At 37.6% G+C, this 101,776-nt stretch overlaps 1 protein-coding gene across 4 annotated transcripts; it reads left to right on the top strand.

Annotated features, from left to right (window-relative positions):
• The first annotated feature begins 17,369 nt into the window (after positions 1-17,369).
• Positions 17,370-89,590, top strand: LOC138439239 (platelet glycoprotein 4-like). Of its 4 annotated transcripts, XM_069587779.1 has the most exons (14): positions 17,416-17,505; positions 31,157-31,364; positions 52,198-52,358; positions 60,774-60,921; positions 61,762-61,941; positions 63,595-63,686; positions 66,369-66,415; positions 75,332-75,401; positions 77,934-78,121; positions 79,280-79,398; positions 80,365-80,438; positions 87,793-87,847; positions 88,686-88,848; positions 88,997-89,590. In XM_069587779.1, the coding sequence occupies exons 2-13, from the start codon at positions 31,245-31,247 to the stop codon at positions 88,842-88,844; spliced, it is 1,413 nt and encodes a 470-aa protein (XP_069443880.1). In that variant the 5' UTR covers positions 17,416-17,505; positions 31,157-31,244; the 3' UTR covers positions 88,845-88,848; positions 88,997-89,590. The 4 variants fall into 4 exon arrangements, 3 of the variants coding, with proteins under 3 accessions (XP_069443879.1, XP_069443880.1, XP_069443882.1); XM_069587778.1 differs by having other exon boundaries at positions 17,370-17,505; positions 88,686-89,590; XR_011256645.1 differs by lacking the exon at positions 87,793-87,847.
• The last annotated feature ends 12,186 nt before the right edge of the window (positions 89,591-101,776 follow it).

Genomic DNA, 101,776 nt, shown 5'->3' with positions numbered 1-101,776 from the left:
TGTACACATGGATGAATCTTCATTCTTTACTCCATAGAAAATCTGTACTATTTGGTAAAGTGGCACATTTGCATTCTAAAGTATGCTTAATCTCTATTAAACTATAGTTGTTCAAAACTGAAGTTTGAAAATGAATAGCATGTGCAAAGGAGTTAACCTAAGTTAGGAATCTATAGCATCTTAAAATGGGTGTGCGCTGAAAAGAATGTGAAGAAAGAGAACAATCTACACAACTTTCAGTTTTCAGGAAAAGTAGTATAATTTAAAGGAAAAAAAGGTGTAGTAATAAGGAAAGATGGTTATCCATGAAAATTTGTTCTTGTGAAAATGCTGGATATTTGCATTTGGAATTTTACACATGTATTAATCTGTCTATCATAACCCATTTTCAACGTCTGAACTATACACTGACCATATTTAGAGCTGGAGTTTGTTGCAGGTGTGTTTCAACTGTCAGTTCAGAGTTTCAGGTTGAAGTTCAATATATCAGATACACTGTGGCTGCTTTCTCTTTGTCTGCCTCTTCAGGCCCATCTACAACTTTAAATAACCACTCCACTTAAATAATCACTGTCTATTACATATTTCTGCATATACAAATGGGATTACCTGTTTGCTTTTCTGAATTATTTGCAGTAAGCTTAGCTAATAAACTAATAAGGAGTTAGTGTTGAATACTGGTATCAAATACATATAGGCATACTCTGCTTTTTTCTTTCCTATATCAAAGGCAGCTGCAGTTTTAAATATTTGTGAAAATAAAAACTCCCTCTATTAGAAAATTATTTGCTTTCCATTTATAATTTTAAATGTGCTTTACTTCAATACTGTTTGATATGCTACTATAATTGTATATTTGCTGTTCTGTCTATATACCAGTTTTGACATATTAACTCCTGTTTTCTTTTCCCAACTGTTCTCAGATGCTAGTAAGCTTATATGCAAATATTTCAGAAATGCTCCATTCTACACTCTCAAGAAGAGAACTGTGACATAGTTAGGGCAGACATAAATGTTTTAAAGTCTTGTTTTTTAACTGTGTGAAATCCGAGTCAGATGCATTAGCATTACCTATAAACTTGCTAAAAATGCAGAATCTCAGTTGCCAACTCAGACCTACTGAATCAGAACTTGTAGTTTCAAAGGATCCCAAAGAGAAAGAGAGAAAGAAAGAGAGAGAGAGAGAGATAAGAAATTGGAAGAGTCCTGATTTAAGAAAGATTGAAACTGAATTACCTGTGTAACAGATTTGACCTGTTCATGGTAATAGTTTGATTTATCACCAGACTGACTAAAAAGATAAAGAGAGCAAAACTACAGAAGTATAATGAGATGAGGGGAAATACAGCAGACTTTAAAATTTTCTATAAATATTTCACTAAGTTTTGTCCATTGCCTGTTGAGCTTGTAAATGCTATTTCCAAATGGTGCAATTCAGTCCAGTTTGGTCATTCAGTCATGTCCGACTCTTTGCGATCCCATGGACTGCAACAGGACACGCCTCCCTGTCCATCAATGAGTCGGTGATGCTGTCCAACCATCACATCCTCTGTCATCCCCTTCTCCTCCTGCCTTCAGTCTTCATAGCATCAGGGTCTTTTCAAATGAGTCAGCTTTTTGCATCAGGTGGCCAAAGTATTGGAGTTTCAGCTTTAGCATCAGTCCTTCCAATGAACACCCAGGACTGATCTCCTTTAGGATGGACTGGTTGGATCTCCTTGCAGTCCAAGGGACTCTCAAGAGTCTTCTCCAACACCAGAGTTCAAAAGCATCAGTTCTACAGTGCTCAGCTTTCTTTATAGTCCAAAACTCACATCCATACATGATTACTGGAAGAACCGTAGCCTTGACGAGACAGACCTTTGCTGGCAAAGTAATGTCTGCTTTTTAATATGCTGGCTAGGTTGGTCATAACTTTCTTTCCAAGGCGTAAACATCTTTTAATTTCATGGCTGCAGTCACCATCTGCAGTGATTTTAGAGCCCCCCAAAATAAAGTCTGTCAGTGTCTCCACTGTTTCCCCATCTACTTGCCATGAAGTGATGGGACCAGATGCCATGATCTTAGTTTTCTGAATGTTGAGCTTTAAGCCAACTTTGTCACTCTCCTCTTTCACTTTCAAGAGGCTTTTTAGCTCCTCTTAACTTTCTGCCATAAGGGTGGTGTCATCTGCATATCTGAGGTTATTGATATTTCTCCTGGCAATCTTGATTCCAGCTTGTGCTTCATCCAGCCCAGTGTTTCTCATGATGTACTCTGCATATAAGTTAAATAAGCAGGGTGACAATATACAGCCTTGACGTACTCCTTTTCCTATTTGGAAACTAGTCTGTTGTCAGCTGTTATGTTCAGCTCTGTTGCTTCCTGACCTGCATACAGATTTCTCAAGAGGCAGGTTAGGTGGTCTGGTATTCCCATCTCTTGAAGAATTTTCCACAGTTTATTGTGATCTACATAGTCAAAGGCTTTGGCATGGTTAATAAAGCAGAAATAGATGTTTTTCTGGAACTCTCTTGCTTTTTTGATGATCCTGCAAATATTGGCAAATTGATCTCTGGTTCCTCTTCCTTTTCTAAAACCAGCTTGAACATCTAGAAGTTCATGGTTCACGTATTGCTGAAGCCTGGCTTGGAGAATTTTGAGCATTACTTTACTAGCATGTGAGATCAGTACAATTGTGCAGTAGAGCATTCTTTGAGCATATTCAGATGGTAACAGGAATTTATAGGTTCTATATGGCAGAGTAGAGGGTGAGGCGGCAGTAACTTTGTACTCTCAGGATTTCTGAAATGTGTTATTTGCTTTGCTTTACAATATACATGACAAACATCCATGTTTACTGTATGTAAAGTAGGAGATAGGTCACAGGTAGGGCAGAGATACTAAACTCTGGAGATACTCACCAGAGTTTATCTGAGATGGAAATTATGCATTGGAATAAATGCACTCTTGAGGACCCTCGAGTTTTATATATCACATAAACTATAAGGAATATATTAATAGCCACAGAGCTTTAGCCCAACCCTAAAGCTGCCAGAACTTACACAGACCTGGGAAATAGACTCTTGGAGGGCTCAAACAGAACCTTGTGTACACCAGAACCCAGGAGAAAGGAGCAGTGACCCCACAAGAGCCTGACCTAGACTTGCCCGTGAGTGTCCAGGAATCTCCAGTGGAGGTGTGGGTTGGCAGTGGCCTGCTGCACTTGGGAGCACTGAGCGTAGCAGTGCCTGCATGGGACCTTTTGAAGGAGGTCCCCATTATCTTCAATACCTCCACCATAGTTTGGCTCCAGGTAAATAACAGGGAGGGAACACAGCCCCACCCATCAAAGGAAAATTGGATTAAAGATTTACTGAGCATGGTCCTGCCGATAGGAACAAGACCCAGTTTCCCCCTCAGTCAGTCTCTCCCATTAGGAAGCTTCTATAAGCCTTTTATCCTTCTCCACTGGGGGCGCAGACAGAATGAAAACAAAAATCACAGAAAACTAACCAATCTGATCACGTGGACCACAACTTTGTCTAACTCACTGAAACTATGAGCCATGCTGTGTAGGGCCACCCAAGATGGGCGGGTCATAGTGGAGAGTTATGACAGAATGTGGTCCACTGGAGAAGGGAATGGCAAACCACTTCAGTATTCTTACCTTGAGAACCCATGAATAGTAGGAAAAGGCAAAAAGATAGGACACTGAAAGATGGACTCCCAGGTCAGTAGGTGCCCAACATGCTACTAGAGAAGAGTAGACAAATAACTCCAGAAAGAATGAAGTGACGGAACCAAAGCAAAAACAACAGCCAGTAGTGGATGTGACTGGTGATGGAAGTAAAGTCCAATGCTGTAAAGAGAAATACTGCATAGAAACCTGGAATGTTGGGTCCATGATCAAGGCAAATTGGAAGTGGTCAAACAGGAGATGGCAAGAGTGAACGTCAACATTTTAGGATCAGTGAAATAAAGTGGACTGGAATGGGTGAATTTAACTCATATGACCATTATATCTATTACTGTAGGCAAGAATCCTTTAGAAGAAATGGAGTAGCCATCATAGTCAACAAAAGTCATCAACATAGTCCAAAATGCAGTACTTGGATGCAATTTCAAAAACGACAGAATGATCTCTGTTCATTTCCAAGGCAAACCATTCAGTATCACAGTAATCCAAGTCTATGCCCCAGCCAGTAATGCTGAAGAAGCTGAAGTCAAATGGCTCCATGAAGACCTACAAGACCTTCTAGAACTAACACCCAAAAAAGATGTCCTTTTCATTATAGAGGACTGGAATGCAAAAGTATGAAGTCAAGAAATACCTTGAGTAATAGGCAAATTTTGCTTTGGAGTACAGAATGAAGCAGGGCAAAGGCTAATAGAGTTTTGCCAAGAGAATGCACTGGTCATAACAAACATCCTCTTCCAACAACACAAGAGATGATTCTACAACATGAACATCACCAGATAGTTAATACTGAAATCAGAGTGATTATATTCTTTGCAGCCAAAGATAGAGAAGTTCTATACAGTCAGCAAAAACAAGACTGGGAGCTGACTATGGCTCAGATCATGAACTCCTTATTGCCAAATTCAGACTTAAATTGAAGAAAGTAGGGAAAACCACTAGAACATTCAGGTATGACCTAAATCGAATCCCTTACAATTATACAGTGGAAGTGAGAAATAGATTCAATGGATTAGCCTGATAGACAGAGTGCCTGAAGAACTATGGATGGAGGTTTGTGACACTGCACAGGAGGCAGGGATAAAGACCATCCCCAAGGAAAAGAAATGCAAAAAGGCAAAATGGATGTCTGAGGAGGCTTTACAAATAGCTTTGAAAAGAAGAGAAGCTAAAGGCAAAGGAGAAAAGGAAAGATATACCCATTTGAATGCAGAGATCCAAAGAATAGCAAGGAGAGATAAGAAAGCCTTCTTCAGGGATCAATGCAAAGAAATAGCGGAAAACAATAGGATGGGAAAGACTAGAGATGTCTTCAAGAAAATTAGAAATACCAAGGGAATATTTCATGCAAAGATGGGCACAATAAAGGACAGAAATGGTAGGGACCTAACAGAACCAAAAGATATTAAGAAGAGGTGGAGAGAATACACAGTAGAACTATACAAAAATGATCTTCATGACCGTATGATCACTCACCTAGAGGAAGACATCCTGGAATGTGAAGTCAAGAGGGCCTTAGGAAGCATCACTGCAAACAAAGCTATTGCAGGTGATGGAATTCCAGCTGAGTTATTTCAAATCCTAAAAGATGATGCTGTCAAAGTGCTGCACTCAATATGCAGCAAATTTGGAAAATTCAGCAGTGGCCACAGAACTGGAAAAGGTCAGTTTTCATTCCAATCCCAAAAAAGGCAATGCCAAAGAGTGCTCAAACTACCGCACAACTGCACTCATCTCACATGCTAGTAAAGTAATGCTCAAAATTCTCCAAGCCAGGCTTCAACAGTACATGAACCGTGAACTTCCAGATGTTCAAGCTTGATTTAGAAAAGGCAGAGGAATTAGAGATCAAATTGCCAACATCCGTTGGATAATTGAAAAAGTAAGACAATTCCAGAAAAACATCTACTTTATTGACTACACCAAAGCCTTTGACTGTGTGGATCACAACAAATTGTGGAAAATTCTTTAAGAGATGGGAATACCAGACCAACTGACCTGCCCCTTGAGAAATCTGTATGCAGGTCAGGAAGCAACAGTTAGAACTGGACATGGAACAGCAGACTGGTTCCAAATAGGAAAAGGAGTGCATTATGTCAAGGCTGTATATTGTCACCCTGCTTTTTAACTTATACACAGAGTACATCATGAGAACTGCTGGGATGGATCAGGCACAAGCTGGAATCAAGATTGCTGGGAGAAATAGCAATGACCTCAGATATAGTGAAGAACTAAAGAGCCTCTTGATGAAAGTGAAAGAGAAGAATGAAAAAAACTGGCTTAAAACTCAACATTCAGAAAACTAAATCATGGCATCTAGTCCCATCACTTCATGGCAAATACATGAGGAAACAGTGGAGACAGTGTCAGACTTTATTTTTGGTGGCTCCATAATCACTGCAGATGGTGATTGCAGCCATGAAATTAAAAGATGCTTGCTCCTTGGAAGGAAAGTTAAGACCAACCTAGGCAGCATATTAAAAAGCAGAGACATTACTTTGCCAACAAAAGTCCATCTAATCAAAGCTATGGTTTTTCCAGTAGTCATGTATGGATGTGAGTTTTGGACTATAAAGAAAGCTGAGCACCGAAGAATTGACACTTTTGAACTGTGGTGTTGGAGAAGACTCTTGAGGGTCCCTTGGACAGCAAGGAGATCCAACCAGTCCATTAAAGGAAATCAGTCCTGAATATTCATTGGAAGGACTGATGCTGAAGCTGAAACTCCAGTACTTAGGCCACCTGATGCGAAGAACTGACTCACTGGAAAAGACCCTGATGCTCGGGAAGATTGAAGGCGGAGGAGAAAGGGACAACAGAGGATGAGATGGTTGGATGGCATCACCGACTCAATGGAAATGAGTCTGAGTAAACTCCGGGAGTTGGCAATGAACAGGGTGGTGTGTCGTGCTGCAGTCCATGGGGTCGCAAAGAGTCAGACACTACTGAGTGAATGAACTGAACTGAACAGTAAAACAGTAGGCTGAATTGCATGCATAGAAAATGTATAGAGAGGAAGAAGCATCAGAGGCAAGAGAGGAGAATACAAAGACAAGGGCTTATTTCTAGGGAAGAGTGAGCCTCTATACAGTAATAGAAGCATAAACAAGGCCAGTGCAGAGGAGAGAACCGAGCTTGGACCTACCTAGGCTCATAGAGCCACAGTTATAGCTACTGTTCTACTACTGCTAATACCACATTCATTCTACACAGTTGAGGACTATGTTTTATTATGGAAAGACAGGCCTACATGAACGATTGGAAATACGTAGTTGGTATAACTCCACATCCTAAGTATTAAAAAGCAGAATTTAATTGCTGGAGACTTCATAGGAACCTTCATAGGAATCTTCTTCTTTTAAGAAGACAACTTCTTCTTAAAATGGAAATTTGGATTGTGATAAATTATTAAATATTTTCACTTTCTGATAGAGATCAGGGAGCAGGATTCTAAAACTTTTCTTTATTTCTGAAACTTTTATGAAATAGTAACATCTGTTATGTTGTATATTTTCCACAGATATCTTAACAACCCTTTTAAATTAAAGGCCCCATAAGATTGTGAAACCTATCTGTATTAGCAGTTAACTTCCTTCTGCTTGTCCCCATTCCCTTCCCACCCTAGCCCTGCCATCAGCACGTGAGCAGCATGTTTAGAGAAGTACAAGGAGGGGAATCAGTAGAGTAATCAACTGAACGGACAGCTGAGTGACAAGGATTCAGAAATTTTTCTACAAATAATTTCTTGCTGAAATCTGTTACTTTGCTTCATTATTTATGTTATCAGAATATTTAACTCTGGTTCCAGCTGAAGCTGGCAACACAGGAAATTCCTGAACTCACCTTCTCCTACAGACACTTCGAACCTACAGCAATGTAAAGAACAATTTTCTCCGAAAAAACTAAAAACTAGCTGAGCAAGTTTTCTGACACATAGAACAAATGAGAAAAACTCCACATCAGGGCAGGTAGAAGAGGCTGCAAAACAATCCTGCCATTGTCAAGAAATGGTCATGGTTAAATCTAACCTGGAACATCACCTAAGGAGGAAAAAGTCTAAGCCCCACATCAGGCATACTAACATTTAGTAACTGCCCTTGAGAGATGAGCACACAATACAACTAGACCTGAAAGCCAATGTTTCTCTCATCCATGAGGAACTAGAAAATGAAAAAAATGAGGTTCAAAGTTAGCAGAAAGAAAGAAATAAAAAAAGAGCAGAAATAAATAGGGACTAAAGACATAGATAAGATCAGCAAAACTGAAAGCTGATTCTACAAAAATATAAACAAAACAAAAAAACCTTGGGTACATGCACCAAAACAAATTCAAATAAATGAAAGAATTCAGATAAAATCACAAGTGAAAGAGGAAATATTACAACTGATACCATAGAAAAACAAAGGTTAATTAGATACTATTATTGACAATTATATGTCAATATATTTGATCACCTAAAAGAAATAAGGTAAATTCCTAGAAACATACAACCTACCAAAACTGAATCATAAAGAAACAGAAAAGCTGAATACACCAATTACTATTAAACAGCTTGAATTAAAAAATCTAAAACTTTACACCAAACAAAAATTCAGGATCTGACAACTTCATTGGTGATTTCTATGAAACGTTCAAACAAGAATTGATAAAAATTCTTCTCAACTCTTCCCAAAAACAGAAGAGGAAACATGCCAAAGTCATATTACAAGTCCAGCAAAATTATCGTACCGACATCACATAAGAAAGGCACAAGAAAAGTATAGATCAATATCCCTGGTAGACACAGATGCAAAATTCTCAACAGAATATAAACAAGGCAAATTCAACAACACGTTAAAATGCTTATACACTGTGAATATGTGGAACTTATTTCAAGGACACAAGGATTGTTCAACATGTACAAATCATTCCATGTTATACACCACACTAACAAAATGAAAAATAAAAGTCACGATTATCTCAATAGATACACAAAAAGGCATTTGACAAAATTCAACACTTATTTATGATTAAAAACTTCCAACAGAATTACAGGAAACGTACTTCAACATAATAAAGGCCATTTATGACAAACCCACAGCTAACATCATATCCATGGTGAAAAGCTGAAAAACTTTCTTCTAAGATCAGTAACAAGACAAGGGTGACCACCCACAATTGTTACTCCACATAGTACTGGAAGTCTGAGCTGCATCCATCAGATAAGAAAAAGAAATGAAAGATGTCTACATTGGAAAGGAAGAGGTAAGACTGTCTCTGCAGATGACTCGATATTATAGGCAAAAGTCCTAACGATTCTGCCAAAAAATAAAGAAAAAAGAAAGACACAGTTAGAACTAGTAAAAAAAATTCCATCAAGTAGCATGATACAAAGCCAAAGTACAAAAATGTTGCCTTTCTATACACTCTATAATCTCTCAGACACAAAAACTAAGAAAACAATCCCATTTCCAATTGGTTCAAGATGAACCATGCACATAGGAATAACGTAACTGAGGTGGTGAAAGATAAATTCTTTCTCCTAAATTCTGCACACTAAAAAATGAAATGATGAAATAAATAAGTCACAAAGATCTTCCATGATCATGAATTGAAAGAATATTTGCTAGCTTAAAACTCAACAGTCAGAAAATTAAGATCATGACATATGGTCCCATCACTTCATGGCAAACAGAGGGGGAGAAAATGCAAGCAGTGACAGATTTTATTTTCTTGGGCTCCAAAATAACTGTGGACACTGACTGCAGCCATGAATTAAAAGGTGCTTGCTTCTTGGATGAAAAGTTATGACAAACCTAGACAGCAGAGAACTCACTTTGTCAATAAAGGTCTGTATAATCAAAGCTAGGGCTTTTCCAGTAGTTGTGTATGAATGTGAAGAGTTGGACCATAAGGATGGCTGAGCACCCAAGAATTGATGCTTTTGAACTGTCGTGCTAGAGAAGACTCGAGAGTCCCTTGGACAGCAAGGAGATCAAACCAGTTGATCCTAAAGGAAATTAACTGTGAATATTCATTGGAAGGACTGATGTTGAAGCTGAAGTTCCAATTCTTTGGCCACCTGATGTGAAGAGCTGACTCACTGGAAAAGAACCTGATGCTGGGAAAGACTGATGGCAGCAGAAGGGGGAAACAGAGGATGAAATGACTGAATGGTATCATAACTCAATGGACATGAGTTTGACCAAACTCCAGGAGACAGTGAAAGACAGGGAAGCCTGATATGCTGCAGTCCATACGGTCACAAAGAGTTGGACATGACTGAGAGCCTGAAAAACAGCCGTGATGGAAAACAGGTGGAGGTTTCTCAAAAAATTAAAAATGCAGTGAGGTCAAGCAATTCCACTCCTGGGTATTAGAAGAAAACAAGAACCTTGATTTTGAAAGATTTCTACATTCCCAATATTGCTGCAGCATTACTAACAATAACCAAGATCAATCAATCAATCAACTGATCAATTGATTTATCTATCTAGAACAGACTATCATACAGCCATAAAAAGTAAAATCTTGACCTTCGTGACACCATGGATGGTCCTTGACGACCATAAGTAAAATAAGTCAAACAGAAAAAGACAAACACAGTATGATTTCATTTATATGTGGAATACAAAAGAAAAAAAAGTCAAGCTCAGATATACAGAAAACAAATTGCTCGTTGCCAGAGGCAAGGAGTGGGGGTAGATGAGTCAGCAAAATGTGTCAAAATGATACAAACTTCTAGTAATTAAGTCCTTGGTATATACTGTACAATATGACAACTCAGTAAATAATCTTGCATTGCACATTAGAAAGCTGCTAAGACAGTAAACCTTTAGTGTTTATCACAAGAATAAAGAACTGTAAGTATTTACAGTGAGAGTTGCTACCTAGACTTATTTTAGTGATTATTTCACAGTGCATATAAACCAAATCTTTACTGTACACCAGAAACTAAGGTAATGTTATACCCTAAGTATCTGCACAGGATTGGTCCAGGACCTCCATGAATACCAAAATCCAAGGAGGCTCAAGTTCCTTACATAAAATGGCATAGTGCAATTGGTCCTCCATAGCTGCCATTCACATCCTCAGATTCAACCAAGCATCTGCCCTTCACATCTCCAGATTCAACCAAGCACAAACTGAATTCCAAGTCTGGTAAAACCTGCATTTAGGGAACCCAAGGATATGAAGACATGGCTGTGTGTCAACCGTACAATATTCTTCAGTGTATTTACCTCAGCTAATACAGAATAAATAACAAGGACATGAAACTAAGTGGGGAAGTTAAAGTGACTCATTAGATATCAAGTAGAGGCTTGTTAGGACTTCCCAGATGGTGCTAGTGGTAATGAACCCGCCTGTCAATGCGGGAGGTGTAAGAGGCGTGGGTTTGATCCCTAGGTTGGGAAGATCCTCTGGAGGAGGAAATGGCAACTCACTCCAGTATTCTTGCCTAGAGAATCCCGTATAGTCCATAGGGTTGTAAGCAGTCAGACATGACTAAAGTGACTTCAAAACTCCTTTGCTCTCTTCTCATATATTATTTATGTTTATTGGACAATAACATTTTATTTTGCTTTTCTTTTTATGGTAAACATTTGCAAACTTGGGCTTTTAATATTTTTTAAAAATCTTCAATTTAGTTTTTATTATTTTTGTGAAAACGTTTTTTCTATTGTGAATAAATTTAAAATTCCTATAACCTCCTTTCTCTAAATGTGATGGATAGAAATTTGGTTTTGGCGCCTGGGATTTGAATTCAAGGCCTACCACTTTCATGGCCTTGCAAAAATTAATTAAGCCCAGTGTGTTAGTTCCCTTACATGTAAAATAAAAATTCTGATACCTAAACCATGGAGTATCTTTGATTAATTTAATAATGTATGTCAAGTGTTTTCCACAGTGAATGAAACAGAGTCAGTAAATGCTAATTAAGACCCTGTAACTTTGGTGCCCACTTGCTCAGTCGTGTCTGACTCTCTGTGACCCCATGGACTGCAACTGCCAGGCTCCTCTGTCCATGGAATTTACCAGGCAAGAAGACTGGAGTGGGTTGCCATTTCCTACTCCAGGGGATCTTCCTGACCCAAGGATCAAACCTGTGTCTCTTGCATCTCATGCATTGGCAGGCAGATTCTTTACCACTGCACACCCTGGAAAGCTGTAACCTTGGTAGGTAGTAAATGTGAGTTGATTGTCAGGTAACTCATATTTCTCTTCTATCAAAATTGGTAGCCCTGGAAAAACTACTCAAATTAACTGCCTTATGCAAAGAGTTGAAAGTTTATTATTACTGCCTTATTCTTATATGTAGTACATCTTGGATTTGAAGTTACCCTAGTTACAAGCTAATAAGTTGGTCTAAACTATAGATGGATGTTGGCAGAAGACGCATGATACTCCTGGGACAAAGACAAAAAGTTTTGTTACAGCTATAAAAACCATAAGTATCAGCCTACTTGCTGTCACATCCTTGGACCTTATGTCTCACAGGGGAGACATAACAAGGTCAAATGGATGCCGTGCACATAGTGAGACTCATGAAGCCTAAATTTGAGGGATCCACCACTTTCACAGCAAGCAGTAAGCAATGCCTCTGATGGTTTGGGGGCAGGAGTAAGACATTATCTCATTCTTGCAGGTTCACCACTGAAAACATAAGCCCAAGAAAAGGCCCATGCATGAGCAGTTATGGCCTTTCCTTCTGGCACACCAGCAGAATATGCAGCAACCCTAAGCCCAACAGCTACTATTTCCTTTAGTTGCATACCCTACCCAGCCATGTGTGACAGGTTATTATTATGTTTACTCTTTTTAGCTCTATGATAAAAAATCTGATAAACTTCTGGTTAGTGATATTAAACTGACTTCTTTGTGAAATGATTTTCAAGTTCTCAATGTGCTATAAATTTCCGAGAAGAAAAATTTACTGTTCAGCATTTCCCTAAGTTTTATGACCATGAGTTTCTTCTATTTAAGAATACCAATTGCAGTTTTTCAAAAGTACTATTGGCTGCTGCTATTTTGCTTGCCTCTATTTACTGACCTTTTAACAAAAATCACTGCAATACTCTTATCTATCCATGAATATAATATTCCTCGGTCTAGTATTTTTCTGGTGGCAACTTTAGGATTTTCTATCTACAGTATCATGTCCATCTGCATCAATGAATTTGGTAAAATCACCGTTTAGAAAACTAATATACAGAAATTTGTTGCATTTCTCTACAGTAACAACAAAATAACATAAAGGTAAATTAAGGAAATAATCCTATTTACCATAACATCACAAAGAACAAATGTCTACAAATAAATGTAGCTAAAGAGGCAAAAGGCCTGCACTTGGAAAACAATACAACTCTGATGAAACAAACTGAAGATGACACAACCAGAAAGATATCCCTTGTTCTTAAATTGAAAGAATTAATATTGTTAAAATGACTGTACTCTCCAAGACAGTCTAGAGATTCAGTGCAATCCCTATCAAATTATCAATGGTATTTTCCACAGAAACAGCAATTTAAAAAAAAAATTGTATGGAAATACAAAAAGACCCCAAAATAGCAAAAGCACTCTTGAGAAAGAAGAATAGAGATGGAAGAGTCAGACTCTCTGACTTTCAATTCAGTTCAGTTCAGTCACATCCGACTCTTTGCAACCCCATGAATCGCAGCACGCCAGGCCTCCCTGTCCATTACCAACTTCCAGAGTTCACTCAGATTCACGTCCATCGAGTCAGTGATGCCATCCAACCATCTCCTCCTCGGTCATCCCCTTCTCCTCCTGCCCCCAATCCCTCCCAGCATCAGAGTCTTTTCCAATGAGTCAACTCTTTGGACAATACTAAAAAACCTATAGTCATCAAAACAGTATGGTACTGGCACAAAAACAGATACTTAGATCAATGAAATAGAATACAAAGCCCAGTAAGAAATCCATCCAATTAATGGTAAATTAATCTACAAAAAATGTGGTAAGAATATACAATGAAGAAAAGATCATCTATATAACAAACGGTACTGGGAAAACTGGACAGCTATGTATAAAATAATGAAGTTAGAACACTTTTTAACATCATATACAAAAATAAAGTCAAAATGCCTTAAGACCTAAATATAATACTGGATTCTATGAAACTCCTACAGGAAAACATAGGCAGAATATTGTGACATAAATCATAGCAACACCTTTTAGATACACTTTCTAGAGTAATGGAAATAAAAACAAAAATAACAATTGTGATCTTATTAAATGTAAAAGCTGTTGCACAGCAAAATAAACCATAAACAAAACAAAGAGACAATCTATGAATGGGAGAATATATCTGCAAATGATGTAACTGACAGGGGATTAATTTCCAAAATACACAAACAGCTCATGCAATTCAATATCAAAAATCAAAACCAAACACCCAATCAAAAAATGACCATATCTAAATAGACAGTTTTCCAAAGAGGACAAATAGATGGCCAACAGGCAGATGAAAAGATGCTCAATATCACTAATTTTCAGAGAAATGCAAACCAAAACTTCAGTGAGGTATCAGCTCATACCAGTTAGAATGTCCATCATCAAAAATAATAAATGCTGAATAAGGTGTGGATAAAAATTCCTACACTGTTGATGGAAATGTAAATTAATGCAGCCACTGTGGAGAACAACATGGAGTTTCCTTAAAAGAAAAAATATATTGTCATATATCCAGTGACCCCATTGCTGGGGTTATACCCAGAGAAAACTATAATTAAAAAGACCCAAGCATCCTAATATTCTTAGCAGAATTATTTACAATAGCCAAGACATGTAAGCCCCCTAAATGTCCATCAACATATGAATGCATAAAGAACATGTGATATAAAATCATAATGGAGTAATACTCAGACATAAAAAGAATGAAATAATGCCATTTTCAGCAACATAGATGGACCAAGAGATTATAATACTAAGTAAAGTAAGTCAGACAAGAGAAAGACAAGCTTCACCTGACATTGCTTATGTGTGAAATATGAAAAATTGACACAAAGTAACTTATTTTCAAAACTGAAATAGATTTACAGACTCAGAAAACAAACTTATGGTTACCAAATTGAAAGGGACAAATTAGGAATTTGGGATTAAAACATATACACTACTATAAATAAAATAGATACCCATAGGGACCTACAATATAGCACAGGGAACTATACTCAATATCTTGTAAAAATATACAATGGACAAGAATCTAAAAAAGAATACACAAATATATTCTTTTTCATTGTGTGCATAACCCAACAATGGTTTGACTACACAATGAAACAGCACTCAGCAAAGAAAGAAAATGGTGATACACCCAACAACACGGGTACACTTTAAATGTGTTATGCTAAGTGAAAAATCTCATTCTCAAAAGGCCACATATTGTATGACAATATCCACTTGTATGACATTCTCAGTTCACTTCAGTTCAGTTGCTCAGTCATGTCCAACTCTTCGCAACCCCATGGACTGTAGGACGCCAGGCTTCCTTGTCCATCACCAACTCCTGGAGCTTACTCAAATTCATGGCCATAGAGTTGGTGATGCTATCCAACCATCCATCCTCTGTCGTTCCCTTCTCCTCCCACCTTGAATCTTTCCCAGGATCAGGGTCTTTTCCAATGAGTCAGCTCTTCGCATCAGGTGGTCAAAATATTGGAGTTTCAGCATCAGTCCTTCCAATGAATATTCAGGACCTAAAGTTATGTCCAACCTAGACAGCATATTAAAAAGCAGAGACATTACTTTGCCAACAAAGATCAATCTAGTCAAAGCTATGGTTTTTCCAATGGTCATGTATGGATGTGAGTTTTGGACTATAAAGAAAGCTGAGCACCGAAAAATTGTTGCTTTTGTGGTGTTGGAGAAGACTCTTGAGAGTCCCTTGGACTGCAAGGAGATCCAACCAGTCCATTCTAAAGGAGATCAGACCTGGATGTTCTTTGGAAGGACTGATGCTGAAGCTGAAACTCCAGTACTTTGGCCACCTGATATGAAGAACTGACTCATCGGAAAAGACCCTGATGCTTGGAAAGATTGAAAGTGAGAGGAAAAGGGGACAACAGAAGATGAGATGGTTGGATGACATCACTGACTCAATGAACATGAGTTTGGGTAAACTCCAGGAGTTGGTGATGGACAGGGAGGCCTGGCATGCTGCAGCCCATGGGGTCGCAAAGAGGTGGACATGACTGAGTGACTGAACTGAACTGAACTGAACTAAACTGATTTCCTTTTGGATGGACTGGTTGGATCTCCTCTCAGTCCAAGGGACTCTCAAGAGTTTCCTCCAATTCTTCAGCACTCAGCTTTCTTTGTAGTCCAACTTTCACATCCAACATGAGCATTGGAAAAATCATAGCTTTGACTAGATGGGGCCTTTGTTGGCAAAGTAAAGTCTGCTTTTCAATATGCTGTCTAGGTTGGCCATAACTTTTCTTCCAAGCAGCAAGTGTCTTTTAGTGTCATGTCTGCAGTTATCATCTGTAGTGACTTTGGAGCCCCCCCAAATAAAGTCTGTCACTGTTTCCATTGTTTCTCATCTACTTGCTATGAAGTGATGGGACCGGATGCCATGATCTTAGTTTTCTGAATATTGAGTTTTAAGCCAGCTTTTTCACTCTCCTCTTACACTTTCATCAAGAGGCTCTTTAGTTACCATATGACATTCTACAAAAAGCAAAAGAGCAAGGCACAGAGAACTGATCAGACATTTTTGGGGCAAGTGGGTGGCTGATGGTACAAGGAAATTACACTGGTGCTGCCGATTTTCTGCACGCCGTTTGCAGAGAAGTTTACAAGAACCTTTTTTATGAATGCTTAAGAAATGCATCAAACTGTATAACAAAATAAGATATTTTAATTGTATGTAAATGTAGAATGTTTAAGTCTCATCAGAAAAACATAAAATATTTAAAAATATTTTGGGTAGTAACTTACAGAATTCCAATATGAGAAAGTCAATACAGAAAAACATTAAGTACTTCTTTTCTATATTTTATTTTTGCATATTTCATATATTTCAGAAGCTCCAGACCAATGGGTACAATATAAGGAAGATAAAGAAGTTACATGTTGACTCAAAAAAGAAGCCTCTTTACTCCAAAGTAACTGGATGCAAATTATTGAGGATAACCTGCAACTTCAGCTGGCAACAGTGAAGCTCCAAATGGGAACAGTCAGAGAGGGTGCCTAAAGCACCAGAAACTTGTCAGTCAAGACAAAAATTTCCTTTACATATAAAAATTTTGAAGCAAGTGATCAAAGTGATCACAAGGTGTAACACACAAAAACATAAACTGCATTCACACAAGTTTGCATGTATATACAAGGATGTTTACTCGAGTGTTAGTTTACATATGGATGTGTATAAAGATTGAAGTGAAGTGAAGGTATCAGTCACTCAGTCGTGTCCAACTCTTTGCGACCCAATGGACTGCAGCCCTCCAGGTCCTCTGTCCATGGGATTTTCCAGGCAAGAATACTGGAGTGGGTTGCCATTCCCTTTTCAGGGGATCTTCCTGACCCAGGGATCGAACCCGTCTCCTGCACTGCGGGCAGATTCTTTACCATCTGAGCCACCAGGGAAGCCTTGTATAAATACTAGATCATAAAAACGACTTCTCCCCCTCTTCTCTTAGAGAGTTAGGTCAGCTTTGCAAAAGTTCAAGAGAAGTTTAGGTCTGCCAACACTTGCAGCAAGCCCAGTAAATTTACATACTGATCTGGCCCTGCCCACATGAGAACTATCTACAGATAAAGAAGTGCTCCCTCTTTAATCTGTCTTTTACACACAGCTCTTACCACGGCTTCTATGAAACATTTGGGTAAGTTTATTTTATATCTTTAATGCAGTACATTTACTTTCATCCTATGGTTTGATTCATTAAACTATATGGTTTAACTCTGAATTTTAATGACACTGATATTCTACATTTTATCTTTGAGGGTGTCCTTTAAATTTTCTTTTACAGATGATATCAGAAACCTCTATTTTAATCACTCAGGCTTTCACTGGCATTATCATATCCTGCTTTGTCTTTTGTATTCAAATTTTTCTTTCTAAATTTTGCACATTTGTGTTTATTTTTAATCCCTGCAGATAAAGCCCCTCTTTGCCATATAAAGCAGATATAACCTGCCACTGGTTTAATATTTCTATAAATGAAAAAGGCAATGGTTAAAAAATAGAAGTTCTTTTATGCATATACACAGACACACAGTCATCTATGTTATGTATGTGCATAAATATGTGTGAGTAAATCTCCATGATTAGTTACCCTAAGGATTAAAGTGATAAAGTATATTTTTACCTTATGGTCTTACATTGGTAACTAATATTTTTGTGAGATACCTTACACTGTATGTATACAATGTATGTGTTACAGGTCTTTAGAATGAATTTTGTTTAAATCTTAATATTTGCCGCTTAAAGAATATTGTCATTGTTCACTCTATGTTTGCTGTATTTATTTTCTTTTCTAATAACAGCATATTTAAAATTGTTATTCAATCTATACAAATGTCTTGAAAAGAATATGTAAGCCTAGATCCTGATCAAGAACTCATTTATATGTATGTGTGTATATGAATATATTTTTTTCTTTCCAAAAAGGGTATAGGCTTCTCAGTCAGTATATCTGGGTTTTAATCCTTGTTTTGGCACATATTGGCTGTGTGACCTCAACTAGTCTAAGGAACATATAAGGTGATATGACAGGTCAACGAGATAACATATGGAAATATTTATGGATAAATATATGGATAGATGTAAGACACTTATTTGGACAACTGGCAGATAGTAAGCCTCCAATATAAATCAATGCTATTACTGTATCATCATTATAATTTATAGATATTTGCTTACACATACAACCTAGAATTGCAATGCGTATGATATTAAAATTCTTTTCATTTGCTGAGCTGTAAAGAAGTGAATCTCTACAAATTTTTACAGCCACATAGACACCACATATAGCTTCACATTTTAAAATTTAAATCTACCGTATGATTTGATCTTCAGTTTAAGGATGTAGGCAGCCAGTACAGTTATTCTCTTCGACAAGAAAGGAAATCAGGAGTGTATCTGTGTACTGCCAGTTTGCAAAACCTGTTACTATTAACAGAGCTGTGGTCAGAATGTGGCCACAAGAGTCCTCTTACAAAACTCTTAATATGCGTCTGTCATCTGTGTTCTGGGCTTCCCTGGTGGCCCAGACAGTAAGGAATCTGTCTGCAACGTGGGAAAGCCAGGTTTGATCCTGGGTTGGCAAGATACCCTTGAAAAGGGAATAGCAACCCACTCCAATATTCTTGCCTGGAGAATTTCACAGCCAGAGGAGCCTGACTAGCTGCAGTCCATGGGGTTGCAAAAGAGTCAGACACAATTGAACAACTAACACTTACTTTTCACTTACAGTTACTACACTTTCTTTTTCCTCTTTCACTTCACAAATGATAAACTCCATGAATGAGGTTCTCTAGAAGTACTGTTTTAAAGGATTTTTTGAAAATATACAACTGGTAGAAGAAAGCTTGTTTATTATTTTTCATATTCTTTGAGAAGGCCTTTCAAAGCATGACACAATACTTAAAAGGAATCACTGTGAAAGTTAATGGCATAAAAGTTAAAATTTCTCAATAATTTAAAAATACAAAAAAAAAATTTTAAATAGTCCAAACATTTTTTTAACTGTCAAATTAAGAAGACTGGCTATTTCCTTACTAATTAATAAGGAAGGGTAAAACCTACAGAGGGGAAAAAAGATGAACAAAATTATTATCACTAATATTTAAAACTGTAAATGCCAATACAGTTAAGAAAATAGGTTAAACTTCACTCAATTAAATACTTAACAATTAAATACATACTTGTTAAAAACAAAGTTCAGTATAAACCAGTGTGAGTTATGTATGGAGATAGGCATTTTCAAACATTGCTTTTATCTGTTTTAACTGAAATTTGGTAAAAACTCTCTATACCAAAAAATGTATATATTTTCAATCCAAAGACTTTACTTTCTGGTGTTTACTAGTGCTCAAGTACATAAACAAAACTGCATAGACACAAATTTTTAGCATTATTTTTGTAAGATCAGAGAACTAGAAAAAACAAAAGTTACATTAAACATGATAATGGTCATTTAAAAGACATTCTATATTTATTATGGACTACTTTTCAATAATGGATTAAAAAAAAAAAAGAGTTAACACTATCCATGAGATGAGAATTTCTCCAAGGCACTTCATATTAAAGAAACAAGTTGCAAAAAGTGTGACTCAGTATATACCTCAATCCATTGTTGTTTAGTCACTAATTTGTGTCTGACACCTTTGTGACCCCATGGGCTGGCTGTCCATGAGACTTTCCAGGCAAGAATACTGGAGTGGGTTGCTGTTTCCTTCTTCAATGGATCCTCCCAACCCAGGAATCAAGCCTGGTCCTCCTTCCACAATTCCTGCATTGTGGGCGAGGTCTTTTACCGCTGGGCCACATACATATATTTGTGTGTGTGTTATAAACTGACAAGTATATGTTTATAACTTTATAATACACACACACACATATATATATAGATACACACACATATATATATATTTAAAATTTATATAATTCCTAGGAGGATATTAACATCAGTCACTTCTGAAGAACTGATTTGGTGATTAATATTTTTTTTCAACTATTTTCATTTGTTTTTTACTATTCCATGTCACATTAATATATTCTAAAAGATAAACATTTTCCAATATCATGGTTTGTGCTAAGTCCTTCATATTACCACTCTTTATCTTTACAACTATCCTGAGAAAAACCTATTTCCACTACGACTGAGAGAGAAGCAGAGTAGTAATAATAAGTCACACACTGTAGCAAGGGATGAATTCCAAATTTCAACTTACGTCCATTTACTTTCCTAGCACAGGCCTTTCATTTCAAGCATATTTGTGATATGACCTAACATTATAATAACCTCTCATTTCTGGTCATTCTCATTACTTTCAACATATCACTGTAGTTATGATAATCATGTGGGTTTCCATGTATTCAACTGATTACCAGCTACCAGCCTGCTCTGTGCTCTGGGGCTTCAGCAGTGCACTAAGCAGAGAAGTTTCCCCTTCCCTTCACAATAGAGCTAACATTCTAACAGACACAGAAATAGGACCAAAAAAAAAAAAAAATCAATCAAATGTATGTCTGATGGAGATATGTAATCTCCACGAAACAGAGAAGAGGCGAAAATGGCCAGGGGCAAAAATGGAAAGGGAAGCATTTTGCTGGCTTGTAATCAGGTGCCTGTCAAGTGCTACACACAACTTAATTAGTTCTTATTATGATTCTTTAATTGAGTTTCCTCCATTTTTTGATTAAGAAAATAAGTTATTTAACTCCAAATCCCCAGTCAATAAAGCTAGTGGTGGTAACATCAGGAGTCAGTTATGTCTGATTCCAAATTCTGAGTGGTCCTTCAAAAAATATATAAAAAAGCGTTCCCAAAGCACTGTTCATAAGCTGTCATTGGCATATAGGTAATTTTAGTTTTCATTCCACTAAATTTGTCTAGTGCTCTGCACCGGTCCCCAACCTTTTCGTCCCCTGCCACTCACCTCCTGCTGCGCACCCCATTCCTAACAGGTCCCGCACCTATAGGCGGCCCAAGGGTTGGGGACCCCTGCAGCGGATTCCATAGGGTCACTGAGGGTCGGACATGATTGAGTGACTTCACTTTCACTTTTCACTTTCATGCATGGGAGAAGGAAATGGCAACCCACTCCAGTGTTCTTGCCTGGAGAATCCCAGGGATGGGGGAGCCTGGTGGGCTGCTGTCTATGGGGTCGCACAGAGTCGGACACGACTGAAGCGACTTAGCAGCAGCAGCAGCAGTGGATTAACACAAGGTTTATCCTCATATAAAACATACTGTTAGGTAGAAAGTTAGGCATGAGCAACAGGGGGGTGGCCTAGCTGATAAAGTTTCAAGCTAAACGCTAAAGCTTCCACAGGCCGGGTGAGGCTGAGGAAGAGTTCACAGATATGCTACAAAATAACCATAAAAACGTTTCCAACTCCACCCAGCCTATGTGCCCCTGTGGCACAGTGGACACAAACCAACCACAGGGACTTCTCCTACCCCACCACGTGCTTCCTTAGTGCACAGCTGTGTCCTCAAGTATGGGGAAGACATGCACAATAGAGTCTGTTACGTAACTTGCAACTATCAATCAAAAACGTCAATCCACGCCTACCTAGATGAATACACAAAAGCCCTGACTTGAAAAACCCCATCCCTCATCATTTCAGGGCAGTGCCTTTATTGGTTTGCCCACTTCTCCTTTGAGGTGTTCTTTCTGTTTTCTTCAGTAAACTTATTTCTGCTATGGGTAAGACCTCAGATTCTTCTTTGTGTCTTTATCAAGAACCAAGGCCTGTGAGGATGGGTCCTCTTAGACTCTCCTTATTATCTGCGGACACATACCCTTCAAAATATTGTACGTACATAATCTTTTTAAAATGTAAACCTCAACATAAACTACTCAGAAATGATATGGTAATTTTCTGCCTTACTGTTTCAGATGAGTATTTTGCTTAAAATATAAATATATGGTTGCAGATTTTACATAGCTCTGTATTTTCCAGGTCTTGTATGCTAAGCTATTCAAGAACGTTGTTTATGGGACTGAACACTTAAGAGCTGTCTCTGGGAATGGAAATATAACTCTTTGGGCTACTCACAGAAGTATGTGACATTTTTCTTTCCAGAGACAGAGAATTTGGATGGTGTTAGGCTACTGATTGGGCTTCCCAGGTGGCGCTTGCAGTAAAGAACCAGCCTGCCAATGGAAGAGACCTAAGAGATATCAGTTCAGTCCCTGGGTCTGGAAGATCCCCTGGAGAAGGGCATGGCAGCCCCAGTATTCTTGCCTGGAGAAACCCTTGGACAGAGGAGCCTGATGGGCCAGAGTCCATGGGGTCATAGAGTGGGACACAACACGACTGAAGAGACTTAGCATGCACAGGCTACTGATTAGTGATCCAAGGAACTTGAGCGTCAATTTAGGCATTTACATGTATTTTTCTGAATTATCTTCCTCTATTAGTGGTCATACTTTCATTATAATTTAACTAAACTTTCAATATATCTAAGATATGCTGTTTTAAAATAGCAACTGCAATTCTGTGTTAGTGGGCTAATATTGTCACACTGGAGGCTGTGTATGGTGTATGTATCCGTGAGAATTAAGGCCGAGAAGGAAATGTATCAAAGCAGCTTAAATACAATAAAATAGACATTCTTAATCAAAATAATTGGTAGCTTTTATACTACCATCTTACTAATACAACAAAGACACAAGGTCTCAATTTTAAGGAAATTATCTTTTTAAAATATGTAAACTTTCTGTAAGTTATTCTTAAATGAAAAGTATAATGAGCTTACACAGCCCACTTCTAGTTTGTCTTAATTAAGTGGTCTGACATTGGAAAAAACAATCCCAATATAATTTTTTTATAACTTACTTTTACATAAAGGTATAAGTCAAAATACCCTGGAGAAAGAAAGAAATTCTCCAGAAAAGAAAAAATACTTTGAGTTCCTTCCCAGCTGTGTTGCAAAGCTAGCAATTGCAAGGAGCCTACACACGGTTTAAATATTATCTAAAGAACTAAATGCATTTCTGCCTATTATTGTTAGGTTGTCTTTCAAAGCTGATTGAGAACCATTTATTCAGCTGGTTTGTCCATCAGATGAAAGCTTAACCTCTGAAGATTTTTATTTTGCTTGTAGGATTGAGAATTTCTTTGTAAAAAAATGTATTTTTAATAGGGAGGGTCTTTTATTTCTCCCCAGTGCAATGCCTTTTCAAGTTAACTTAAGAAAATACTTTTTATATTAAAATATCATCCTAAATAGTTATTCTATTTAAATGTTATTTAATAGTTGGTTTTTTATCTAAAAAATCTAGAGAAATAATATTTTTGGTTTTCATAGAAGAATTTTGCTGTGATCACGAAACTTTTGTAAAACTAACAGAAAGTGACAAATGGTGGAAAAAATCCAGTTAGAAAAATAGGTTTTTTCCTTTATGACTGACAGTCTCCAATTATTTTCACAAGTGTCAAGCACAACATTTTAGATTAATGCTGTATAGAAAAGTGCATTTTATTTAAACTTCATGAAATGAGTTCTGGAAGCTAAATCATACAGGGAAGTGCGACTCTGCTAATTCTCCCTAATCTGTACTTCTGATCCCCTGGGCCTAATTTTGTTGTGTTCAGTTGCTTAGTTGTGTCCAACTCTTTGCAACCCCATGGACTGCAGTATGCCAAGCTTCCCTATCCTTCACCATCTCCTGAAGCTTGCTCAAACTCATGTCCATTAAGTCAGTGATGCCATCCAACCATCTCGTCCTCTCCCTTCAATCTTTCCCAGCATCATGAACCCAGTTATCATCTGGAATAATGACTGTGCAGTAAAACAGAGCATACTAGAGCCCACTCAACAAGTTATTTCCTTACGTCTCTCTGGCCTCTGACTTATTTGGAAAAATGGTTTAAAAAAAAAAAAAAGTGCTGCCGAAGGATCTCAGATGGAGGTCATCACCAGAATAGAAAAACAGACCTTGAAAAACAATGTCAGTAAGAGGACGCAAGTTTCTTTCTTCTCCTTTTTAAATTTCTCTTGCAACAGATCACTCACCGGGACCTGATATATTTTTTTAAGCATATTTAAACTCACACTTTTCTTTTCTTTTTTTTTTGTGATAAGGACTTCAGTGTAGAGTTTTTCTACAGAATAACATTTGGTCCTAAGAATAACTGTCTATTTAAATTTTGGAGCATTTGTTTGAAAAATCCCTCTTAGCCTTTTTAAAAGTAAGTCATAATGATTGTTTTTAAATAAAAAGATTTATGCTTCCCAAATAATAGGAGATTACACTACTATATACTCTTAATGAGTTATAGAACACAAGCAGCAAGCAGGACATGTTGTCTTGAAGTTATTAGGCTTTTTTTAAAAATTAGGTTTTGTGTTTTCCAAGTTCTCAACCCTACCTTTTATGTTTAAAAATATTGAAACTTTGTCCAATAGTTAATGTCATTTTGCTTGATGTTTAAAATTTTACGTTTATCTGTAAACATTTATTTGTTAACATTTACAATGATGTAGTATCCATTTTTATTGCTGGGGAATTTTCATTGTCTATTAAGCTATCTGTACATGATATTTAATTTAAATTATGAATGAAAATAACCATAATGAAAATAAACATCATTACAGCAGAATTAGTTCCTATTAAACAACTTGCCATACTTATACCAATATGGTTCACAATATGTAATGTTAACTAATTATTACTTTAGAGAGTCTATTAGTTTGTTTAATCTTCTATCATAACTGCACAGATTTTGGTGAACTTGACTTTGTTCACACAGTAATGCAATGTCTATTTTGGATATGCTCTTATTATGCATTTCTTAAGGAACAAGGGCACTTTAATTTTTACCGGAGATAGTGAATTATATTAACTCAAATAATGATTCTGATTTAAATAAATTGTATAAATTATACACAATTTGGTAGAATAAAAATAAACCAAAATTTATACTTTTGGATATTTAGGAAGCTAATTACAGACAAAAGCAAATTACTTTCTTGAATGATGATACCAAGTTTAAATAAAGACAAACCATTCTATAGAAAAGTTTTAATTTACTTATAGTAAGTAAATTCATATATATTGTAAATAATAAATTCTCTAGAGAAAACTTCAGACAATTTCTAGAATTGTCAAGTAACATACTGAAAGATGTTATTAAAATCTTTGCATATACTTTTTTCAATTGTTTACTATATAAACTAGTAAAAGAAACATTTGTTTTAAATACTCATCCATAAGTTAACCAACAAATACATTTTTAAAAATATTTTATGTAGAAATCCATTGGCACATGGGATAAATTATAAGATAAATTCATTATGGGACAAGCATGCACTCTTGCAATCTGAAACTGTTTTAAAGTTTCATAGCTCACATCCCAGGAAATTTTAACTCTGGGCAATGCCTTTTCTAGGTGGAGTCTCCCAGGGACTATAGCTCTATTCACACATGGGAATAATTACAGATTCTTTGGGAACTTTCTCTGATTTTCTGAACTACTTATTGGAGACACTTCATGTAGCTCAGCCTTAGTTCCTACCACCATGTTGCCAACATTGTGCAAAGGCATAGCGCTTATATGTTCATTTTAGAAACACTCTGTAGATATGATAGCGAAGAAGAAACAGAAAAATTATGTTCTTCTTTTTTTCAAAGAAAGCCCACATATAGATACATTTTTAATTCTACAAAAGGAATAGAATTTATGATCTATGAACTGACAGGACACAGCTGATCTCCCTATAGATTCAAGAGAAGTATGTGATTAGTGATATCTTAAAACACATTTTTTATTTTCTGTTCTTGATGTTAAGTCTCAATAATTAGTTTTCTTTCCTGCCCCTTTCTTTTCTAAACTTCAGTACTTTAAGCAATCAATAAATTACTACAGACATCGATGTTTTGTCTATTTCTTAAGATGAAAAAATAAAGAAAAAAGTTTAATCTAAAATTAGCAAATAAAACTTTAACATGTAAGAAGCTGCAATATTCTGTTATTAACACTCTTGATATGTTTGTATGTATAAATAATAATTTCTATCTTATGAACAAGATAAGAAAAAAAAATTTTGTTGTTGTTCCAGAACAGTTGTGTAATACACTGCAAACTATTATCCCTCTCAGGACCTCATTTTCCTATTTGCTTATCTCCAAAACATCTTCAAGTATCTATGTATTTATCTCTTCTTTTTCATTTTAATAATATGTAAAATAAAACCATAGGGCTTCCCTGGAAATTCAGACGGTAAAGAATCTGCCTGCAATTTGCGAGACCTGGGTTTGATCCCTGGGTTGGGAAGATTCTCTGGAGAAGAGAATGGCTACCCACTCCAGTAATTTTCCCTGGAGAATTCCATGGGCAGAAAAGCCTGGTGGGCTATAGTCCACAGGGTCACAAAGAGTTGGACAGGACTGAGCAACTAACACACAAAATAAAACATTAACAGAATAGAATATACATTTTGGCTCCTATGTTGAATATCATTCTATTTAGCAACTATTCTTTCTTCTTTTAATAAGCCATCTTCACAAAACACCAGATATTTTCATCTACTGTAACCTCATTACTGGTAACTATGTTGTAGATACTCTAAGACATGTCTCTATAAAATGATTATTAACTTTCCACAAAGGAATTATAGTAAAATTTGTATGTGAAATGATAAATATGGTTTCTAAAAAGAAACTGCATTATTAAGAAAATCAGGTAAGCAAGAAAAATTTTTTACCTGCTACAAATAGCTACATTTGAGAGAACAGTGGGAACAAACCACATTTTTTTGAAGATGAACATAAATGAAAGAGCTGTTTAATAGAATGTGCTGAGTAACCTGAACTTTTCTCTTATGTATCCAGTGCATGTCTGATATAATGCCTTGTTCCCGCACTGCTTAAATGAATAAAACTACAATTGACCTTTTGTGGGGGCGGGGGGGGGAGATTTAAACTTATGGTTCCAATTTTATGCAGATTTTTTTCAATAAAAGCTAAATTACTACCCAAACCACAATGGCTGATTGGTTGAATCCATGCATACAGGACCACAGATAAGAAGGACTGATTGTATAGTTATAACCTCGATTTTCTACTGTGCACAGGATCTGTGCCTGTAACCCCTCTGTGATATTCAAGGGTCAATCAATTCTATTTCAAATTTATAGTATGAACACAAGTTTAAAGTATGACAATGAGAGCAATATTTACTCATGGGGATAAGGCACTGAAGCATAATAAATGAACCCAAGTACAGTAATCCTTCCTTTACCCATGGGTGTGGGGGAAACATTCCATCACCTTCAGCTTGTGCACGAAACCACGGATGGCACCAAACCATAAGTGGTTCCCTATTATTCAAGATTTTGCTTTGCACAGTTTCAGTTACCCTCAGTTGACCTTATTTAAGTGTGAGTAGCTGAAACCACAGAAAGCAAAGCTGCCGATGTGATAAAGGAGAAATACACTCATGTGAAATACCCTGCGTATTCTTAGAAAAAAAAAATGGAAAACTTACATCAAGGTGACAAGAGTCAGGTAATTCAAAATATAAAAAAGTACATAAACTCAACTTCTTTCTGTCAAAAATACCAGTACATGTATTCAGGAATATTGGGCTTCCCTGGTAGCTCACACAGTAAAGAATCTGCCTGCAATGCAGGAGACCTGGGTTCAACTTCTGGGTCGGGAAGATCCCCTGGAGAAGGGAGTGGCAACCCACTCCAGCATTCTTGCCTGGAAAATCCCATGGACAGAGGAGCCTGGTGGACTACAGTCCACGGGGTCTCGAGTTGGACACGACTGAGTGACTAACACTATGCAGGAATATCAGAGTAACACTTAAATCTTGGCTTATATATCATCCAGACCGGTATTAGACTAGTAACTAACCATGCAATTCAAAAGAATAAATTATTGACACTTCTCTTTTCTGATGAACTTGACTGTATGGGCTATGTGCACTATCTCACTTCAATATTACGTTCAGAGCAGACAGAGTCTAGCCAGTACCCAGGTCTGCTCATGACTCGACATCTCTGGACTCAGGGTCCTTGGATATCCTAGTAATGAGTTTTTAGGTTTAGAGTGGGAGGCAATGCACAACATGTGCCCCCCGTGTCATCCAGCGGACTTTCTTGGGATGTTTTTTTCCCTTGAGACTCTTCCCTATAGTCCATGTGCTGCGTGAAGAAAGGAGAATGATTTTAGGAGAAATAGATTCTCAGCTAGGTAATGGCATAAAATCTGAAAAGGGACAAATATACACAAATATATCCATTTTTAGCATTGACATAATTAAAATTTTTAAATCACTTATATGCCATCTGTCAGACCTGCAAAGAACATGGAGGTTGTTTTGGGTTCCCACCACCACTGTAATCAAAGTCACTTTGCCTGGTCTTCCGTGTAAGAATTTGAATGAAGAACCAGTTCAGCTGCTTATATTAAAAACTGCAGATATTGTGTTAGCATCTTATGTTACACATAAGGAATTAAGAGTCATAGAGAGATTCAATGGTGGCAATTCAGGCTCTGGTTTCATTGTCAGACCACCAGTCTCAATCACACAAAATATAAAATCCTTGTATTTTGATGACTATTTTAGATATAACATGTATTTGAGAAACGGGGAATAGTCTATGAAATCGGTATTCAATAAAATATTATTTAATAACCCCCCCTGCCGAATATGATCCCACTTGTATCTGTACAGAATATCTGGATGACTTTCTCTACTTAGCAATGACAATGACTGTTTAAGAGATTATGTTCCATGAACATTTTAAGTGGCTCTAAAATTAGACTTCACAAAGGAGATTCTGCCTGAGAACATATAGTCATTATTATCAGGTTTACATAACTCGTTCCATTGCATTATGATAACCCTGGCCAAAGTCACAGGAAGCAGCATGTTGCTCTTCACCTTTCACCTTAAAGTTAGTAAAAAGCCCACCCTACTTGCTCAGTGACACATAATTTCCACAGGAAAAAATAAGTCACTTGTTTAGGCTTGTGTGTTTTTCATCTACACTTGAAAAAAAAAAATGCCACTAATGACCATTTAAGCTTCTTAGCCACCAGGACATCAGTGTGAATCAGTTTGTTCATCCTGATTTACAGTGGAAGTATCCTAAGACAAGAAGCACAAGCTGGAATCAAGATTGCCGGGAGAAATATCAATAACCTCAGATATGCAGATGATACCACCCTATGGCAGAAAGTGAAGAGGAACTAAAAAGCCTCTTGATGAAAGTGAAAGAGGAGAGTGAAAAAGTTGGCTTAAAGCTCAACATTCAGAAAACAAAGATCATGGCATCCAGTCCCATCACTTCTTGGCAGATAGATGGGGAAACAGTGGAAACAGTGTCAGACTTTATTTTGGGGGGCTCCAAAATCATTGCAGATGGCGATTGCAGCCATGAAGTTAAAAGACACTCCTTGGAAGGAAAGTTATGACCAACCTAGATAGCATATTGAAAAGCAGAGATATTACTTTGCCAACAAAGGTCCGTCTAGTCAAGGCTGTGGTTTTTCCAGTGGTCATGTATGAATGCAAGAGTTGGACTGTGAAGAAAGCTGAGCGCCGAAGAATTGATGCTTTTGAACTGTGGTGTTGGGGAAGACTCTTGAGAGTCTCTTGGACTGCAAAGAGATCCAACCAGTCCATTCTGAAGGAGGTCAGCCCTGGGATTTCTTTGGAGGGAATGATGCTGAAGCTGAAACTCCAGTCCTTTGGCCACCTCATGTGAAGAGTTGACTCACTGGAAAAGACCCTGATGCTGGGAGAGATGGGGGGCAGGAGGAGAAGGGGACGACAGAGGATGAAGATGGCTGGATGGCATCACTAACTTGATGGACATGAGTTTGAGTGAACTCCGGGAGTTGGTGATGGGCAGGGAGGCCTGGGTGCTGTGATTCATGGGGTAGCAAAGAGTAGGACACGACTGAGCGACTGAACTGAACTGATCCTAAGACAGGTAAAGGAAGATCTTAATAGATAAGAACAAAAAATTAACACATTTCCATGAAGATTTTTCTGACAGTTTTTCTGTCCACATATTGTGAAAAGTCTAATTTCCCTTATTTTCTTACCATTATTTTCTTAGCCACATATGTGGAAAAAATGAAGAAGTGAAGTCGCTCAGTCGTGTCCAACTCTTTGCGACCCCATGGACTGTAGCCAAAGGCTCCTCTGTCCATGGGATTTTCCAAGCAATAGTACTGGAATGGATTACCATTTCCTTCTCCAGGCGATCTTCCCAACCCAGGAATCAAACCCAGGTCTCCCACATTGTAGACGGACGCTTTACCGTCTAAGCCACCAGGGAAGTCCAGATACTGAAATACTGAAGAAGTGAAGTTGCTCAGTCGTGTCCAACTCTTCGTGACCCCATGGACGGCGGCCTACCAGGCTCCTCCAACCATGGGATTTTCCAGGCAAGAGTACTGGAGTGGGTTGCCATTGCCTTCTCCGGATAAAGGGTGAGGTTACCTCTAAGTGTCTCAGGCTGACAAAAGAAGGCAAAAGGTGAGAATACAGTAAACATGATTTCCTTAGGTAAGATTTCAGTATCTGAGTCATTTAAAAGAAGAAAATTTTAAAACGTAGAACTTTAAAGAAATGCTCTATGTGACAATATTTATTATTTCTATCACTGGTAGGTAGCTCAAATCAAGAAAAGAGTAAGACCTAGAAAGTTTTCTTTAAAAAAATTATTTATTTATAACTGGCAAAATGACCTGTTTCAGTTGTATGTTTCCCTTGTACTTTGATAATTGTACTGATATTTATGCTTCTGTTTTATGGTCTCCTTCCAATGATAGAACCGGACCACTTGGAAAACACCTGCATCAGACCCTAGAGTTTGAAAGAAACAGGTGCTGAATCTTAGCTTTTCCCCTAAAAAGAAGAATGGGCTGCAATCGAAACTGTGGGCTCATCACTGGTGCTGTCATTGGTGCAGTCCTGGCTGTGTTTGGTGGCATTCTAGTGCCAGTTGGAGACATGCTTATTGAGAAGACAGTTAAAAAGGTACAAGTGGCATCAAGAACATGTCATTCCTTTTAAGTATGTCCAAAGAATATATTACATGCTTTTTTTGTATACATATATACCATTTTTATTGAAAGATTCTTAAACTATATTGTTTTGAAATTTTCAAGTTTCACATACATGATTTCATATGATGTCATAATAACCATTTTCCCCCTATTTCTGTATTGTCCCTCTCCTTCCTTCTCCTCACTGGTAACCACTAGTTTGTTTTCTGTATCTGTGAGTCTTTTTTTTGTTTGTTTGTTCCCTGGCCCCCTCGTAGTTTGCTGTGTTTTTTCACACTTCACATAAAAGTGACATCATACAGTGTCTTTTTCTGTCTTATTTCACTTAGGTTAAGGCCCTCCAAGTCCATCTACATTGAAAATGGCTAAATTGCTCTTTTTATAATTGAGAACTATTCCTTTGTGCATACATACCATGTCTTCTTCATCCATTTATCTGTTGATGGACACCGAAGATGCTTCCATATCTTGGCAGCTGAAAATAATGCAATTATGAATATTAGGGTGCATGTACATTCTCAAATTAGTGGGGTTTTCATCTATGTATCCAGGAGTGTAATTTCTGAGTCATATGACAGTTCTATTCTCAGTTTTGTAAGACAACTCCACACTGTTTTTCTACAGTGGCTGAACCAATTTACATTATCAGCAATAATGAATTAGGGTTCCCTTTTCTCACCAACATTATGTTACTTGTGCTTTTTTGCTGATAGCCATTTTGCCAGGGGTAAGGTGATATATCATTGTGGTTTTGACTATATTTTCTTGATGATTAATAAGGTTGAGCATGTTATATGATGTTGACCATCTGTATTTCCTCTCCAAACAATAAATGCTGGAGAGAATGTGGAGAAAAGGGAACCCTCTAGCACTGTTGGTGAGAATGTAAATTGATTCAGCTTCTATGGCAAAGAGTATGGACATTTCTTTAAAAAACTAGGAATAAAACTACCACACGATCCAGCAATCCCACTACTGGGCATATGTCCTGAGAAAACCATAAATGAAATAGACACATGTACCCCCGTGTTCACTGAAGCACTATTTACAATAGCCAGGGCATGGAAACAACCTAGACGCTCACTGACAGATGAATAGATAAAGAAGTTGTGATACATATATACAATGAAATATTACTAAGCCATAAAAAGCAACAGATGTGAGTCAGCACTAGTGAGGTGGATGAATCTAGAGCCTGCTACATGGAGTGAAGTAAGTCAGAAAGAGAAAAACAAATATTGTATATTAACACATATATTTAGAATCTAGAAAAATGGTACTGATGAACCTATTTGCAGGGCAGGAACAGAAACTCAGACTTAGAGACCAGACTTATGATCACAGCGGTGGGAGGAGAATATGGGACAAACAGAGAAGAGCACTGAAATATATATATTACCATAAGCAAAACAGATAGTTAATGTGAAGTCAAGGTATAATGCAGGGAACTCCACCTGGTGCTCTGTGATAAATAGATGGGTAAAAGATGGGAGGGAGGTTGAAGAGGGAGGAAACATATGTATATCTGTAGCTGATTCATGTTGATATATGGCAGAAACCAACCCAACACTGTAAAGCAGTTATTCTCCAATTCAAAATAAATTTAAAAAAAAAAAGACACAAGTACACCAACGTTCAGTTCAGTCACTCAGTCGTGTCCGACTCTTTGCAACCCCATGAACCACAGCACGCCAGGCCTCACTATCCATCACCAACTCCCAGAGTTAACCCAAACTCATGTCCATTGAGTTGGTGAGGCCATCCAACCATCTCATCCTTTGTCATCCCCTTCTCCTCCTGCCCTCAATCTTTCCCAGCATCAGGCTCTTTTCAAATGAGTCAGCTCTTGGCATCAGGTGGCTAAAATATTGAAGCTTCAGCTTCAGTATCAGTCCTTCCAATGAATATTCAGGACTGATTTCCTTTAGCACTGACTGGTTGGATCTCCTTGCAGTCCAAGGGACTCTCAATAGTCTTCTCCAACACCACAGTTCAAAAGCGTCAATTCTTCGGCATTCAGCTTTCTCTACAGTCCAACTCTCATATCCAGAAATGACCACTGGAAAAACAATAGCCTTGACTAGACAGACCTTTGTTGGCAGAGTAACGTCTCTGCTTTTGAATATGCTGTTTACGTTGGTCATAACCTTCCTTTCAAGGAGTAAGCATCTTTTAATTTCACGGCTACAATCACCATCTGCAGTGATTTTGGAGCCCCAAAAAATAAAGTCAGCCACTGTTTCCCCATCTATTTCCCATGAAGTGATGGGACCGGATGCCATGATCTTCGTTTTCTGAATGTTGAGCTTTAAGCCAACTTTTTCACTCTCCTCTTTCACTGTCATCAAGAGGCTCTTTAGTTCTTCTTCACTTTCTGCCATAAGGATGATGTCATCTGCATATCTGAGGTTATTGATATTTCTCCTGGGAATCTTGATTCCAGCCTGTGCTTCTTCCAGCCCAGCGTTTCTCATGATGTACTCTGCACATAAGTTAAATAAGCAAGGTGACAATATACAACCTTGATATACTCCTTTTCCTATTTGGAACCAGTCTGTTGGTCCATGTCCAGTTCTAACTGTTGCTTCCCAACCTGCATACAGGTTTCTCAAGAGGCAGGTCAGGTGTTCTGGTATTCCCATCCCTTTCAGAATTTTCCACTGTTTATTGTGATCTATACAGTCAAAGGCTTTGGCATAGTCAATAAGGCAGAAATGGATGTTTTTCTGGAACTCTCTTGCTTTTTCCATGGTCAAGCAGATATTGGCAATTTGATCTCTGGTTCCTCTGCCTTTTCTAAAACCAGCTTGAACATCTGGGAGTTCACGGTTCACATATTGCTGAAGCCTGGCTTGAAGAATTTTGAGCATTACCTTGCTACCGTGTGAGATGAGTGCAATTGTGCGGTAGTTTGAGCATTCTTTGGCATTGCCTTTCTTTGGGATTGGAATGAAAACTGACCTTTTCCAGTCCTGCAGCCACTGCTGAGTTTTCCAAATTTGTTGGCATATTGAGTGCAGCACTTTCATGGCATCATCTTTCAGGATTTGAAATAGCTCAACTGGAATTCCAACACCTCCACTAGCTTTGTTCATAGTGGTGTTTCCTAAGGCCCACTTGACTTCACATTCCAGGATGTCTGGCACCAATGTTCACTGCAGCACTATTTACAATAGCCAGGACTTGGAAACAACCTAGATGTCCACTGAGAGATTAATGGATAAAGAAATTACAGTACACATATATCATAGAATATTACATAGCCATATAAAGAAGTGAAACTGGGTCATTTGCAGTAATGTGGATGAATCTAGAGTCTGTCATTCAGAGTGAAGTAAGTCAGAAAGAGAAAACAAATATGAACACACATACACATATATATATGGAATCTAGACAAATGGTACTGATGAATCTATTTGCAGGGCAGGAATAAAGATGCAGATGTAGAGGAGACTTGTGGATATGGTGGAGGAAGGAGAAGGCAGGACAAGTTGGGAGAGTAGCATTTATATATATATATGTGTGTGTGTATATATATATATATATATATATATAAAATCACATATAAAATAGATAGCTAGTGGGAAGCTGCTATGTAACACAGGGAACTCAGTATGGTGCTCAATGATAATCTAGAGGGGTGGGATGCAGAGGGCAGCAGGAGGGAGAGAACAGATGTATATATAGCTGATTAACACTGCACAGCAAAAACTAATACAACATTCTAAGACAAGTGTCCTCCAATTTTAAAAAACATCCCATGATAAATAATAATGGAAAAGACTATTTAAAAAGAATGTATATTTAGGTATAACTGAATCACTATGCTCTATATGGAGAAGGAAATGGCAACCCACTTCGAATTCTTGCCTGGAGAATCCCATGGACAGAGGAACCTGGCAGGCTGTAGGCCACGGGGTTGCGGAGAGTCAGACACGAATGAGTGACTCACACATACCTGCTCTATATAGGAATTAAGAACATTATAAATCAATTATACTTCAGTAAAAATTATAAATTTTTAAAAATATATTAAGTTCTTTTGCCTATTTTTAAAATGGATTGTTCTGGTTTTTTTTCTATGTTGAGTCGCATGAGATATCTATATGTTTTTGACATTAATCTCTTACCCATGGTCTTATCATTTTTAAACAGTTTCTCCCCTTCAGTAAGCTGTCTTCACTTCAACGATCTTTCCTTTGCTGTACCAAAGCTTTTACGAAAACTGGGTCTCATTTGTTTATCTTCATTTTTATTCCCTTTGCTTTTGGAGACAGAGCTAAAGGGATTTATGTCACGGAGTGTCCTATCTACCTTTCCTTCTAAAAGTTTCATGGGTATACAGCTTTAAGTTTAGGTCTTTAATCCATTTTGCGCTTATTTTTGTATATGGTATGAAGGAGTGTTCTAATTTCATTGATTTACAATGAGACTATTCAGCTTTCCCAGCACCACTTGGTGAAGAAACAGGCTTCTTTTCCTGGTGATCAGATGCTAAAGAAATTGCCTGCAAAACAGGCAACCCCGCATTGGTCCCTGGGTTAGGCAGATCCCCTGGAGAAAGGGATGGCTACCCACTCCAGTATTCGTGTCTGGGAAATCCCATGGACAGAGGCTCCTAGAGGATTACAGTCCATGGGGTCACAAAGAGTTGGACATGACTGAGTGACGAACACTTTCACTTTCATTGTAAGTTCTTGCCTCATGTGTTGAGGACTGGTTGATCACAGATGTGTGGATTTATTTCTGGGTTCTCTATTCTGCTCCTTTCATCTATATGTCTGTTTTGTGACAGTACAATACTATTTTCATTGTTGCAGCTTTGTATGATTCTCTGAACTCAGGAAGCTTGATAATTCCAGCTCCATTTTTTTTTTTCCTCAATACTGTTTTGGCTATTTGGGAACTTCTTGTTTCTCTACAGATTTTTAAATTATTTGTTGTACTACTCTGAAAAATGCCATTGCTACTTATTAGGGATTACACTGAATCTTTAGTCTGCCTTGGGTAGTATGGTCATTTTAATAATGTTATTTCATCCAATCCAAGAATACAGTATCCTTGTATCTGCTTGTGTGTTCTTTATCTGTCTCACAGTTTTCCAAGTACAGGTCTGTTATCTCCTGAGGTAGATTTATTTCTAGGAATTATATCTTTTTTGATGCAATGGTAAATAGGACTATTTCCTTAATTTCCCTTTCTGATAGTTCACTGTTAAGTGTATAGAAATGCAACAGATTTCTGTATATTAATTTTCTTTTCTTTTTTTTTGATTTTTTAAAATTTTTACTTTATTTTACTTTACAATCCTGTATTGGTTTTGCCATACATTGACATGAATCCACCACAGGTGTATACAAGCTCCCAATCCTGAATCCCCCTCCCACCTCCCACCCCATATCATCTCTCTGGATCATCCCCATGCACCAGCCCCAAGCATCCTGTATCCTGTATCGAACATAGACTGGCACTTCATTTCTTACATGATAGTATACATGTTTCAATGCCATTCTCCCAAATCATCCCACCCTCTCCATCTCCCTCAGAGTCCAAAAGTCCGTTCTATACATCTGTGTCTCTTTTGCTGTCTCGCATACAGGGTCATCTTTACCATCTTTCTAAATTCCGTATATATGTGTCAGTATACTGTATTGGTGTTTTTCTTTCTGGCTTACTTCACTCTGTATAATTGGCTCCAGTTACATCCATCTCATTAGAACTGATTCAAATGTATTCTTTTTAATGTATATTAATTTTCTATCCTGAATGTTTACGGAATTCATTGATGAACTCTAGTAGTTTTCTAGACGGCATTTTTAAGATTGTCTATGCATAATACATGTCATCTGTAAAAGTAACAGTTTTACTTCTTCCTTTCCAATTTCCTTTTCTTTCCTTTTCTTCTGATGGGTGCAGTTAGGACTTCCAAAACTACATTGAACAGAAGTGGAAATAGTGTGCATCTTTGTCTTGTTCCTTATCTTAAAGGGAATACTGTCAGCTTCTCTTCATTGAGTATGATGTTAGCTATGATGGATCATGCCTTTATTATGTTGAGGAGGTTACCTCTATGCCTACCTCCTGGAGAATTTTTATCATAAATGGATGTCAAATTTTATCTAAAAAGTTTCCTGCAACTATTGAGATCATACAGTTTTTATTCTTCATTAGTTAATATGGTATATCACATTGGTTGATTTGAAGATAGTGAAAAATCCTTCCATCACCAGAATAAATGCCACTTGATCATACGGATGATCCTTTTAATGTATTGTTGCATTCTGTTACCACACTGTTAAGGGTGTTTACATTTATGTTCATCAGGGATATTGACTTGTGGTTCCCTTTTTTTTCTTTTACTTGGTTTCTCTGGTTTTGGTATCAGGCTGATGCTGGACTCATAGAATGCGTTCAGAAATATTCCTTCCTCTGAAATTTTTGGGACTAGTCTCAGAAGGAGAGGTAGTTACCATGGCTCTAAGTGTTTAGCAGAGTTCAACTGCAAGGCCATCTGATCCTACACTTTTATTTGTTGGGAGTCTTTAATTTGCTGATTCAATTCATTACTGGTAACTGGTCTTTTCATATTTTTTATTTCTTCTTGGTTTAGTCTTGAGATACTGTATCTTAGAATTTGTCTATTTCTTAGATTAGGCTGTCCATTTTATTGGCACACAGTTGTTCACAGTAGCCTCAATATCTTTTGTACTTCTATGGTGTCAGTGATAACTTCCACGTTTACATTTCTAATTTTACTCATTTAGATCACTTCTTTTTCTTGATGAGCCTGGCTAAAGGATTATCAACTATCTTTTCAAAGAATCAGCTTTTAGTTCCATTGATCTCTATTTTTTAAGTTTCTGTTTCTGATGTTTATGATTCCTTCCCTTCTACTTTTTGTTCTTCTTTCTTTAGTTTCCTTAGGTGTAATTTTAGGTTGAGATTTTTTTCTTGTTTCCTGAGGTAAACTTGTAAACTTTCCTCTTAAAATTGCCTTTGCTGCAAACCACTGGTTTTGGATGTTTGGTTTTTTTTTTTTTCTTTCAGTTTATTTCAAGTCTCATCACATTGTTGGGAAAGGTGCTTAAAAGTATTTAACTCTTCTTACATTTATCAAGGTTTCTTTTATAACCTAGTATGGAATTTCTCCTGGACAGTGTTCCAGATGCAACTGAAATGAAAGTATATTGTTTGAGTGGAATGTTCATATATATATACACATATATGTACACACACATATCAAGTAAGCCCATTTGTTCTAATGTATCATTTAAGACCAATGTTTCCGGATTGATTTTCTATATGGATGATCTATATGATGTAAGAGGGTTGTTAAAGTTCTCTATTATTATTGTGTTATTGTTGATTTCTCCTTTTATGTCCATTCATATGTGTCTTATATGTTTGTGTGCTCCTATGTTGGGCAAATATATATTTACAAATATTATATCTTCTTGGCTTGATCCCTTGATCATTCCGGAGTATCTTTCTCTGTCTGTTATAACAGTCTATATTTTTAAACCCATTTTGTCTGATGTAAGTATTGCTATTCTGGCTTTCTTTTGCATTTCATTTGCATGGAATACCCTTTTCCATCCCTTGTTGTAGTCTGTGTATCTTTAGATCTGAAGTGAATCTCATATCACAACATGTATATGGGTCTGTTTTTGTATCCATTCAGACATTCAATTTTTTGGTTGAAACATTAAGTCCATATATATTTAATGTAATTATTGATATCTAAGTTCTTGTTGCCATTTGTTAATATTATGGATATGTTTTGGTAGGACTCTATTTTCCTCTTTCTTCTTTTGCTCTCTTCTCTTATGATTTGATGCCTATCTTTACTGTTATGGGACTTCCCTGGTGGCTCAGATGGTAAAGCGTCTGCCTACAGTGCAGGAGAACTGGGTTCGTTCCCTGGGTTGGGAAGATCCCCTGGAGAAGGGCATGGCAACCCACTCCAGTATTCTTCCTGGAAAATCCCACAGACGGAGGAGCCTGGTGGGCTACAGTCCATGGGGTCACAAGGAGTCGGACACGACTGAGTGACTTCACTTTCTGACTTTCTGACTTTTTATTGTTATGATTTCTTCCTTTTTCTTTTTTATCTGTATATATGTTTTAGATCTTTGGTTTGTGATTCAGTTCAGTTCGCTCAGTCATGTCGGACTCTTTGCGACTCCATGAATTGCAGCACGCCAGGCCTCCCTGTCCATCACCAACTCCCGGAGTTCACTCAGATTCATGTCCATCGAGTCAGTGATGCCATCCAGCCATCTCATCCTCTGTCGTCCCCTTCTCCTCCTGCCCCCAACCCCTCCCAGCATCAAAGTCTTTTCCAATGAGTCAACTCTTTGCATGGGGTGGCCAAAGTACTGGAGTTTCAGCTTTAGCATCATTCCTTCCAAAGAAATCCCAGGGTTGATCTCCTTCAGAATGGATTGGTTGGATCTCCTTGCAATCCAAGGGACTCTCAAGAGTTTTCTCCAACACCACAGTTCAAAAGCATCAATTCTTCAGTGCTCAGCCTTCTTCACAAACTCTCACATCCATACGTGACCACAGGAAAAACCATAGCCTTGTGGTTATTGTATAGTAATCTATTTACATATGCATTACTGTCTTAGGTTGTTGATATCATTTTCAAATGCATTTTCAAAATCCTGCATTTGTATTCTCCCCCTCTCACAATGACTTTTTGATATAGTTTACATCTACTTATTTTCTGTATCTCTTAACTGATTATTAGTAAAGTGAAGTGAAGTTGCTCAGTTGTGTCCAACTCTCTGTGACCCCATGGACTGCAGCCTACCAGTCTCCTCCGTCCATGGGATTCTCCAGGCAAGAATACTGGAGAGGGTTGCAATTTCCTTCTCTAGTGGATCTTCCTGACCCAGGGATCAAACCTAGGTCTCCCACACTGCAGGCAGATGCTTTAACCTCTGAGTAATTGCTTTTAATTATGTCCAAAGAATATACTGATATGTTTTTGAATAAGAAACAAGTAACTGTATTTTGTGACAGTACATTTATAAAAGTAGCTGTACTCTGGCTAATACTGAAAAAAATAAAATCACATTTCTTATATAACTTAAGCATAATTGTAGTTAATATTAACACATGAATATCTGGAAAACCTGATAAAAATCTTATACTTGCCATACTGCTTTTTAAAATTCGTGTAATATATGACTGTCTTATTTCCTTTTGATTAAGCTTTAAACTTGACTTCCAGAAAATACTTTCAGAAATGAAATGTAGGACATATACCATTATATACTTAACAAAATGGCTATAGTTTTAACTAAAAATACAGTGACTTGATGTACAGACTTTGTACAACAACATTTTATTTAGAGAAAACAGAGTCAGTTCTTTTTATTTATTTATTTTTAAATTTAAATGTATTTTAATTGGAGGCTGATTACTTTACAATATTATATTGGTTCTAACACAGAGACTATAACTTATATTATGGAAAAGTTTTCAGAGTAGAAAAGTCACAATAATCCTCCAGTGCATCATATTTTATATTAAGATTATTTTTCCAATATATAATTGATGATCAAATATTTCAATAGTGGTAATCTATTCTTTTATTATTCAAGATAGTATAGACATAGACTCTCATTAGATGACAAGAAAGGTGTACCTTTAATTTTCTAGCTCTACGTTAGCCACTCAGTCATGTCTGACTCTTTACAACACCATGGACTATAAAGTCCATGGAATTTTCCAGGCCAGAATACTACAGTGGGTTGCCTTTCCCTACTTCAGGGGATCTTCTCAACCCAGGGATCAAACCCAAGTCCTCCGCACTGCAGGCAGATTCTTTACCTGCTGAGTCACCAGGGAAGCCCTCTGATTTCCTTACTGTTTATTTAATATTTTCCCTCTAAATTCACAATGCTAATCCTGAGGAAATAGGAGTTTTGAGACATCAGAAATTTGCTTTTGCAAAGAGACTAAGACAGAATAAAATAAATATTTACTTCAAGAAATATCTTTCAATTGGGGGAAAAGCATATTAGTTTTTTTTAAAAAAAGGAGACCTGTGAAATTCTATCATTGAATTCTAAAATATATAATATGGAAACATAAATGTAATTTATTTTTTAATATAAATTTATTTATTTTAATTGGAGGCTATATAAATGTGATTTAGAAAGAGAACTTTCTAAGAGTGATAAATAACTTCAGAAAAAAGGTGAGACGAGTTTAATTTTGAAGTATAAAACTTTGAACATCCAAAGAGGGCTGCAAATAAAGGGGTCAAAGAACAGGCTAACAATGGATAAAGTAGTGGAACTGTAACTAAATGTTGTGACAAGGGAAGGGCAAATGTAGAAAATGTGCCAAAAATACAGGTTTAAGCAGAGAGATGATTAAAAAGAGAACAATGTGGGTAAGATTTAGGATGCTTTGAATATCAGAATAGGTGAAACTGAAACCTCAATATTTTGGCAACCTGATGCAAAGAATCGACTCACTGGAAAACACCCTGATGCTGAGAAAGATTGAAGGCAGGAGGAGAAGGGGACGACAGAGGATGAGATGATTGGAAGGCATCACTGACATGATGGACATAAGTATAGGTAGGCTCCGGGAGTTGGTGATAGACAGGGAAGCCTGGCGTGCTGCAGTCCATGGGTTTGCAAGAAGTTGGACATGACTGAGTGACTGAACTGAACTGAATATCAGGATATTTAATTAACGATGGGACAGACAACAGTAGTTGGTGTTTATTTTCCATTAGATATTGGATATAAAAAATCTGCATTTAGAGATTGATATCAAATATACTATATTATATACTAGGTATAGTTGCCTTGAGAGAACACACTGGTCATAGCAAACACCCTTTACCAACAATACAAGAGATGACACTACACATGGACATCTCAAAATGGTCAATACCAAAATTAGAACGATTATATTCTTTGCAGCCAAAAAGAGAGAAGCTCTATGTAGTCAGCCAAAACAAGACCTGGATCTGACTATGGCTCAGATAATTAGCTCCTTATTGCAAAATTCAGGCTTAAATGGGAGAAAGTAGGGAAAACCACTAGGCCATTCATGTACGACCTAAATCACATGCCTTATGATTACACAGTGGAGTGTGACAAACAGATTCAAGGGATTAGATTTGGTAGACAAGAGTGTCTGAGGAACTACGGATGGAGGCTCACAACATTGTACTGAAGGTGATTACCAAAACCATCCCCAAGAAAAAGAAATGTAACAAGGCAAATGATTGCAAGAGGAAGCCTTAAAATAGCTGAGAAAAGAAGAGAAGTGAAAGGCAAAGGGGAAAGAGAAAGATATACCCATCTGAATGCAGAGCTCCAGAGAACAGAAAGGAGAATAGGAAAGCCATCCTAAAGTGAACAATGCAAAGAAATAGAGGAAAACAATAGAACTGGAAAGACTAGAGATTTCTTCAACAAAAACAGAGATACCAAGGGAACATTTCATGCAAAGATGGGTACAATAAAGGACAGAAATGGCTAGGACTCAACAGAAGTAGAAGAGATTAAGAACAGGTGGCAAGAATACACAGAACTATACAAAAAATACCTTAATGACCCAGATAACCACAGAAGTGTGATCACTCATCTAAAACCAGACATCTTAGAGTATGAAGTCAAGTGGACCTTAGGAACTATTACTACAAACAAAACTAATGGAGGTGATAGAATTCTAGCTAAGCTATTTCAAATCCTAAAAGATGATGCTGTTAATGTGCTGCACTTAATATGCCAGCAAATTTGGAAAACTCAATAGTGGCCACAGGATTGGGAAAGGTCAGTTTTCATTCTAATCCCAAAGAAGGGCAATGCCAAAAAAATCTTCAAACTACCATACAATTGTGCTCATTTCACATGCTAGCAAGATAGAACCAAGAACTTCCTAATGTACAAAAGGCAGAAGAACCAGAGATCAAATTGCCAGCATCCATTGAATCACAGAAAAAGCGAGAGAATTCCAAAAAAAAAAAACAAACCTTCTACCTCTGCCTTCTCTGACTACGTTAAACCTTTGGACTGTGGTTCACAACAAACTGGAAAATTTTTCAAGAGATGGAAATACCAGACCACCTTACCTTCCTCCTGAGAAACTCATACACAGGACAAAAAGCAATAGTTAGAACAGGACATGAAACAATTGACTGGTTCAAAATTGGGAAAGGAGTACGACAAGGCTGTATATCATCACCCTGCTTATTTAACTTCTATGCAGTGTACGTCATGCAAAATGCTAGGCTGGATGAATCACAAGCTGGAATCAAGATTGCCGGGAGAAATAACAACCTGAGACAAGCAGATGATACCACTCTAACGGCAGAAAGCAAAGAGAAACTAATGGCAGAAAGGCAGAAGGAGAAGGGAATGACACAGGATGAGATGGTTTGATAACATTAACAAACTCAATGGACATGAGTTTAAGAAAACTCTGGGAGACCTTGAAGGATAGGGAAGCCTGGCATGCTGCAGTTCATGGGGTAGCAAAGAGTTGAACAACAACAAAAGAGCTTCATTAAATAACACTAAGTTAATTTGCATTTAGTATATTTTGTTTTTCAGTTGCTAAGTCATGTCCAACTCTTTGTGACTTCATGGACTGCAGCATGCCACGGCCCTCACAGACACGGTATTTCTACTACTAACAGCTTCATCCAGAGAACAGAATGGTTACTCACTCCAGTATTCTTGCCTGGAGAATTCCATTGACAGCAGAGACTGGTGGGCTACTGGCCATGGGGTCACAAAGAGTCAGACATGACTGAAGCGATTTAGCAAGCAAGCAATATATATAAATATTCATCTAGTCTTCACAAATACCTATCAGAACATATTATTTTTCCCACTTTACAGTCACAAGCGCTTAAACTGACTTGCACTCTCACCTAGCCAGAAAGAGGATGAGCCAATTTCCAAACATAGGCAATCTGGAAAAGACTAGATACTTTACATAGTCTTGAACAGTATAATTCTGAAATACAAAGTGTTGGAAATTGAGGAGACTAAAAACAAGAAAACCAACAAAAGTTAGCCAGGACATGACCACGTTCAAGGAGAATTTAAGATTCCCTTTTAGAAAGATCTTTGCACAGTATGCACATAACAATGCACTCTATCTAGAGTGGTGGATATTTTAGAACTAATGGGTGATGAGATGCAATAGGATAAAGGGGCTAAAAGGGGAGAGAGAAGAGTAAAAATAGCAGACTGCAAGATGGCCAATGGTGTTACTGATAGAAATGTATACCTTAGGAGAAAAAAGTTCCAAGGTTTTATAAGCGATCTGAATTAGGCACTCCAGTATTCTTGCCTGGAGAATCCATCCCATGGACAAAGGAGTCTGGCGGACTACAGTCCATGGGGTCGCAAAGAGTCAGATACAACTGAGTGACAAGCACAGGACAAATACTTCCAAAGGTCAGAGCTCAGAGAGATTTAATCTTTACAATAGAGATTACAGATAAAACTAAACAGTAATTTGCTTTATAGGGAATCTGAATGCAGAGACAAAAGAACAGGCAAATTGGTCAACAGTAGGTGTTACACCTGTGAATTCTGTATAATCCCAGAGCACAAAGTGTCTTACCTCTGCCTTAGGAGCAGTTAGATTAATTCCGTTATTTTAAAAATACATACAGTTTAGAACTTGTCAACTTTTATTTACTATTGAAGCCACTGCAGATTACTTGCTTCACTTAATAAATACCAAATTGAAAAGTTATTACCTATATACAACAGCCATTTTGAAAAAATAATTAAAGTGCTTAATTATAAAAGATCAGAAAATAATCTCATGTTGTTATCTAATTTTTAAAGTACAGAGTTGAAACTATATGTTATCTTCTGATTCTAAAGGATGGTACCCTTGAGGAGTTAATTCTTACATAGGTGGATAATGAGTCTGGGGCCCTCAAGGAGGAGAAAGGGATCCAGGGCTCTCAAGGAGGAGAAAAAGACCGACTTTTTTCTATATTTCTTTGTCTTAGTCACATGAAACTTTTCTTTAAGCCCAGAGCTAATGATTATATAACAAAAAACTCATCTTGCTCAGGGTATATTTTTCCTTAAGCTCTGTACAAATGATTACATAACAACAATGTATGTTGCTCAAGGATGTGTTTCTCCTTCTTAACAAGAACCTTCTGACTAATCCTGTTATGTAGGAATGGGTCTGGTTCACTTCAGTTCAGGAGCTCAGTCCTGTTGACTCTTTGCAACTTATGGACTGCAGCAAGCCAGGCTTCCCTGTACCTTCCCTGTCCACTCTTGGAGCTTGCTCAAGCTCATGTCCATCAAGTTGATGATGCCATCCAACCATCTCATCCTGTGTCTTCCCCTTCTCCTCCTGCCTTTAATCTTTCCCATTAGGATCTTTTCCAATGAGTCAGTTCTTTGCATCAGGTGGCCAAAGTACTGGAGCTTCACCTTCAGCATTAGTACTTCCAATGAATATACAGGACAGATTTCCTTCAGGACTGACTGCTTTGATCTTGCTCTCCAAGGGACTCTCAACAGTCTTCTCCAACACCACAGTTCAAAAGCATCAATTCTTTTGTGCTCAGCTTTCTTTACAGTCCAACTCTCACATCCATATTGATTACTGGAAAAATCATAGCTTTGATTATATGGACTTTTCTCAACAAAGTAATGTCTCTGCTTTTTAATATGCTATCTAGGTTGATCATGCTTTTCTTCCAAGGAACAAGCATCTTTTAATTTCATGGCTGCAGTCACCATCTGCAGTGATTTTGGAGTCCAAATAAATAAAGTCTGTCACTGTTTCCATTATTTCCCCATCTATTTACCATAAAGTGATGGGACCAGATGCCATGATCGTTGTTTTTTGGGTGTTGAGGTTTTTTTTTTTTTTAAAGTTCAAAGTCTTTTTTTTTTTTTTTAACTTTACAATATTGTATTGGTTTTAGTTTTAAGCCAGCATTTTTTCTCTCCTCTTTCACTTTAATCAAGAGGCTCTTTAGTTCCTCCTCACTTTCTGCCATAAAGGTGGTATCATCTGCATATCTGAGATTATTGATATTTCTCTTGGCAATCTTGATTCTAGCTTGTGCTTCATCCAGCTCAGCATTTCTCATAATGTACTCTGTATACAAGTTAAACAAGCACGGTGTCAATATACAGCCTTGACATACTCCTTTCTTAATTTGTAACCAGTCTGTTGTTCCATGACCAGTTCTGTTGCTTCTTGACCTGCATACAGATTTCTCAGGAGGCAGGTAAGGTGGTCTGGTATTCTGATCCCTTGAAGAATTTTCCACATTGATGTGATCCACACAGTCAAAGGCTTTGGTGTAGTCAATAAAGCAGAAGTTTTTCTGGAACCCTTGCTTTTTCAATGATCCAGCGGATGTTGGCAATTTGATCTCTGGTTCCTCTGCCTTTTCTAAATCCAGCTTGAACATCTGGAAACTCACAGTTCACCTACTGTTGAAGCCTGGCTTGGAGAATTTTGAGCATTACTTTGCTACCATGTGACATGACTGCAATTATGTGATAGTTTGAACATTCTTTGGTATTAATCTTTCTTTGGGACTGGAAAGAAAACTGATCTTGTCCAGTGCTATGGCCACTGTTGAGTTTTTCAAATTTGCTGGCATACTGAATGCAGTACTTTAACAGCATCATCTTTTATGCTTTGAAGCAGTTCAACTGAATTCCATCACCTCCACTACCTTTGTTCATAGTAATGCTTCCTAAGGCCCACTTGACTTTGCATTCCAGGATGTCTGGCTATAGGTGAATGATCACACCATCATGGTTATCTGGGTCATGAAAATATTTTTTGTATAGTTCGTCTACATACCCTTGCCACCTCTTCTGAATATCTTCTGCTTCTGTTAGGTTCGTACTTTTCTGTCCTTTATTATGCCCATCTTTGCATGAAATGTTCCCTTGGTATCTCTAATTTTCTTGAAGAGATCTCTAGTCTTTCCCATTCTATTGTTTTCCTCTATTTCTTTGCATTGATCAATGAGGAAAAGTTTCTTATCTCTCCTTGCTATTATTTGGAACTCTGCATTTAAATGGGTATGTCTTTTCACCTTTGCCTTTAGCTTCTCTTTTCTCAGCTATCTGTAAGGCCTTCTCTGACAACCATTTTGCTTTTTTTGCATTTCTTTTTCTTGGAGATGGTCTTGATCACTGCCTCCTGTACAATGTAGTGAACCTCTGTCCACAGTTCTTCAGGTACTCTATTAGATCTTATCCCTTGAATCTATTTGTTGCTTCCACTGTATAATCGTAATGGATTTGATTTGGGTCATTCGTGAATGGTCTAGTGGTTTCGCTACTTTCTTCAATTTAAGTCTGAATTTGGCAATAAGGAGTTCATGATCTGAGCCACAGTCAGCTCCCAGTCTTGTTTCTGCTGATTGTATAGAGCTTCTCCATCTCCAGTTGCAAAGAATATAATCAATCTGATTTTGGTTTTGGCCATCTGGTGATGTCCATGTGTAGTCTTCTCTTGTGTTGTTGCAAGAGGGTGTTTGCAATGACCAGTGAGTTCTTTTGGGAAAACACTATTAGCCTTTGCCCTGCTTCGTTTTGCATCCCAAGGCCAAACTTGCCTGTTAGTCCAGTTATCTCTTGACTTCCTACTTTTGCATTCCAGTCCGTTACGATGAAAAGGACATCTTCTTTGGGGTCTGGTAAGACCTTTCTCGGAGAAGGCAATGGCACCCCACTCCAGTACTACTGTTAATCCTATTATCTTAAGATGGATATGGTGGCAGTGGGTCTGGTAAGATCATTCTATTGTTAGTAACCAACTGAAAAAGTATATAAGGCCTTGACAAGACTAGCAAGGGGGTCAGTCTCTGGCCTTCTTCTGATGTCTATGTCAGAAGCTTCCTCTGTCCTTTTTCATTGTAATAAACTTCTGCCACACAAAATTCTGAGTGCCTGAAGCCTGGTCCCTGGTTCCTAAGCTAAATCTTCTTCAGAAATCACAAATCCAACATTATTCACCATAAAGCTATCACCCTGACATGAGCATTTGAAATAGCCTAGAATAATCAATACATTTTATTTCATATATATGTATTTATTTACTCTTTATTTCCAATGTAAATTTTTAGGGACTTCATGTTTTTTATCCATTGTATCTGAAAATTTATTTACCAGTATTTTAGACTATGTTTCCTATTATGTTTCCTATTGTGTAGGTCTAGCAGGTTTATGCAATTTTGCTAGATGAAGTCAAGGATATGAGCTGCCATGACTGTGGAAAGTATAAACCACCTAAAGACCAGAAGAGGAAAAAGTTTTACCAATATTTTCAAACAATAATTCATCACCTTGATGTTGTTAATACCACTTGATTAATATTTAATGAATACTGTATAAAATAGGCAATTTAAAATAAATTTGATACTGTTGAACACCAAGAAGGGAATTAAATACTTCTCTCTTTCAGCATGCACAGTCACACATGTACATAATGCCCACACATATGAAAACATTTTTGAACATGTAAAAACTGCTTGTAACTGGTCCTAACAAAACAAATTTTAGTCGTGAGCAGAGATAATGAAAATCGTTTTCTGTGTGATTCTACTTTTCAAGGAAGTTTTGATTTCACTGGATGGCAAGTCAATATTAAAATGATAGCAGAAAAAAGAAGCAGATTAAATAGCAGAAAAAGAAGTTTCACAGGGGCTTTCCTGATGGCCCAGGAGTTAAGAATCTGCCTGCCAATGCAGAGGACAGGGGTTTCAGTGCCTTGTCTGGAAAGACCTACATGCCCTGGGGCAACTTAATCCATGAGCCAAGACTAAGCCTGAGAGCCCTTGAGCCCTCTGCAACAAGAAAAGCCACCACAATGAGTAGCCCATACACTGCAACTAGAGAAAGCCCACAGGCAGCAACAGACTCAGTGCAGCCAACTGCCAGGGGCAGACATATTTCAGGACACAAAGTTGGTGAAGTTGTAGTGGTTATACCTTCATTTACTGTTACTCAGTTGGTACAGTGTGAAATGCCACATGCTTGTAAGTTCTGAGATTTTTTTTTCTGAAAAGGATACCAAATTGCTATGATTTATTCAGTAATCCTGGATAAATACTTTGGTATTATGTAGGAACTTGATGATCCTTTCAGTTTTATTCAGTACTGTTATTTTTTAGAGGTCATGTACATTTCAGATCATCAGCAGTAATGTAGCAGATAGGTGAATTTCTGTTTTAGAGAGGATTGCCAGGTATTATACTCTCACAGGTTCTTAGGAAATGTTGTGGAATGTTTAAGAGTTACTGAAATTCATTTATGGAATATTTTCATGGAGAAGGAAATGGCAACCCACTCCAGTGTTCTTGCCTGGAGAATCCCAGGGACGGGGGAGCCTGGTGGGCTGCTGTCTATGGGGTCGCACAGGGTCGGACACGACTGAAGTGACTTAGCTTAGCTTAGCTTAGAAAAGAAAGAAATGTCATAGGATTTTATATGAGTTATTGCCACATGAGTGGTTTATACAGTAATGCTAAGAACAAAGTAGTTAGAGCAATCTGGGAAGTAAATGAGATGAGACTGCTCCCTCTAAAGGGTGGATAGGATTTCTATAATAATAGCAGCCAATGTTTATTGAATGCTTGCTATATGCTAAGACTATACGAAGTGCTAACATTTATTAATTCTTATAACAACATATGAGGATAAACATTTAATTTCACCATATTCACTGATTTTGACTTTCAAAAATGCTAGTTGTATTAGTTCAACCTAATATTAATATTATTACAGCCATTTTACAGATAAGGAAACTGAGGTACAAATAACTTAAGTAACCTGCCTAAGTTAAATGCTTAGAATGTGACCAAATCAGGGATCAAACTCATAGCATCTATTTCTTTATTAACCACTTTAATCAAGGCTTTGAGTAATAAAGTCAATGTAATTGGTCAGGCTGGGAGTAGGCTAAGGATATCTACTCATGGATTAAAATCTGCTATATATGATTCTATCCCTCATTACTGTGTAATATCTTTGAAAAATGGGACTATACATATTTTACATAAGTATTCTGAATACTTCACGCATAGGAGGATATCAAAGATATTTTAACAGTTACACTAAAGTTGCCTATCATGTCGATGAGTACCATTTTCCCATAAAAGCAATAATCAAGGGACCATGTGACTAGATAGAAGATACTATTCTCTCAAAAATCAGCTTTCAATATAATGGAGCAAAAAGAAGTTTCAAGGTAAATGGCTTTCAGCTCAGCTGGAGACCATGCCATGTAAGAGCCTTCTGGTTGGAATCTATTCATTACTAGGGTCTTGCTGGTGTTGTTCAGTGGCTCAGTCATGTCTGACTCTTTGAAACACCATGGACTGCAGCACACCAGGCTTCCTTGTCCTTCACTAGCTCCTGGAGTTTGATCAAACGCATGTCTATTGAGTCGGTGATACCACCCATTTTATCCTCTGTTGTCCCGTTCTCCTTCTGTGTTCAATCTTCCAGTATCAGGGTCTTTGCCAATGAGTCGGCTCTTCAAGTCAAGTTGGCCAAAGTACTGGAGCTTCAGCTTCAGCATCAGTCCTTCCAGTGAATATTCAGGATTGATTTTCTTAAGGACTGACAGGTTTGATCTCCTTACTAGGCTGGGATAGTCTCAATACTTAAAGGGAAAGATACTGATGTACGTATTGGGCAAGGGAGAGGATCTTATATTACTTTTGCTGTTCACATAATTACCACCTTTGTACTTTAAAGTTAATGAAACATTCACAAAATAGACCAGATAATCCAGGTCTAGCAATTACTCTCCAATTAACAATTTTAAAAATAAAATAAAAACACAACCTCTTAAATTCACAAAGGATGTACAAACTTTTGCTACTTTAAAATTAAAGGAACTGATGATGAAATAAGTCTTAGTATTCAAGTAAGCCAATACAATTTTCTAGTACATACGGTAGTGTTAGGATCAGAAGGCATTCCTATTCTGACTGCTTCAAAATTTTTTCTCTTGCTCTCTGAACAGACTGTGGTGGTTTAGAAATTACTTAAGACTGGACTAAAATACCTGATTCCATTATCCACCACTAAATTGTCATACAATATTGAAGAAGACATCTGTTTCTCTAGGACTCACTTCTGCGATTCATGGGGTCGCAAAGAGTCAGACACGACTGAGTGACTGAACTGAAATGTAACGAATTAGACTGTTGAAATTTCTGGAAATATGTACTAACATATTGCTATAAACATACTGAGAATTAGGGAAGCCACACTGAGCAGGATTTTGAAGGGAGAAGTCAGATTTGTGTTTTACTTAATTTAACAAATGTTAATGATTTCCTTCTCAAGTATCCAGCTTCTGAAGAAAAGTGAAAAAGCTTCAATACCATTAGATTTTTATCCTTTCCTTCCTCAGTGCAACTCAGAGGGCAAAAGAGAAGTTAATGTTTGAGCTGCTAAGAACTTTTTGGAAAAGTTTTGATAAAATTTTCTTAATAATTGTATTTTAAGCTTTCACAATACTGTCATAAGGTCACTTTAAAGCTTGCCAGTGGCTGGCCTTACAATCACCAGACATGTCTACAATATCACACAACTCTCTTTGTAAAATGTTGACTAAGAGAGACTGCTGTCTCAAGTGCTGAAAACATTTCTGTTGCAAACATGCGGCAGGTTGCCAAGGTTCTCATGCACAAGATACTTGAGATTAGTCCTTTCACTGGATAATTAAAGGTTTGCAGCTCCCACAAATGCCCATACTGACCACAAAGAAATAACCCAAAGCTGTTTTCTGTTTCACAGGAAGCTGTCCTTGAAGAAGGTACAACTGCTTTTAAAAATTGGGTTAAAATAGACACAGATGTTTATAGACAGTTTTGGATATTCGATGTACAGAATCCAGAGGAAGTGGAAGTTCACAGCAGCAAAATTAAAGTCAAGCAAAGGGGTCCTTACACATACAGGTGAGTGAGTCCCCACAATAAGTGGCACTCTTCCCTTGAGCATATGTATTTCTGAAAACGCTTTCACTTGACAACTGTTGTTTTATTGAAACATACTCGTTATTTTCTTGCCATTAATACACGTTGAAATATTTGTTTCTGCCTATTTAAAACCCTAAAGATGTAATGATGATAAGAAATACATATTTTGTTATGAGTTTACCAGCATCAATTAACTGCCATACATTTAAGAAGCTATAGGAGTTTTACTTATAACATATATTCTAAAGAACTCTAAAATCTGCATGGCAAATAGGAAAAAAATCTATCTAAAAAATGTAAAACCAGAGTATTTTTAAATCCTAAAATTGAAAGTGTGGGTTATAAGAGTGTTCTCAAAGTGTGACTGCTGGACCAGTAACATCAGCATCTCCTGGGAACTAGGAAGAAACGCTAATTCTCAGGTCCCACCTTACCAAACATATCGGATACTCTGAGTTTTGGCCAAAGTAATGAATTCAACAAATACCCTGGAGGATTTCAACACATACTCAATTTTGAGAACCTCAACATTAAACTGATTTTCAGTTTAGTTCAGTCATCCTATCGTGTCCAACTTTTTGTGACCCTGTAAATCACAGCATGCCAGGCCTCCCTGTCCATCACCAACTTCCGGAGTTCATTCAAACTCATGTCCATAGAGTCGGTAATGCCATCCAGCCATCTCATCCTCTGCCGTCCCCTTCTCCTCCTGCCCCCAATCCCTCTCAGCATCAGGGTCTTTTCCAATGAGTTGACTCTTTGCATGAGGTGGCCTAAATTGGAGTTTCAGCTTTAGCATCAGTCCTTCCAATGAACACCCAGGACTGATTTCCTTTAGGATGGACTGGTTGGATCTCCTTGCAGTCCAAGGGACTCTCAAGAGTCTTCTCCAATACCACAGTTTTTACATAACCACAAAACCTGCTAAGGATTTCTATTCAAACTATTTTCCAGCTCTTAAGGGTGTTTTTACTTATTCAATAGTTTCATTCATATAATTTACCCACTATTGAGACTAAATATCTTATATGCCTTAATAATTCAACATACTTCTGAACCAAACATTAGACTATTAGAACTAGGGGAAAATAATTAGCCAGGACATTTCAATTTTAAATTAAATAAACTGAAACCAGGGGATATGCTGTGATTTATACAAACTTGAGAATTAGTAACTCTTACACTGTTGAGTAAATTTCTCCTATCTAAATTATAGACTGTTTTTTCTAACTATCAAAGTAAGAAAAGGAGGGGCAGAGGTGCCAAAAACACTAACTTTATTGTAATATTAGGAATATACTTATGGTGCCCACATGGGAACAGAGTTAAGTCCTGCTGTATCATTTGTTACAAAAATTTTTATTGTTCCTCAAGAATAATTTCAACTAGTTATATGCCATGGTCAACTACAAAATATCACATTTTCAATAGTTTCGTCAATTCATAGTTTTACTTACTTGTTTTAGACAGTCTGTAATTACATAATTTCTTTCCTTTCCGTGCATTAATATATTTCTATATCAACAACTCACACTCAAATATAATGAAGTAGAGTAGTTGGGAGGGGATGCCTGCTGCTACAGCACGTAATGTAAGCTGTGGAGTGCCGTGGTGTTACTCTGTCCTAGCAATTATCCCCATGTGTCCTAGCTCCAGGCATATGCCTATGACTATTCACAACTCTCTCAGAGATTACCTGGTTTTCATTGTTACAGAAAAAAAATCTTACCTTCAAATAAAATTTTATCTTTTTCAGAGTCTTACAGTTCTTATGTCATTATCAAAAGCCTATGTGAATATCTGGTTTCAAAAAAAATGATGTAGCTATGATTTGTGCATTTTAAAATCTAGAATTCACATATGACCTAATAAGAATCTAAGCATAATTTTAAAAATCAGAACTCAGTGAACTGATGGCATGTAAGAAAGAATAGTTGTTAGAATTTGACAACTTACCACAATTTTTGTTTAATTTTTTGTTTGTTTTGAGAGGTTATGTTTTGACTTTTAAGGATACTAATTGTGGTATAGAAAAACACAATACTGACTCCTCTCCTAGTCCTGCTCTGATAGGTGGCAGTTAATATATATTTTATTTTTAAAGGAGCGGACCTCTCCTTCTAAGGGATAAAAGTGAAATGAGTAAGATGTAATTGATTTACTTGGAGGAGCAAAGAGGTGAGGGTTGGAAAGAGAAGTTAGTTTGCAACTAAAGTACACAAATAATAAATTTATATATATATAACAGGGAAAAGAAATGCAAAAAAGCAAAATGGCTGTCTGGGGAGGCCTTACAAATAGCTGTGAAACGAAGAGAAGTGAAAAGCAAAGGAGAAAAGGAAAGATACAAGCATCTGAATGCAGAGTTCCAAAGAACAGCAAAGAGATAAGAAAGCCTTCCTCAGCAATCAATGCAAAGAAATAGAGGAAAACAGAATGGGAAAGATAGAGATCTCTTCAAGAAAATTAGAGATACCAAGAGAGCATTTCATGCAAAGATGGGCTCGATAAAGGACAGAAATGGTATGGACCTAACAGAAGCAGAAGATATTAAGAAGAGGTGGCAAGAATACACAGAAGAACTGTACAAAAAAGACCTTTATGACCAAGATAATCACGATGGTGTGATCACTCACCTAGAGCCAGACATCCTGGAATGTAAAGTCAAGTGGGCCTTAGCAAGCATCACTACGAACAAAGCTAGTGGAGGTGATGGAATTCCAGTTGAGCTATTTCAAATCCTGAAAGATGATGCTGTGAAAGTGCTGCACTCAGTATGCCAGCAAGTTTGGAAAACTCAGCAGTGGCCACAGGACTGGAAAAGGTCAGTTTTCATTCGAATCCCAAAGAAAGGCAATGCCAAAGAATGCTCAAACTACCGCACAATTGCACTCATCTCACACACTAGTAAAGTAATGCTCAAAATTCTCCAAGCCAGTCTTCAGCAATATGTGAACCGTGAACTCCCTGATGTTCAGGCTGGTTTTAGAAAAGGCAGAGGAACCAGAGATCAAATTGCCAACATCGCTGGATCATGGAAAAACAAGAGAGTTCCAGAAAAACATCTATTTCTGCTTTATTGCCTATGCCAAAGCCTTTGACTGTGTGGATCACAATGAACTATGGAAAATTCTGAAAGAGATGGGAATACCAGACCACCTGACCTGCCTCCTGAGAAACCTGTATGCAGGTCAGGAAGCAACAGTTAAAACTAGACATGGAACAACAGACCGGTTCCAAATAGGACAAGGAACTCATCAAGGCTGTATATTGTCACCCTGCTTATTTAACTTATATGCAGACTACGTCATGAGAAATGCTGGACTGTAAGAAGCACAAGCTGGGATCAAGATTTCTGGGAGAAATATCAATCACCTCAGATATGCAGATGACACCACCCTTATGGCAGAAAGTGAAGAGGAACTAAAAGGCCTCTTGATGAAAGTGAAAGAGGAGAGTGAAAATGTTGGCTTTAAGTTCAACATTCAGAAAATGAAGATCATGGCATCTGGTCCCATCATTTCATGGGAAATAGATGGGGAAACAGTGTCAGACTTCATTTTTTTGGGCTCCAAAATCACTGCAGATGGTGACTGCAGCCATGAAATTAAAAGACGCTTACTCCTTAGAAGGAAAGTTATGACCAACCTAGATAGCATATTCAAAAGCAGAGACATTACTTTGCCAACAAAGGTCCATCTAGTCAAGGCTATGGTTCTTCCAGTGGTCATGTACAGATGTGAGAGTTGGACTGTGAAGAAAGCTGAGCACTGAAGAACTGATGCTTTTGAACTGTGGTGTTGGAGAAGACTCTTGAGAGTCCCTTGGGCTGCAAGGAGATCCAACCAGTCCATTCTAAAGGAGATCGGTCCTCGGTGTTCCTTTGGAAAGAATTCCTTTGGAAGGAATGATGCTAAAGCTGAAACTCCAGTACTTTGGCCACGTCATGTGAAGAGTTGACTCATTGGAAAAGACTCTGATGCTGGGAGGGATTGCAGGAGGAAAAGGGGACGACAGAGGATAAGATGGCTGGATGGCATCACCGACTCAATGGACATGAGTCTGAGTGAACTCCGGGAGTTGGTGATGGACAGGGAGGCCTGGCCTTTTGCAATTCATGGGGTCGCAAAGAATTGGACACCACTGAGCAACTGAACTGAACAATATTAAAGGAATTTATGATTAACTATGAGTCATTTTGCCTCAACAGGTCAATAAAACAGTTCTTAGTGTCTGTTTGCTGCTAAGTCACTTCAGTAGTGTCCGACTCTGTGAAACTCCATAGACGTCAGCCCACCTGGCTCCCCCATCCCTGACATTCTCCAGGCACAACACTGGAGTGGGCTGTCCTTTCCTTCTCCAATGCATGAAAATGAAAAGTGAAAGTGATATCACTCAGTTGTCCGACTCTTAGCGACCCCATGGACCGCAGCCTACCAGACTCTTCTATCCATGGGATTTTCCAGGCAAGAGTACTGGAATGGGGTGCCATTGCCTTCTCCATAGTGTCTGTTTAGATGCCTTAAATAATAGGAAAATGACTGGTTACATTTCAGGAAAAGCTAATAGCTTTTTCCATCAATTAAATCCTGAGTTCAGTTGAAACTGGAAGTGGAGGAAAAGTATTGTTCAGTCACTCAGTTATGTCCAACTCTTTGCGACCCCATGAACTGCAGCAAGCCAGGCTTCCCTGTCCTTCACTATCTCCCAGAGTTTGCTCAAACTCAAGTCCATTGAGTCAATGATGCCATCTCACCATCTCATCGTCTGTCGCCCCCTTCTCCTCCTGTCCTCAATCTTTCTCAGCTCAGGGGCTTTTCCAATGAGTCAGCTGTTCACGTCAGGTGGCCAAAGCATTGGAGCTTCAGCATCAGGCCTTCCAATGAGTATTCAGGGTTGATTTACTTTAGGATTGACTGGTTTGATCTCCTTGCTGTCCAAGGGACTCTTAAGAGTCTTCCAGCACCACTGTTCAAAAGCATCAATTCCTCGGCACTTGGCCTTCTTTATGGGTCCAGCTCTCACATCCGAACATGACTACTGGTAAAACCATAGCCTTGACTAGATGGACCTTTGGTGGCAAAGTAATATGTCTGTTTTCTTAATATGCTGTCTAGGTTTGTCATAGCTTTCCTTCCAAGGAGCAAGTGTCACTGTCAAGGCTGCAGTCACCTTCTGCTGTGATTTTGGAGCCCAAGAATATAGTCTGTCACTGTTTCCAGTTCTTCCCCATCTATTTCGCCATGAAGTGATGGGACCAGATGTCACGATCTTAGTTTTCTGAATGTTGAGTTTTAAGCCAGCTTTTTTTCACTATCCTCCTTCACCTTCATAAACAGGCTCTTTAGCTTCAGTTTGCTTTCTGCCATTAGGGTGGTGTCATCTGCATATCTAAGGTTATTGACATTTCTCCCGGCAATCTTAATTCTAGCTTGTGATTCATCCAGCCTAGCATTTTGCATGATGTGCTGTGATGTAAGTTAAATAAGCAAGGTGACTATACAGCCTGATGTACTCCTTTCCCAGTTTTAAACCAGTCAGTTTTTCCATGCTGGGTTTTTACTGTTGCTTCTTGACCTGCATACAGGCTTCTCAGGAGGCAAGTAAGGTGGTTTGGTATTCCCATCTTTTAAGAATTTTCCACAGTTATTTGTGATCCACAGCCAAAGGCTTTAGCGTAGTCAACGAAGCAAAAGTAGATGTTTTTTCTGGAATTCCCTTGCTTTTTGTATGATCCAACAGATGTTTGCAATTTGATATTTGGTTCCTCTACCTTTTCTAAATCCAGCTTGTACACCTGGAAGTTCTTGGTTTATATACTGTTGAAGCCTAGATTGAAGCATCTTGAGAATTACCTTGCTAGAATGTGAAATGAGTGCAATTGTGTGGTAGTTTGAACATTCTCTGACATTGCCCTTCTTTGGGATTGGAATGGAAACCAACCTTTTCCAGTGGAGAAGGATGTCCCTCCACAATCAGAAGCACAGGCTTATTTAGCTTTGGCTGCTAATGCGAAGTTGATGAAACTCTGGCAGGATGTGACATGGATCAAAGAATAAAATTATCTAGTTTGAGATCTTGCATATGTCTACTCCGATCTACACCAATTCTTTGAAGACCTGGTTAATTCCTTCAGAATATTCTCAGATCCAGTATAATTTTTTTTTAATTCCTCTGCTTTGGTAGGTGTACACAGAAACCAATCTTGGGCTAAAGTAGAGGGGAACTCCTCCCTTTGATATCATTAACCAACACTTTCTAGAACCTGTACATAGTCTAATTTTTAAACCAAAATTGAGTTATTATGTCCTCTTACACAATGGAGTATTACTCAGCCATTAAAAAGAATACATTTGAATCAGTTCCAATGAGGTGGATGACACTAGAGATTATACAGAGTGAAGTAAGCCAGAAAGAAAAACACCAATACAGTATACTAACGTATATATATGGAATTTAGAAAGATGGTAATGATAACCCTGTTTGCGAGACAGCAAAAGACACACAGATGTATAGAACAGTCTTTTGGACTCTGCGGGAAAGGGAGAGGGTGGGATGATTTGGGAGAATGGGGTTGAAACATGTATAATATCATATAAGAAACGCATCGCCAGTCCAGGTTTGATGCATGATACAGGATGCTTGGGGCTGGTGCATTGGGATGACCCAGAGATATGGTATGGGGAAGGAGGTGGGATTCAGGATGGGGAACACGTGTACCCGTGGTGGAGTCATGTTAATGTATGGCAAAACCAATTCAATATTGTAAAGTAATTAGCCTCCAATTAAAATAAATAAATTTATATTTAAAAAAAGAGTACATTTTAAACACAGACCTGTTTAAAGAATTTTTCTCTTAGTGATCGCCATCTACTGGTATAGTGTTGTAACTACAACTAAGAAAACAATCTGGGTCAAAACTATGTTGCTATTATTTCAATTATTATACATATATAAATCTTCCTGAAAATTAAAGTATTTTAACAGTAAATTTTTAATAATATGTAATCTAAGTTTAAAATATAATTTTCTAAGAGGAAATAATAATTGAGTAGTAATAGACTATCCTGGCTGCTGTTTTAGATTTTTGTATTCTGTGTCTGCAGTACTCCAAGAAGAGTGAACAAGAAAGCTTTAATGAAATTATATTAGAAATAAGATATGTATCTATATTTTTGTTAATTCACTCTTTAAAGAATATGAACCATTATTTATTCATTCTAAAATATTTACCAAGAAGTTACCATTTACCAGATACTGCTTGGGCATACAGAACACACATAATACCTATCCTACAGGAATTTACAATTTTATTATACCTGATTGAAATCAAGTCAGGTTTTCTCTGGTTTATTTTTGTTTCCACACTTCAGTTTCACGTTTTTTCAGTGTTTACCTTAGTCAGATAACAACAGGTATCTACTATAACCTCACATAATAGATGTTCAGGTAAATGATAGAGCAATGGATAACGTATACCTTATTTTATCTCACTAAATATCTTTTGCTTGCAAAAGAGTTTTCCCCATGAAACCACCCTTCATCTCTTTCCTAAAGTACCAAAGATGGTACTTTGCCTAGAGGTGTTAGAGCGAGAAGCTTAGATGTAATAAGTTTAACAATATATGGGGCAAGGATTGAGGGGAAATGATCTGTAAAGTAGAAAGTATATTTCACTAGCATCTTTAATTCTTATGAAAACATTGGAGACTATGGAAGCCAATACAGGAAAGTCTGTGCACTTTGAGCAGTCTTTCTCTTATGTGAAAACATGCTCTTACTACTCCCTTGTTTAAAACTCTTTCTTCTTCTCACCTTCAGGATAAAAGCTAAACATTTCTTTATGGGATGCAACCCTTTTAAGTCCAGATCTTACCTATTTTAATCACTTCATTTCCACCACTCTCCTTGCTCGTTAAACCAACCATATTGAAACATCTGAATTACTAAAATAACACATTTACCTAACACATGCTATTTTCTATCTCATTTTACCTAAGCTTCTATTTGTCACTTGGAACATTTAATATGGAATTGTATCCTGTCCATTATCCCCACCATAACCCCTAGCCTGAGTTTGTACCTTTTCGATGTTTTCCCACAAACCTGTGTAAACTCCTATAATGACACATATTCCTTCTCCTCTGCTATGCACACCCAAGATTCCTCTTCTCTAGTTTGCTGGAGGCTCAGCATTGGCTTATTTATCATTTTAATCCACTTGTTTACCCTAATTTCTGACATAATCTATGTACTCAATAATCGCTGCTTAAATGAATGGCATTTGAGAATTAATGTTTATTTGAACAACTATTTTGAATTTTAACTTCTGTTAAAATGAATGACATTCATTTGAAACAACGGTTTTGAGTTTTAGTTCCTCCTGTTTTTCAGAGTTCGTTATCTAGCCAAGGAAAATATAACCTACGACCCTGAGACCCACACGGTCTCTTTCCTGCAGCCCAATGGCGCCATCTTTGAACCCTCGCTATCAGTTGGAACTGAGGATGACACGTTCACCATTCTCAACCTGGCTGTAGCAGTGAGTAGACAAACCGCAAAATTACTGGTTTCGAAATCCTCTAGAACCCAACTGTAAATAACCTCATGATTAAAACTACAATTAGATATCTTTTTTTTCATTTTTATAAAAATGCTTTCTTATGCTATTATTTTGAATTACGATCATTTGGAAAGATGACAAGATCATAGAAAGATCAACTGAAGACTGATTACAAGACCATTTAGAGTGTATCATTTTAAAAAGGATTTATGGGGCTTCCCTCGTGGCTCAGTGATAAAGAATCCGCCTGATAAAGAATCCGCCTGATAATGCAGGAGACATGAGTTCAATCCCTGGTCCAGGAAGATCCCACATGCCTCAGAGCAGCTAAGCCTGTGCACCACAACTATTGAGCATGTGTTCTACAGCTGGGGAGCGCAACTACTGAGCCCACATGCCTCAGCTACTGAGGTCTGCATACCCCAGAGCCCATGCTCTGCACCAAGAGAAGCCACCACCACGAGAAGCCCACGCACCACAATCAGAGACTTGCCCTGCTCAAGGCAACTAGAGAGAAGCGTGCCCAGCAGTGAAGACTCAGCACAGCCAAAATAAATCACTCATGAAAAATATAAGTAAAATTTGTCAAAAAGTAGGACTCAACTTGAAACTCTTCTTCCTGTGGCCCACACACCACAGAGAAATGTAATCATTAAGAGATGAAATAATATACTTTTAGTCCTGGCTAGATTCGGCAGTCGTTTTAAAAATAGCTGGAAATTGTTTTATTCAGTTTAATTCTTGTATTTACATTTATTTGTTAAGAAAGTGATATTGCAGTTGGTGTCTTAAACCATGATTTTTTTTTTTTTTTTGCAGGCTGTACCACATCTCTATCCAAATTCATTTATTCAAGGAATACTCAATTCACTTATCAAAAAGTCCAAATCTTCCATGTTTCAAAACAGAACTTTGAAAGAACTACTGTGGGGCTATACGGATCCATTCTTGAATTTGGTTCCATATCCTGTTACCACTACAGTTGGTGTGTTTTATCCTGTGAGTAACAATTATAAATCTTGATACTGTTAAGACTTTTAACTGGATAAATATAATCACATTGACAATTCATAAGTTTATCATTTAGTGTGTCAACTGTGTTTCTGATCTCCGAGTACCTACTCTGAGTCCTTAAAAGTCACTTTTAAAAGTTTAAAAAGTGAATTGAATACTCAACTCACTTATCAAAAAGTCAAATTCTGATGTTTCAAAAGAGAACTTTAAAAAAAACTATATACACTAGTGGGCCTATAAGGATCCATTCTTGAATTTGGTTCCATACCCTACTGCTACAGTTGGTTCATTTTATCCTGTAACAATATAAATGTCAATATTATTAGACTTTAACCAGATTAATATAATGGCATTGGTAATTCACAGTTTTATTATTCAGTGTGTTAACCCTATTTCTTAACCCTATTAATGTATTAACCCTAATAAATATTCTCACTATTTCAAAGTTTATCTCACCTAGTTTTATCTTTCCTAGTTGGTAGGGTGGTGGGAGGGGAGTTCAGGGTTAGGAACGCATGTACACCTGTGGTGGATTCATATCAATGTATGGCAAAACCAATATAGTACTGTAAAGTAAAAAAATAAAAAAATATTAACATTTAATCAAGTTTCCATTCTTTGACAAATTGTCTAAATACTTGTCTATATAAATTGTCTAAAATTAAGTTGTAGGGTGGAAAAACTTAGAACACTTTCAATTTTGGTTTTCTGTCTATGCACAATCAAGTTGAATGCCCAGTTTTTATATGAAATGTATTCATCATACCATTCTTCCTTCTCTAGACCTCCTAAAAGTTTGTTTGAATGTAAATTTAAAAGTTACCTGAAATTCTACACAAGAAGGATAAATCAGCAATGTCATATTTTCATAGAGTTAGTTTATAAAAACATCTAAAAATGTCATGAAAGGACATATAGGAAATTTAAGAAGATGTGAACTTGGTGATGTACTTAGTTATTGTTTAATGTTTTGGGCCATGAAAAGAACCAGTTGATTACTGCATTTTAAGTTGAATATGAATTCATTTGGCACTTTATTAGATATCAGTTATATTCTTTAATTATTTTAATTGAGATGATTTTTAGGATTGCAAGGTTATATATCAACTAAATTTAAGTATAGAAGCCTTAAAGGATAATAAATTCAGTTATTATTATTTACCTAAAATACTCAATTCTTTCCTTGGCTAATTCTGTTTTTCATTTTGTGTACCTAAATTTTAGTAACCACATATTAGAGATCATAACATTGAGAAAACTTCAGGAAAGCTGTCATATTTCTCATAGGTTTTGTTAACTATCTGTTCACCTCAATATAATAGGACTAGTGATCAAAATGGCCTTTCTGGCTTAATTACAAGAGTACTGGAGTTGGATTATGTCAGCTTCTGATCGTTGTTTTCTTCCTTCATCTCAGCATCTAGCACGTATTTCTAGGTACTTTTTATATCTTGTTTTTATAAAATATTAGAAATCAGTAATTTTAAAAATTAATCACATATATTTCAAATCATATAAAATAATTGTGAACAGCCAGTGTCTGAGAAATGCAAAAGTGAATTAATTACATACTTTATAATTTGGAAAGCATGGCTTGTTTTAGAAGTAATTTTTTCTTGTTTGTATTTATTTCTTCAGTACAACAACACTGCAGATGGAGTTTATAAAGTTTTCAATGGAAAAGATGACATAAGCAAAGTTGCCATAATTGACACATATAAAGGCAAAAAGTAAGTATACAGGCAAAGTGAGGTATGTGTGCGTGTGTGTGTGTGTGTGTGTGTGTGTGTGTGTGTGTGACTAGGATGCTTTAAGGCAGGCAAGAAACTTATTTACCGACTGGTAAGGCACAGGCACCAATCTATAGAACAAAGTTGCCTGTATCTCAGCCCTTAGAAACTCCTGGTCTACTAGGCATTAACCTTTTAGTTGTGATGACTGGTCACACCAGTACATAGCTGCTGAATATCAGCCCTACTGGAGGGTTCACCTTTATGAACAGGTGTCTTACATATAGAAATCTAAAGGGGCTGCTTTTATCTGTGTTGCATAATCAGAGTTTTCATGCACACTTCAATTACATAACAGCAAATTAAAAGGAAGAATATCATTATGTCAACTCATCATCCAGGAGCTAGGAAAATATACTTTTTTTTTATACTGAGCACAAAATAAAAATATTGTTCATTCCAGTGACATGACTAAACAGGTCTATAAAGACGGAAGCTTAATGAATCCATGCCACAACTTTTATGACTTTCCCCTTCCAAATGTTCTTAAAATAACTCAGCTTTTTAAAAAAGCCTATCATTATAAAAATGGAATTATTATTTCCTGTTTAAAACTGACATATTGAACTTGAAAATAAAGAGCACATATTCTGTGAAGTAGTAGTAAAATGAGATATGTTCACATGGCCACAATTTTCTACTTTTCTCTAACTCCTGCTGCTTATCTGGAGTACGTCTAATCTGTCGTATGTCTAAAATAGGATAGAACCCCAATAAATACCAAGGAAAAAAAGACTTTTCTCCTCAAAGTTAAAATGAGTTTTAGATCAGTGATTTCATGACAAAGAATAATCAAAATCAAGAGATGAAACATTTTTATTAAGCAAGCATTACCTCACACTGACTTCCTATCTAAAATTTGTGTAAAACAGTTAAATAGTTACTCATATTCCTTGTTCATCTACAGAGTCCATAGTCACATTTTTTTTAATTTATTTATTTTTATTTTTAGTTTTTTATTTTTTACATTTTAAAATCTTTAATTCTTACATGCATTCCCAAACATGAACCCCCCTCCCACCTCCCTCCCCATAACATCTTTCTGGGTCATCCCCATGCACCAGCCCCAAGCATGCTGCATCCTGCGTCAGACATAGACTGGCGATTCAATTCACATGATAGTATACATGTTAGAATGTCATTCTCCCAAATCATCCCACCCTCTCCCTCTCCCTCTGAGTCCAAAAGTCCGTTATACACATCTGTGTCTCTTTCCCTGTCTTGCATACAGGGTCGTCATTGCCATCTTCCTAAATTCCATATATATGTGTTAGTATACTGTATTGGTGTTTTTCTTTCTGGCTTACTTCACTCTGTATAATCGGCTCCAGGTTCATCCATCTCATCAGAACTGATTCAAATGAATTCTTTTTTACAGCTGAGTAATACTCCATTGTGTATATCTAATGGAGGGAAAAAACACATCTAAATGCTCATTTCATGGGATATCATATCAGTGTTCATATATTGAGTACAGTGAGCATTTCTTTAATTTCAATATTACAGAGAGGTTTTGAGGAGTTACTGAGTGCTCCTAATTGGAATAAGAATTTCACATGAGTTTAAGGTTAAGATAAGGTTAATTTAACTGACCATGGCAAGACTGAGCATGATTGACAGCTTATTGTGTTTCAAATAGAAGCAACAGCTTGCCTTGACATGTTATGTATGATATGTTAGGAGGGTGAAAAACCCATTTTCTATCACCAAAAAGTGGCCGAGACTACAGAGAAACAATCACTACCATTGTTTGTATTGTTTCCAGTTATATGTATATGTATATTTCATGAAAATACCAGAGTATAAATTAATAAACTCCATTCTAGTTTAATGTCAATTCATGCAAAGTTAAAAGAGGGGAAAAGTATAAATTGATTATTTACATTTCCGGTCACTTCTGATCAAACATCTGCTTCTTTGCTCCTCCACACTCCCCTCTTTTCCCTCATACTGAGTTTACATCAGTTACCTACTTAATATTTTCCTCCTATTCAGTTGAACACTCAATATGCTATGCAATAATCCACTTCTCCCACCGGAACACAGAAATTTAATTCTAAACAGAGATCTAAATTTCTAATAAATATTTCTCAAAAAATGTTTAAGAACTCGGTCTGCTCCAAGTTGTTCCTAACAAAATTTATTAGTTTTTATTTTATAATCTGGCCACTTTATGGTATCAGGCACTTCATTTACCTCAGCAAGATGAAAACTTCTAACAAAACATAGACCAAATGATTTAGAATATTTCTTAAATTTAGTATCTGTCACAACTGGTCTCATCAATGTTTATTACTTTAGCAGAAGTAAGGCTTTCCCAGTGGCTCAGTGGGTAAAGAATCCACCTGCAATGTAGGAAACTCTCTGTAATGCAGGAGACCCAAGTTCAAGCCCTGGGTCAGGAAGATTGCCAGGAGAAGGATACTGGCAAGTCACTCCAGTATTCCTGCCTGGAAAATCCCATGGACAAAAGAGCCTGGTGGGCTACAGACTCCTGTAAGAGTCAGACACAACTTCACAACTAAACCATCCCCCCACCACCACTTGAACCATAAAAGACCAATTAATGTGAGATGGTGCTCTTGGAATGCGAATGTTCATTTCCTTTTTTTTTCCCCTAAGGCATCTCTCCTATTGGGCAAGTTATTGTGACATGATTAATGGTACAGGTAAGGGTATTTGTTTTGTGATAATACCACAATGAAACCCCCTCCTTTCTCCCACAAATCTACCATCATACCCACGATAATCTGGATAGGTATGCTTTTACCTATCTTTGTATTCCTACGACATAATTCAGAGTCTCAATTCCTATATAGGCTTCAGTTCAGTTCAGTCACTCAGTTGTGTCCGACTCTTTGCAACCCGATGAGTTACAGCACGCCAGGCCTCCCTGTCCATCACCAACTGCCGGAGTTCACTCAGACTCATGTCCATCGAGTTGGTGATGCCATCCAGCCATCTCATCCTCTGTCGTCCCCTTCTCCTCCTGCCCCCAATCCCTCCCAGCATCAGAGTCTTTTCCAATGAGTCAACTCTTCTCATGAGGTGGCCAAAGTACTGGAGTTTCAGGTTTAGCATCATTCCTTCCAAAGAAATCCCAGGGCTGATCTCTTTCAGAATGGACTGGTTGGATCTCCTTGCAGTCCGGGGGACTCTCATGAGTCTTCTCTAATACCACAGTTCAAAAGCATCAATTCTTCGGTGCTCAGCTTTCTTCACAGTCCAACTCTCACATCCATACATGACTACTGGAAAAACCATAGCCTTGACTAGACGGACCTTTGTTGGCAAAGTAATAGTAACTACCTAATTTGATGGAATGTCTCAAGATTAACCACTAAGGATAAACCATTACTGCATTCCTAGGGAAATGTTTGCTTTGTAAAGACTAATTAACTGACTTACTGGTCACAGAAGTAAAGAGGTTAGTAGTTACTGTTCACATCTATTGTACATACTGTGTAGATAATAATTTAAGAGTGAAAGAATTTAACAATCAACATAATTATAAAAGGTAAAACATATATCCAAATGGAGGTTTCAATATGAAGAAGAATCAATAACCTTGCAAGGGGAGCCATCTATTTTGAATAAGATGATCATAATTACGGAGAAAAGAACAACAGTAGCAAAAAAATAAGGTTATATATGTGTTAACCAATACATACCTGTACTGGATATTGTTACCAACCATGATAAAACATGCAAAAATGAAATTCTAAACTAGAGTTGGGAAGAAATCATGAAGTTAAAAGTATCTAAGAGAAAAACAGAAGTAAAAATACTAGGAGTAGAGGTATATTGGGCAGACCAAGGACTCTGATGGATTCTCTTTGAGACAGATTGTTGGTTACACACTAGGAAAAGAGTGTAAAGAAACAGAAAACATTCCAATGTTGTTAGCATGATAGAAGTACTTACTATACCTTCTCCAATAAGCTTAAAGAGGTATAAAATTGAAATATTGATTTACACTTGAATGTATTTAAAAAAGGGGGTCCTGTTAGTATGCACAATCCTGGGGTTATGACACACGGTAACTGCTGGTATCATTATGACAGAATCTTTGATGATATTTAAAGCTTTTCAATGTATTATTTTCCTTTCATGTTTAAGGTGTTGGGAAGGCAGTTGTAGGCAATGCCCATTCAGAGACCCATCTGGGCATTTAAGCTAATCTTCAATAGCCCATTATCTTAAAGGCAGGATTGAGTTTACTGATTTTCTGTTATAAGTGAAATATAAGAAGATTCCAAAGTTAGTGCTGTTACTAGAAAAAGAATGTGGTATTCATAATTGAAGGCTAGGTCTTACTGTTTTGAACAAACACATTCAGCAGCGGCTCATTTTGCTGATACTCATTTGTGGAGTAAATGGAGGAAATTATCTAGTTATTTCTTCTTATATTCAATGTGTGCCATGGATAATAACCATTGTAGGGGTTCAGTAAACTCAACAAATGCTTTTTATGTTTTGATGTATACAATTTCAAACTATTTGCATGAAATCCTGCTTAGAGAGAGAACTTCAAAAAATGATTTTAAAAATGTTAATCAGCCATAAGGGTAGGTGAATGAATCCACAATCAAAAGTAAGAACAACATTTACCAAAAGGACGTGTAAAGGAACCTCAAAGTAAGGAAATTTCCACTCTACTGATTGTTTTTCTACCCTATCATAGTTGTAACAACAGGTGATTTGGCCATTAAAAAAAAAAAAAAAGCCTCATTTATTTTTAAACAGTGGGAAAATCTGATACAAAACTGAATACCAATGAATGTGGACAGTATACAGACTTGTTGAATAAGGTAGCAGCTAGTCACCTGTCCATATTAAGTACCTGAAATAGGGTTAGTACAAACCAAAATGTGCCATAGGTACACATGGGATTTTGTTAATTTTTTATTGATTATGTGTAAAATTATGTGATTTTGGATATACTGGGTTAAATATAACTGATACTTTTATCATTTTAAAATGTGGCTATTGGAGGATTTAAAAATTACATGTATACAAATTCCTGAATCAACTGGCCAGTAAGATGGCAAGGCAGAAGAGTTTGAGTTCATCCTTTCTTTCAAAAACACCCAAATCACAACTGATTGCTCAACAACCATCCACAACAACATCAGCAAAATGCTAGAATCATCTAAAAAAGAAAAAAGATACTCTACATCCAAAGACAAAAAACCACAAGACAGAAGGAGGGGCAAAGTCATGATCACAAAGAAACCAAATTCCATATCTGCCAGGTGGTATAATTATTTTCCACAAACTGGGAAAAAAAAAAAAACACAAACACCAGTAGTGGAAGTCTGGTGAATACCATTTCCTCCCCAAGATCTAGCCCCACCCAACATCCTATATGCTCCAGTGCTGGGGTACCTCATCCAAAACAACCAACAAGGCAGGAACACAGCCCCATCCATCAGCACACGGGCTTTCTGAGTACAGCTCTGCCCACCAAAAGGACTAGACCCAGCTCTACCTGCCAGTGGGCAGGAACAAAATCCTCCCACCAGGAAGCCTGTGCAAGCCTCTCAGATTCAGATAGTCTTATCCCAGGGGACAGACAGCAGAAGCAAAAAGAACTACAGTCCTACAGCCTACGGAAAAGAAATCACAATCACAGAAAATTAGACAAGATGAGGTTGCAGAAGAATATGTCCCAGATGATGGAGCAAGATGAAACTTGGAAGAACATCGTATTGAAATGGAGACAGGCGATCTACCCAACAAGGGACTCGGAGTAATGAAAGTGAAGATGACACAAGGTCTCATAAAAAGAGCAAGAAGATGTGAGAAATGTCTAAGAGACCTAGAAAAACAAAAGAACAGAAAGAGATGGACAATTCAGTAACTGAAATGAAAAAATCACTAGAAGCAAGCGACAGTAGAGCAACTGAGGCAGAAGAGTGGCTAAGTGAACTAAAAGAATGGTGGAAACCACTGCCGCAGAACAGAATAAAGAAAACAATAATAAAAAGAAATGAAGAGTGTCTAAAAGTCTGGGACAAAGTTAAATGCACCAATATTCACATTTATATGAGTTTCTGAAGGAAAAGAGAGAAAAATGAATGCAAATTGCCAAAATTTCCCTAACATGGGAAAGAAAAGAGTGAGTGTAGTACAGGAAGTGCAGAGAGTCTCAGGCAGGATAAACCCAAGGAGGAACATGCCAAAACACACAGTAATTAAATGGACAAATATTTAAGACAAAGAAAAACATTAAAAGCAACTAGGGTAAAACAACAAATAACATACAGGGTAACTCCCATAAGATTATCATCTGATTTCTCAGCAGAAATTCAGCAGGCCAGAAGGGAGTGGCATGATATATCCAAAGTGATGAAAGGGAAGGACCTACAACAAAGAATACCCTGTCCAAGAAGACTATCGTTCAGTTGCAACAGAGAAATCAAAAGCTTTACAGAGAACTTATTACCACCAGACCAGATCTGCAACAAATCCTAAAAGAAATTCACTACTAGAAACAAAGAAATTAAGAATGGAAAAGCTTACCGGTAAAGGCAAAAAAAGTAAGAAAGGAAATCATCTGCACAAAAATATGCTATCAAAACCAGTAACTGTGAGAATAAGGGAGCACAAATGCAAGATATTGGAAATGCACTATTAAAACATCAGCAACTTAAAAAACCTTGTTTAAGTATGGACTTCTATATCAAATCCTCATGGTAACAGCAAACTGAAAATCTACAGTAGATACACACACACAAAAAAATAAAAACAAATTCAACACTGAAGCTAGTCATCAAATAACAACAGAACAAAAGAGAAAGGGAAGAAAAAAGACCTACAGAAGCAAATCCAAAACAATAAAGAATATAGAAATAGGAAAAGATGAAAAAAAAAGAAAAAAGAAATAGGAAAAGACATTGCTAATTAGCTTAAATGTAAATGGATTAAATGCTCCAACCAAAGACAGACTAGCTAAATAGATACTTATATGACTTATATGTATACTGTCTACAGGAGATCCACTTCATATCTAAGTACACATATAAAATGAAAGTCAGAGGATGGAAAAAGGTATTCCATGCAAATGGAAGTCAGAAGAAAGCTGCAGTAGCAACATTCATCAGACAAAAAAGACTTTAAATAAAGACTTTCCCAATAGACAGAGACGGACACTACATAATGATCAAGGGATCAATCCAAGAAGAAGATGTAATAGCTACAAATGTACATGCACCCAAAATAGGAGCATCCTAATATATAAATCAAGTACTAACAGCCATAAAAAGAGAAATCACCAGTAACACAACAATACTGGGGGACTTTAACATCCCACTTTCAGCAATGGACAGATCATCCAGCAGAAGACCAAAGGAAACACAAGCCTTAAAAGAAAGACCAGATGGACTTATAGTGCACTCCATCCAAAAGCAGCAGAGTATACATTCCTTTCAAGTTCACATGGAACATTCTCCAGGATTGATCACAGGCTGGGCCACAAAGTGAGCCTTGATAAGTTTAGGAAAACTGAAATCATATCAAGAATCTTTTCTGACCACAATGCTATGAGATTAGAATTCAACTTCAAAAAAAAAAAAAAAAAAACCACTGAAAAAACACAAATGGGTTGAAGATAAACAACATGTTATCAAGAAACCAATAGATCACTGAATAAATCAAAGAATAATAATAAAAGAAAACACCTAGAGACAAATGAAAATAAAAGCATGATGATCCAGAACTTATGGGAAGAAGCAAAAGCAGCTGTAAGAATGAAGTTTACAGCAATACAATCTTATCTTAGGAAGCAATAAAATTTTCACATAAACCTAACCTTACACCTAAAGCAATAGAAAAAGAACAAACACCACCCAAAGTTAGTAGAAGAAAACAAATCATAAAAATCAGAGCAGAATCAAAAAGAAAAAAAAATAGAAAAGGTCAATAAAACTAAAAGCTGTTCTTTAAAAAGAATCAAAATGGCTAAACCTTTAGCCAGACTCATCAAGGGAAAAAAAAAGGGAGAGAGTTCAAATTAATAAAATTAGAATAAAAAAAAAACAGAAGTTACAACAAACACCACAGAAATACAAAGGATCATAAGAGACAAACACAAGCAACTGTATGTCAATGAAATGGAAAACCTGGAAGAAATGTACAAATTCTTAGAAAGGTATACGCTCCCATGAATGAATTAAGGAGAAATAGAAAATATGAACGTACCAATCACAAGTACTAAAATTGAAACTGTGCTTTAAAAACTTTTAACAAAAACTGTCCAGGACTAGCTGGCTTCTTGAGAGTGCCTTGGACTGCAAGGAGATCCAACCAGTCCATTCTGAAGGAGATCAGCCCTGGGATTTCTTTGGAAGGAATGATGCTGAAACTCCAGTACTTTGGCCACCTCATGTGAAGAGTTGACTCATTGGAAAAGACTCTGATGCTGGGAGGGATTGGGGGCAGGAGAAGGGGACGACAGAGGATGAGAGGGCTGGATGGCATCACCGACTCAATGGACATAAGTTTGGGTGAACTCTGGGAGTTGGTGATGGACAGGGAGGCCTGGCGTGCTGTGATTCACGGGATCGCAGAGTTAGACACGACTGAGTGACTGAACTGAACTGAGGTGCCTTCACAGGTGTATTCTACTAAAAACTTACAGAAGGGTTAAACCTATCCTTCTGAGACTACTGAAAAAATTGCAGTAGAAGGAATATTCTCAAACTCATTCTATGAGGATACCATCACCCTGATACCAAAACCAGACAAAGATACTACAAAAAGGGAAACCATGGGTCATTATCATTGATGAATACAGATGCAAAAAATTTCAACAAACTACTAGCAAACCAAATCAAACAATACATTAAAGGATCACACAACATGATAAGGTGGGATTTATACTATGGATACAAGGATTTTGCAATATCTGGACATCAATCTGTGTGATATATGACATCAAAGAATATTAAAGAATAAAATTATATAACCATCTCAATAGATGGTAGAAAGAGCTTTTGACAAAACTCAATATCCATTGAGATAAAAAAAAAAAACTCTAGAAAGTGGGTACAGAGGGGACCTTTCTGAACATACTAAAGGCCATTTATGACAAAAATATAGTTAGCATCATATTCAACAGTTAGAAGATAAAAGCATTTCCTCTAAGACCAGGAACAAGAAAGGATGTTGCCTCTTACTACTATTATTCAATATAGTTTTGGAAGTACTAGTCATGGCAATCAGAGAAGAAAAAGAAATAAAAGAAATCCACATTGGAAAAGAAGTAAAACTGTCATTGCTTGCAGATGACATGATACTATACACAAAGAATCCTAAAGATGCTATCAGAAAACCACTGAATTCATTTTTGAAGAGCTGTAATATAGTTGCTGAAGAAGGAAATGGCAACCCACTCCAGTATTCTTGCCAGGAGAATCCCGTGGACAGAGAAGCCTGGTGGGCTACAGTCCATGAGGTCACATAGAGACTCAACTGAGCGTCTGAGCACAGTAAAGTTGCAGGATAAGTAAATTTGTAATTATTATTACAAAATTATTACACAGAAATCTATTCCATGTCTGTACACTAACAATGAGGGTTGCAAAGAGTTGGACATGACTGAGCGACTGAACTGAACTGAAGGAAACAAAAGACCTATACTCTGAAACTGTATGATTATGAAAGAAATCAAAGACGACACAAACAGATGGAAAGATACATCACATTCTTGTATTCAAAGATCAACACTGTTAAAATGACTGTATTACCCAATGCAATCTAAAGACTCAATGAAATCCCTATCAAATTACCAATGGCATTTTTCACAGAATTAGAAAAAAAAATTTTAAGTGTATATGGAGACATAAAAGACCTTGAATAGCCAAAGCAATCTTGAGAAAGAAAACAAAGTTGGAGGAATCACGGCTCCCTGACTTCAGGCTAGACTGCAAAGTTACAGTCACCAAAACAGTATGGTAGTGTTACCAAAACAGAAATGTAGATCACTGGAACAGGGCAGAAAGCCAGAAACAGCTCACACACATATGGCCAATTAACGTACAGCAAAGTAGGTAAGACTGTACAATGGAGAAAAGACAGGCTCTTCAATAAATGGTGCTGAGAAAATGGGACAAGTACATGTAAAAAAATGAAATTGAACATTCTTTAACACCATATACAAATAAACTCAAAATGGATTAAATAACTAAATTAAATTAAATAACTAAAGACTGAATACTATAAAACTCTTAGAGGAATACATAGGCAGAACACTCTCTGACATAAATCACTGCAGCATCTTTTCTGAGCCACCTCTTAGAGAGGTGAAAATACTGAAATAGAAATAAGAATATAAAAAAAATAGGACATAATTGAACTCAAAACCTTTTGTACAGCAAAGTAAACCATAAACAAAATAAAAAGACAACTCACAATGGGAGAAAATATTTTCAAACAATGCCACCAAGTAATTTCCAAAGTTTTCAACAGCTCATACTCTCTATATATACATATTTTAAAAATTTTTTAAAAAAATGGGCAAAAGACCTAAGTTGACATTTCTTCAAAGAAGACATACAGGTGGCCAAGAAGTACATACAAATGTGCTCAAAATCACTATTTACTAGAAAAATGCAAAACTACAACGAGGTTATCACTTCACAATGGTCAAACTCCATCACCCCAAAACCCACTAACAATAAATGCTGGAGAGGATGTGCAGAAAAGGAAATCTTCCTGTACTGCTGGTAGGAATTTAAACTGGTGACAGTCACAATGGAGAACAGTATGGAGATTTCTTAAGAAACTAAAAATAGCGCTACCATATGATATAGCAATCCCACTCCTGGGCATGTATCTGGATAAAAATGTAGTTCAAAAGGTTATATGCAGCCCAGGATTCATTGCAGTGCTGCTTACCATAGCCAAGACATGGAAGCAACCTAAATGTCCATCAACAGATAAAGAAAATGTGGCACATATATGAAATATTACAGCTATTAAAAAGGATGAAACAGTGCCATTTTCAGCAATATGAATGGACCTGGAGCTTATCATACTAAGTGAAGTAAATTAGACAGAGAAAGACATGGATCATGTCATATTGCTTATATGCAGAATCTTAAAAAAGTGATACAAATGAACTTACCAAACAGACTCACAGACTTAAGACAACAAACTACAGTGACTGAGGGAAAAAGCTGGAGGGGGAGATAGATTTGGAGTTTGGGATTGACATATATACACTATTAATGCTTAAAACAGATAACCCACAAGGACTTACTGTATAGCACAAAGAATGCTAATCAATGCTCTTTTTTAACCTAGATGGGAAAAGAAATTGAAAAAGAATAGATACATGTGTACGTATTACTGAATCATTTTGCTATACTCCTGAAACTAACAAAACATGGTTAATCAACTGATCCAACATAAAATTTAATAAAAGAGAAAGGAATGAGAAAAATAAATTTCTATTTAAAAAATTACATGTACAATTGCTACAGTTCATATTATATTTCTATCAAGCATTTTGGAATCAAGATTTCTTGATTTAAGACACAAACTGCATCTAATCCCTTGCTACTGGCTCAACTTTTAAACAGATGCAGCTTCATTTCCACCTTTTATTGAGAAGACCCGGGTATTGCAATTCTTCTCCTCGGACATTTGCAGGTAAGACAAAGACAATAATGTATTTCTCTAAGTCAGAATTATTTCCCCAAGTGACAAAAGATAAATCAAGAAGACCACACTCAATAGCAGTATATTAGAAAAATGAAATAAATTTAAGGAAGTTTTTTGATATATTAATAAATACAATATAGAATTCATAATGTGTTTATTACGTTTCTGAAAACTGAAAGATGTAAAGGGTATTTTGCATGATGCAAATCATTTTCTTCTTTGTCATTTCTAAGCAAGAGCTATTGTTCCTCTCTTTTACTGAAGTAATAGTATGCTTATTAACAGTCAAGAAAGACATGCCCAAGTTTTCTTAAAATGTCTAAAATGATGATATTCCAGGCACAGATCTATGTTGATGTGCTCTACTGACACTACAGCATCCATTCAAATTGGCAGGGCGCAGTAGCTTTCACATAAGCATCAGCACCCACACTGGGCACTGGGTATGCTTGAATCTTTTAGTTTCTAAATTGTGTCTGGTTGAGAAAGCTTTGAAGATCTCTGAAACTTTTCTTATCTGTAAAATTGACGAGAGCAGAATTTCTTCAAATAAGGTCAGTTCAGTTGCTCAGTCGTGCCTGACTCTTTGTGACCCCATGAATCGCAGCACGCCAGGCCTCCCTGTCCATCACCAACTCCCAGAGTTCACTCAGACTCGCGTCCATCGAGTCATTGATGGCATCCAGCCATCTCATCCTCAGTCATCCCCTTCTCCTCCTGCCCCCAATCCCTCCCAGCATCAGAGTCTTTTCCAATGAGTCAACTCTTCACATGAGGTGGCAAAAGTATTGGAGTTTCAGCTTTAGCATCATTCCTTCCAAAGAAATGCCAAGGCTGATCTCCTTCAGAATGGACTGGTTGGATCTCCTTGCAGTCCAAGGGACTCTCAAGAGTCTTCTCCAACACCACAGTTCAAAAGCATACATTCTTCGGTGCTCAGCCTTCTTCACAGTCGAACTCTCACATCCATACATGACCACTGGAAAAACCATTGCCTTGACTAGACGGACCTTAGTCGGCAAAGTAATGTCTCTGCTTTTGAACATGCTATCTAGGTTGGTCATAACCTTTCTTCCAAGGAGTAAGCGTCTTTTAATTTCATGGCCGCAGTCACCATCTGCAGTGATTTTGGAGCCCCAAAAAATAAAGTCTGACACTGTTTCCACTGTTTCCCCATCTATTTCCCATGAAGTGATGAGACTGGATGCCATGATCTTCATTTTCTGAATGTTGAGCTTTAAGCCAACTTTTTCACTCTCCTCTTTCACTTTCATCGAGGCTTTTTAGTTCCTCTTCACTTTCTGCCATAAGGGTGGTGTCATCTGCATATCTGAGGTGATTGATATTTCTCCCGGCAATCTTGATTCCAGCTTGTGTTTCTTCCAGCCCAGCGTTTCTCATGATGTACTCTGCATAGAAGTTAAATAAGCAGAGTGACAATATACAGCCTTGACATACTCCTTTTCCTATTTGGAACCAGTCTGTTGTTCCATGTCCAGTTCTAACTGTTGCTTCCTGACCTGCATACAGATTTCTCAAGAGGCAGGTCAGGTGGTCTGGTATTCCCATCTCTTTCAGGATTTTCCACAGTTTATTGTGATCCACACAGTCAAAGGCTTTGGCATAGTCAATAAAGCAGAAATAGATGTTTTTCTGGAACTCTCTTGCTTTTTCCATGATCCAGTAGATGTTGGCAATTTGATCTCTGGTTCCTCTGCCTTTTCTAAAACCAGCTTGAACATCAGGAAGTTCACGGTTCATGTATTGCTGAAGCCTGGCTTGGAGAATTTTGAGCATTACTTTACTAGCATGTGAGATGAGTGCAATTGTGCGGTAGTTTGAGATAAGGTCATCTGGGTATCAAAAAAAAAAAAGTATATAGTGGGATTGAGTGCATTGCCACGTTTATGGTGGATAGCTGTAAATGATAGGAGTGTAGAAGGCAGATATTAAACACCAGCATGCACACACTCAAGCAGAACTTCTCTCCATGATTAAGTTTTGGGACATTGAAACTTTATTTTTATCTCATTGAAACTGGGCACAAATTAAGGATTTGAGAGTCATCAATAATTAATCCACAGAAGAAATGAACCATGAGAAATGTCTGCTGTATACTCTATGTGGTTAGCCGCTCAGTCATGTCCAACTGTTTGCGACTCTGTGGACTGTAACTGTGGCCCACCAGGCTCCACTATCTGTGTGATTCTCCAGGCAACAAAACTAGAGTGGTTGCCATTCCCATCTCAAGGGATAAATACTCTATTGCAGTTCACAAACAAAAATTAATCTCAGAAGCTTTTGAAAACAAAGGTAAGGATAGCTCATATCCAAGTACTGAGTTCTGGCATACTTTAAAATCTCTCAATATTTTTTTCCTAAGAATTAAACAGGAATTCTAAGAAGATTACATAATTTTCCTAAGTTAATGCAATAATGTAAATTTAAAAATAGGAGAAAATGGATCTCCAGAACGAAGTTCGGTTTCCCAGAATGAACCTCTTTTGTGTCTGTGTTTAGGTCATTTTATGCTGTGTTTGGAGCCGAAATTAATCTAAAAGGAATCCCTGTGTATAGATTTGTTCTTCCATCCAGGATTTTTGCATCTCCACTTCAAAATCCAGACAACCACTGTTTCTGCACAGAAAAACTTCTCTCAAAAAATTGTACCTTATATGGTGTGCTAGACATTAGCAAATGCAAAGAAGGTGAGTTTACAGGTTCTTAATGTCACAATCCATGGCATAATTTGCATTATTCTTTAAACCAGGTAAACTTAAGCCAGGTTTGTTTTCCACAAGAAATTTAAAGTGAGAAAGCAACAATGGCAGAAGGTGGTAGGCTGTTTTTGTTCTGATTTTCACTGTTGCAAAATTTAGTTGTTATTAGGTAAAACCACCCTGATATTTTTCTGTGCTACTTTGGAAAATAAATTTTAAGGTTCTTTGCTCATTTTTTAACTGATTATTTTTTTGAGTTGTGTGAATTCCTTGTATATTTTGGATGTTACTTACTTATGGGATACAAGTTCTGAAAATATTTTTCCCATCCCATAGGTGGCCTTTTCATTTTTGATGGTGTCCTGTGCTGTGCAGAATCTCTGTGCTCTTTTTAGATTTAGGATAAAATTAGTTACCAGAATACTTTAAACATCCCAACTTATCTAACATTTTTCTAACTTTTCTATCCTAGAAAATGGTAAATAAAAATAAGTGTATTTCAGGAAGTCTCCAAAACAAGAATTGACTCAAAATTTGGAGTTTATCATATTTTGCTCACCTATTTCATATCGGTGTAGGTGTGAAGAAAGAAAGAAGAATCTCTTTTAAAAATTATCAGTCCATAGACATATTACTACCTGAAACATGTAGGTATATGGTTGTAACTTTGTGTTCAGCAGCTAAGCTTTGCCATTGTTGCTTAGTTGCTAAGTCCTATCTGACTCTTTTCGACCTCATGGACTGTAGCCTGCCAGACTCCTCTTTTCATGGAATTTCCCAGTCAAGAAAATGGAGTGGTTGCCATTTCCTCCTCCAGGGGATCTTCCTGACCCAGCGATCAAACCTGCATCTCCTGTATTGGCCGGCGGATTCTTTACCACTGAGCTACCAGGGAAGGCCAGCTAAGCCTTACTTATAGGAAATAAACACCTAAGGGATGACTGGTTACATTTCTTTTTTGTTATTGTTCAAAAGTGATTAGATGCTATAATCATCTCTAACCCTCACCATCCAATTAGTAGTCAAAGCAAACTTTGTATTTCATTTTTAACTTAAAAAGCTTTATCTTCAAGGAAATATTTTCTGAGAGGGATGTATAATAAGAAAAAGTATTTATATCATTTGTCTTTTAAAACTTGCTTGCAGGAAAACCTGTGTACATTTCACTTCCTCATTTTCTACATGCAAGTCCAGAAATTGCAGAACCTGTTGAAGGCTTAAGTCCAAATGAAGAAGAACATAGCACATATTTAGATGTTGAACCTGTAAGCAACTACATTATTGACCTGTTTGGTTTAACATTATTTTTTTAATGAAAGAAGAATTAAATTATCTCCATTTTCTCAATCACATTTATTGGTTATATTTATTGCATCACAATCTTGATAAATTACTTACTTTTATATCAAGGAAAATTACATTTATTTTCCTGTTGTTGCTTATGAGATGAAGTAATTCTGTTTTAGTTTTTTTAGCATGTGGAATTTTATAGACTTTTTTAATTGTTCATAGGTCAGAGAAAGCAATGACAGAAATGATTCTACTTAAAACAATTTGGTATAGAGTACGATTTTATGCTCATTTTATAACTTAACCGCAAGTACTGCTCACATGAAGGAACACTGTAGATTACAAGCAATTAAAAGATTTTACAGATATATATGCATTTGAGGTAAGATTCATTATACTCAGTGTAGGGAAAATCTATTACATTTCCTATAGAGTAACAATTTTCAACTTTTCATTTAATATTCTCCTTTTCAAAGTTTAAATGATATGCCAGAATTTTAGGAGTCGCAATTCAGTTTAAAGAATAATAAGTAGTATTATAATTATACGCCTGATATATGGGTTCTGACTGATGTATACTTAATTGTGCAAAGTTCAGGATTTGTTGAAGGTATATGAGTTCTGGGTTTCAGTACTATTGGTGTGAATTCCTCAAAACCAGTTCAAATAAATATCATAAATTTAAATAAAGCCTAGGCATTAGTATGGGCAAAGGAATTTTGTGTGCCTGTATATGCATGGGCATATACATCTGTATACACCCATTCGTGTACACACAAAATTTAACTACGGAGAATTATGTGTGCCTGATGCAATATGTCCAATTATTATTTAATAGATTTCAAGTAGTAGAGTTTCACCTTCGGTAAAAATAAATTTTGGATTTATAAAATACTTTTTTTAAGGAAGTGGATAATTAAGTTAGTTTGTTCTGTCTTTAGGTAACTGGATTCACTCTACAGTTTGCAAAACGGCTGCAGATCAATATATTGGTTAAACCAGCAAGAAGAATTGAGTGAGTCTCTTGAACAAGTTTCATTATGATTTTTAGTATTTTCTTGTAAGAATGAGAATCTATCTATGAAAAGAAGGGGAAAGAATATAAAATTCAAGTACTCTAAGTCAGAAAAATATCATACATTAACACATATATATGCAATCTAGAAAAGGGACACTGATGAACCTATTGGCAGGGCTGGAGTAGAGATGAGGATGTAAGAATGGATGTGTGGACACAGCGAGGGAAGCAGAGGGTAGAATGGATTGAGAGAGCAGCCCTGACGTAAACACACGACCATGTGTGAAACAGGTAGTGGGAAGCTGCTGTATCACACAGGGAGTTCGCTCAGTGCTTTGTGATGATGTAGAGGGGTGGCAGGCAGGCTGAAGATGGAGGGGGTTTATGTATACTTATAACTGATTCATGCTGTTGTACAGAAGAAATTAACACAACACTGTAAAGCAATTATACTCCAATGTAAAAAAAAAAATCTGTTTTTTAAAGTAATATAGATGATCAGAGTTAATTAGCCCAAGGAATTGACCAAACACAGATAATAGTAGGAGTCATGAAAGTGAAACTCTACCTGAACCTCTATAAAACAAAATGTTGGTAAATAGAAACAAAAGAAAGTCTACTGAAATTTAGGTAGCTGGACTAGGAAGACAGGCAGTGAATGGCCTGCATAAACAAATTGGTATGAGGAAAATATATATGCACAGAAAAAAATATAAAAGGAGATATGAAAAATTGTATCAGTTCAGTTCAGTTGCTCAGTGGTGTCCAACTCTTTGCGACCCCATGAATTGCAAAAGGCCAGGCCTCTCTGTCCATCACCTACCCCCGGAGTTCACTCAGACTCATGTTCATCGAATCAGTGATGCCATCCAGCCATCTCATCCTCAGTCATCCCCTTCTCCTCCTGCCTCCAATCCCTCCCAGCATCAGAGTTTTTCCAATAAGTCAACTCTTCGCATGAGGTGGCCAAAGTACTGGAGTTTCAGCTTTAGCATCATTCCTTCCAAAGAAATCCCAGGGCTGATCTCCTTCAGAATGGACTGCTTGTATCTCCTTGCAGTCCAAGGGACTCTCAAGAGTATTTTCCAACACCACAGTTCAAAAGCATCAATTTTTCAGTGCTCAGCTTTCTTCACAGTCCAACTCTCACATCCATACATGACCACAGGTAAAACCAGACCTTGACTAGATGGATGTTTGTTGGCGAAGTAATGTCTCTGCTTTTCAATATGCTATCTAGGTTGGTCATAACTTTCCTTCCAAGGAGTAAGCGTCTTTTAATTTCATGGCTGCAATCACCATCTGCAGTGATTTTGGAGCCCCCCAAAATAAAGTCTGACACTGTTTCCACTGTTTCCCCATCTATTTCCCATGAAGTGATGGGATCGGATGCCATGATCTTCGTTTCCTGAATGTAGAGCTTTAAGCCAACTTTTTCACTCTCCTCTTTCACTTTCATCAAGAGGCCTTTTAGCTCCTCTTCACTTTCTGCCATAAGGGTGGTGTCATCTGCATATCTGAGGTACTTGATATTTCTCCCGGCAATCTTGATTCCAGCTTGTGCTTCTTCCAGCCCAGTGTTTTTCATGATATACTCTGCATAGAAGTTAAATAACCAGGGTGACAATGTACAGCCTTTACGTACTCCTTTCCTATTTGGAACCAGTCTGTTGTTCTATGTCCAGTTCTAACTGTTGCTTCCTGACCTGCATACAGATTTCACAAGAGGCAGGTCAGGTGGTCTGGTATTCCCATCTCTTTCAAAATTTTCCACAGTTTATTGTAGCCACATGTCAACAGCTACGTCATAGACAATAAAGCAGAATTAATGTTTTTCTGGAACTCTCTTGCTTTTTCCATGATCCAGCAGATGTTGGCAATTTGATCTCTGGTTCCTCTGCCTTTTCTAAAACCAGCTTGAACATCAGGAAATTCATGGTTCACGTATTGCTGAAGCCTGACTTGGAGACATTTTAGCATTACTTTACTAGCGTGTGAGATGAGTGCAATTGTGCAGTAGTTTGAGCATTCTTTGGGATTGCCTTTCTTTGGGATTGGAATGAAAACTGACCTTCTCCAGCTCTGTGGCCACTGCTGAGTTTTCCAAATTTGCTGGCATATTGAGTGCAGCACTTTCACAGCATCATCTTTCAGGATATGAAACAGCTCAACTGGAATTCTATCACCTCCACTAGCTTTGTTCATAGTGGTGCTTGCTAAGGCCCACTTGACTTCACATTCCAGGATGTCTGGCTCTAGATGAGTGATCACACCATCGTGATTATCTGGGTCATGAAGATGTCTTTTGTACAGTTCTTCTGTGTATTCTTGCCACCTCTTCTTAATATCTTCTGCTTCTGTTAGGTCCAGACCATTTCTGTCCTTTATCGAGCCCATCTTTGCATGAAATGTTCCCTTGGTATCTCTAATTTTCTTGAAGAGATCTCTAGTCTTTCCCATTCTGTTCTTTTCCTCTATTTCTTTGCATTGATCACTGAGTAAGGCTTTCTTATCTCTCCTTGCTATTCTTTGGAACTCTGCATTCAGATGCTTGTATCTTTCCTTTTCTCCTTTGCTTTTCGTGTCTCTTCTTTTCACAGCTATTTGTAGGGCCTAGCCAGACAGCCATTTTGCTTTTTTGCATTTCTTTTCCATGGGGATGGTCTTGATCCCTGTCTCCCGTACTATGTCAGGAACCTCCGTCCATAGTTCATAAGGCACTCTATCTATCAGATCTGGGCCCTTAAATCTATTTCTCACTTTCACTGTATAATCATAAGGGATTTGATTTAGGTCATACCTGAATGGTCTAGTGGTTTTCCCTACTTTCTTCAATTTAAGTCTGAATATGGCAATAAGGAGTTTATGATCTGAGCCACAGTCCGCTCCTGGGCTTGATTTGTTGACTGTATAGAGTTTCTGCAAAGAACATAATCAATCTGATTTCGGTGTTGACCATCTGGTGATGTCCATGTGTAGCGTCTTCTCTTGTGTTGTTGGAAGAGGGTGTTTGCTATGACCAGTGCATTCTCTTCGCAAAACTCTATTAGCCTTTGCACTGCTTCATTCTGCATTCCAAGGCCATATTTGCCTGTTACTCCAGGTGTTTCTTGACTTCCTACCTTTGCATTCCAGTCCCCTATAATGAAAAGGACATCTTTTTTGGGTTTAGTTCAAGAAGGCCTTGTAGGTCTTCATACAACTGTTGAACTTCAGCTTCTTCAGCATTACTGGTCGGGGCATAGACTTGGATTACTGTGATATTGAATGGTTTGCCTTGGAAACGAACAGAGATCATTCTGTGTTTGAGATTGCATCGAAGTACTGCATTTCGGATTCTTTTGTTGACCATGATGGCTACTCCATTTCTTCTAAGGGATTCCTGCCCACAGTAGTAGATATAATGGTCTTCTGATTTAAATTCACCCATTCCAGTCCATTTTAGTTCGCTGATTCCTAGAATGTCGACGTTCACTCTTGCCATCTCCTGTTTGACCATTTCCAATTTGCCTTGATTCATGGACCTGACATTCCAGGTTCCTATACAATATTGCTCTTTACAGCATCAGATCTTGCTTCTATCACCAGTCACATCCACAACTGGGTATTGTTTTTGCTTTGGCTCTGTCTCTTCATTCTTTCTGGAGTTATTTCTCCATTGATCTCTAGTAGCATATTGGGCACTTACTCACCTGGGGAGTTCCTCTTTCAGTATCCTAATATTTTGCCTTTTCATACTGTTCATGGGGTTCTCAAGGCAAGAATACTGAAGTGGTTTGCCATTCCCTTCTCCAGTGGACCACATTCTGTCAGACCTCTCCACCATGACCCGCCCTTCTTGGGTGGCCCCATGGGCATGGCTTAGTTTTTTGCGTTAGACAAGGCTGTGGTCTAGTGTGATTAGATTGACTAGTTTTCTGTGAGTATGGTTTCAGTGTGTCTGTCCTCTGATGCCCTCTTGCAACACCTACCGTCTTACTTGGGTTTGCCTTACCTTTGATGTAGGGTATCTCTTCACGGCTGATCCAGCAAAGCACAGCCACTGCTCCTTACCTTGGAGGAGGGGTATCTCCTTACCACCGCCCCTCCTGACCTTGAACGTGGAATAGCTCCTCTAGGCCCTCTGCCTGCGCAGCCACTGCTCCTTGGAGGTGGGGTTGCTCCTCCTGGCCGCCGCCCCTGGCCTCGGGCGTGGGGTAGCTCCTCTTGGCTGCTGCCCCTGACCTCGGACTGGGGTAGCTCCTCTCTGCCATTCCTGCGCCGTCGCAGGCTGGCACTCTCAGCTGCTGCCCCTGACCTCGGACATGGGGTAACTCCTCTTGGCCACCGCCCCTCAGGCTTGGGGTCCTCCTGGCTTCTGACTCTGACCTCAGACTGGGGTAGCTCCTCTCGGCCATGCTAAATGCGCCTATCACAGCCGCCCACACTAAGTGTATCAGCATGGTTATATCCTTCCATGTTGGCACCTAAGAGGTTTGCATCTCAACTCTTGCTACCAGCTTTATTACTGATACTCTTAAAGATTTAGAGATAAAATTCTTTTCTAATTTCTACATAAATTTAGAATATCTGCCCCTTTAGGAATGTCAAAACAGGCTACTAAAGAAAACTATGACCATTAAATGATTTGAAGGCCTATGTCCAAGAATTTCTGACTGAAGAAACTCTAAGCTGTGGATTAATGTATTCTTTGTTACCATCAGTTCAGTTCAGTTTAGTTGCTCAGTCGTGTCTGACTCTTTGAAACTCCATGGACTACAGCCCACCAGGCCTCGCTGTTCATCACCAACTCCCGGAGTTCAATCAAACTCATGTCCATTGAGTCAGTGATGCCATCCAGCCTACTCATCCTCTGTCTTCCCCTTCTCCTACCTTCAATCTTTCCCACCATCAGGGATTTTTCAAATGAGTCAGTTCTTCGCATCTGGTTGCGAAAGTATTGGAGTTTCAGCTTCAGAATCAGTCCTTCCAATTAATATTCAGGACTGATTTCCTTGAGGATGGACTGGTTTGAACTCCTTGCAGTCCAAGGGACTCTCAACACCACAGTCTTCTCCAACACCACAGTTCAAAAGGATAAATTCTTTGGCACTCAACTTTCTTTATAGTCCTATTCTCACATCTATACATGACTACTGGAAAAACCATAGCTTTGATTAGATGGACCTTTGTTGGCAAAGTAATGTCTCTGCTTTTTAATATGCTGTCTAGGTTGATCATAACTTTTCTTCCAAGGAGCAAGTGTCTTTTAATCTCATGGCTGCAATCACCATCTGCAGGGATTTTGGAACCTAAAAAAATAAAGTCTGTCACTATTTCCACAGTTCAACCATCAATTTGCCATGAAGTGATAGGACCAGATGCTATGATGTTAGTTTTCTGAATGTTGAGCTTTAAGCCAACTTTCACTCTCCTCTTTCACTTTCATTAAGAGGCTCTTTAGTTCTTCTTTGCTTTCTGCCATAAGAGTGTCATCTGCATATTGGGGTTATGGATATTTCACTTAGCACTCTTGATTCCAGCTTGTTCTTCCTCTAGCCCAGTGTTTCTCATGATGTACTCTGCATAGAAGTTAAATAAGCAGGGTGACAATATACAGCCTTGACGTACTCCTTTTCCAGTTTGGAGCCAGTCTGTCGTTCCACGTCCAGTTCTAACTGTTGCTTCTTGACCTGCATACAGGTTTCTCAGGAGGCAGGTCAGGTGGTCTGGTATTCCCATCTCTTTCAGAATTTTCCACAGTTTATTGTGTCAACACAGTCAAAGGCTTTGGTTTAGTCAATAATGCAGAAATTTTTCTGGAACTTTCTTGCATTTTTGATGATCCAAAGGATGCTGGCAATTTGGTCTCTGGTTCCTCTGCCTTTTCTAAAACCAGCTTGAACATCTGGAAGTTCACAGTTCATGTATTGCTGGAGCCTGGCTTGGAGAATTTTAAGCATTACTTTACTAGCATGTGAGATGAGTGCAATTGTGCAGTAGTTTGAGCATTCTTTGGCATTGCCTTTCTTTGGTATTGGAATGAAAACTAACCTTTTCCAGTCCTGTGGCCACTGCTGAGTTTCCCAATTTGCTGGTGTATTGAGTGCAGCACTTTCACAGCATCATCTTTTAGGACTTGAAATAGCTCAACTGGAATTCCATCACCTCCACTAGCTTTGTTCATAGTGATGCTTCTTAAGGCCTACTTGATTTCACATTCCAGGATGTCTGCCTCTAGGTGAGTGATCATACCATCACGATTATCTGGGGTGTGAAGATCTTTTTTGTATAGTTCTGTGTATTCTTGCCACTTCTTAGTTTTCTTGAATAAACTCATGCAGTAATAATCCAATATGATGAAAAAACATATATAAAATAAAATTTCAACTTCTTTTGCTTAATTAATTAAATTGTTAAATGCTAATAACTTTCATTTGCAATTTAGAATTGTATCTAGTTTGTATTGAAATGGTATTTACACACATTTTGGAATGAGTTTATGGTGGTATTGGTCATTCCACTAGCTGGCCAAATATTTCTATGACAGTAGTTTCCAGAATTCAAAGTTTAGGTTTGAAGGGTTGTTGCCAAACCACAAAAGAGACTGGGGATTCTCGGCCTCTGGAGGAGAAGAATTCAATCCAGGGCCAGAGATGAGGCTTAATTGCTCAGAACTTTTTTGTAATAAAGTTTTTTTCAAAGTATAAAAGAGGTAGAGAAAGCTTCTGACACAGACATCAGGAGAGGGTAGAAAGAGTACCCCATCACTAGTGTTAGCAGTGGAGTTATATACTTTTAATCAGTTATTACAGTGAATCAAAACAATGTGTGGAGGTTGTAAAGACCTTACTAGACCCGCTCCCATAATTTACATTTTATGATAACAGGATTAGCCAGAACGTTTGTTTTTCCAGAAACTGTCCTCAAGCAGGTTACATTATTGTTATATAATCCTAAGGAATACAGAGGATAAAAAAGTTTGTCCTTTCTTCCTCCTTGAGAATTCCAGACCCCTCTCTCCTTGGGGACCCCGGACTTCTTAGCAACCTGCCTAGGAATTGACTCTCTCAGTTTCCTGGGCATCACTTGTTGAAAGAGAAAATAAATGATTAGCAAAAGTGAATCTAATTAGAAATATATATTAGAAAGATTCATAACAGTGATTATAAAACTCAGAAACAGACATAAAAATGTAAATTATTCATCACATGGAACAAAAATCAAGGAATTTAACCAAGACACAACAGCAACTAGCTTTTGAACATTCATGTATAGAGATAATTACTAACATTTCTGTTATACATGTATAATATATAATTATTTCCATAATTATTTAATATTTTATACTTATTTTCAATGTATATTACAGAGCATTAAAGCACCTAAAGCAGAACTATTTGGTGCCTATTCTTTGGCTTAATGAGGTTAGTATTTTTATCTATTAGTCACTAAAATAGAAAAAACCTTGGATGATTGAAAATTGAGTAAGTGTGCATAGTATTTGAAGTTGTATGAGTTTCCATTACTCATGTGGGCAAGTTTATACTTTATTAATTATATATATTAATTATATAATTAATTATTGTGAGAGAAGCAAGCCATGCAGAAATATCAGGATTATGTTAGATTTCAGTGTTTTTATTTTAGAAAGTACTTCCTATCATTTAAGATTATTTCCGTAATGCCTCTATTAAACACTATCTCTTGTCATAGTGCCTGTCATGGGGAAGGGTCATGCAAAAATGACATTCCAAATAACTCAGTGTGAATATTGTAGTGTTAATAAAAACCAACCAAGTTTATAAAGATGAGATTATAGTAACTGTAGGCAGTTTATCTCCTGCCAAGATATTTTTAGTGTAAAAATCATGGAATGGATTAGCCACAGAAATAGGAAATGCATTTTATAAGCCTTTAGAGAAAGAAAACTGCTGACCCTGATATTTCCCTGTGTCACTAAAAACATTCGTTGGGAAACTGGAAAATATTTCTGTAAGACCAGTATATTGAACAAGAAGTCAGTGTATTGAAGAATGCTATATAACATGTTTAAAGGGAAATGATTGTATTTCTCTAAATATTCCACCTGGGCATTTATTACCTTCTTTGACATGCAAAGAGACTTCCATTAGCTTGTTTTACAGAAAAAAGTAACTAAAATTTATGCAGTGTTTTGAAAAAAAAAAACTGATACATAAATTGAAGGTTTTGAGTATTTTGCTTCACTAAACTACCCCCAAAACACTATTAACTTTATTACAGACTGCCACCATTGCTGATGAGAAGGAAGCAATGTTCATAGATCAAGTAACTGGAAAAATAAACCTCCTTCGCCTGGTACAAATAATCTTACGGAGTATTGGTACAGTGATGTTTGTTGCTTTTATGATTTCATACTGTGCATGCCGAGTGGGGTGTTAAATAAGTAAGTATATAATAAAAATTATATACAGCTTCTATAACATTAGTTTATATATTACTTGTTTTCATTTTATCAAAAAGAGGTTATAAATTAGGCTACAAATATTCCTAGATCTGTCTAGTCAACAATTGTTTTTAATTTATCTTTGAAGTTTTGAGATGTTTTTCCAGTGGTCATGTATGAATGTGAGAGTTGGACTATGAAGAAAGCTGAGTGCCAAAGAATTGATGCTTTTGAACTGTGCTGCTGGAGAAGACTCTTGAGAGTCCCTTGGACTGCAAGGAGATCCAACCAGTCCATTCTAAAGGAGATCAGTCCTGGATGTTCTTTGGAAGGACTGATGCTAAAGCTGAAACTCCAGTGCCTTGGCCACGTCATGTGAAGATTTGACTCATTGGAAAAGACCCTGATGCTGGGAGGGATTGGGGGCAGGAGGAGAAGGGGACGACAGAGGATGAGATGGCTGGATGGCATCACCGACTCGATGCACATGAGTTAGGGTGAACTCTTGGAGCTGGTGATGGACAGGGAGGCCTGGCGTGCTGGCTGCAATTCATGGGGTCGAAAAGAGTTGGACACAACTGAACTGAACTGAATGTAAACTAAAACATAAATGAAGGCTGAATGAATAATAAGCCCCAGTAATACCAACCAGATGGCTACATTACATCTTTCTTCTGAAAGGAATAGGCTAAAGTATGAAATCACCACTTTTGAAAAATTAAAATGTTGCACAAAAGCTAAATGTGTTCTAACTTTTCATTTCTTGATTATTTCTAGCTAATTACTTTAAAATCATAAATAATTAATACAATCACAGACTAGGAAAGTTTATATATAAATGAAAATGGTAGATATTTGGGGAGACTGAAATTTACAAGAGAAAAGAAACTAGAAAGGTTGATTAAATAAGCTAGGAATTAAGGAGAAATAGAAACTCAATAAATGATAGTAAGAAAACAGGATAAATATGCTATTTTAAGATGAAGATAACATTAATATAAAGGATTACAGCATAAAACATGCTACAATCACAGTACAAAATCACAGTGTGTACCCTACATGTTTAATGTTGAAGCCTTGATGAATTATTACAATTCATGAACCAAAATTTAATACAATAGTATAAAAAAATAGAAGAAAAACAAGTCAATACAGTAAAGCCAGAGTTTACAGGAAAAATCAGGTACATGTGGACAGTAGGAGTTTAAGCAAAATTGAAGACGTGGCTCAGGTGTCTGTGTTTTAGTTATTAGTGCCTATGCCCCCTTGTAAATAGAGGAACACCTGACTCAATTTTCCCTAAATGAAGCCTTTAATAATCATATGTGGCATCAGTGTGGCCTGGTAGGGTGCAGGGAGGATTTTCCACTTACATTAGGTTCCATCCACGCTTCTTCCCAGGAAAATCAAAAATATATATACAATCAAAATAAAAGCAATATACTTGCTATGAAAAATTACAACTTCAAAACAAGTCTTCTTACTCTCAGATTGTTGACTGTATGCTGTCTTATACAGAAGTTCTGGAGCTGCCACTGATGATGACTGACCTTCTATTATGCACCAAAATTATGATAACTATTTTACATGAATTATCACAACTAATCTCGAAGAAAATTTTGTATTTCCAGTAGCCAGGGATTCACCAGCATTCATTCTATCTATCTTTTTGAGACATTATAGAAAATTTTAACAGTGCAAATCTGTTCATTTTTTAAATGTGACATCAGTCAAACTGAATTATTAAAACAGTGAAACAGGACATGCAACAGTATTTTCTGTATGTAAGAATGCGAACTTGGGCCTCGGAAGACCACTCAATCTTTTGTTCTGATGCTTTCTGCCTATATTTATTCACTAAAAAGATTGAATACTTCTGCCTACAATCCATCTGAACAGAATATTCAAAATGCTAATCTAATATATTCACACTGTAATGAAGGAAATATTGTATCACCTTTAAGACCTGGCATTAGTCAAGTAACAAATAAGTTATGATTAAACAAAGTAATACATATGACCATTTATACAATAGACAGAAAAGATTACCCAGTTAAAAGCCATATCACAACAAAACTTGTTCTAGTGGGAAATATGCTTTTAAAAATGAAGTGTAATAGTTGTAAATTCTTCTGAATTCTTCCCTGGAACTGTTACATGATATATTTCATCAATGCTTAATGAACCCTGAATATCCAGTATCTTGGGTCTCTATGTGGCTAAATTGAGGTGAAAGATGGAGAACTCTCTAATTGTCACTGTCACCAAGTATATTGATTTTTCTTAAACATCTGATTGTTGCAGTGGAAAGCTACTGCTCTTTACACAATGTTTTTTTTTTTTTTCTTTACAAACAGAGAACACTGTTCTCTGCAGATTACTTGATTTAATAGATTTGGAAGATTCACAGATATAGATTTCCTTAAACAGGCCTCATGTTGAATATTTAATAATTATGCCTGTGGGCAGATTTATAAACAATTGAAACATAAGAAGATGGATGTACAGGAGGGAATAAAGCAAAGATGGTAGACCTAAGGTATGGTTTTATTCACAGAGAGAATAAACCAATAGTCTTTTTGAAAGTAACAGTACATACACCACTAAATGGAGGATGGTCTGAAGGGACAGCAAGGAGTGGAAATGCTCATGCAGAGGAGATTTAATGAGTGACCCTCCTCATCTGACTGCATGCAGCTCTTGAGATCTGGAAAGGAGGCTTCCACGTTCCCTGGAATGGGAGAATAACTGCCTTATCCATGAAGTGCATCAGAGAAGTTTTCTCTCCAGCTTGAGAAGCTGGGCTAATTACTAGAAAATAAGACATCTTCAGTATAAAGAAGGTCAGAATTACCTATTTTTTCCACAACTTTCTGATAAGTACTAAGTACTTACCTTTCTTCTTTCCAGGGAGCAAATGAGTCTTCACATTCATGCATCGGCTACATTAGGACCATTCTCAATATCGACCAACAAAATGAAGATTTGATATGCTTTATCTTTGCAAGCACACCTTATCTTCTAGTTGAAGAACTCGTGGCATTTTTTGTTTTGTTTTTGTTTTGCCTTGAGCATAAGCACATTGCTAAAGGATCACTAAGATACCACCCACACTTTGAACAAAGATAGGTTTTAAAATTCAACATACCTTTTAAAATTCAACATACACACACAATTGAATTAAATTTCTACAGACCTCACTTATTCATGATACACTTATTTTTATTGGGTATTGATTTACTAATTGGTTCCCTGGTGGTAAATATGGAAGAGGACTGGACAACCTAAACAAATCCTGGATCTTGAACACTTGTCTTCCTCAAAGAGGAAATGTCATTACCCTTATCGGTGTCCCTGCAACAACACAGATCCCAAGACTGTTGGTACATTGCATTTCATGAGGATCAACTATTTTGAAAAGCATTTAAGAATGGTAACCAAATGCTTGGCCTCTGAACCATTTATTATACATTACTTCAGTTTCTTTCTTTATTGAATTGTTCATAATCATGCTCTCCTTAATAATATATGCTTATATTTTTGTCAATAGTTATATAAATGGGTATGTAAAAGGATTTTGTCATTTTCCATGTTCATTAGCACTTCTGGAAAACTGAGTACATTTTGATCTTTTCCCTCAGCTGCATACAACTTATGCTTGGCAATTTCAGAATGCTGTGCTAGAATTCTCTGATGGTCCAATGCAGGGGACCCAGGTTTGAACTCTGGTCCAGGAAGATTCCACATACAGCAAGACAGCTAAGCCCAAGTGCTACAGTTACTGATGCCCATGCACCTAAGGACCATGCTCTGCAATGAGAGAAGCCACAAGGAGAAGCCCATGCATCACAACAAGTAGCCCCTGCTCACCACTGCTAGAGAAAGCCTGCACACAGCAATGAAGACCCAGCACAGCCGCAAAGTACATGAATAAAACTAAAAAGAACCCTGTGCTAGTGTTAAAAGATGTAAATGAAAATAAAAAGTATTGCATGAAATGGTATGATGAGTAGAATGTGCATTAATGGTTACTTATTGTAATATTTCTTGCTTTCACAGTCACTGCAGAGAGACTGGTTTCATTCATTAAAAGATGCCCTTTCTTATTCCTGTGCTTTGCCTCATTCCTGTTGTATCACAAAACATTTAGTCTAATATTCTGTCTGAAGTAATCTATTTGAATTTTTATTTCTTTATACATTTGTATTTCTTTCTGAAACATTCTTTCTAAATTCAATCTTGACCACATTTTCCCAAATTAATTTTTATAAGGTTTTTCATTTTCTTTTCCTTTTTAAAATGCATTTCTTGAACTTAAAAAAAAATGTATTCATTGATTTATTTTTGGCTGCACTGGGTCTTCACTGCTGCCCATAGGCTTTCTCTAGTTGCAGTAAGCAGGGGCTAAAATTGTTGTGTGTGAGCTTCTCCTTGTGGTGGCGTCTCTTGTTGCGGAGCTTGTCTGCAGCAAGAGAAGCCACAAGAAGCAGCCCACATGTCACAACTGGCAGCCCCTGCTCACCACTAGCTTGGGCTCTAGGGCGTGTATGTCTCAACAGCTGCTGTTTGTGGGCTCAGTAGCTGCAGCACATGGGCTTGGTTGCCCTGCGGCATGTAAAATCTTCCCAGACCAGGGATCGAACTCATGTCCCCTGCAGTGGCAGGTGGATTCTTATACACCAGGGAACTCCCATTCTAAGTTAATTTTTAAAGCAAGTTGGAAGAAAAGAAAAGGATACTTGGTTTCATCTTTTTCAGCAACAGGACTTCTAGACTGTGAAGGATCTTTTCTTTTTATTAGAATACATATTGTTAGGTAATCCTGCTTTCCTTAGCAGGGGTTCATTTGTGGCAGAGAGCACGAGTTCCCCCTAAAACAGCTTTCCACAGAAAGGGAAGACAGACTACACTCTGTCTGTGCTTTACCCAAAGAAGTTTATAGGACAAAGTATTAGTAACTGCAGTGTTCACTTAGGAAGGCTCTCTTATCTCTCCTTGCTATTTTTTGAAACTCCGCATTCAGATAGGTATATCTTTCCTTTTCTCCTTTGCCTTTCACTTCTCTTCTTTTCTCGGCTATTTGTAAGGCTTTCTCAGACAGCCATTTTACCTTTTTGCACTTCTTTTTCATGGGGATGGTTTTGATCACTACCTCTTGTACAGTGTTATGAACCTTCATCTATAGTTCTTCAGGCACTCCATCTAAAGGATCTAATTCCTTGAATCTGTCACTTTTCACTACATAATCATAAGGTACTAGAGATCTCTTTGAGAAAATCAGAGATATCAAGGGATCATTTCATGCAAATATGGGCACAATAAAGGATAGAAATAGTATGGACCTAACAGAAGCAGAAGAGATTAAGAAGAGTTGGGAATAATACACAGAAGAACTACTCAGAAAAGATCTAAATGACCCAGATACCCACGATGCTATGATCACGCACCTAGAGCCAGACATACTGGAATGTGAAGTCACGTGGGCCTTAGGAAGCATCACCACAAACAAATCTAGTGGAAGTGATGGAATTCCAGCTGAACTATTTCAAATCCTAAAAGATGATGCTGTGAAACTGCTGCATTCAATATGCCAGCACATTTGGAAAACTCAGCAGTGGCCACAGGACTGGAAAAGGTCAGTTTTCATTCCCATCCCAAAGACGGGCAATGCCAAAGAATGCTCAAACTACCGCACAGTTGCATTCATTTCACACTCTAGCAAGGTAATGTTCAAAATACTACAAGCTAGGCTTCAACAGCATGTGAACTGAGAACTTCCAGATGTACAAGCTAGATTTAGAAAAGGCAGAGGAGCCAGAGATCAAATTGCCAACATCATTGGATCAGAGAAAAAGAGAATTCCAGAAAAACATCTACCTCTGTTTCACTGACTATGCTAAAGCCTTAGAATCACACAAATTGTGGAAAATTTGTCAAGAGATGGGGATACCAGAGCACCTTAGCTGCCTCCTGAGAAACCTGTATGCAGGTCAAGAAGCAACAGTTAGAACCAGACATGAGTAATGGACTGGTTCCAAATTGGGAAAGGAGTATGTCAAGGCTGTATATTGCCACCCACTTATTTAACTAATATGCAGAGTACATCATGCAAAATGCTGGGATGGATGAAGCACAAGCTGGAATCAACACTACTTGGAGAAATGTCAGTAACCTCAGATATGCAGATGACACCATCTTGTTGGCAGAAAGAGAAGAGGAACTAAAGAGCCTCTTGATGAAGGTGAAAGCAGAAAGGGGAAAAGCTGGTTTAAAACTCTACATTCAAAAAATGAAGATCATGGCAGTGGGTCCCATCACTCAATAGCAAATACATTGGGAAACAATGGAAACAGTGACAGACTTTATTTTCTTGGACTCCAAAATCACTGCAGATGGTGATTGCAGCCATGAAATGAGAAGATGCTTGATCCTTTGCAGAAAAGCTATGACAAAGCTGGACAGTATATTAAAAAGCAGAGACATCACTTTGCCAACAAAGGTCTGTACAGTCAAAGCTACGTTTTTTGTTTTTTTTTTCAGTAGTCTTGTACAGAAAGAGAGTTGGACCATAAAGAAGGTTGAGCATCAAAGAATTGATGCTTTCAAATTATGGTGTTGGAGAAGACTCTTGATGGTCCCTTGGACTGCCAGGAGATCAAACCAGTCAATCCTAAAGGAAATCAACCCTGAATGATCATTGGAGGGCCTAATGCTGAAGCTCCCATATTTGGCCACCTGATGTGAAGAGCTGACCCATTGGAAAAAGCCTCTGAGCTGAGAAAGATTGAGGGCAGGAGGAGAAGGGGACAACAAAGGATGAGATGGTTGGATGGCATCAAGTCCACCGAATTGATGGACATGAGTTTGAGCAAACTCCAGGAGATGGTGGAGGATGGGGAAGCCTTGGGACTCACAAAGAATCGGATACAACTGACTAACAATTTTTAATTGCTTTGTTTGCCTACTAAAATCCAAGAGTAATTCAGTCTCCTCACATGAGGTGCCACAGTAAACACTGAAAACCTCAAACTGAGATATCACCGTTTCTGAAGGATCTTTGAAAAATCCAAAGATACTCAAAACATACTGACAAAATGTCTTTAAACTGGGAGGGTTTAAAACATATTTTCCTAAGCTACAGTAACACATCAGTGTGGCACTAGCACAAAACCAGAGATATCGACCACTGGAAGAGGACAGAATGCCCAGAAATTAACCCATGAACCTATGGTCAATTAATCTATGGCAAAGGAAGGAAGAATATGCAATGGAGAAAAGACAGTCTCTTCAATAAGTGGTGCTGGGAAAACTGGACAGCTCCATGTAAAAGAATGAGATTAGATCATTCTCGAACACTACACACAAAAAAATATTCAAAATGGCTAAAAGACCTAAATGTAAGACCAATACTATAAAACTCTTAGAGGAAAACATAGGCAGAACACTCTGACATAAATCACAGCATTATCTTCTTGGATTTACCTCCTAGAGTAATGAAAACAAAAGGGGGGGGAGAGACCTAATTAAACTTGAAGACTTTTCACAGCAAAGAAAACCATAAATAAAAAGACAACTCACAAAATGACAGAAAATACTTGCAAGTGAAGCAATTATCAAGGAATTAATATCCAAAATGTATAAACAGCATATGTAGCTCAACTATGGGCAGAAGATCTAAACAGACACCTCTTTAAAGAAGACATACAGATGGCCAAAAAGCACACGATATGATGCTCAACATCTCTAATTACTGGATAAATGCAAATCAAAACTACAATGAGGTATCACCTCACATCGTCAAAATGGCCATCATCAAAAAATCTATAAACAGTAAATACTGGAGTTAGTGCTGAGAAAAGGGAACCCTCCCACACTGTTGAGAATGTATTGATATAGCCATTCTGGACAACAGTATGAAGATTCATTAAACACTAAAAATAGAGCTACTGTATGATCCCATTCAATGACAACAGCATGAAGGTTCTTTAAACACTAAAAACAGAGCTACCATATGATCCCAGCAATCCCATTCCTGGGCATATACCCAGGGAAAACCACAATCTGAAAAGATACACACACCACACTGTTCACTGCAGCTCTATCTAGCTAAGACGTGGAAACAAACTAAACAATCCAGTGATTGAGGACTGCGTAAACAAGATGCGGTGCACATACACAAAGCAACATAACAAAGCATGAAATAATGGCATTTGCAGCAACACGGATGGCCCTAGAGATTCTTATACTAGTGAAGTCACAGAAAGACAGATATCATATGGTATCACATGTATGGAATCTTAAAAAAAATGATACAAATGAACTTTACAAAATAGACTCAGATTTCAAAAACACATTTACAGTTACCAAAGGGGAAGGTGAAGGGAAGGATAAACTGGGAGTTTGGGATTAACATATACATACTTCTGTATATAAATAACTAACAGTGACTTACAGTACAGTATAAGGAACTCTCATTCTGTAACCATTCATTTAGGAAAAGAATCTTTTTTATTTTTTATTAATATAAATTTATTTATTTTAATTGGAGGCTAATTACAATATTGTATTGGTTTTGCCATAAGATAAACTAGACACAGTCAGTCGTGTCTGACTCTTTGCAACCCCATGGACTATAGCCTACCAGGCTTCTCCATCCATGGGATTTTCCAGGTAAGGACACTGGAGTGGGTTGCCATTTCCCTCTCCAGGGGATCTTCCTGACCCAGGAATCGAACCCGGGCCTCCTGCATTGCAGGCAGACACTTTACCCTCTGAGCCACCAGGGAAGCCCATATATCAACATGAATCTGCCATGGGTGTACATGTGTTCCCCATCCTGAACCCTCCTCCCTCCCTATACCATCCCTCTGGGTCATCCCAGTGCACCAGCCCCAAGCATCCAGTATCATGCATCGAACCTGGACTGGCGATTTGTTTCACATAAGATATTATACATGTTTCAGTGCCATTCTCCCAAATCATCCCACCCTCACCTTCTCCCACAGAGTCCAAAAGACTGTTCTATACATCCATTTCTCTTTTGCTGTCTCACATACAGGGTTATCGTTACCACCTTTCTAAATTTCATATATATGCGTTGCTGCTGCTGCTAAGTCTCTTCAGTCATGTCTGACTCTGTGAGACCCCATAAACAGCAGCCCACCAGGCTCCCCTATCCCTGGGATTCTCCAGGCAAGAACACTGGAGTGGGTTGCCATTTCCTTCTCCAATGCATGAAAGTGAAAAGTGAAAGTGAAGTCACTCAGTCGTGTCTGATTCTTTGCGACCCCATGGACTGCAGCCTACCAGGCTCCTCTGCCCATGGGATTTTCCAGGCAAGAATACTGGAGTGGGGTGCCATTGCTTTCTCCATATATGCATTAGTATACTGTATTGGTGTTTTTCTTTCTGGCTTACTTCACTCTGTATAATAGGCTCCAGTTTCATACACCTCATTAGAGCTGATTCAAATATATTCTTTTTAATGGCGGAGTAATAAATGTATCTATATTTATAACTGAATCACTATGCGGTACACTTGAAACTAACATGTTGCTAATCACCAACACTCCAATTAAAAATAAAAAGCTAAAAATAAATTGTGATACTGACACACACACAAAAAAAGACCTTGCAACTTTGGAAGATCACGGCATCTGTGAATTGACTGCCCAGTAACTCTTATTTCTCCTCTGTCAAAACTAGTAGCCCAGGAAAAACTACTCAAACTAACTTATGGAAATAGCAAAAATCTTATTATTACTATGCTGCACTATTGTATTTTAGACTTTACATTACTTACAAGCTAATACATTGGCAGGAGACACACAAAACTCCTGGGACAGAGGCAAAAGACTTTGTTACAGCTCAGTAAAAAGCATGAGCACCAGCCTACCTGCCATCAGTCTCCCCTGATCTCAAATCTCACAGGGGAGATGCAGCAAATTCAGACAGACTACACACACGATAGGTTTACATCACAGCTGAGGAAGGCTGAATTTCAGGAATCAACCACTTTGAAAGCCAACTGGCAGGAAAGCCTTTTTTTTTTTTTTTCCCAGTTGTATGCCAGGCTGAGCAGGGTATGGCAGGTTAATTTTTCTCTATTCTTTTTACCTATATGATAAAAAGCTTGGTCAACTTCAGTAAAAGACACTGATTTCTTCTGGAAGGCTTCTCAGAGCTCTTAATGTGATAGAAAATATCCAAGAGGAAAAATTACTATTCAGGGTTTCCTTTAAATTTTATGACTATGGATTCATTCTACTTAAGAATAACAAATGCCGAGCACATTTTTTAAAAAGTACTGTTGGCTATTGCTATTTTGCTTGCCTCTCATAATTCATTTCTTTGTCTTTAAAAATCACTGTACTACACTTAATCTATGCATGAATATGGGCTTCCCTGGTAGCTCAGCTGGTAAAGAATATGCCTGCAATACAGGAAACCCTGGTTTGGTTCCTGGGTTGGCAAGATCCCCTGGAGAAGGGATAGGCTACCTGCTCAGTTACCCCATCCTTTGGGCTTCCTTAGTGGCTCAGAGGGTAATGAATCCAAATGCAATGCGGGAGATCTGGGTTCGATACCCGGGTTGAGAGGATCCCCTGGAGGAGGGCATGGCAACCCACTCCAGTATTCTTGGAGGAGCCCAGCGGGCAACAGTCCATGGAGATGCAAAGGGTCGGACAAAACTGAGCGACTAAGCACAGCACAGCACATGCATGAATATAAAGTACTTAGTGCAAAAAGAGGTATGTATAAAGCGCTCAGTATTTGAAATGGTTGTTTTCCCTATTCTGTGGCTTTCATTGACACACTAACCTTAATCACATGATCATAGTAGTAACTACACTGTTTTATGAAGTTTTTGTACCGCAATGTACTACATTCCTGGACTACAGAGCTACTTACATAAGTGCTAACATTCCTAACTCCCTGATGTAACTTTCTAAATTTTTTTGCTTACTCTTACATGTGAGATATCTTAATATTAATTTAATACTTCTTTATATTCAATATACTCACATTCTGTGCAAATTCTATTCACCATCTAACTACAGTTTGTGTCCCCTGAATTGTATGATAGATGAATCTATCTGTTAATGCCATGGATATTTTGCTTAAAAAGGGGGTGTTGTCAGCCGTGGCATAGATAGTGGTGGCTCTAAATATTCTGTCCACTCCCCTGAATCTCTCAGAGACCTATAATTAGGAGCAGTTATACAACAAATTCTAGCAGACTAGATGGAAGTGCTATGCAAGACTCCCTCAGAAGCGCTACCGAGCACTTAGCTGCTGCTCTACCTGACAACATGCAGATGAGATGGCGGCTCCCATCAGCTTGACTTCCTGGGAGACCTTGTGGAACACAGCCCCATCAGCTGTCAAGTCTGAAGCATGTGGCACAAGAAGGATATCCACAGATTATCCGGACTAGGGCACAGTCAGTTTCGGAGGGCCACACTGCTTATTGCAAATGCTAAGTCCTCATAGAGGTCTTCTCTGATTGCATAATATAAAGGAAGTACTCAGCCACTTTATCACATCACCTTAATTCTTTATACAGACTTTTTTTCAAAAAGTGTTTTATCACAGTGTAATGTAAGCTTAGTAAGAAATGAGAACTAGAATCTGATGATCCTGGAATAACATTTGGCACTTTGTAGGTGTTCTGTAAATATTTTCTGGCTGAATTTTAAGCCACTAGGTTTTCTGAACTCTTTGTTTATAAAATTCAGGCTATATCCTTGTTTGAGAAACCATTCTGTAAAGAAGACAATTCTTATATTCTTACTGTGTACACAGACATATGGAAACAGACCCACACGCACACGTATATACCTGTGTGTGCACACACATGTATTTCTGTGTGCGTGCACTTGTACTTCCCTTAGTTTCTCCGCTTCAAAACTTTATATATAACAGGAACTTTTTCTTATGACTGAGAGGTTAAGGTTCAGGGGCTTTAGGCACCTGCTTACATAACCTATTCGCATTTTGAGCTTAAGTTGAGTGTCATCCTCATTTACTTCCATTCAGTCACTTAGGGGTAAAGCGGCTTCTTTTTTGAGCCAACATGTTCCCTCATTCCTGTATGTTGCACACATTTCTCTGGAGCCCTGGAATATGCATAATCCCTCTAACTTAGCAGCCCTACTGAATCGAAGTACTGAACATTTTTTTATGTTACCTTTCCCAAATTAGACTGCTGTGTTGCTACCCTCAATATTTTAATGGAATAGAATTATTCTTCGGTTACATTAAGAAACACTGGACCCCATGAACCACAGCATACCAGCCTCCCTATTTCCTGTACTATCTCCTCGAGTTTGCGCAGCTTCATGTCCAGAGGTGAGAAGTTAGATTTCTCAACATAGATTGTATCATTTTCATAATAAGGATTTCCCAAGAGTTACCAAGAACAAGCTACGTTATTCAGGATTTCTAAAAAAAAAAATATTTTTGAAGAACAACCTACGGTGTAGAACGCGGTTCTAGGAAATGGTCATCCAGACAAACGGTAAATGGGAAAGAACAGCTGGCTGAAGAACAATAGACCAGCCCAGAAACTTAGTCCTGGCATTAGCTTTCTGAGTGGATTTCATTTGCTTCTTCTATAAACTGAAGCAACTGAGCTCAACTAAGTGCTATTTATCTTGAAAACACGAATTTTTTTTAAAAAAACAGGAGTATATAACTTACCATACACTGTTACATGAGTACACTAAGAAAGTTGGTAAACAAGAATCACACTGATTATATTTTGAAAATAATCCGACTGAAATTATTCAGGAGAGAAAGGCCAAGAAAATAGAAGGTCCCTGAGCTCATAGCCCCTAGAAAAAAGCAAAATCACAAATATTTGTAGAAAGTAGAAGGTCCCTGAGCTCATAGCCCCTAGAAAAAACCCAAATCACAAATGTTTGTA

Source organism: Ovis canadensis, chromosome 4, assembly GCF_042477335.2.
Source record: "Ovis canadensis isolate MfBH-ARS-UI-01 breed Bighorn chromosome 4, ARS-UI_OviCan_v2, whole genome shotgun sequence".
NCBI classification, from domain to species: domain Eukaryota; kingdom Metazoa; phylum Chordata; class Mammalia; order Artiodactyla; family Bovidae; genus Ovis; species Ovis canadensis.
This window is presented reverse-complemented; position numbering and strand designations above follow the sequence as displayed.

Excerpts from the sequence above, each read along its gene's own strand:
- LOC138439239 (XM_069587778.1), top strand. The coding sequence starts at position 31,245 with ATGGGCTGCAATCGAAACTGTGGGCTCATCACTGGTGCTGTCATTGGT. Across the intron at positions 63,687-66,368 it reads GACACATATAAAGGCAAAAA|GCATCTCTCCTATTGGGCAA; the intron begins GTAAGTATACAG and ends TTTTCCCCTAAG. Across the intron at positions 75,402-77,933 it reads TTCTCCTCGGACATTTGCAG|GTCATTTTATGCTGTGTTTG; the intron begins GTAAGACAAAGA and ends GTCTGTGTTTAG.